Source organism: Bos javanicus, chromosome 2 (genome assembly GCF_032452875.1).
Source record: "Bos javanicus breed banteng chromosome 2, ARS-OSU_banteng_1.0, whole genome shotgun sequence".
Lineage (NCBI taxonomy): Eukaryota > Metazoa > Chordata > Mammalia > Artiodactyla > Bovidae > Bos > Bos javanicus.
The window spans coordinates 44040772-44184950 of NC_083869.1; the positions used below are offsets into that span (position 1 = coordinate 44040772).

Consider the following 144179-nt stretch of genomic DNA (forward strand, 5'->3'; position numbering starts at 1 on the left):
ACATCGTATGTTTGTGAAGCAGGGTTTTCTGCAGTGACAGCAACCAAATGAATTTATGGAGTAGATGACATAAGCAACACACTTCAGTGTCACTGTCTCCCATCACCCTCAGATGAGATCAGCTTGTTGCCTGTAAAGAAGCTCAAGGCTCCCACTGATTCTACATTATGGTGAGTTGTACATTTATTTCATTATATATCTCAATGAAATAATAATAGAAATAAAGTACACAATAAATGTAATGCACTTGAATAGTCCCAAAACCATTCCCCGTATCATCTGTGGAAAAATTGTCTTCTGCAAAGCCAGTCCCTGGTGCCCAAAAGATTGGGGATCACTGCCCTACAATGTCGGAGAAGGCAATGGCACCCCACTCCAGTACTTTTGCCTAGAAAATGTCATAGACAGAGGAGCCTGGTAGGTTGCAGTCCATGGGGTCGCTAGAGTCAGACACGACTGAGCGACTTCACTTTCACTTTTCACTTTCATGCATTGGAGAAGGAAATGGCAACCCACTCCAGTGCTCTTGCCTGGAGAATCCCAGGGACGGGGAAGCCTGGTGGGCTGCCATCTATGGGGTCACACAGAGTCGGACACAACTGAAGCGACTTAGCAGCAGCAGCAGCAGCCCTACAATGTTCCCTTTAGTGTAGATGTGTTTGTGACTAATTCTCTCAGATTTTGTTTGTCCAAAAATGTCTTTATTTCCCGTGGTTATGGAAGCATGTTTTCACTGCATACAAATTTCTAGTTTGGTTGTTTTCTTTCAGTGCCTTGAACTTATTATTCCATTGTCTTTTCTGTTTCTGTTTAAAAGTTAGTTGCTGGCTCGCAGTCTAGTTTTTGCTCCTTTGAAAGCAATCTGTCTTCCTTTGTCTGCTTTCTCCATGTCCCTGGCTAATTTTTACTTTTTTTTCCCCTCTTTATCTTTTGTTTTCATAAATTTTTCTGGACTTGGCTGTGCATTTCTTTTGGTTTATCCTGTTTAGAGTTTGTAAGAAGTTTTGAATTTTAAACTTATCTTTCATCAGTTTTTGGACAATTCTCAGCTATTACCTCTTCCAATATGTCCTTTCTTAGTCTCTTTCCTCTACTTCTGGGATTCAATTATATATTGTTTTTTCCTTCACAAATCAACCCTTATGATTCTTACCCCTTCACCTACAATTTCCATCCTTTTGACTCTGTGCTTTATTCTTAATAGTTTCTTTTGTTCTAATGTGTTTAAATCTGAATTTTAATTCCTGCTATTCATTTTTGATTTCTAGGATTCTATTTGGTAACATTTTCAAGTATTTTTTGTTTTATATCTCCAAAAACTTATAATATTATCTTTTACCTTCTTTTTTAAAGTCTATTTTTGATAAATCTCATGGACTCTAGGGCTTGTTTCTGTTCTCTATTGTTTCTGCTGGTTCTCAATTATGTTGTCATGTTTCCTTGGGTAGCTGGTTATTTTTTGTTGTGTACTACACATTGTCCTTAAAAACATTTATAGAGGGGAGTTGATCGAGATAGTGAAGTAACAGAATGCTGAGTTCACCTCTCCCCATGAACACGTCAAAAATACATCTATATGAAACAATTCTTACTGAAAACCAACTGGAGACTGAGAGAAAGACTCTTATACAACCAAGGCTGTAGGAAAGATCCATATAGAGTCAGGCAGATACAGAAGAAAAGCGATCAGGTTAGGACCCACACCCCTGGAAGGAGACACAGAGAAGGAGGATTGCACAGGTGCAGAGATGCTCCCTGGGAAGTGAACATCTCAGCCCTAGGGTTTGACATTGGTAACATGAGTCCCCTTAACTGGTTTGAAACCTGGTGGGTTTAATAGGAGGGCTGTGAGAAACCCAGGCTCTACTTATAAATGATGCATACATGCTTGCTTACTTGCAAGAACAAGAAAGAGAGGGCAGATTGAAATAGCCTGAGATTTCTGCTGATGACCACTCCAGCAAGCCTCCTAGCCCACTATAGCACCTGCTCTGGCCCCTGTAGCTCTGGAGCAGCTCTGCACTAGGGAAAAGGCTGCTGTTGCTAAGGAAGTATGCAGGTGGGGCGACAGAGTTGGCTCAAACTTGGCATGGCATCCAAACAGGACCAGGCAAACCGGTGTTGCAGAGGTGACAAATGCAGAGCAACCTCAAGCTATGACTGGTGTGCTGGGACAGGCAATGCATGCCCTGGCCCACACTGAGTGCCCACTCTGGCCTGTTTTGCTCCAGTGTTGCTTCTGTTTGGGATGAAGTTACCATTGCTGGGGGATGGGAGAGCACACAGTTAGAGGGAACAGAATCAGCTTGGACCTGAACATCAGGGTTTCTGCTTTAGTCCTGGGAACATGACACTACTTTGACAGGGCAGTGACAGTCACTGAACATAGGAGAAGGCTTAGCTCACACCTGGCTCTGGCTCTAACCCCTTCATCTCCAGCATCACCTTCCACCAAGGTGAGAGCTGCCATCACACGAGGGGAAGACATGGCCAGTGCTCACTTCAACTCTAACTCTCCCACCAAGTAACCAGACACACACAGGCTGCACAGGGAAGTTCCCACACAAGGACAACCCTTCAAGACCTAGATAGGTAACTGTTTCACTCAATTTCATAGGGACAGAGGAAATCAAGCCAAATGAGAAGACAGATGGACTTGCTTTAATTGAAAAAACAGGAGAAAACTCCTGAAAAAACAACTAAGGGAACAGAGACAAACAGCTTATCAAATAAAGAGTTAAAAATATTCATAATAAAAGGGTTAACTGAACTAGGGAAAAGAATAGATGAACAGCAATAATTTAAACTAGGAATAGAAAACTAAAAAACAAATAGAGCTGAAGAATACAATAACTGAAGTAAAAACACACTAAAATGAATTAAGTAAGACTAGCTGATACAGAACACAAAAGTGATCTGAAGATAGAATAATAGAAATCACCTAATCAGAATAGCAGAAACAAAAATTTTAAAAAAGAGAAGCATTTAAGGGACCGTGGAATAATCAAGCATATTAACACTCACTTTATAGGGGTCCCAGAAGGGGAAGGGGAAGAGAAAGTGACTACAAATTATTTGATGACTATATAGCTGAAAACTTTCCAAATCTGAGGAAGAAAACAGATATTTAGGTACAGAAAGCACACACAGTTCCAAACAAGATGAATCCAAAGAGGCATACACCAAGACATATCATAATTAAAATGGCAAAAGTTAAAGAGAGGATAGTAAACATCAAGAGAAAACAGACGTCACATACAAGGAATTCCCCCATAAAGCTATCAACTGATTTTTCTGCAGAAGCTTTGAAGGCCAGAACAGAATGACAGGGTATATTTAAAGCGCTGAAAGGGAAAAAGCTACCATCCAGGAAATCCTAACCAGCAAGATTATCATATGGATTTGAAGGAGAAATAAAGAACTTTTTTGGACAGGTGAAAACTAAAATTCATCAACACTAAATCATCACTAAGAGAAGTGGTTGACATGTTTTAAGTGGAAAAGAAAAGCTACAACAGAGGTAAGAATTTACAGAGAAGGAAAAATACTGCTAGTACAGGCAAATGTATAGTCAAGGCTATGGATCACCCACGTAAATAAAAGAGTATAAAGATTAAAAGATAAAACTTATAAAAATCAACTATGACAGTTAAGAGATAAACATGATGACGTGAAATAAGACATCAAAAACACCAGAAGTCAGGAGGGGAGTAAAATATATAGATCATTTAGAATGTGTTTGAACTTAAATGATTTCATTTAAAACAAGTAGAATGATTATAGGTCAACATATATGAACCCCATGGTAACCACAAGTCAAAAACCTACAACATATACATGAAAACTAGAGGAACAAGAATATACCAGCAAAGAAAATCCCCACATCACAAGGGAGGCTTGGTTGCTCTGTAGCATGTGGGATCATAGTTCCCTGACCAGGGATAGAACCCATATCCCCTGCATTGCAAGGCAGATTCTTAATTACTGCCACTCAGGAAGTTCTGGAAAAAGAAATTTTAAAAAAATTCATTTACAATAGCATCAAAAATAAAATACTGAGGGATGAATTTAACACAAGAAGTGAAAATAAAATTCTGAAATATACTCAAATATATGTGAAAGAAATTAAGGATTTGGGAAAATGAAAAGACAAGTCATGTTCATGGATGAGAAAATTAATATTGTTATGATAGCAACAATTTCCTAATTGACTCACAGATTTAATACAATTACTCTCAGAATCCAAAAGTGCTTTCTTTATAGAAATTAACAAGCTGATCCTTAAGTTTAAAAGGAAACTCAAGAGACTCAGAATAACTAAAGCAATACTGAAAAAGAAAAGTGAAGACTCACTTCTCATTTCAAAACTTATTAAAAACAACAGTAATCAACAGTATGGTGCTGACCTAAAGACCAATATATAGATCAATGGAACAGAATTGAGAATCCGAAAATAAACCCTCACATTTATACTTATTTCCTGCAAGTGTGTCAAAATAATTCAGTCAAGAAAGAAGTCTTTTCAGCAAATGGTGCTAGACAACTGGATAGCCATATGCAAAAGAATTATTTGAACCCCTCCCTCAAATTTACTTAAATTTGAATAAATTAACTCAAAATGGATTAAAAACCAAATGTACAAGCTAAAATAATAAAATATTAGAAAAAATAAGATTAAGTCTTCATGACCTTGGATTTAGCACTGTTGTTTTAGATATGACATCAAAAGCACAAGCAACAACAATAACAAAATATCCAAATTGAACTTCACCAAAATTAAAAAACATTTGTGTTAAATGATACAATCAAGAAAGTGAAAAAACAATTCATAAAATGAGAGGAAAATATTAGTAATTCATATACTGGATAAAGACTTGTATCTAGAATATACAAAGTATACCTAACTCTCAATAATAAAAGATAAATAACCAAATTTTAAAATGGGCAAAAGATCTGAATAGATATGTCTCCAAAGAAGATATGCAAAAGGCCAATAAGCATACAAAAGGATGCTTAACATCATTAATCACCAAGGAAATGAAAATCGAAACAATAAGATACCAATTCACACCTACTTGAAAGGCTGTAATCAAAGAGATAGCTAATGGAAAATGTTCATAAGGAGATGGAGAAATCAGAACCCTTATAAACCACTGATGGGAATAGAAAATAGTGTGGTTACTTTGGAAAAAATTCCACAAAATTTAAACATGGAGCAATTCCACTTCTGAATACACCCACCAAGAAAAATGAAAACATATATCCACAGAAAAATGTGAATATTTATAGCAGTATTATTTACAATAGCTAAAAGATGGAAATGACCCAAATGTCCATTAAATAATGAATAGATAAACAAAATGTGATATATCTATACCATGGAACATAAAGAATAGTCAGTTCAGTTCGGTTCAGTCGCTCAGTCGTGTCTGACTCTTTGTGACCGCATAAATCGCAGCACGCCAGGCCTCCCTGTCCATCACCAACTCCCGGAGTTTACTCAGACTCACGTCCATCGAGTCAGTGATGCCATCCAGCCATCTCATCCTCTGTTGTCCCCTCCTCCTCCTGCCCCCAATCCCTTCCAGCATCAGAGTCTTTTCCAATGAGTCAACTCTTCCCATGACGTGGCCAAAGTACTGGAGTTTCAGCTTCAGCATCATTCCTTCCAAAGAAATCCCAGGGCTGATCTCCTTCAGGATGGACTGGTTGGACCTCCTTGCAGTCCAAGGGACTCTCAAGAGTCTTCTCCAACACCACAGTTCAAAAGCATCAATTCTTCGGCGCTCAGCTTTCTTCACAGTCCAACCCTCTTGGCCATAAAAAGAATACTAACTAAAAAAAGTCAGTCCTTTACTTATGCTAAGTAAAAGAAGCCAGTTGTAAAGGACTGTATATGATTTCATTTATATGAAATATCCAGTATTGTCAAATCTATAGAGGCAAAAAGTGGATTAGTGGTTGCCTACCACTCCAGTACTCTTGCCTGGCAAATTCCATGGATGGAGGAGCCTGGTAGGCTGTGTTCCATGGGGTCGCTAGGAGTCTGACAGGACTGAGCGACTTCACTTTCCCTTTTTGCTTTCATCCATTGGAGAAGGAAATGGCAACCCACTCCAGTGTTCTTGCCTGGAGAATCCCAGGGATGGCAGAGCCTGGTGGGCTGCTGTCTCTGGAGTCGCACAGAGTCGGACACGACTGAAGCGACTTAGCAACAGCAGCAGCAGCAGGGTAAGGGTATGGGGTGGGAAGATTGAGGGGTAATAGCTAAAGAGGACAAGGTTTCTTTTTGGGGCAGTGAAAATATTCTAAAATTGTTTCTGATAATGATTGTGTATATCTGTGATATATGAAAAAACACTGAATTATGCTTCACTTTAAATTGGTGAACTGTATGTGACTGTATTTTAATAAAACTGTTACCAAAAATTTTAGATATTCAATGTGGAAAGGTCAGGTCACCACTTTTGTTCAGAAAGTGACAATGGTAATGTCTTGAAAATTAGTCTAACTAAGGCAAAAATCTAGAAAACCAAGGTGAGGAGAATCTGCACTTTCCTGAGATTGCACTTAAGAAGGAAAGGAAATACACAAATATCAGTAAAAATTACTTTATTGCCCATGAACTTAGCAACAGAAAACAGATCAGTGATTTTGGTGTTTATTTACAGTTAGTTTAGCTGAATGTATATCACATGACTCTTAAGCTAGAAAACAAGATGTTCTCAGAAGTTTGGAAACATGATATCTCTCTCATAACTATGGTCAAAACCAGATTGTCATAGGTGTGAACACTAAGAGACATCTTCTTGGTAATGCATTTAGACTCTTTTCCAACATAGCTAAAAAACTAGCATTAAATACTGAAGCTTATTTTTTTCAGTATTATGACTTGCTGTGGATAGGTCAAATCATAAGCCTTGTATTTTTTTTGAAAGCAATATAAAAATAAACATGAGTTCTGCTTTGAAAATGATAGCATTTTAACTTTGATTCATTGATGTATGTTATGAAATTAATATGAAGTTTTAGGAAGTCTTTTTATAAGATCTTGGTGTAAGTTTTCACATCCAACTGTGTGATGTAGGTTTGCTATTTAAAAATAAATGTGTAAAATGAAAATCAATTTACCTATCATTTGGAGGACCTAAGTAGATATGAAAAAAGCAACTTATTTTAGGAGCTTGAGGAACTTGAAGTCTATAACAAGATTTCTTGATCTATGAGGAATAGTCTCTTTCAAGGGATCTGAACCAAAAAAAAAAAATTTAAGGCTCTTAGTGTATCATGTGTATGTGCCCCTAAAATCATTATCCAGTGCCAAAATTGTTTACTGCTTAATACAGAGTGCTTTATATCAGGAAGAGTTTTTTCCATAGAATAGAATTTGGATAATTTTTGGCTAATGAAGCAAAGAGAGATAAGAAGGCCCTCTTCAATGACAATGCAAAGAAATGTAATGACAATGCAAAGAGGAAAACAATGGAATGGAAAAGACCAGAGATCTCTTCAAGAAAATTGGAGATATCAAAGGAACATTTCATGCAAGGATGGGATGATAAAGGACAGAAACAGTAAGACTTAACAGAGGCAGAAGAGATTAAGAAAAGGTGGTAAGAATACACAGAAGAACTGGTCTTAATGATCTGGATAATCATGATGGTGTGGTCACTCATCTCGAGCCAGACATCCTGGAGTATGAAGTCAAGTGGGCCTTAAGAAGCATTACTACCAATAAAACTAGTGGAAGTGATGGAGTTCCAGCTAAGCTCTTTAAAACACTAAAAGATGATAGTGTTAAAGTGCTATACTTAGTCAGTCAGTTCAGTTGCTCAGTCGTGTCTGACTCTGTGCCACCCCAAGGACTGCAGCACACCAGGCTTCCCTGTCTATCACCAACTTGCAGAGCCTACTCAAACTCATGTCCATCATATTGGTGATGTCATCCAACCATCTCATCCTCTGTCGTCCCCTTCTCCTCCCACCTTCAATCTATCCCATCATCAAGGTCTTTTCAAATGAGTTAGTTCTTTGCATCAGGTGGCCAAAGTATTGGAGTTTGTTTCAGCATCAGTCCTTCCAATGAATATTCAGGATTGATCTCCTTTAGGATGAACTGGTTGGATCTCCTTGCTGTTCAAGGGACTCTCAAGAGTCTTCTCCAACACTACAGTTCAAAAGCATCAATTCTTTGGTGCTCAGCTTTCTTCAAAATCCAACTCTCACATCCTTACATGACCACTGGAAAAACCATAGCTTTTACTAGATGGACCTTTGTTTGTAAAGTAATGTCTCTGCTTTTTAATCTGCTGTCTAGGTTGGTCATAGCTTTTCTTCCAAGGAGCATGCATCTTTTAATTTCATGGCTGCAGTCACCATCTGTAGTGATTTTGGAGCCCCCCAAAATAAAGTCTCTCACTGTTTCCACTGTTTGCCCATCTATTTGCCATGAAGTGATGGGACCATATGCCGTGATCTTAGTTTTCTGAATGTTGAGTTAAGCCAACTTTTTCACTCTTCTCTTTCACTTTCATCAAGAGGCTCTTTAGTTCTTCTTTGCTTTCTGCCATAAGGGTGGTGTCATCTGCATATCTGAGGTTATTGATATTTCTCCATGCAATCTTGATTCCAGCTTGTGCTTCATCCAGCCCGGCATTTCTCATTATATACTTTGCATATAAGTTAAATAAGCAGGGTGACAATATACAGCCTTGACGTACTTCTCTTCCTATTTGGAACCGTCTGTTGTTCCGTGTCCAGTTCTAACTATTGCTTCTTGACCTGCATATAGATTTCTCCAGAGGCAGGTCAGATGGTCTGGTATTCCCATCTCTTTAAGAATTTTACAGTTTTTTGTTATCACTGTACTCAATATGTCAGCAAATTTGGAAAATCCAGCAGTGGCCACAGGACTGGAAAAGGTGGATTTTCATCCCAATTCCAAAGAAGGGCAATGGTAAAAAATGTTCAAATTACCAGACAATTGTGCTCACCTCCCATGCTAGCAAGTTAATGCTCAAAATCCTTCAAGTTAGGCTTCAGCAGCACCTGAATCAAGAACGTCTAGATGTAAAAGCCATTGCCAACATTCACTGGATCAGAGAGAAGCAAGGGAATTCCAGGAAAACAGTCAACTCAACTTCTGTTTCATTGACTGTTTGAATGCCTTTGTGTAGATCACAACAAACTGGAAAATTCTTTAAGAGACGGGAATACCAGATCATCTTACCTGTCTCCTGAGAAACCTGTACTCGGGTCAAGAAGCAACAGTTAGAAACTTTCATGGAACAACTGACTGGTTCAAAATTGGGAAAGGAGGCGACAAGGCTGATTATTGTCACTTTGCTTATCTAACCTATACGCAGAATACATCATGCAAAATGCCAAGCTGGATGAGTTACAAGCTGGAATCAAGATTGCAGGGGAAAATATCAACAACCTCAGATATGCAGATGGTACCACTCTAATGGCAGAAAGGGAAGAGGAACTAAAGAGTTTCTTGATGAGGGTAAAGGAGGAGATTTAAGCTGGCTTAAAACTCAACATTAAAAAAAACTGAAATCATGGCATCCAGTCCCATTACTTTATGGCAAACAAAAGGGGGAAAAGTGGAAGGAACAACAGATTTTCTCTTCTTGGGCTCCAAAATCACTTCGGACAGTGACTGCAGCCATGAAATTACAAGACACTTGCTTCTTGGAAGGAAAGTGAAAGTGAAAGTCACTCAGTCGTATCCAACTCTTTGCTACCCCATGGACTATACAGTCCATGGTATTCTCCAGGCTAGAATACTGGAGTGGGTAGCCTTTCCCTTCTCCAGGGGATCTTCCCAACCCAGGGATCGAACCCAGGTCTCCTGCATTTCAGGCAGATTCTTTACCAGCTGAGCCACAAGGGAAGCCCAAGAACACTGGAGTGGGTAGCCTGTCCCTTCTCCAGGGGATCTTCCTGACCCAGGAATTGAACCAGGGTCTCCCGCATTGCCGGCAGATTCTTTACCAATTGACCTATCAAGTCTATGACAAACCTAGACAGCATATTAAAAAGTAAAGACATCATTTTGCCGGCAATGGTCCGTATAGTTAAAACTATGGCTTTTCCAGTAGTCATGTATGGATGTGAGAGTTGGACCATAAAGAAGGCTGAGCAGATGCTTTCAAATTGTGGTGCTAGAGAAGACTCTTGAGAGTTCCTTGGACAGCAAGGCGATCAAGCCAGTCAGTCCTAAAGGAAATCAACCCTGAATAATCATTGAAAGGATTGATGCTGAAACTGAAGCTCCAATACTTTGGCCACCTGATGCAATGAGCCGACTCATTGGAAAAGACCCTGATTCTGGGAAAGATTGAAGGCAAAAAGGGAAGAGGACAGCAGAGGATGAGATGGTTGGATGACATCACCGATTCAATGTATATGAACTTGGGCAAACTCTGGGAAATGGTGAGGGACAGGGAGGCCTCAGTCCATGGGATCGCAAAGAGTCAGACACTACTTAGTGACTGAACAATGACAATGAAGTCCAGGAATTATTTTCATTGAGAACACTGGTGTGATGCATGATTAAACGTAAAATATTATAAAGAATTTTGCACACACAAAAAAGCCTGGAAATTCCTATATCCTGGCAACTCACCTCTATTTTATGAATAAAGTTACTACTTTAATGTCTTTTAACTGACTTCGTACAGAATATGTTCATGGCAATTACTTGGAGAGACAAATTGGTACCTGAAATTAGGATTTGACAGTGCATGTGTGCTGAGTCACTTCAGTCATTTCTGACTCTTTCTGACCCTACCCTGGGCTCCTCTGTCCATGGGATTCTCCAGGCAAGAATACTAGAGTAGGTTGCCATGCCCTCCTGCAGGGGATCTTCCAGACCCACGGATCAAACTCACATCTACTCTGCAGGCAGATTCTTTACTGCTGAGGCAGTTGTGAAGCCCAGATTTAAAAGGAGGGCTGAGCAACTGTGAAATTTGTGTTCTACTGTAGTATCCACACAGACTTTCTGATTCCCTTTCCCTCCTTTTATTGCTCAGGCTTCCCTGGTGGCTCAGCAGTAAAGAATCCACCTGCCAATGCAGGAAACATGGGTTCAATCCCTGGCTTGGGAAGATCCCCTGGAGAAGTGAATAGCAGCCCACTCTCCAGTATTCTTGCCTGGGAAATCCCACTGATGGAGGAGCCTGAGATCTATAATCCACGGGGTCAAAAAGAGTTTGACACAACTTAGCAACTAAACACCACCACCACCATGGTTCATGGCCTGCACCTCCTTTATCTCACATCCAGTTTAGATTTCGTGCTCTTTGTTCTGGAGGAGAACTGCTGATAAATGAATTCACATTAAGATGCCAGTGACCTAAAGTTTTCTATCCAGAAATCTTTGTATTTTTTAAAAAGCAGTCCCATGGAAAAAATAAAACTTCAAACTTATATGGGGAACAAATTTCAGGTAAAAGCTTGGTACATAAGGTCTGCTTAAGAAGTTAATTAGTTCATTACATAATAAAAGAATCATGATTAAGCAATAAACCTAACTATTAAATGTTTATCTTGACAAAGCTGTTAAGCAATTAAATAAGAAAATACTATCAGCCTAGAAATAAAGATAGCACAGAGATACGGTTAAAAGTAAAAAGAAGTTATCATGGTATATTTCCAACACTTTTTCCGCTTAGCAATCAAGAACAGAGTAAAAACAGGGAACACAGCACTAAGTGATATGAGTTTCTTCCCATTTATTCATTAGGAAGAGAAGAGAAGACAAAGTTGAATTTCTCATGAAAATCAGTTGAATCACAAGGAGTGGATATGAAGAGAATATAAATTAGGTTAGTGACTTGTGTTTTCCAATCTAGTATGTGAAATGCTTTCACATTCGGGTCTTATTTTGAATGTCCACAATTACCAAAATGTTTTAACATCTTTTCACATACTTATGAGCTGATTTAGATTCATCTTGGTGAAATTTCTTGCTCTTTTTCTGGGTCATCTTTCTATTGGAGCATTTTTGCTTCTCCTGTCTAGTCACAGGAATTCTTTACACATTTTGAATTAATCCTTTTTTGGTTATATATGTTGACATTATCTTCTCCCAGTCTGTCTTTTCACTCTCCTAGTAGTGTCTTTTAATGAACGAAAGTTCTAAATTTGAATGTACTTGGTTCGTTATCTTTTATATATTTCTCTGTTTTAAGAAATCTCTTCCCACTATAATGGTATAAAGATATTATCCAATATTGTCTTCTAAAATTTTTATTGTATTGCTTTTCTATGAGATCTGTAAACCATCTTTTGTGTGTGTGTGATGAGAGGTAGGGGGTGTAATTTCATCTCCCTCCCTCTTTGATAAAATCGGGCATCAAATGTCCATATTTGGGCTCTCAGTTCTGCCCACTGGCCTTTTTGCCTGTTGCTGTGCAAATACTACACCATTCTAAATACTATAACTTTATAAATCGTTTTATAGCTGGTAGGCTAAAATGCTCCACTTTATTCATCTTCTTCAAGAGGGCTTTGGTTAATACCTATCTTTGCTCTTCCAATTTAAAATTTAGGATTAGTTTGCTCAAATTCAACAAAAAAAGTGCCCTTGAAATACTGATTGGAATTTTACTAAATCCACAGATCAGTCTTAGGAGAAGAGACATCACTACAATAATGGGTCTTTTATTAATTAGCATAGCTTCTCTCTAATAGTTAAGGGTTTTTTCTAATAAAGTTTATAAATTTATCTTATAGATTTTTTGTGAACTATTTATTTTTTGCTGTGCTGGGTCTCTGTTGCTGTTTGTGGGCTTTCTCTAGTTGAGGCAAACAGGGGCTGCTCTCTAGCTGTGGTGCGTGAGCTACTTCATTGCAATGGTTTCTCTTGTTGCGGCCCTCAGGCTCTAGGGCATGTGGGCTCAGGAGTTGTGGCACACCAGCTTAGTTGCTCCACTGCACGTAGAATCTTCCTGGACCAGGGAGCAAACCTATGTCCCCTGCATTGGCAGGCAGATTCTTAACCACTGGACCACCAGGGAAGTCCTATCTTACAGATTTTTATTAATAACTGTAATATTTATTGCTAGGTACTTAATATTTTTGATGCTCTAATTGTGATTTTTTTTTTAAAATTCTACAAAATATAATCTATTTATATTTTTATTCAGAAACAAAGAGCACATTAATGATCACAACATAAGTAACTCTTTTAAGATTTAACTAGTTCTCTTGTTTTATTGTTACTATACAGTTGCTAAGTGTCCGACTCTTTTGGGACCCCATGTGTAGTCCACCAGGTTCTTCTGTCCATGGGATTCTCCAGGCAAGAATACTGGAGTGGGTTGCCATTTCCTTATCCAGGGGATCTTCCTGACCCCGGGATCAAACCAATGTCTCCTGTATTGCAGGTGGATTCTTTGCTGCTGAGCCACCTGGGAAGCCCCAGTCACTTAGTTTTAATACAAAGTAAAATCATGTCTATTATTTTTTTTTTTAAAAACTAGTGTTTAAATAATCCTACCAGTGATTCTTTCTCTGAGCAACATTATATATATATGTGGATATATTATACCAAACCTAAGATGTATACATATATAAAATGAACTTTTAAGAATTCATTTTGAACCATTTGTTTACAGTTTATACAAATGCAATGTACTGATATTGATGTATTCAGCTGTGTGCCATATTTTGAAATTATTTTTAGTAATTCATAGATTACTATAAGTTCTATTATTCTGGAACAATCATATTACTTGCAAAATGGACTTTTCGTTTCTTCCTTTTCATCTCTATTCCTTTTCTTTATGCTCTTCTGTGTTGTCTAGGATACTCAGTATACTACTGAATGAAATAGCTATTGTGGATGTCCTTGCCTTTGCCTGATATCAAGAGTAAGCTTTCATTGTTCCAGAAATAAAATTTTGATATTTTATTTTATTTACATCCTTTATCAAATTTAGAAAGTCCTTTTTTAGTTTTCTTAGAGTGTGATCACAAATAAATGTTCAATCAAATACAGTTTCTGCATTTATGAAGATAACCATATGATTTTTTTCTCCTTTAAACTGTTAAAGTGGTAAATTAAACCATGTATTCCTGAAGTTAAACCCAATTTTGTGAAGAATCATTATCTTTTTTACCTGGATTTGATTTGCTAATAGCCTTACGATTTTTGCATTCCAATTCATGAATGATAATGACTAGTAAATTTTCTGCCTTACACTGCCTTTTAAGTTTTCTACATAGATTTGCTCTTTTGGCTTCTTTGGCTAAAGTTTAGGACATTGATTTAAAACTTTTCTTCTTTTCAAATATAAACATTCAACATCACCGATTAGGCCAAGGTGGTTAACAATGTTCATAATCAGTATGTCTTTGCTGATTTTTTTTCCAATTGCCTTATCAGTTTGAGAGATCTCTCTGTGTTAAAATCTCCAGCTATAATTATGGATTTGTCTATTTCTCCCTTTGATTTTTTTCAACTTTTATTTATGAATTACACATGTTATATTTTTTGATATTATTCCTGTTCTTTATATTTTTAACTCTTTTTTTCTTTCTATTCTTCAGATTGAACAATTTCCATTTTCCTGTCTCCTAGTTCTTTAATTCTTTCCCCATCATTTCCATTTTGCTTTAGGTTGACCCAGTGAAATTTTAATCTCACATGTTGAATTCTTCAGTCCAGAATTTCTATTCTATTTATTTTTATAGTTTCTATTTCTCTGCTGAGATTTCTTATCCTTTCATTCCAGTGACATCTTCCTTTACCTCATGAGCATAGTACAATAGCTGCTTCAAAGTCTTTGGAATTTCCAACATGTGGGTCATCTGGGATATCTGATTATCTTTTCTCTTACATTTCTTTGATACTTTGAATGTCAAGACAATTTGGATTGTATCCTGGGGATTGTCAGTGTTACACCGTGCAATTCAAGACTCTAGATTCTTTCGTATTTCTCCAGAGTGTGCTAAGGTTTTGTTATAGCAGGATACTAATGGGTTAGACTTAAACGACAAGCTCTTTCTTGCATGGAGTGGCTGGAGTCTCAAATCTCAGTTCAGATCTTCTCTTTTAGGGAACTGCTTGCAGTCTGCCGTATGTAGCTGTTGTTCCGAGGTCAGCCTTGAGCAGAGTTTATACACAGGCATTTGGGGTCCCCTCCTTAGGCTCTCTCTTTTATGGGATTTTTGTCTCACTTACTGAGCTGTCTCACTTCAGGGAATAGAACCCGGGGTGACAGTACCCTGGGTTCTGTTCCCTGGCTGCTCAGGACAGAAGGCTGACTTTCTGTGAGAAAGTTCTGTGAAAGCTGCTCAGAGCATGCTTTATCTGCAGTTGCCCCTGGAGCCAAGCTATTAAAAAAGCAAAAAATTTATCCCAGGCTAGTCTTGTTTTCCAAATTTTAATTTTTCTCTCAAATTTGCTGCCTTTTGTTCATTCTGCAGAGCTCTCAGTAGCTAGTTTTTATATTCTGTTATTTGGTTGGAGTTTCAGTCTATTAGGAGTTTATTCCTCAGTGCTGGGAGAGAAACTTTTCCACGTCTTAAGTTACCAAATCATGTTTTAGGAAGAAATGTTAGCCAAAGCGACTCAAAATTTAGTGATGGCTGACATAGTAAAATATGCCCTGGCACCCCACTACAAATTTATTGATGAGGGTTAATAGGGCTTTTGCCCTCCATTGTAGCAATGCCACAGCTGGCCAACCCACCCACTGTCTTTTTAGGGTTGTTCCTAAAGGCAAGGACAACTGTGAATAAACTGGGGCTGGTTTTGTCCTAAGCCTTTCAGATGTCCTTCACAACACAGTTTATTGTAAATCACTGACTTTCAGTATGGAGAACTAATTTCTTAGAGACAGCCCAGAAACTCTGGCTTTTTCATGGTCATCATGGTCACTGGCGGATTTATAATGTTTCAGCAACAATCTCCCAGAGCAGACATCACTTTGTTAGCGCTTTCTAGGTGGCAGAGTTCATTTACCTCAGAGACCCTTCAAAAGCACTCATCGCTGTATTTTTGTTTTGAAGGATGGAAGGGTGAATTGCCTGAAGGCTGTACAAATCACTGTGGTTAATGTGTGGTAGGCTGACCCAGGCCCCTAGGAGGACAAATCGCATGTTCGAAAGCATCTAATGATACACTGTATATAGGATGTTGGACATATATTTAAATATAAAACTTGTCAAAAATATTATTTTTTTCATTCTTCTCATGTTTACAAATGAAATCATCTCAGTGAAATTTGGCAAGTCTGAAAATGTTCCAAGATCCTTAAACTGGCCTATACATCTTGTAATGACAGCTATGGGAAGAGAGAATGCTCATGACTGTAAGAAAAAGTTGTGTCCTTTAGATCTCAAATGTTGTTTTCTTTTCAACAGGTAGCTTCATGTCATGTTTAAATATTTTAAAGGAGTGTTTCTCAAAATGTGGCCCAATAACCTCTTGCATTAAAATCTCCTATGGTGTTGCTAAAAATGAGAATTCCTAACCTTACTTTAGCTCTAGAGAATGAAAAGCATGAGTAAGGAGGGCAGGAGAAATGGGCCCTTCAATTTGCATATTTGTCAAGCTTCCCAGGTGAATCTCATGCATCTGAAAGAGAACAACTACATTAGATTCTTAGAAGGATATTCTTCAGCATAACCATGCCAGTAAAATGACGTAACACATTCTGAGAATTTTTTCTTTTTATCTGGTACATTCACTGTGTATCTCCTAACTACAGGAAGCCATGCTAGGTGCTGGTGGGATGAGAAGATGGATAAAGCATAGTTCCTTTCCTGCTAAGGGAAGAGCAGAGAGCCCAGAATAGCTTGATTGGGGAAAAAAGTGCTGAATGTTCTAACTGAAATGTGATTTGTAATGAATGTCTCATCTTAATGAATTTTTCAAGTTGTCTGGATTATATATAAAATAGAAATCAAATTAATGAGGGACTACTCTATAGATCCATCTCAGAGACTGCTATAAAACCTGAGACCCACAAAAAGAATGGAATTCCAAAAGGTATTTCTTCTTGTTCAAAGACTAATGTATATTAAACTATATTAATATATATATACTTTTTCATATTATTTTACATTAGAGGTTTCAAAAGGTATTTTTAAAAGATTTTGATGTGCATCATTTGTAAAGGCTTTATTGAATATGTTACAATATTGTTTCCGTTTTATGTTTTGGTTTTTTGGTTGCAAGGCATGTGGGGTCTTAGCTCCCTGGCCAGGGATGGAACATACAGCCCTTACATTGGAAGGTGAAGTTTTAACCACTGGACTGCCAGGGAAGTCCCATTTAAAAGGTATTTTAAAACAAGTTTCCTCAGTGTCTCAGCCAGGTTCTAAGAAGCAGAGCCTGAGACAGAGATTCATTCAACTGGTTGATTGAGAAAACGCTCTCCTGAGACACTATAAAGCAGTGAGGGTAGTAGGAGAGGACAGGAGAAGAAGTCACACAAACATGTAGCTCGGGAAGAGGTCTAGCCCCAGCCTCTCCTGCCCCTCCATAAAGTACTCGAGCAAAAGTGCGTGTGGGGCACAGCGGCCTTCTGCACACCTGCATAGCTACTGATGACCAGGAGCCACCACAGCAGCCTCCCAGGCCTCCTCATCATCTCCTGTCAGCCAAGGGCAAGCCTTCCCCAAAAGGTGCAGCTGTGAGCTGCTGCTGCTGCTGCTGCTAAGTTGCTTCAGTCTTGTCCCACTCTGTGCGACCCCATAGACGGCAGCCCACCAGGTTCCCCCGTCCCTGAGATTCTCCAGGCAAGAACACTGGAGTGGGTTGCCATTTCCTTTTCCAATGTGTGAAAGTGAAAAGTGAAAGTGAAGTCGTTCAGTCGTGTCCTACTCAGCGACCCCATGGACTGCAGCCTACCAGGCTCCTCCATCCATGGGATTTTCCAGGTAAGAGTACTGGAGTGGGGTGCCATTGCCTTCTCTGCAACTGTGAGCTAGTAGCAGCCAACATTTGAGTTGGCTAGGGATGGGTACACTGCCCAGTAAGGAGATCAGGGAGGATACCAAAAGCATATGTCTTACTCCCTCAATGCCTGAAATGATTCTTCCTCTATGCTACACTGATTCTGCTATTCAGGCTCTGCAGTCAGACTGCCTGGGTTGAAAGCTCATTTTTTATTTTCCATCTTACAGTAGCCTCTTTGTGCCTCAGTATTCTCATCTTCGAGCTTCTCTGATGGCTTGGACGGTAAAGAATCCGTCTTTACCAAGATGGTAAAGAGTCCTGTTACCTGCAGGAGACATTGGTTTGATCCCTGGGTCAGGAAGATCCCTTGGAAAAGGAAATTGCAACCCACTCCAGTATGTCATGCCTGGAGAATGCCATGGACAGAGGTAGCCTGGTGGGCTACAGTCCATAGGGTCGCAAAGAGTCAGACATTACTGGGTGACTAAGCTTGCATGCACGCATTCCCATCTTTAAAATGCAATTTATAAAGTGAACTACTAGAAGACTGAGAGGAGATAATAGATAACCCTCACCAAGTATTCTGCACAGTGCCTGGCATACAGTAAGCACGCAATATATTTTAGCAACACTAGATATTATTTTCATTCCAGGTTCTTAAGACCCTTAAGGTAATTCATGAAAAAATATTTTGTTTTCATGGTCCTGTATGTACAGCTGGGAAGCCATCTTAACCTTTAACTTGGCTGAGTCCTATCTGAAAGATTATTATGAAAAAAATATTAACACCTCATGAATGTCATATAAAAACAATGTCAACTACAAGATTACAGTGGAGTACTTAGGAACTATATTTTCCTTTCTTTGGCTCTAACTCAATATCACAACATGATTTATACTTACAGATAGACTAGGTGTATATAGTCCATAAATTAAAAAATTGGTATCTAGAGACTAGATAATGAAAGAGATGTATTTCTCATTTGTCTTTGTTTAAACCTCTAGATCTTTTTATGAACACAAAAGTCATGAACATTTTAATGGGGGCACAAATAGGGAACACATGTGATGAGTGTTAGAGTGGTAAAATCATTCATTTGTTACACTTAGGGTTTCATTTTGATATTTCTCTAATAAGTGAAATGCCAGGTTCTGCTAATGTGCTAATGAATCTGGGGAAAAAAAGGTTATTTCATATTAAGTGGAATATGGAAGATTTTACTTTATGACTAAAGGTTAGTCCTAAAATAATAATTTGGTAGTAGATTAAGACTACCATACAGGGTATTTAAAAGAATAGATCAATTTATTTGATTTTGTGTGATAATAGTTTCAGCACCTAAGTTTTGACTCTTAGACCATGGGGATGTTTTTGGAAGAACATTGTCCTCTATTTTCTCCTAACAGCTCATTGTGGATAGATTATTTACAACTTGATTTTAATTTTCTTTGGAACCACTTAACTTTGAGCTTGAGGTTTTAAAAAGTATATTGTGAATTCCCTGGTGGTCCAGTGGTTAGAACTCAGCACTTTCTCTAAGAGGGCCTGGGTTCAATGCCTGGATGGGACCAATAAATTAAAAAATAGATAAAAGTATCTCAACTTTATTGTCCACAGTATTAAGTATATTTTGTCAAATGAGGCTCATTGTCTTAAATGTATCTCTTATAAACTACAAAGAAATCTTACCCACTTGTAATATATAAATATTTAGTTAAGAGGTGTATAATCACTTTGTTGATCTCCTTCATGGTTTTATATGCTATTTATTTTTTAAAATGAAGATTATAATGCTTGATTTTACTGATTTTTTATAGGCAAATGAAATAATGCAAGACTGTTGAAAAATAATTCCAAATACATATGAACTACAGTTTATGACCTCTGATCATATTCCTTCTTAACACCTATCTTTCTTTAGTTACTTTAGTTTAGTTAGTTTCTTTCTTTAGCCCTACTCATTTGGCTGGTTTTCAGACAGCAGACCTCTTTTAGTTTATCATTCTATCACTCTGGAGATTGCTTTCTGGATATTTTCAAGTCATTATTTTCATGAAGTACCATATAATTAGAGCCATAAAATGTATTTCCACAGCTTTTAAAGTACAGTTTTATTTTTTTAAAAAAAGTAAGTAAATGTTTTTCCACATTCTTTCTTTTTTTTTTGGCCTCACTGTGCGGCTTATGAGATATTAGTTCCCTGACCAAGGATTGCACCGGTGTCCCTTGCAGTGGAAGCAGAGTCCTAACCACTAGATAATCATGGAATTCCCTTCTTATTTCTAAATGTATTCTCTATTTAAAAATCTTAAATACATTAAAAAGTGGAGGGTTATCCACCACTACTAAATTTGCTTGTCATGTAAGCTCAGCAACGTCACTTGCTATTTAGGAAACTTCTATTTATTATTCAACTTATTAAATAAAGCAATTTAGCCTACTAGAGCGATAGACAGAAATAGTAAAATTTTTTGAGGAGGGAGCTTCAAAGAATTCCTCAGTCAATTCTTGCCACTGTTCTTTTCCTATAGCGATTGTACTGGTATCTCTCGAATGGAGACCTACGCTTGGATGTGCCCTCCTATGTTATACTGACCCTATGATAATTACAACGTCTTTCCTTATTTTTCTAAGTTGGGGCCATTATCTTTATAGAATTCCCTTTTACTTCTAGTCCAATGACTTCAACTACTGAGATAATATACATTGTTTTAAATGTGCTAGTTCACACCTACATTCATACATTTGCCCTGCATTTCCCTCTCATATTAAGTGGGGGGCTTGATGACCCAGGCTGACTTAATATATGAGGGTAACAGAATTTGATGTCCAGGAAGATCTGAAACACAGAACAGTCAGCAAAGCTGGAGTAAGCCTGGTGGAGAGTTGAACTGGCATGAGTGTTGAATTTGCTTGTTGCTAACTGTAGGGGTAGTTAGACGGGACACAGCAGAGAATGCTGGGAATGAGACATACATAGGAATTAGAGACACTGAGTGCTGCAAGCGGGTTCACAAAAGAAAGTAGGAGGGAGACGCCAAGAAAGATTCCTCAAGGGGCTTAAGGATTGCCACAGGGCTTCTAGCAGGGTATCTGAGGCCCTGTGGGTGGAATCGAGACGTTCAGGAGACTGATACTATTCAGGTGCATTTGTTCAGCCAACAGTTGTCTGCACATCTGTGGAGCCAGGCTCAGGTAATTCTGGATTGGCCAAAAAATTCATTTGGGTTGTACCACTGCATCATATACAAAAACCCGAATGAGCTTTTGGGCCAACCCATTATAATGACTACTAAGGTGTCGCTCTTAGCACATTACGGAGGTATTATTTGATATTACTATATCTTTTTTGGTAGCAAACAAAAGAGTGTTTTTAGGACACCTTGTCTCTATGGTTAATCTAAGATCTATAAAATATCTTTTTAAAAACATGAATATATTTGTGGACAACATGATGAATCCCTGCAACAAATGTGGTTTCTTGTTCTTTATATAAATCTTTGAAATGTCCTTGAATTGACAATTGCCCTTGACTAGAAAGAACAGATTTTGACTAAAGTAAGAACAAGATAAGACTTTTGGGAAAAAGTAACCAAGCTGCATGCACACTGAGTTAGAAGGCATGCATTAATTATGCCCAAGAAAGAGATAGAATTTTGAGGTTGGTTTGAAGCCATAATTGTGAAGTTGGTTTCCTAAAACTATTGGTTCATGCTCAATATCCTCAAGAATTATTGAAAACCGAAAATGAAAATATAATCCTACCTGATATATCTCTGCTTGGAATATTTCACTTCAAAGACTGCAGTGTTTGTAGAAAGGATAAAAAAAGGGAACCCAAACTTGACAGGAGACAAAGGCAGTTTTATTAAAGAAAAAAATTTCTTCTTTATTTTAGAAAAAGATTTAAAAATATAGGAGCTTAGGAGCATATAATAATAAATTTAGAATAAATTCTGAATACTAAAATTAGGCTGGGCTTTCGAATCTGCCTGCAATGCAGGAGCCACCGGAGATGCAGGTTCAATCCCTAGGTTGGGAAGATCCCGGGAGGAGGGCATGGCAACCCACTCCAGTATTCTTGCCTGGAGAATCCCATGGACACAGGAACCTGGCGGGCGACAGTCCATGGGACTGCAAAGAGTTGGACACTACTGAAATGACTTAGCACGCATGCATTAAAATTAGGTTGCACCCTTTAAAGCTAAAAGAGGTATATCTTAGAATAACTAAAAATGACTACTCCATAGCATGCATAAACTGTGGCTGTATATTGCCTGAAAGCAACGTTTTAAATTTCAAATGTGTGTTGAGCTTTTATCTGTCTTTTGTGCTCATTCCAAATAACTGCTCTTCTGACTGTACCTCTGCAGAGATTCATGGAGTTATGGTCATTGTGGGCATAACAAACATGGTTAAATGACTGGCACAAATGAAATTATGTATTAATAAATACTATCTTTACAGTAAAACTAAAATGGGGATAATTTATTGTATTCTCCTGATGAAAAATAAGTAAATAATTTTTAAAAGCATATGCTGGTTTATTGACATTCATTGGCAAAATGAATTCGTCAACAAATACTTTTTATTAAACTCAATGTAGGATGTATACAAATTTGGTTTATTATAATGCGGTATTATTCATATGACTTTTTAAGATAGATAGAAACAGCAATGTTTGATTGGCCAACTGAGTCCCTGAAATTGGTTTCAACATTAGCTTCTGTATTTTGTAGTTAAGGCCAGTCCTGTTGCTAGGAAGTGAAGCAATGCTGCCACCTACTGTGCAGTGCTTGGTAACGACGATGATTAAGGGAAAAATAAATAATTCTCAGAGGGGAGACAGCGGAGCCTGGTAGGCTGCAGTCCATGGGGTTTCGAAGAGTCGGACACGACTGAGCGACTTCACTTTCACTTTTCACTTTAATGCATTGGAGAAGGAAATGGCAACCCACTCCAGTGTTCTTGCCTGGAGAATCCCAGGGACGGGGGAGCCTGGTGGACTGCCATCTGTGGGGTCGCACAGAGTCGGACACGACTGAAGCAACTTAGTAGTAGTAGTAGTAGTAGTAGTAGTAGTAGTAGTAGTAGTGGTAGTAGTAGTAAGTGAATTATGAAGTAGAAATTAAGCTAATTTTTGGTGTAATTACATTATGTTGTTGTTTAGTTGCTAAGTCGTGTCTGACTCTTGCGACCTATGGGCTATATCCCACCAGGCTCCTCTGTCCGTGGGATTTCCCAGGCAAGAATGCTGGAGTGGGTTACCATTTCCTTCTTTCCAACCCAGGGATTGAACTGGTGTCTCCTACATTGGCAGGTGGATTATTTACCACTGAGCCACCAGGGAAGCACATAATTACATTATCAGTTCAGTTCAGTTCAGTCTCTCAGTCGTGTCCAACTCTTTGCGACCCCATGAATCGCAGCACGCCAGGCCTCCCTGTCCATCACAAACTCCCGGAGTTCACTCAGACTCACGTCCATCGAGTCAGTGATGCCATCCAGCCATCTCATCCTCTGTCGTCCCCTTTTCCTCCTGCCCCTAATCCCTCCCAGCATCAGAGTCTTTTCCAATGAGTCAACTCTTTGCATGAGGTGGCCAAAGTACTGGAGTTTCAGCTTCAGCATCATTCCCTCCAAAGAAATCCCAGGGCTGATCTCCTTCAGAATGGACTGGTTGGATCTCCTTGCAGTCCAAGGGACTCTCAAGAGTCTTCTCCAACACCACAGTTTAAAAGCATCAATTCTTTGGTGCTCAGCCTTCTTCACAGTCCAACTCTCACATCCATACATGACCACAGGAAAAACCATAGCCTTGACTAGACAGACCTTTGTTGGCAAAGTAATGTCTCTGCTTTTGAATATGCTATCTAGGTTGGTCATAACTTTCCTTCCAAGGAGTAAGCGTCTTTTAATTTCATGGCTGCAATCATCATCTGCAGTGATTTTGGAGCCCCCAAAAATAAAGTCTGACACTGTTTCCACTGTTTCCCCATCTATTTCCCATGAAGTGATGGGACCAGATGCCATGATCTTCGTTTTCTGAATGTTGAGCTTTAAGCCAACTTTTTCACTCTTCACTTTCACTTTCATCAAGAGGCTGTTTAGTTCCTCTTCACTTTCTGCCATAAGGGTGGTGTCATCTGTATATCTGAGGTAATTGATATTTCTCCCGACAATCTTGATTCCAGCTTGTGTTTCTTCCAGTCCAGCGTTTCTCATGATGTACTCTGCATATAGGTTAAATAAACAGGGTGACAATATACAGCCTTGACGTACTCCTTTTCCTATTTGGAACCAGTCTGTTGTTCCATGTCCAGTTCTAACTGTTGCTTCCTGACCTGCATACAGATTTCTCCTTCAATTGTATTTTCAGTAAACAGGGTTACTGAATAGAATCAACCAGTTCTGCTGGGAGTCCTATGAAGCTAGGCCTTGCGGCCATGGGCTTTTAAGATAAACCTCCTCTCAGTATTTTTCTTTAAAAAACATACACATGTGCACACATAGAATTTTGTGAATTCATACATCTTTTTTCCTTCTCCAACCCTTTTAGTTGATCTTTTAAGCATGATCTTTTAGAGTATTCTTTACTTTTTCCATGTTATTTTTTTCTTTTTTTAAGCTTAACAAATTTTTTCTGTGACATATTTTTTATTTTTAAATTTATTTATTTATTTATAGTTGAGCCATGTTTTATTTTTCATAAACTGATTTGCAAAATGATTTTTTTCTATACTGTCCACAAATAGTTTCCTGTTCAATTTTGCTAAGGATTCAACCTATCTGATTTGTGAAAGTTTAGTTCAAGATAAAATTTCTCAATTAGAATCAGAAGCATTCCAAACACCAAATTTGTTAGGTTGCTGCTGCTGCTGCTAAGTCGAATCAGTCATGTGCGACCCCATAGACGGCAGCCCACCAAGCTCTCCCATCCCTGGGATTCTCCAGGCAAGAACACTGGAGTGGGTCACCATTTCCTTCTCCAATGCATGAAAGTGAAACGTGAAAGTGAAGTTGCTCAATCGTGTCCAACCCTCAACGACCCCATGGACTGCAGCCTACCAGGCTCCTCTGTCCATGGGATTTTCCAGGCAAGAGTACTGGAGTGGGGTGCCAGTGCCTTCTATCCTCAAGTAAGCAATTAAAATGTTTTACATAGCCATATACCAAAATACCAGTGGTCTATATTCCACCATCACTTGGTATTTCCCTGCTTTTTCCAATGTATTCTCCTCCATTAATCGATCATTTTCATAAATCACTCTCTCCTTCTGAATATAACTTATTTGAGGGCAGCTTTATATCATTTTCATGCCCCCATCATCAACTCTTGCCTGTGCCACTGGTTTTTGAAAACAGGAGACACCCAACGTTTACTAAATTAAATAGGAAAACTGTAATGTACCTGAAAAAAATGCTTTTAGTCACTGTGCAGGAGTGGGGAGGAAAAAGGAACCACAAACTTAGAAAAGGTTAAGTATTTTATTGGATATTTGGGCATTTCTTTCAGCCAACTTGGTGGTGGGAACTGGAATGTGAGTGGAATGAGTCCCAGAAGTAAAGGACAAGTAATCAATCAAACACAGAGTTACTCAGCGGCTCAAAGTGTCAGAGAATGCATGGCTTATAAACAACAGAATCTTATTTCTCACAGCTCAGGAGGCTGGAATTCTGAGATCAGGGTGCCAGTATGGTCAGGTTCTGGGGAGGGTCTTCTGGGTTTCAGACTTCTGATTTATTATACCCTTGCATGGCACAAAGAGAGTGAGCTAGGCTCTCTGGCCTCCTATTATAATGGCACTAATCTCATTAATGACAGCCACACTCTGTTGATGTAATTACCTGCCAATGGCTCCACCTCCAAATATCATCACATTGGGGGCTAGATTTCAACAGATGAATTTGGAGGAGACATACACAGTTCACAATGCAGTGTTCACATATTTTAAGTAATGGGCATTTAATTGCTGTGAAGGGGCACAGAGTCAAAAACCACACAGATCCTTATATTGTGCTCTTATGGAGTTACAACTACTACACAAGCTAGGTGAGGGGAAAATGAAGTGCAGCGTTCACCATAAGTTCAATAAATGAACCAAGTGAAAGACATGAATTGGGACCAACTAAGGAATGCTTCTTCAGAATGTGGGTGTTGAACTGGGTCTTAAATTTCCAGATATGAAAAATGAAAAGAGGTAAAAGATGAAGATGGGTGAAAGAAAGAAGCATGTATTTTTGGGAAGAGAAGTATCATGAGACATAAATAATACATACAAAAGACACCTCTATTTCCTTCAACTGATTTTCACAATGTTGACTAGTGCTAGCTCTGTCTTAAATACTAGCCACTAGCCACATGTGGCTACTCAATGTTAATTAGCTAAAATGAAATAAAATTTAAAATTCAGCATCTTTTCAAGAGATCAATAGCCACAGATGCCTAGTGGCTACTGTACTGAACAGTACAATTATAAAACACATCTATCATTGCAAAAAATTCTTTTGTAAAGGCTGTAAGTGCTACTGACCACATACTATGCAAAAAGCTCTGATGATCCCATTTAATCTTCATAGCAAACTTAAGAAGCATATATTCACAAATAAGAAATCTGAGTTCCTAGAACTTAAGTATTTTTCCAAAGTCACATAGTCAGTGGCAAGGCCATGATTTGAAATTTCCTCTGACTCCAAAAACTGATGCTTTAAGCCATGGAAAATAAGGTTTACTGGATAGGGGAAAATTGAGTTATTTACCAGGGACAATGACAGCCCAGAATGAACTTTCTGTGGCAGGTAAAATCCAGAGTTTCTCATGTAAGGGAACAAAATCATAAAGCTGTTGCTTTTGGAGAATTACGTTGGTTTTGGATGCAGGGTTAGGCTAGCCCATGAGATGTCTTGAGAAGAAAAAGGCTCCCACTCTGGGAGAGATGTAGCCTGTGGGTTAAAGACTCAGTTAACAGAGCATGAAATTCATCCCAGACCCCTCCTCACTCCCCTACAATGGATGCCCTGTCTCAAAGGGAAGAATTAGAAGGCGTGGAGGAAAAGAGAGAGCCTGGGAGAGAACAGAGGTGATGTCAGGGAGAGGGAGCGAGTGGACAGCAACAATTTTTAAGAAAGAAGTGAAACAACTGTGTTTTTAAAAATTGGAAAAATAAAAGCAGAGTTAGAGCTTCTTCAAAGGTTTCTAGTATGTTGGTCCAAAATATCATGCTTGTGACAGAAAAGAGGCAGACAAAAGCCAATTTCCACTTTCTAGTCCAGAATCTAAGGATCTTAGGAGTTGTCACCCTGGTCCACATAACAGGAAGAAAATCACTGAACTTAAAATCAACAACTCTTCTTAGGTCCATCAGAGAACTGAAGTCACAGGGCAAACTGCTGCCCTAAAGTTGGAAAGACAGGCAGACATAGAGAATCACAACTTAACTAGAGCAGAAGGCCCTGCCACAACCAGTGCTGAGGTAGGAAAACCTGAACTGTAATTGATGAACTGCTGGAGGCTTGCCGCAGACAAGCGTGAGAGTTAAACACTCCAGGAGGACCCAGTAATAGGGAGGCGCCCACATTTTTGTAACCTTTAGCCCTAGGAGCCCTATCAGATTCCCATAATGAAAATCAGAGAAAATCCCCTTTTGCTTCTGACAGAGGGAGGGGGAAAAGTAACCATATTGAAGTAAGCTCAAAGCATTCTGTTCTTCTTAAGGAAGTCTGACCTCAAAAGAAACTATTTTACCAGATTCTAACCAACTAGGGGTTTATCAGAGCCTAAGAAAGCTATGAAAAACCTAGACAGTGTATTAAAAAGCAGAGACATCATTTTGTCAACAAAGGTCTGTATAATGAAAGCTACAGCTTTTCCAGTAGTCATGTATGGATGTGAGAGTTGGACCATAAAGAAGGCTGAGTGCCGAAGAATTGATGCTTTTGAACTGTAGTCCTGGAGAAGACTCTTGAGAGTCCCTTGGACAACAAGGAAATCAAACCAATCAATCCTAAAGGAAATCAACGCTGAATATTCATTAGAAGGACTGATACTGAAGCTCCAATACTTTGGCCACCTGATGTGAAAAGCTGACTCATTGGAAAAGACCCCGATGCTGGGAAAGATTGAGGACACGAGGAGAACAGGGTGACAGAATGAGATGGTGGGATGGCATTGCTGACTCAATGGACATGAGTTTGAGCAAACTCTGGGAGATAGTGAAAGACAGGGAAGCCTGGGATGCTGCAGTCCATGGGGTCGCAAGAGTCGGATATGATTTAGTGACTGAACAACCACCACCACCCACTTGGCAGAAGGGAACCCCCCAGCTCCAGCCCCGCCCCTAGCCTTCCTGTCTCACCTAAGAGAAGAGGTAAACCTGAGAAGCACTCTTTACCTAGTCCCAGCCCAGACACACAAGCTCAGTGAAGACTGAGACTCAATTATAGCACCTTAGAATACATCCCCTCCCCCAACACCTCACCACATCAACAGGGCTACTGTGATGAGGACTACAAGTGAAAGCTACATATCTCAGATTGTGTTTAAGTCTCTCAGGAACCCAAAGACAACAGGACAGACAAAAACAAGAACACCAGAGGAAATTAAGTCTCTGACACCTACAGCTACAGCAAATGGTAAACACAGCCTAACATTTAGCTAGATAAACAATTGTCAGAACTAGACTCAGATCTGTCAGGGATGTCAGAATTATCACATCAGTAATTTGGATGAACTATGATTAACATGCTAAGGCACTAATGGGAAAAGTGGACAGCATACAAGAACAGGTGAGTAATTTAGGCAGAGAAATGGAAATTCTAAGAAGGAATGAAAAGGAAACACAGAAATCAAATAAAAATGTGAGTGCGTGCCCAGTCATATCTGACTCTCTGCAACTTCATGGACTGTAGCCCACCAGGCTCCTCTATCCATGGGATTGTTCAGGCAAGAATAGCCCACCAACCTTCTCTATCCATGGGATTGTTCAGGCAAGAATACTGGAGCATGTTGCCATTTTCTCCTCCAGAAGACCTTCCCAACCCAGGGAACAAGGCCCCGTCTCCTGCATTGGCAGGATTCTTTACCAGTGAGCCACCTGGGAAGCCCAGAAATCAGACATACTATAATGGAAATGAAGAATGTCTTTAATGTGCTTATAAGTAGACTGGACATGGTCAAAGAATCTGTGAGTTTGAAGAAATGTTTAACATCCGTGCCATGTCTAAGTCTAGTTCTGATGTTGTTCTTCAAACTGTTTTGTTTTGGCTTTTTGTCTTCTAATATGCCTTGTGAATTTTGGTCAAAAGCCAGACATGACATACTGGGTAAAATAAACTGAGAACAGGGCTTTTTCGTGAGGTTTTATGTTTACCTGGCTAGGGGTTAGGTTGTGCTCCACACAAGACTTACTGTATCAGAAACTCTGCAGGAGGCTCCAGAAATCTGTGTTTTTAACAAGCTCTCCAAGTAGTTCTGATGCCAAATGTTGAGAACTACTTCTGTAACTTCACAATTACGAAGATCATGGTAAACTGGATTTGGGTACAGGTAGAAGGGCATGCACTGGCTTCTAACATTTGAAAGAGGTGAAAAGTATGAAAGAAGCTCTAACATTTGAAAGAGGTGAAAAGTATGAAAGAAGCTCTAACATTTGAAAGAGGTGAAAAGTATGAAAGTGTCAGTTGCTCAGTCATGTCTGAGGGTTCATGACCCTGTGGAGTGTAGTCCCTGTCCTTGGAATTCTCTAGGAAAGAATTCTCTAGGAATGGGCAGCCATTCCCTTTTCCAGGGGATCTTCCCAACTCATGATTGAACTTGGGTCTCCCACACAGCAGGCAGGTTCTTTATCATCTGAGCCAACAGGGAAGCCCTTGAGAGAGGTGAAGAGAATTATAAAAACTGTGGAACTAGCTGGCTGTTGTTAATTATTGTTACAGTGCTACAGGGAGGAAATGACAAGCTCAGGTTAGGCAGCTCTCTACTCAAGGCACATCATGAAAGCTAGGAATCTTCTATGGAAGCCTTTAGAGAGAGTGTCAGAACCAGCTTGTCTTTGAGAAATATTTGATTCTAAGACTACCGCAGAGAACATACAAGATTAGCCTAGAGCATCTTGTAGCACCAGAAAGTAAAGAAATGCTCAAAAAAAAAAAAAAATAGTGACACATCAGAGGGACATAGAAGTCAACTAAAAGAGCTCCCAACGACCAAAGCTGGAACACTTTAAGCAAAAACAAACACAACGGCAACAAAACGTATTGCTGGATTATAACCCAAAGTATAAGATAAATATACATGAGTTCATATTGATAGAAACAATTTAATAAATAGGTAAATATGAGAGAAGAGATGAATTTTCCTTATAGGAGAATTCCAATAATGTGCTTATTACAAACTCCCCTCTACAGAAGGTGAAGTTTATGGCCCTCACTTTCCCTTGAGGGTGGACTAGACTCTGTGACCTGCTTCCTAAGAACAGAGTAGGGAAAGGGAAAAATATTAACTTTGAAGTGGAGAAATTTGGCAAATGCTGCATTTACCAAGTGCTAAAAGTTGCCATCACCAGACATCATGTACTCATTACAGTAATGTGATGAGGACACTCCGCCTTTGTGATTTTCTTTCCAAAATCCCACAACACTCATCTAAGCATGAGAAAGACATTAGACAAACTTAGATTCAGGGATAGTTTACAGGATATCCGGTCAGCACTTCTCAAGACTGCTAAGGTTGTGAAAAGCAGGGAAAGACCGAGAGACTGTCAAAAATCTGAGGAGACTAGGGGAGGTATGACAACTTACATGAATTGTGAAACTCCTGTTTGCAGAAAAGGGTTAGCCTAGCAGGTCTGAGACTGCAATCCTTAGAAAGGCCTGCTTGTCAGGCCATTATATAAAGTAAATCAACAACAAGGATTTATTGTATAGTGCAAGTAACCATAATCAATATCTTGTCATAAACTATACTAACGGAAAAGAGTCTGAAGCTGTACACCCAAGACTAACACAGTATTGTAAGTCAATTAGAGTTACATTTTTAAAAAGCAACTAGAGATTATCATATTAAGTGAAATAAATCAGAAAAGAAAGGCAAATATTGATATCACTTACACGTGGAGTCTAAAATATGACATAAATGAATCTATGAAACAGAAACAGAATCAGGGACATAGAGAATAGACTGGTAGTTGCCACAGGGGAATAGGGTGGAAGTGGGTTGAATTGAGAGTTGGGGGGTAGCAGATGCAAACTGGTACATATAGAATGGATAAATAGCAAGGTCTATTGTATAGCCAGGGAACTATATTCTATATCCTGTGATAAACCACAAAGAAAAAGACAATGAAAAAGAATGTATGTGTGTGTGTATAAAACTGAGTCACTTTGCTGTACAGCAGTAACCAACATGACATTGTAATTCAACTATAGTTCAATAAAAAATAAATTTAAAAAAGGGAAAATCCTGCTTGCAAGGTTGACCCTTGATTGGTATCTGGGAACTTAGATTTGGGGAAAGTTGCCACAATATCCCTGATAAGGATGACTCCTGGTGCCTGAAGTGTTTGTACAAACAATATGGTTTATGCTGAACATCTGCTTTCCTTCTGAGAGTCTGGAAGTATGGGTGGGTGTTAGGTAGAAGGTGACTATGTGACTAGCCCCCAATAAAAAAACCCTGGGCATTGAATTTGCAATGAGCTTACCTGGCAGATGACATTTCACACAAGTTTTGGGTTGATTTAGGCAAGTCCTGTGTGCCGCCCCTGAGAGAGGACTCTTGGAAGCCCATACTCCAGACTTTACCCTATGTACCTTTACCCTTTGCTTATTCTGTTTTATATCCTCTAGTTGTAAAAAAAAAAAAAATACAGTCATGAAGGTGACTATATGCTGAATCCTATGAGTCCCAATGAATCATTAAACCTGGTGGTGATGTTGGGGACATCTGGCACACCAGAATTGGATTCTGGAAAAAAAAAAAAAAGAGGCCATTAATGTAAACGTTGGTAAAATCCCAACAAATCTGGGGTTCAGTTAATAGTAATGAGCTAATGTTAGTTTCTTAGTTTTGACAGATTTACTATGGAAATGTAAGATGTTAACCACAGGAGAAAGGAGCGAGGAATAAATGAAACCTCTCTGTACTATCTTTGTAACTTTCTTGTAAATCTAAAATTATTTGAAAATAAAAATTTTATTTCAAAAATACTCAAACCCACAGATTGAACCCGCATCTCCTGCATTGGCAGGCAGGATCTTTATCACTGAGCCACCTGGGATGCAATTGTGAGAGTGTGTTTAGTTGCTCAATTTTGTCCAACTCTGCGACACCATGGGCTGTAGCCTGCCAGGTTTCTCTGTCCATGGGGATGCTCCAGGCAAGAATACTAGAATGGATTGCCATGCTCTCCATCAGCAGATCTTCCCAACCCAGGGATCAAACTGTGGTCTTCCACATTGCAGGCGGATTCTTTTCCAACTGAGCCACCAGGGAGGCCCAATTGTGAGAGTAGCAGAACTTAAAAGAAGGTTGAATTCACGACCCATAGCAGAGTGTAGACTAAAGTCAGGGCCCTGCAGGGGAAAGGATGAGACCCCGAGATCTAGGATGATGGGGATATCTAGGATGAGACCCTGAGATCTAGGATGATGGGGATATCTAGGATGAGACCCTGAGATCTAGGATGATGGGGATATCTGGGTGGATACTCTGTAAACTCTGAGCTGATAGATTACCTCAGTATCCTGGACCCACACAAGTGGTGTGCTTGACCCTTCTAGAGTACAGTGGCTTCCGTAGCCTGAAGACCATGGAGAAGCTCCATCTGAGGAAGATGCCTTCCAAGATGTGAGCTTCCCTTCTCAAGATTTCCCTTTTTGATCCAGAACCAATCAAATCCCTGCTTTCTTTGGTTACCTCAATCCTTATTTTCTGAAGTACTGAAAAGAGGTCATGTTCCTTACTCTTTTGCAAGGGAGGGGAAAAAAAAAAAAAAAGATTTCCCACAACCCCTTTTAGTGTTTCTAGACCAATAACTAGCATCAAGTTTCAAGTGCCTCTCTTCTTCATGGCCTGACTGGGGAAGCACTGACTCTTTTGTAAAATAAAAAGAGTTATTCACCAAATTTGTACTGGCGGAGTTGGAACATACCTGGGGATAGATTTTGTTATGTTCAGAGAAAGTGGTGTGAATTAAAAATATAGATTTGTAGAGTGTAAACCTAAAATAACAGCAACAGTTAACAAAAAACCCTAGACTGAATTCATCTGAAATTGATGAGATTATTTTGTTATCAGGGAGACTAGGGCTCAAAAGAGGTTGTACTACAGAAATTTTGCACACCTGTACTTGTGGACTGCCAATGACATATCTTTTAATTCTTCATTAACTTCATTAGGTGAAGTAACAATGAGCTATCTTTGTATCTCCCTGTTTCTAATACAGGGTCTGGATCTTAGTGACTATTAGGTATTTTTTAAATTGGATTCACCAAGAGACTGGAGTTACTTGGCACAGAAAAGTAAATACCTAGAGATTCTTGAGCATATTTGCTATTAAGATGTGGAAGAGTTAAGGAATCTCTTTAAAATGTGAATACTTTCCAAAGGTGAATTCTCAGCCCTTTGCTCTTATCTCAATACAATCTCCTCTACAACATCTCTTCTTCAAGTACCTCCTAAACTAGCTGTCTGGCCTGCTTCTTAACGTATATCATGCACACTGCAGTCAGGTTAGTATCTGGAAACTTTTTGTGTACTCCTCTGCTGCTCAAAATCTTTAAACAATCGATGATCCAGTGCCTTCAGTGATAAAATTAAAAATTCTTAACTTGCTCCTTAAGGCTCTTTCCTGTTTCCTCTTATGTCTGTCTAGCCTCATTTTCCATTCCAACACTGTCTTAATCCCAAATTCACCTAGAAAATCTCCAGATATATTTTGAACATCCTAGGTTCAATGTTTTTTGAAAATCAGCTTCTCTTCACCTGAAAATGTTTCCTCCTTGTTAACCTCTTTATGATACAAAATGCAACCACTTTTCTGAACTATGCCATGTATAAAGGTTCTCTCATCTTTGTTTCAAATCTTTATACCAGAGGTTGTAAAATGGTTTTGTTTGGCCCGTTGTTAAAATGCTGAAGTCATTTTTAGGATTAAAAAAAATAATCATTGATAAATTGGAAGCTCTGGTAGGGTTCACACTTCAACTAATGGTTTAAGTTTACTGGTAGTTGCCAAGTACTGTTTAGTTGCATTTGAAAGGTATTTATTGAGCTTTATTTGAAAGGTATTTATTAGGTGCTGGACACTGTTTTAAATGCTGGGGATACAGCAGGGAACAAAATCATGGAGTTTATATTCTAAAGTGAGAGAAAACATAGTAAGTAAATTATATATTGTTATTATTGTTTAGTTTCTTGGTCCTTTCCAACTCTGAGACCCCATGGACTATAGCTTGTTAGGCTCCTCTGTTCATATCTCCCAGGATACTGAAGTGAATTGCCATTTCCTCCTCCAGAGGATTTTCCCAACCCAGGGATGGAACCCACATTTCTCCCGTATTCCAGGCGGGTTCTTAACTGCTGAGCCACTGGGGAAGTCCCAAGACATACTAGGGATTTTTTTTATATATTAAGAATTTATTGGCCCTAATATATTATGATATATATTATTTTGAACTGTGGTGTTGGAGAAGACGCTTGAGAGTCCCTTGAACTGCAAGGAGTTCCACCCAGTCCATCCTAAAGGAAATCAGTCCTGAATATTCACTGGAAGGACTGATGCTGAAGTTGAAACTCCAATACTTGACTACCTGATGCCAAGAACTGACTCATTGGAAAAGACCTTGACGCTGGGAAAGACTGAAGGCAGGAGGAGAAAGGGACGACAGAGCAAGAGATGACTGGATGGCATCACCGACTCCAAGGACATGAGTTTGAGTAAACTCCGGGAGTTGGTGATTAAGGGAAGCCTGGAGTGCTGCAGTTCATGGGGTCGCAAAGAGTCGGACACGACTGAGCGACTGATCTAAATTGAGTCCAGCAGTATTCTCATGGCGAGACCACGATGGAAAGCGAAAAGACAGGAGTCGGCACAGAGCCATTGTTACTTCGGCCGCTGCTTCTAGGGTGGTTATTCCCGCGGAGTTTAGGCGCCGGAGGAGAGTGCCACCCTGCAAGCGCCATGGGCGGAACCAAACCCTTCGCCGACTCTCTGCGCTACCAAGGCTCCTTCCGTTTCCAAGGCAACGGGACTGTGACGCGAATGCAGCCGCGGCCCCAAGGCCGTGTGGCACCACAGCTTAGAAAGGAACCAATTTGGAGAGAGCTTGGTCGTCTGAACCCGCAGCCCTAGGCGGAGAAACCCGGACGACCATACCCTCAGAAAAGCGGCCTCCTGCAGTGCAACTTCCGGGCCTCTGGCTTCGCCCAGTCCCAGGCGCTACGACTTCCGGCCCCGAAGGTCCCCTGCTCCGTGGCTTGCCCGGGTCCTAGCCATGGACAGGTGGCCGCGGCAGCTGCCTGACCCTTATTGGAACTTCGGACCAGGGCTGCCGCCTCCTCCCCGCGGGCGGCGGACACAGGGGCGCTGAGAAGATGCCAGCGGCTGGCGGGACCTCTTCCCGGGAGGAGAGTTGAGGGCGGAGCGCGGACCGGGAGCTGGCCCATCAGGCGGGAGCCGGGCAGATGCGGTGGCGGAAGTGCTGGGACGTGGTCGGGGCCGAGCTAGACGTCTAGGAAGCCGCGGCTGCGGGTCCTCCAGCCCCGAGCAGCTGCCGAGCCTCTGCGTGATCGCAGCGAGGAAGGCTCGGGCACCGGCGAGATGCCTCTGTTCACCGCCAACCCTTTCGAGCAAGATGTGGGTAAGTGCTGGGCCCGGCCCTGGGCCGCTGTTTGTTGTGCTAGAAAGTGGGCGGTGGCGACTCTGGGAACTGGAAAGCCTAGGAAAGGGGGCGGCGCCGCCGCTCCGAGGCAGCCAGGATTTTTTTGAGAGGGTGGGCAACCTCGGCGCGTCCCCAGCGGCTTGGGGCGTGTCTCTAGCCCACCTGAGGTTGGGGACCTCGAAAAAGAACCATTCCCCTCGCCAAACTCAGGAATAGGGAGGAGCCTGGGGCTCTCTGGAGACTGCACTAATTGAGCGGTGGAGGAGTTGATGACACAAACTTTCAGCTCCCACTAGAGCTGGTTGAGTCTTGTGTCCCCCGGCCCTCCCGTCCCCTGCCTCGTGCTTAGGAAATGGTGCAGCAGACGCTGTTGTGTAGGGCACTCAACACTTAGAGACTTAAACTTGTTCCTGTTCAGTAGAAGGAAGGTGTTTTACCTCGCTTATATCCAGATGCGTCCGAGCCGTGATAGCATTTACGGTAGTTGGAAGTGTTACTCTACCCATGGATGGCGCAAGTGCTATAAGGTGTCTGTCTTACGTTATGAAAAGGAAAACCCCAAGATTTCAAAATAGTCCAAAACAGCTGATATTTTACTTGTTGAGGAGTCTTCAGTGATTATGGAGTGAGAAAAAGATGGACTGGGTATGAGAACTTACTTGTGGCATTAGAAAAGCAGTAACTGAAGCTGGCTAAAGTAAATATTGATATTTTTGTAGCAGCAGTTAACTGTAGGTAGAGTTTTAGGATTTACTGTAACGAAACGCATGGCTGAAAATTGCCAGTCATACTGAATATTGCACATCACACAGTATTGCACCTGTTTCATAGTTACAATTTTCTCATTATGGGGAAGGTCTAGAAAGTGCCCTATTTTGGTTTGTGATTCCAAAAGTGCTTGTTCAAAAGTCTAATAAGTATTTTCTATTTCCAGAGAGCTAGACGGTTTTATATATTTTGACCCTTGTAGTTTTCAAGTATGTATTTCCATAATTTCATTCAGCTTTTTTTCTTGGTAGTTGAACATTGGTGACTGGTCTAAATCTCGGAAGCATCACATTGAGGCTCACAGCCTCTGCCTTTGGAACACCTAATGATGTCTTCTTCCTTGCAGTGAGACCTACACTTTTTATTGTTGTTGTGAAGACTTTTGTTTTGTCACAGTTTTAAAAAAGAAAAAAGCAAACTAGGATAAGACAAATGATTTTCAAACTTAAAAACTGTGGAACTCTTCAAGGGAGATTTTTCCTGGAAGCCTATTGTTTTCTGATTGAAAACTTCTCTAGTGAAAGTAAGCCTAGTTGCTTTTCTAAACCTCCCCCTCAGTGGCTCCTGAGGTTCCAACATGGTTTAGTAGATCACAGTTCAGTACTGCTGTAGTAAAAGAAGCACTGCTCTTCAGACAAAAAAACAAAACAGAACAAAACCATGTATAGATTATTTAATGGGCAGTGCCATCAGCCAAAGCTTCAGGCACTTATTTGTTAACTTAAGTATGACTGACTGGAAGTCAGTATCCAAAAGACAGTTTAAAAATAAAATAGAAAGCTTGATTGTAAACTTCTTTTAGGCAAGTGGTTGGAATTAATAGAGAAAATGGTATGATTTAGGATTTCAAATTGACTTTATATCTCTATCATAGAAGGAAAATTATATATTGCTCTTTGAAAGCTTAAAGCCTTCTTTAATTTGAAATTAAAGTACTATGACACGCAAGTCATTATTTAACTTGAGATGTCCACAGGAATGTTCCTTTGCAATGTCATTGTCCTTTTCACCTGTGCTGTCTTTGATTCAGTCAGATTTTTATTACCATTGTTTCTTTTTTGTCACTGCCTTGTTTACCTTTCATTTAACAAATAGGCATGAGTGGTTACTGTGCACCAGAAATTGTGTTAAGTTCTGGGGACACAAATTTAATAAACAGACTGTGTTCCCTCAAGCAACTCTCTCTCTAATGGTGGATTCATACACATATAAAAAGATAATTGTCAGGACTTCCCTGGTGGATAAGAATCTGCCTGCAATGCAGGAGACACAGGTTTGATCTCTGGTCCAGGAAGGTTCCACACGTGATGGAGAAGCTAATCCTGTGTGCCACAGCTACTGAGCCTGTGCTCTAGAGCCTGCGAGCTGCAACAAGAGAAGCCAGCACAAATGAGAAGCCCATGCACCAGGAAGCGCGGCCCCCACTCTCCACCGCTAGAGAAAGCCCACAGACAGCAACGAGAGACCAGAGCAGCGAAAAAGAAGTAAAAATTAAAAAATTGTAATACAATGTGAGAAATACAATCCTAGAAATACAGGCAATGCTTTATATTTTCCCTCTATTTACAACAGTTATTTTCCCTGAAAAGAAGACAAGGACCTTCAGGTGTACATTTTATCTGTACGGGCGTTGACAGCTAGCCTCTCTCTCTCCCTGCTTTCCTGCTGCTGCTACTGCTGCTAAGTCGCTTCAGTCGTGTCTGACTCTGTGTGATCCCATAGACGGCAGCCCACCAGGCTCCCCCTGTCCCTGGGATTCTCCAGGCAAGAACACTGGAGTGGGTTGCCATTTCCTTCTCCAATGCATGAAGGTGAAAAGTGAAAGTGAAGTCGCTCAGTCGTGCCCGACTCTTAGCGACCGCATGGACTGCAGCCTACCAGGCTCCTCCATCCATGGGATTTTCCAGGCAAGAGTACTGGAGTGGGGTGCCATTGCCTTCTGCCTTCCCCTTCTTTCCTGACAGTACTTAAACCTGCAGGGAGTAACCACCTCTTACCATGTGTATGATATGGTCATTTTATAATTAACTGAAAGTTGAAACTACCTTCCTTTGGTTGGTGCAGTCTCATCAGAGGGTGCACAGTCTTTCTGATATCATTCATGTGGAGAAGAAATCCTTTGCTCGAGGCAAAAGGCTGTAGTAAGTCATGATGTCCAAGAAGGCAATTGTGAGTCGATGGTATTTGACTTGTCAGATGGAAGCAGGTCAAAGTCTAGGAGGTAAAAAGCTCTGGCAAGTTCCCATTTTTATCTTGAAGTCAAAACCTATGAATCCTGAAGGATATGCTAGGTATACCATACCTAGCATTAGAGCTCTTTAAATACTTACTGGAATTCTTCTAATCTGGATTTACTGTTTGTTTTGTTGAATAAGATTTCTCTGAAGCTGTGCTGAGAAAATATCCACATGTATCCCTCCGCTGACCCCCACCCCTGAGTCTTCTCTTGAAGGGGGAGTGTAGGTTTCCTGAGGTGGAGCCTGGTTAGGGCAACCTTTTTAGGGGATTCCAAAGAGAAAGTAAAACATGAGGGACACAGTCAACAATAGCAAGATTTAGTGATAGTGTTAAAAGGACTGATGTCATTTCCTTATATTCTCTTATCAATTTTTTCCAGTCTCATGACATTGGTTCCCGAATCATGACTGTTCTGCTCCCTAACTCCAGTTCTTATTTGCATATCTTTTTTTCTCCTTACCCAAGTCAGGCAGTCTTTCTTACCAGTCTCTGCCTCTATGCCTTTTACTGTTCACTGATAGATTTTTGCTTTTTCACCAACTCTTGGTATCTCCTTCCTTAAGAGATATACTTAATTGTGTTCCACAAAGCTGAGCTTAAACTCTGCCTCTATAAAAACTTTTCAGACACAGTGGATTGAAGTATGAACTGTATCTATAAGGAGACTTTTTCAAATAAAATTTGAATGTATGTATTGCTGTCTTTGGCTTGTGTTGTGTTCAAATAACTTGACAGTGAGGTGGCTTACGATTTTCTGCATGGAATTTTTTTCTCCAATGAAATTTTATAAGAAACCCTAGTATAAAAATAGATGTTGATAGCTCTCTGATAATACAAATTTACTTTATATGTTTAAATTCATTACATTTATGTAGTTAAGGCAATTCTTGAACACATGGAGTGGTTATAATCTTTGTAAAAAGTTAAAATTAAAAAAATTTTCGATTATAGGTGAGAATGGTAGCCTTAACCATCAGTTTTTTTTTCCCCTATACTTTCTTTTGCTCATGTGGTACCAAAAATCTAGTTATAAATTACAATTGATATATTTTGTAATTTTTTAAACAATAAGATATTTTTAGCATAAAGCATAGAATATAATGTAAACTTCTATTCCTATCTATCACCTCTGTTGAATCCTAACATTTGTCACACTTTATTCTTGTTTTCTTTGGAGAAGGCAATGGCGACCCACTCCACTACTCTTGCCTTGAAAATCCCATGGACGGAGGAGCCTGGTAGGCTGCAGTCCAGGGGGTTGTAAAGAGTCGGACATGACTGAGCGACTTCACTTTCACTTTTCACTTTCATGCATTGGAGAAGGAAATGGCAACCCACTCCAGTGTTCTTGTCTGGAGAATCCCAGGGACGGCAGAGCCTGGTGGGCTGCCGTCTATGGGGTCGCACAGAGTCGGACACAACTGAAACGACTTAGCAGCATTCTTGTTTTCTTAGGAAAACATTCAAGATACAATGGGAATTATTACCTGTATTTAATAACTACTTGATACTATTCTTTTTCCTGTCTTCTTACAGTAAACACTCTCTAAAAAGATTTAAAAAAACTATGTTATAATATATACTAAACATGTAAATATATGTATTGTTTTACATGTTTTTAAACTTCATAAAAAATACTCTTTGTAGTCATTTTCAACTTGTCATTTAGCACTTTTGGGAGAGTTATGCATATTGATGTTTGTAGCGCTAGTTCATTAATTTTAAAAGCTGTGTAATAGTCCACGTTTTTTAACTCATTATCCTATTAATGAACATGAAGTTTTTTGCAGTTTTTTTTGCTGTTACAGACAACACTGCAGTGAGAATTCTTATCCATGTTTTCTTGTTCATAAGAGTGAGAGATTCTACATGGATTGTATCTTGAAGAGGAATCCTTTATTAAAAATGTATATAGTGCAAAGTTGCAAAATTTTAAATAATACTGGATTGTTCTTTCATGTATTTTGTGGAACATTTTACTCCCACCAGCAGTGGAAGTCAAGCCTCTGTTCCATATTCTCGATTAACACTGGGTATTGTCATAATTTAAAATTTATGCCAATTTGATGGGTATGAAATAGGGCATTGTTTTCATTTCAGTTTCATTGCAATTGAACATCTTTTCATGTTTTTTGGTGAGTCGGTTTTCTGTTTGTAAAAATTGGGCTTCCCCGGTGACTCAGCAGTAAAGAATCCACCTGCAATGCAGGAGCCACAGAAGATAGGGTTCGATCCCTGGGTCAGGAAGATCCCTGGAGGAGGGCATGGCAACCTACTCCAGTATTCTTGTCTGGAGAATTCCATGGACAGAGAAGCCTGGCAGGCTACCGTCCATAGGATCGCAAAGAATTGGACACGACTGAAGTGACTTAGCTCACATACATGTCTGCTCGTTACTTTCATATACTTATTCTGTTGGATTATTTTCTTACTGAGTTTTAGCATTCCACATGCATCCTCTACTAATCTTTCATTGTTTACATGAATTGCAAATATATATCCCAGTCTGTTGCTTCTTTTTGTTTCTGATACCTTTTACTGTTAAAAAAAAAAAGTTTCTATTTAGTAATACTGTCTTTCTCCCTTGGTTTTATTTTTTTTTTTGTTCTAGAAAGGCTTTCTTCTCTTGAGTCTATAAGAATGTTGTCATGTTTTCTTCTGGAAGTTTTATTGGAGTTTTGATTTTTGTACTTAGGTCTTTAATCATCTGGACTTGGTCTTTATGTAAGCTCTAAGGAGGGATCTGATGGGATAGTCAATTCACAATAGACAGTAATCAATTGTTTAATCACCATTGTTGAACAGTCTATCCTTCCCCTATTAGTTTGGTGCCCTTTCTCCTACATAGTAAATCCCTTCCCCTGCATGAGGCCTGCATCTGTGCTTTCTGTTCACTGTTCTCTTTATCCTGTACCAATACCACATTCTATTCCTATGTCAGTGGCTTTTTTAGGTGTGGTAGGGTCAGGCCTGTGTCTTGTTTTTCTTCATTTTGCTAGTCATATCTGTTTTGGGCCTTTTTTTCTTCCATTTGGGTTTATTATTAGATTAGTAAAATCATAAAAGGAAATTTATGTTCTTTTAAGATTTGAGAAGACATTGTAGTTTATAGTTTATTTATTTATAGTTTAAGTGGCCACAGGACTGGAAAAGGTCACTTTTGATTCCAGTCCCAAAGAAAGGCAATGCCAAAGAATGCTCAAACTACCGCACAATTGCACTCATCTCACACGCTAGTAAAGTAGTGTTCAGAATTCTCCAAGCCAGGCTTCAGCAATACGTGAACCGTGAACTTCCAGATGTTCAAGCTGGTTTTAGAAAAGATCAAATTGTCAACATCTGCTGGATCATTGAAAAAGCAAGAGAATTCCAGAAAAACGTCTATTTCTGCTTTATCGACTATGCCAAAGCCTTTGACTGCACGGATCACAATAAACTGGAAAATTCTGAAAGAGATGGGAATACCAGGCTACCTGACCAGCTCTTGAGAAACCTGTATACAGGTCAGGAAGCAGCAGTTAGAACTGGACATGGAACAACAGACAGGTTACAAACAGGAAAAGGAGTACATCAAGGCTGTATATTGTCCCCCTGCTTATTTAACTTATATGCAGAGTACATCAGGAGAGACGCTGGGCTGGATGAAGCACAAGCTGGGATCAAGATTGCTGGGAGAAATATCAATAACTTCAGATATGCAGATGACACCACCCTTATGGCAGAAAGTGAAGAAGAACTAAAGAGCCTCTTGATGAAAGTGAAAGAGGAGAGTGAAAAAGTTGGCTTAATGCTCAACATTCAGAAAAGTAAGATCATGGTGTTCGGTCCCATCACTTCATGGCAAATAGATGGGAAACAGTGGAAACAGTGGCTGACTTTATTTTTCTGGGCTCCAGGATCACTGCGGATGGTGATTGCAGCCAGGAAATTAAATGACACTTGCTCCTTGGAAGGAAAGTTATGACCAACCTAGACAGCATATTAAAAAGCAGAGACATTACTTTGCCATCGAAGGTCCGTCTAGTCAAGGCTATGATTTTTCCAGTAGTCATGTATGAATGTGAGAGTTGAACTATAAAGAAAGCTGAGCACCGAAGAATTAATGGTTTTGAACTGTGGTGTTGGAGAAGACTCTCGAGAGTCCCTTGGACTGCGAGGAGATCCAACCAGTCCATCCTAAAGGAGATTAGTCCTGGGTGTTCATTGGAGGGACTGATGTTGAAGCTGAAACTCCAATATTTTGGCCACCTGATATGAAGAGCTGACTCATTTGAAAAGACCCTGATGCTGGGAAAGCTTGAGGGCAGGCAGAGACAGGGACGGCAGAGGATGAGATGGTTGGATGGCATCACCGACACAATGGACATGGGTTTGGGTGGACTCTGGGAGTTGGTGATGGACAGGGAGGCCTGATGTGCTGTGGTTCATGGGGTTCCAAAGAGTTGGACACGACTGAACAACTGAACTAAACTGTAGTTTATTCTTGATTTATATGAACTGATGATATTAATAGCTAATAATACACTTTTTTGTTTCCTGATACTAATAGTTAGTTCTAAGCTTACTTAGATTTATAGTTGACCCTTGAACGACTCAGGGGGTTAGGGTTGTCGACCCCCTTGCACAGTTAAAACTCCATGTATTAACTTTTGACTCCCCCCGAAAACTTAACTACTAATAACCTACTGTTGACAGGAAGCCTTACTGATAACACAGTCTATTAATATATTTTTGATGTTGTACATATATCTACATATATCTTACGCATTCGTGACACACCTTTTTCTTAATCTTTAAAATATTTCTAGGCTTCCCAATTTGTCTTCAGTTTTTTTCACATTGTTATAAATGTCTAAAAATTTTTTATAGTTATTAGAAAAATTACCTGGATATGTGCAGTTCAAACCCATGTTATTCAGTGGTCAATTTTAAAGTTAAGAGGGCAAGAGGAGGATTTTTCTACAGGTAAATATACAACATACTACAACTTAACACAGAGGGTTGAGAGGAAAGAATTTTTTTAACATTATTGCCTTATTTGTCTGTAACTTGTTAGTGACTGTTTGCATTTAGTATAGGGATTGAACCTAAGAAGGTCAGTGTGACAGATATCAAGACTTTGCCCCCTGAAAACTATTGACATTTTGAAGCTGCCACCTACTTAGTTTTAGCTCATATTGCTTCATTTTCATGTCAAAATTTTGCCAGTACATAGTGGTGTAGTTTTGAGAATTTTAGCCATTCTAATGGCATCTCATTGTGGCTTTAATATGTATTTATGTGCTTGATCTTTAGTACAGTCACTAAATTAATATTCTCTTTTTTGAAATACCTATTTAAGTTTTTCATCCATTTTTCTTTTCACTTAATTTTCACAACTCCTCTTTTAAACATGGCTGCTGCTGCTGCCGTCGCTTCAGTCATGTCCGACTTTGTGTGACCCCATAGATGGCAGCCCACCAGGCTCCCCCGTCCCTGGGATTCTCCAGGCAAGAACACTGGAGTGGGTTGCCATTTCCTTCTCCAATGCATGAAAGTGAAAGTGAAGTCGCTCATTTGTGTCCGACTCTAGTGACCCCATGGACTGCAGCCTACCAGGGAGCCATTCTAATTTCCATTTTACAGATGAGAACATGGTTTCAGATTTCAGTCAGAGCTGAGGGGAACTACCTAGAAGCCTTAAGCTAGTGTATAAGTTTCAGAGCTGGGAATAGAGAAGGTGAATCTTCAGTGTTTAATGGGTGATGTGTGTGCTCCACATGTGCCCAGTGATTTCCTCAGTCTGCAGAGGACAAGTAATCATCAGCCCAACCTAACTGCTTTTCATTCTCCATCGCTGGTGTTTTGGCAAGTTAGTGGCTACTTTTGGAGATTCATTTTTCCTTTTCCCCATCTATTAGTGTCTTCCACATGAAACTTTCTAGTAAGTCTGTTGAAATGGAAATTATACTTACTACATTTATACTTCTGCCCTGTTTCCTAATGTCAGAGTGTTTGTAGAAATGAGCATAACTATTCTGTGGAGTTGGGAGTGAGGTATGAGAAAATATGGTCCACTGGAGAAGGGAATGGCAAACCACTTCAGTATTACTGCCTTGAGAACCCCATGAATGGTATAAAAAGGCAAAAAGATAGGACAGTGTAGATGAACTCTCCAGGTGGGTAGATGCCCAGTATGCTACTGGAGATCAGTGGAGAAATAACTCCAGAAAGAATGAAGGGACGGAGCCAAAGCAAAAACAACACCCAGTTGTGGATGTGACTGGTGATAGATGCAAGGTCCGATGCTGTAAAAAACAATAGTGCATAAGAACCTAGAATGTTAGGTCCATGAATCAAGGCAAATTCAGTTCAGTTCAGTTCAGTTGGTCAGTCGTGTCCGACTCTTTGCAACCCCATGAATCGCAGCACACCAGGCCTTCCTGTCCATCACCAACTCCCAGAGTTCACTCAAACTCACGTCCATCGAGTTGGTGATGCCATCCAGCCATCTCATCCTCTGTCCCCTTTTCCTCCTGCCCCCAATCCCTCCCAGCATCAGAGTCTTTTCCAATGAGTCAACTCTTTGCATGAGGTGGCCAAAGTACTGGAGTTTCAGCTTTAGCATCATTCCTTCCAAAGAACACCCAGGGCTGATCTCGTTTAGAATGGACTGGTTGGATCTCCTTGCAGTCCAAGGGACTCTCAAGAGTCTTCTCCAACACCACAGTTCAAAACCATCAATTCTTCAGTGCTCAGCTTTCTTCACAGTCCAACTCTCACATCCATACGTGACCACTGGAAAAACCAAAGCCTTGACTAGATGGACCTTTGTTGGCAAAGTAATGTCTCTGCTTTTCAATAGGCTGTCTAGGTTGGTCATAACTTTCCTTCCAAGGAGTAAGCGTCTTTTAATTTCATGGCTATAGTCACCATCTGCAGTGATTTTGGAGCCCCCAAAAATAAAGTCTGACGCTGTTTCCACTGTTTCCCCATCTATTTCCCATGAAGTGATGGGACCAGATGCCATGATCTTAGTTTTCTGAATGTTGACCTTGAAGCCAACTTTTTCACTCTCCTCTTTAACTTTCATCAAGAGGCTTTTTAGTTCCTCTTCACTTTCTGCCATAAGGGTGGTGTCATCTGCATATCTGAGGTTATTGATATTTCTCCCAGCAATCTTGATTCCAGCTTGTGCTTCTTCCAGCCCAGCGTTTCTCATGATGTACTCTGCATATAAGTTAAATAAGCAGGGTGACAGTATACAGCCTTGACGTACTCCTTTTCCTATTTGGAACCAGTCTGTTGTTCCATGTCCAGTTCTAACTGTTGCTTCCTGACCTGCATATAAGTTTCTCAAGAGGCAGGTCAGGTGGTCTAGTATTCCCACCTCTTTCAGAATTTTCCACAGTTTCTTGTGATCCACACAGTCCAAGGCTTTGGCATAGTCGATAAAGCAGAAATAGATGTTCTTCTGGAACTCTCTTGCTCTTTTGATGATCCAGCACATGTTGGCAATTTGGAAGTGGTCAAACAGGAGATGGCAAGAGTGAACATCAACATTCTAGGAATCAGCGAGCTAAAATGGACTGCAATGGGTGAATTTAACTCAGATGATCGTTATATCTACTACTGTGGGCAGGAATCCCTTAGAAGAAATGGAGTAGCCATCATAGTCAACAAGAGTCCAAAATGCAATACTTGGATACAATCTCAAAAATGACAGAATGATCTCTGTTCATTTTCCAAGGGAAACCATTCAGTATCACGATAATCCACGTCTATGCCCCAATGAGTAACGCTGATGAAGCTGAAGTTGAACGGTTCTGTGAAGACCTACAAAACCTTTTAGAACTAACACCCAAAAAAGATGTCCTTTTCATTATAGGAGACTGGAATGCAAAAGTAGGAAGTCAGAAAACACCTGGTGTAACAGGCAAATTTGGCCTTGGAGTACAGAATGAAGTAGGGCAAAGGCTAATAGAACAAGAGAACGCACTGGTCATAGCCAAGAGAACTACTGCCAAGAGAACGCACTGGTCATAGCAAACACCCTCTTCCAACAACACAAGAGAAGACTCTACACATGGATGTCACCAGATGGCCAACACCGAAATCAGACTGATTATATTCTTTGCAGCCAAAGATGGAAAAGCTCTGTATAGTCAGCAAAAACAAGACCAGGAGCAGACTGTGGCTCAGATCATGAACTCCTTATTGCCAAATTCAGACTTAAATTGAAGAAAGTGGGGAAAACCACTAGACCATTCAGGTGTGACCTAAATCAAATCCCTTACGATTAGACAGTGGAAGTGACAAATAGATTTAAGGGACTAGATCTGATAGAGTGCCTGATGAACTATGGATAGAGGTTTGTGACATTGTACAGGAGACAGGGATCAAGACCATCCCCAGGAAAAAGCAATGCAAAAAAGCAAAATGGCTGTCTGAGGAGGCCTTACAAATAACTGTGAAAAGAAGAGAAGTGAAAAGCAAAGGAGAGAAGGAAAGTACACCCATTTGAATACAGAGTTCAAAAACTAACAAGGAGAGATAAGAAAGCCTTTCTCAGTGATCAATGCAAAGAAATAGAGGAAAACAATAGAATGGGAAAGTCTAGACCTCTCTTCAAGATGGTTAGAAATACTAAGGGGACGTTTCATGCAAAGTTGCACTCTATAAAGGACAGATGGTATGGACCTAACAAAAGCAGAAGATATTAAGAAGAGGTGGCAAGAATACACAGACGAACTGTCCAAAAAAGATCTTCATGACCCAGATCATCACGATGGTGTGATCACTCACCTAGAGCCAGACATGCTGGAATGTGAAGTCAAGTGGGCCTTAGGAAGCATCACTACGAATAAAGCTATTGGAGGTGATGGAATTCCAGTTGAGCTATTTCAAATCCTGAAAGATGATGCTGTGAAAGTGCTGCACTCAATATGCCAGCAAATTTGGAAAACTCAGCAGTGGCCACAGGACTGGAAAAAGTCAGTTTTCATTCCAATTTCAAAGAAAGTCAATGCCAAAGAATGCTCAAACTACCGCAGAATTGCACTCATCTCACACGCTAGTAAGGTAATGCTCAAAATTCTCCAAGCCAGGCTTCAACAGTACGTGAACTGTGAACTTACATATGTTCAAGCTCGTTTTAGAAAAGGCAGAGGAACCAGAGATCAAATTACCAACATCTGCTGGATCATTGAAAAAGCAAGAGAGTACCAGAAAAATATCTATTTCTACTTTATTGACTATGCCAAAACCTTTGACTGTGTGGATCACAAGAAACTGTGGAAAATTCTGAAAGAGATGGGAATATCAGACCACCTGACCTGCCTCTTGAGAAATCTACGTGCAGGTCAGGAAGCAACAGTTAGAACTGGACATGGAACAACAGACTGGTTCCAAATTGAGAAAGGAATACATCAAGGCTGTATATTGTCATCCTGCTATTTAACTTATATGCAGAGTACATCATGAGAAACACTGGGCTGCATGAAGCACAAGCTGGAATCATGATTGCTGGGAGAAATATCAATAACTTCAGATATGCAGATGACACCACCTTCATGGCAGAAAGCAAAGAACTAAAAAGCCTCTTGATGAAAGTGAAAGAGGAGAGTGAAAAAGTTGGCTTAAAGCTCAGCATTCAGAAAACTAAGATCATGGTGTTCGGCCCCATCACTTCATGGCAAATAGATGGGGAAACAGTGGCAGACTTTTTTTTCTGGGCTCCAAAATCACTGCAGATGATGACTGCAGCCATGAAGTTAAATGACACTTGTTCCTTGGAAGGAAAGTTATGCCTGGCGTGCTTGTTCCCTGGGGTCGCAAAGAGTTGGACACAACTGTGCGGCTGAACTGAACTGATGGTTTTCAGCAAACCGTATAACAGAGGGTATCTTGGGAGTGTCACATAAGAAGAAAGTGAACTTGTAGGGAGGTAAAGCCTGCCCTATACCTTTACCTTTTTAATAAATTACAATATTAGAAGGCAGTATATGATTTTTTTTATTTTTTTTCTTTCTTCCTGTCTCCCCAACTCTCTAAACTTTTCCTAGTCTCCCCACAAATGTTGGCATGACACGTGAAATGAGAAAAGAGTAGCAGTCACTCTTCTGTATTCCACCAGAGCAAGAATTTCAAATGTATATATTGTTTTACTAGATGATGTAGTAAATGGAGTTAAGCATGATATTCTGTCTGATCCTTTGCTTATAAAGCAGAGTTGATCTAGCATTTTTATTATTCAGTATGTTTAAAATGTTCCTACATAGAGAAACTGACAACTGACTTGTTAAAAGAGTTAATTTAGCCATTTTGAACAAAAATTGCTGCCAAGAGGCAGTTTAATAGAAAATATACCCTGAGCCACATTGCCTTGATTGGAATCTTTTTACTGTTTACTAGCTGTATGATCTTTGCTAGTTACTTTTCTGTATCTCAGTTTCCTTATGTATTAAATGGGAAATCTTCTTTGGTTTCAACGTAAATAGTTGAGCATATGTAAAATGCCCTGGAACTATCACTTGTGGTTGTTTTTTAATTATTGCCTGTCATTCATTACTCAGAGCTGTAAGTAGGTTTTTCTTTTAGGAGATAAGTAGTGTATTAAAGTAGAATTTATATTACAGCTTTCCCCATAGTAAACTGTATCAACAAAAATTTTCCCCAAACAAATCAAAACATTAAATGAGAATTAAAAGATAAAAATGTATGCTAAACCCAAGCACTCCAAAATGCTGAGTTTATGGTGGTTGTCATTGGAGTCAGAAAAGCAGGTGAAATATTTATCATCTTATCAGTGTGATGTATTTGGCATTTAAATATTTTAATCTAAATTTAACTAAACTAGAATTCTAGAGCAAACTAGAATCTAGTGTGGTCTACTAATTTAATAGCAAGTATATTTTATTTTAATAGTGTAAATATGTAGGATTTGCAAGCTAGAAAAAATTGGCTGTCCTGTATTTTCAAATAGTTATTTAGTGTGTAATGAATTGGTGTAAAGAGAGAACATTTTTATGTCTTTAGTAAAAGCCTCAGCTGTGGTTTCCTGTTAGATACCAAAAAGAATTCTACTTATTCATTTGCTTTCCATTTTCTAGTTATTTCTGCTTTTGGAAAACAAATTTTTTTTCAATTTTTCACAGTTCTTCTCCTGTAATTTTAAGGTATAAAAATAATTGTTTTTTAAAATAAATACATAAAAAGCAATTTTTCCATTAAGGCCTAATAAGCATTGCTTTAGTCATGTCCTGAGATACATGCAGTATCCTAATTATAATAGTGTTTTATATTTCCTTCATTATAGTCTTAATTGTCTGTATATTGTGATTGTTAATGTCCATGTGATGGGGTGTAGTGTTGGTCTAATACAAACATACTACCTTCAGAGAGCACACTGAGTATATTGTCCTAGATTATCCTAGGTGTTGGTAGTTTTGTGCACATTTGAAGGAGTATTGAAACTGTGCTTTAATGTACAAGTAGTCTTCATTTGACATGATTCCAGTGTGCATGCATTTAGTTACCGTGTGTTGGTTAACTAGTTTTCTTTGTGAGATAGGTCTGTTTTGATATTACTATATTCTAGGATGCCTTTACTCCTAAGGTGTGATAGCCTTTTTGGAGGTTTCAATTGATAGCCTAAAATATGGTCCTCTCTACTTTAGTTGGCTGGGGTACTAGTCTGCTTGGGCTGCCATAGCCAAATATCGTAGACCACGTAGCTAAGCAACAGAAATCTGTCTTCTCACATTTCTGGTGACTGGAAGTCCAAAATCAAGCTCCCAGCAGGGTTGGTGTCTAATGAGGGCTTGCCCCTGGGGTTGCAGATGGTTGTCTTCTCACTGTGTCCTCACCTGACCTCATTTTTGTGCATGTGAGAAAAGACAGGGAGCTCTCTGGTGTCTCTTCTTTTGAGGACACTAATCCTCTTGGGTCAGGGCTTCAACCTTATGACCTTATTTCACCTTAATTACTTCTTTAGAGTCTGGTCTCCAGCTCCAGCAGTGCTGGGTAGGGTTTCATGGTATGAATTTTGTGGGGACACAGACACTCAGTCCATAGCAGGTAGGAACTTGTAAAAACTCCTTGCATTGTGCAGCCTTCCAGTCTAATAGCAGGTGATCTGTGCTAGACCTCATAGAACCTCACCCAGAGTGTGTGGGAGTGTGGGTGTATACAGTATAGCCCTTGACCAACAAGGACCCACGATTAAATCCCTATGCTCAGAAATCTGGCCTCTGTCTCCTAGGTGCCTTATTTGGGCTGTTTCTACTTGTTTTTGGGCTTCCCTGATAGCTCAGTTGGTAAAGAATCCACCTGCAATGCAGGAGACCCTGGTTTGATTCCTGGGTCAGGAAGATCTGCTGGAGAAGAATACCCACTCCAGTATTCTTGGGCTTCCCTTGTGGCTTGGCTGGTAAAGAAGCCACATGCAATGCGGGAGACCTGGGTTTAATCCCTGGGTTGGGAAGATCCCCTGGAGAAGAGAAAGACTACCCACTCCAGTATTCTGACCTAGAAAATTCCATGTATAGTCCATGGGGTCGAAAAGAGTCAGACACGACTGAGCGGCTTTCACTACTTGTGTTGGGACAAGAAAGTATGCCCAGGTAGAACACTAGGGCCATGGTGAGGCTTACTTCATATTTCCCTTCTTTCAGAAACCTCAGATGTGCACTGCTTGTTGTTCACTTCCTGACCACAGTTGCCTCATATATTTTGGCCTGTTTTATTCTTGTTTTCAGCCCCATGGTGGCTCAGATGGTAAAAAATGTACCTGCAATGCAAGAGACCAGGTTCCACCCTTGGGTCGGGAAGATCCCCTAGAGAAGGGAATGGCAACCCACTCCAGTCTTCTTGCCTGGAGAATCCCATGGACAGAGGAGCCTAGTGGACTACAGTCTCCCTGGTTGCAGAGAGTTGGACAGAGTGACTAATAACATGCTTGTTTTCAATAGAGTAGCAAGTCTGGTACCAGATGTTCTGCCATGGTTGAAAGCAGACCAGTCGTGAGTTTTTATTTTCAAACATAGTAGGAAGAGCTTTAAAGATCTCTTTGAGGCATGCTTATTTTATATATTTTTGTTTTTTTTATTACTGATGGAACCTATTTTCTTAAAAGTTTTACGGGTTAGACTTGAATCCTTTTTAATGCTGTGTGTTGAACATTATGGGCTGTGTAGAGGGTGAGTCTTTTGTTCCTTATAGGTATTGATGGACTGATTCTTTATGATATTCTTAGAATCTTTCTGAAGTATTTCACAGTGTATTTGAAGCTCTCCATATACAATCATAACCTGGTGATGGAATGTTATGACTTACACCCACCAAACCCTGGAAATTTAGAATTTAGGCCCCAGGAGGGCTCTTTTAACTCTCCCCCGCTCTATGTATTTGACATAGGATAATGTGAGATAGGGCCCCAACACTGGGCATGGTGACATGCTATAAAAGAATGGTTCCTTAATTATAATATTTAAGATTTTTCCTGGAGTTTAAAATACTTTTAAGTGCATAATTTAACTGTTATTTCCTTCACTTGAAAAATGAAATACTTTTTGGCAGGCCATTATAAAGTCTTTAGATTTTATACTTTTTAAAAAGGGTAATTGTGAGTCCTATATTTGTAGAAAGTAAACTATGCTGGATAGAGTATTTAAATTAGGATTTTTCCATTTTCTATAAAAGATCAAGTAAAAAAAATTCTGTTGAGATATTTTTGAAATTGTTGGAAGGGTTTTGAGGGGATATCAAAGAGGCTTCACACACAATTATGTATCACATAGCCAGAAGTGAAAAAACAGTCATTAAAAATTGAGTTCTAGCAGGAATAGGTAGGTTATTGGATGATCTAAAAATCAGTTGTGGAGGAGCGGGGCGTGAGTGGATGTTGAGTGTATTGGTACTGATATACATGTATGCTGACAAAATTTGGTAATTGATGGTGCTGGCTTCTCAGATCAAAGAAGAAAGGATAGATTCTTAGATCCCCACTTCACCCCATGTGCCAGATGAAATTCCAGAAAGACTAAGAATTTACCTGTAAAAGATAAATAATATATATATTTATATATAAAGAAAAATATATTGGGGGAATATTTAATCTCAGGTAGTTGTAACACTGCCAAATGACATTAAAAAAAAAAAAAAAATAACCTATCTGTACAGCAAGAACAAAACCCCATCCATTATAGGCAGAGAGAAAATTTGAGCATGAAGCTGGCAAGTTGTAATATATGTGATTTGCTCTTCAGACTCAAGATAAATATATATCACTGTACTAGAAGTCCTTTGCCTCCTTCTGGAGGCATTCCTTTCCCCATTCACCCTGGCTGTGTTTTTAGATGGACTCCTAGAGGTATTGGTATTGTCATTCCTCTTTAGTAAACAAGCGGAGAAGGGAACCTCCCTTTAAAGCTCCCTGGTGCTGTTGCCTTTTGTTGCCACTTGGTGTTGCTATTGAAGCTTGATTCTGTGGAGCCCCTTGTATTGCTCAGCTATGAGGCTCTTAATGGTCCAGAAGCTTGCACAGACTTCACTGGGGCCACATGGAGCTTCTTAAGGCTATTAGAGTTCATTTACTCAGAAGCTCTGCTGTTGTTTCCCCCTTTAGAGTCATTGTACCAGGGTTATAGGGTATGAAGGAGCAACCAGCACCATTCATTCATTCATTCAACAAATAATTACTTAGCACCCGCTGTGTGTACTGGATACTGTTTTATTTATTTTAAGTAATAATAGTGAACAAAACAAAGCAAAAACTTCCTGCCACTTGGAGTCTACATTCTTTCTGAGGGTTGGGTGGAGGGAGAAGAGTGGTGGCAGAGAGAGATGATGGGGTTAAGTGTTAATGCTGTGACACATCTGCAGAAACTTCTCTGCACACAGTTCTGATCTCTTTTAATTATTTTGCTATTTATTCTATGTGGGACATCAATATGAGTGATTCCAGTAAGTGTAATAAAGAAGAGAGGCTGAGTACTTGATGGATTTAAATTTACAGTTCACTGATGACTTCTCGCTAGCTTATATAGGCACTTTGTGGCCACGCTGTATGTAGTGGTGCATCATGCAGCTATTAAAAACGTTGGTGGTGGTTGTTCAGTTGCCAAGTTGCGTCTGACTCTTTGCAACCCCCTGGACTACAGCACATCAAGCTTCTCTGTCCCTCACCATCTCCTGGAGTTTGCCCAAATTCATGTCCTTTGAATCCATGATGCCATCCAACCATCTCATCCTCTGTCATCCTCTTTTCCTTCTGCCTTCAATCTTTCCCAGCATCCAGGTCTTTTCAGATGAGTTGGCTCTTCGCATCTGGTGGCCAAAGTGTTGGAGTTTAAACATCAGTCCTTCCAATGAATATTCAGGGTTGATTTCCTTTAGGATGACTGGTTTGATCTCCTTGCAGTCCAAGGGACTCTCAAGAGTCTTTTCCAGCACTACAGTTCGGAAAGCATCAATTCTTCAGTGCTCAACTTTCTTTATGGTCCAACTCTCACATCTATACATGACTACTGGGAAGACCATAGCCTTTACTATATGGTGTAGACATGTATTTATAAACATGAAGAGATGATTATGTTAAGTGGAAAGGCACCTTAGGAAGTAATATATTTAGGATGATCACATTGTTGAAAAGTACTTTTTCTCTACCCCTGAGGTCTCCTTCCTGAGCAGGGAGTTCTGTTAGTTTCACCCAAGTCTGCCTCCACTTCGTTATTTACTCCATCCCTGGTATAATGACTTGAGTACACGTGCATGCTGAGTCACTTCAGTCATGCGACCCTATAGATTATAGCTTACCGGATTCCTCTGTCCATGGGATTCTCCAGGCAAGAATACTGGAGTGGGATACCATACCCTCCTCGGATCTTCCCAACCGAGGGATCAAACCCACATCTCATATGTCTTTGGTATAATGACTTATCTGATTGTAAATTTGAGAGTAATTGACCCTCCTGGTGCCTGTTGTCAATGTAAGAGCTGTCTGGTCTTTTTACAGCCATGAATCGATTTCTTCTTGGAATAATTATGCAGGTGCTCAACCCTGCAGGGAGAGGTCTGCTCTGTCTTTTGCTAACACGTCCATCTCTGGGGCTCACTGCTACCAAGCCCATTTGTCCAACACACCTAAAGCTTCTATTAGGAAAGACAGTGATATTTTATTTTTTGTTTTGTTTCTTGTTCATAACTTTGGCAGGGAAGTGGTTATCAGTTTTTGGATGCTCTCTTTTATTTAGTTTTATACATATTTTCCCCCATATACATGCTAGAAAAAGGTCTGGGTAAATATGCATCATAGTTTTCCAAGAGGTTCATAGAACTAGGAGATTCCCCCCCATAAGTCTACAACTTATGATAGGCAAAAATATATTACTAAAATCTCTAACTTAACATTTCACCATCAGAATAATTGCCTTTATCCTTAAATTTACAAGTTTTCAGTTTTTTGTATCCCTTAACTACTCTTCTGGATATAGATGAATTTACTTCTTTTGTCTTTTAACCTTCCTACTACCTTTGTAAGTACTTAATCTACTATCTTCACTGTACATTTGCCTTTGCCAGTGAGATTTTTCATTTCAAAATGTTTGTATTTCTAGTTTTGATGTTTGCTGCTTAAAGCTTTAACATTTCTCGTAAAGACAGTTTCAGTTCAGTTCAGTCACTCAGTCGTGTCCGGCTCTTTGCGACCCCATGGACTGCAGCACGCCAGGCCTCCCTATCCATCACCAACTCCCAGAGTCTCCCGAAACTCATGTCCATTGAGTTGGTGATGCCATCCAACCATCTCATCCTTTGTCGTCCCCTTCTCCGCCTGCCCTCAATCTTTGCCAGCATCAGGGTCTTTTCAAATGAGTCAGCTCTTTGAATCAGGTGGCCAAAGTATTGGAGTTTCAGCTTCAACACTAGTCCTTCCAATGAACACCGAGGACTGATCTCCTTTAGGATGGACTGGTTGGATCTCCTTGCAGTCCAACGGACTCTCAAGAGTCTTCTCCAACACCACAGTTCAAAAGCATCAGTTCTCCAGCACTCAGCTCTCTTTACAGTCCAACTCACATCCATACATGGCTACTGGAAAAACCATAGCCTTGACTAGATGGACCTTTATGGGCAAAGTAATGTCTCTGCTGGACTGGAAGAAACACAAGCTGGAATCGAGATTGCTGGGAGAAATATCAATAACCTCAGATATGCAGATGACACCACCCTCATGGCAGAAAGTGAAGAGGAACTAAAAAGCCTCTTGATGAAAGTGAAAGTGGAGAGTGAAAAAGTTGGCTTAAAGCTCAACATTCAGAAAACTAAGATCATGGCATCCGGCCCCATCACTTCATGGGAAATAGATGGGGAAACAGTGTCAGACTTTATTTTTCTGTACTCCAAAATCACTGCAGATGGTGACTGCAGCTATGAAATTAAAAGATGCTTACTCCTTGGAAGGAAAGTTATGACCAACCTAGATAGCATATTCAAAAGCAGAGACATTACTTTGCCAACAAAGGTTCATCTAGTCAAGGCTGTGGTTTTTTCTGTGGTCATGTATGGATATGAGAGTTGGACTGGGAAGAAGCCTGAGTGCTGAAGAATTGATGCTTTTGAACTGTGGTGTTGGAGAAGACTCTTGAGAGTCCCTTGGACTGCAAGGAGATCCAACCAGTCCATTCTGAAGGAGATCAGCCCTGGGATTTCTTTGGAAGGAATGATGCTAAAGCTGAAACTCCAGTACTTTGGCCACCTCATGCGAAGAGTCGACTCATTGGAAAAGATTCTGATGCTGGGAGGGACTGGGGGCAAGAGGAGAATGGGACGACAGAGGATGAGATGGCTGGATGGCATCACTGACTCGATGGACGTGAGTCTGAGTGAACTCCGGGAGTTGGTGATGGACAGGGAGGCCTGGCGTGCTGCGATTCATGGGGTCGCAAAGAGTCGGACATGACTGAGCGACTGATCTGATCTGAATGTCTCTGCTTTTTAATAGGTTGGCCTTAACTTTCCTTCCAAGGAACAAGCATCTTTTAATTTCATGACTGAAGTCACCATCTGCAGTGATTTTGGAGCCCCCAAAAATAAAAATCTGCCACTGTTTCCCCATCTATTTCCCATGAGGTGATGGGACCGAACACCATGATCTTCGTTTTCTGAATGTTGAGCTTTAAGCCAACTTTTTCACTCTCCTCTTTCACTTTCATCAAGAAGCTCTTTAGTTCTTTGCTTTCTGCCATGAGGCAGGTGTCATCTGCATATCTGAAGTTATTGATATTTCTCCCGGCAATCTTGATTCCATCTTGTGCTTCATCCTGTCCAGCGTTTCTCATGATGTACTCTGCATATAAGTTAAATAAGGGTGAGAATGTACAGCCTTGATGTACTCCTTTTCCTATTTGGAAGCAGTCTGTTGTTCCATGTCCAGTTCTAACTGTTGCTTCTTGACCTGCATACAGATTTCTCAAGAGGCAGGTCAGGTGGTCTGATATTCCCATCTCTTTCAGAATTTTCCCCAGTTTCTTGTGATCCACACAGTCCAAGGCTTTGGCATGGTCAATAAAGCAGAAATAGATGTTTTTCTGGTACTTGCTTGCTTTTTCAATGATCCAGCAGATGTTGGCAATTGGATCTCTGGTTCCTCTGCCCTTTCTAAAACCAGCTTGAACATCTGGAAGTTCACGGTTCATGTATTAATGATGCTAAACTCTTTTAGCTTTTGCTTGTTTATGAAACTCTATCTCCTTCAAATCTGAGTGATATCTTTGCTGGGTAGAGTGTTTGTTTTTGTTTTTTTCAGGTGGGTGGAGTATTCTTGTTTGTAGCTTTTTCTCCTTTCATCACTTTGAAAATATTACGCCATATTCTTCTGGTCTGCAGAGTTTCTGCCAAAATATCAGCTAATGGTCTTATAGGAGTTCCCTTGTGTGTAATTGGTTTCTTTTCTCTGGATACTTTTATGTCTTTCCTGGCATGTAAGACATCCTAATTTTTTGTATGTTTATCTCTTATAGAAAAGGCTACAAATGAGTACAACACTACAGAAGATTGGAGTCTTATTATGGACATATGTGACAAAGTTGGAAGCACTCCTAACGGGTAAGATGGCCAGTCATGCCCAGTGAATGTCTAGGAGCTTAATAATCTGTATCTCTTTTCCTGATATAATTCTGGAAGGAAATGGGATTTTTACTGTTTCCTTTTGGGAGTAAAAGTAAAGACATGCTACTGGCTGAATTTATGTGGTTAATCTTATTCTGAAAGAACAAACAGAAAAGAATTAACTGAAAACTTGAAATATTGAAGTGTATAATTAAAGCCTTGATACAGGGAATTCCCTGGTGGTCCAGTGCTTAGGACACTGTGCTTTCACTGCTGGGGGTCCAGGTTCAATCCCTGGTTGGGGAACTAAGATCCCAGAAGACTCAAGGTACAGCTCAAAAAAAAAAAAAAAAAACCACACATATATATATATATATATATATATAATGCCTTGATTCAATAGGGACAGTTGTTAACAATGAATAGACTTAATTATTTAGGGCATTCTCCTGTGACTTAGACATGTTATTAATGAAGTAGATAAATATAACAATATATAATATATTGAAAAGATCTTTCAGTAATGAATAGATAAATGCAATAAATCATGATGAAAAAGTGAATATAAATAATAGTGCTTTGAGGATGGAATGGGGCCATTAACCTGATTATACATTAGAGGTTTAGAAGACTGATGAAAGCATTTGTTTTAATGTTCCAGCTTTTTGAAGTTTATTCATGCATGGTTATACTTAAATCATATGAGACTATGTATCTTGCTAGTTTTTTTCCCCACAAGATAAGAATTTGCTGTCTGAAAGCTGTCTTAAATGTAAAGATAATTTTTATGATACTGTTCTCTTGTGTTGACTGACGTTTTTGAAATGATTTGATTTTTGATTTTGGGATACACAACCTTTGCAGTAAGCATTTTTTCCCCTCTACAAGTCTATGAGCAAAAGGTGTAAGATCATTTGATAGATTTATTCCCTTAATGAAGTAAAGTTTGCAGGTGTACATATAAGGTGTTGTATGACCAAATAGCTTTTAAAGTTACTTGGTTGTAGAATACCTTATGTATTTAATGCTTGAATTGAAATTCTGAATACTTAACTTTCTTCATTTTTTTAGAGCAAAAGATTGCCTAAAAGCCATAATGAAAAGGGTAAATCATAAAGTTCCTCATGTTGCTCTGCAGGCATTAACTGTAAGTGAAAGTCATGTTATTATTTGGCCCAAATTTTAAATGTGTTTGTTTCAGTAAGTTAAGTAAAATTACATCTCAACATTTGTATATTGATTTTTATTTTAATTAATAGCTTCTTGGGGCTTGTGTGGCAAACTGTGGAAAGATATTTCATTTAGAAGTGTGTTCCCGTGATTTTGCAACAGAAGTACGTGCTGTGATAAAAAATAAGGTAAATTTTAAAAAGAAAAGAAGTTTGAGTCATTAAAAAATACATATGCTGTGTTATTTTAACTGTGTTATAGCATTAGTAGAGTTGTAAGTGAAATCCTTTTAGATAAATTTGAAACGAAACAAACTTTCTATTCTAAAATTTGTTGTTTGCATTTGTAGCACCAAAAACTGTTTTCCTCCCTAAAGCATATATATAAGTGATAAAGCTGATCTTTATTGAGGATTAGCAGCCACTGCTTTAAGCATTTTATGTATGCTATCTTGTTTAATGCTCTTAGCAACTCTTGGAAGTTAGATTCCCAGGTAATTCTTATTTTATAGATGGAGAAACTAAGACTTAAGAGTAACTTGTCTAAGATTATGCAGCTAATAAGTGGCATAGCTGAAGTTCAGATGTAAGTGTCTGTGATACCAGCATCCAAACTAACCATCATTCTGTCCTGATTCCCATTAGAGATGGTGAGCAAAGGAGGCCTTTGTTTTAGAGAACAGGGTGGAGAGGGCCTTTGTGATGGGGTTGTTATTGGTTTATTTGTAATAGAAACTCTGATTCACTATGTTCATGCTATTAGTGACAGAAATCTCAGAATTTTACTTTAGTTGATATAAAAAGTTTAATCTAATATTGAGAATATTAGGAAAACATGAAATAATCTATGAATATGACAGATTCATTGTCATTGTATAAGACATAAACATTAATGTTCAAAACAGGTAATTTTCCAAGAGACAAGTATATATTAAAATAGGTATTTATCAAGTGCTCATCTAAACTAAGATATGCTGGACTTTTGTGGATATTCATAAAACTAGAGAATTTTGGTGGTAATTCTCTTTGTTAAATAATTCAAGTGCTTATTTTAACTATTTTATTCTTTGCCTTTTCTTTAAAAGGCTCATCCTAAAGTATGTGAAAAACTGAAATCTTTAATGGTAGAATGGTCAGAAGAATTTCAGAAGGACCCTCAGTTTAGTCTAATATCTGCAACTATTAAATCTATGAAAGAAGAAGGAATTACTTTTCCTCCATCAGGTTCTCAGGTAAGAGATTCATTCAGACTCATGGATGACCCTATACTATAGTATTTTGAAGGTATATACCTTATTTCAAAGCTGGGCAAGGTCTATCTTAGTCATTACTCACCTCCACTCTATATGAGTTTGTCTAGTGTAGTGCCTGTAATTGTCAAGTGAATTCTACACATGAGAACTTTGAGAAGTGAGTCATCCATAAATAATCTGTTTAATGTGACTCTGAATCTAGAGTCATGCAAAAGGCATAGATGTGTGAGAGAGCCCTTATGTTCAAGGTATTTATAGTCAATTGAAAGGGTAGCTTTATATATGTGAAAAATAACTGATTATAAGTGACAAAGATGGATGAGGGGTGCAAAAGTTAGATGCCAAGAAGAGGTAACTGTAGACTGGATGGTGAAGAAGTTGAAGAGTAGAATTTTTAGGCTGGAATGTAATTCAGTATGTAAGGGGAGTAAAGAGGTTGTCAAGGGAGGAATGACATGAATCATTTCATGGACTTGAGAAAGCTCGAGGCCTGTCTGCTGAAGAGGGAACATGCCTGGAGTATGCTGTAGTTTACGTATAAAATGGGTTGGCCTGTAAGGCTAGAAGTTTACTTGAGGACACAGGGACAGCGTTTGCAGGACCGGGGTGGAGGCAGGGATAATGATTCCCAGAGTCTGTGGTGTATTTTGGGTCTGTGGGGGAAAAACACTGTATCTTGGGTTCTGCTCTCAGTGTCTCTTGTTTTCTCAGGATATGGGCTAGGCAAAGAAACTAAGAGAACTGTGTATTTTTTCGATTTTAGACCATAGACTGAAGACACAAAAAGAACCTTTTCAGTTGATCAGATCTATGGGTTCAAAGTAGAATGTAGTGAGGTGGATGAGCTAGAACCTGTTACAGAGAGTGAAATAAATCAGAAAGAGAAAAACAAGTGTCATGTATTAGCCCATATAAATGAAATCGAGAAAAATGGTACTGATGAACGTATGTGAAGGGCAGGAATAGAGTTGCAGACATGGAGAATGGACTGGTGGGCACAGTGGGGCAACACAGGGTGGTACAAATTGAGAGAGTAACATTGACATATATGTACTATTATGTGTAACATAAGTAGCTGGCAGGAAGCAGCTGTATGTAGCACAGGGAGCTCAGCTTCAGTGCTCTGTGATGACGCAGATGGGTGGGCTGGGGGATGGGGTAGGAAGGAGGCTTAAGAGGGAGGGGATATATGTATACTTATAGCTGATTCACATTGTCATAAACAGCAGAAGCTAACACAACATTGTAAAGCAGTTATCCTCCAGTTAAAAATAAATTTAAAAATAAAAGTCTTAAAAGTAATAAAAAGCCAGCTTTTCCTTGCTCTGTCCTTTCTGCAAGTCATTCTCAAAAATCTGTGTTGATTCGGAAAAAACTGGTTGATGGTTCGGAACCCTGGACATCTCTGTCTTCCATGCCCTTAAGTTTAAGCATGACTTTCCTTAGTCCTCTGCTATGTCTGAAGAGTCACCACCATTCAAACACAATGAGTAGTGAAGGGGGTTAACAGGAGCTGCCCCTGTTGTTTGCGTCCCGCCTCTGCTCTTCTTCTTTATCCTGGCTTCTTGGTACTTCTGTAGCCCCGCACCTCTAGCAGCGTATCACCTCTCACTGAATTAGAGGCTTTGGACCACCGAGATCAGGAAGTGCAGTCAGGAAAGATGTATATTTAAGTACTTTTCTTTATGCCAGGTTCTGTGTCAGATACTAAGATTGATGCAAAATGTAAACCAGTTCATGCCCTTTGTGATTTTTTTCATGTTTTCTTGAAAATTCTGATGTTCTGTTCTAGTATTTGAAAACAACTACTTAAAATTATCATAAAGACCTTCACTTTTAAGTCAAACTCATTAGTTACATTAGTTGTTTTTTTTAATTAGCATGTGCAAGTAATTATAGAGCTTGTGTTTTCTTTGAAAAGGTAGTTGTGTTCATTTTACTTATACATTACAGACTGTCTCAGCTGCTGCCAAAAACGGTACATCATCAAACAAAAACAAAGAAGATGAAGATATAGCTAAAGGTAAAGAATCAAGCACATGTAGTTTAGTATTGCTGATCTTTGCAGAATGATTTATTGGAATAAAAATTAAAATAAAACTGAGTTTACTTGTAGTATTTTACCTCAAATCTAAAAATCAGTGGAGTCTGAAAACGTAAGAGAAACAACTGACATGATATAAGGTTAATTGGATTCATAATCCTTGCAAGTAATGGTTTTTAGTGTCCTACCTTTGAAGAGATTACATTTCACCTTTTCTTTAATGCCAAAGTTATGAGTCAAGCACAGAAATATGTTCATGACTTGTTCTATATGGAAAGCTACCCATATTATAATGTCACAATCTGTTTGCTGTAAAAATAATAGCTGCTGTATATGACAGACTGTGATATTAAGGAATGAGCAAAAACTTTATTTTCAAAAATGTCATAGTTGTCTGCCCTGTCCCCTTTTGCCTCCACCCCCACCCTACAAAAGCTAATTGTTTAGTATTTAACTGGACAAATAACATTCACTTGATTTATTCTTATTAAATAGTATATTATGTAATATTTCTTTTTAAACTCTTAAAAAATCAGAGTTAATACTGTCTGTCTTGTTTTTTGCATTTTAATTTTTCAAACTAGCTATTGAATTATCATTGCAAGAGCAGAAGCAGCAGCACACAGAAACAAAATCCTTATATCCATCTGCAGAAATTCAGTCAAATAATAAAGTTGCAAGGAAAGTGAGAGCTTTATATGATTTTGAAGCCGTTGAGGACAATGAACTCACTTTTAAACATGGTGAAATTATTATTGTTTTGGATGACAGGTATGTTTTAAATGTTTCTGGAATATTTTGAAGTTATTCAGTATCATATCCTTAATTTAGAATGCTGAATATTCAGCTTTTGACTTTGGTGTATTTAAATCATACTAGAACCTTTTCTGCCTTAATTATTTCTTTCTAAAATTAGGGTAGTTTGAGTTTCTTATTCTTTCATTAAATTTGGTAATAAAGTGTTCTTTGTATCTTGGGTTAAAAATGTATTGAATAATATTGTTTATTATCACAATTGAGACGCAGAAATATTCAGTCATTTGGATGTATTTACATTGAGAATTGTATATACCAAAATTACTGGCAAAAAAAAAAAAACAACTTTAGGAAGAGATATAGCTGTAATACCTTTGATCAGCTCAGCTAAAAACTATGCTCAGCTCCTCCCCAGTTGTTAATCTGCTACTGCCTCTCCCTCACAATTTCTCTATCACTTATACTTGTAATAAAGAATAGATTTGTCTTTACTGAGACTAATTCTACTTTAGTTTGCTTTTAAAAGAAATTGATGAAATTTAGCAAGAGTGAGACCTACCAACTCGTTACTAACAGATTGCAAATGTATTTGGTATCCATTATAAATAACTTAGTAAGGATACATTAGTGTATTTTTAAATGGGTAGAAACCCAAAATGGTTTTACTTTGCTGCAGTAAATATTTATTGGGAAAATACTATATGAATATGCTGTGTTTATTTATAATAAAGAATGAGGAAATAGTTCTTTTCTTCATAAAACCTAGAATAAAGGAAGGGAGTTAAGATTACTTTACAAGTAAATATGTGGTATGGAGATTGTGAATGCCATAAAAGGTAATGTTGGGGTCCAGAAAAAAGCGGAGTCACACCTGGTACACACCTCTAGGAAAAAAGGCTTATCCAGTGGGTTCACTTTGGGTGAACTTTGATCTTACAGAACAGGAAAATGAAGGTCTCTTACACAGTCAAGATAACATTATGTTTACTTAGAAAATAATCATTTTTTTTTTCTTTAAGAGTCTTTTTTGTTTTTCTTTTTTAAATAATCATGTGGACCAGAGCACATGATCCCTGAAGGAGAATAAATAGATGTGAAGGTGAAGGGTTAATATGGGGTCTGAATGCTGACAGTCTGAAATGTCAGGCTTCTGGGTGTAAAATGTTTATAGAAGAACTTAAGTTTACACTTCTGATACTTTTATACAAGCATAAAATGAAGGACATTTATAAAATAAATATAAGAAAAACTACAAAATGAGCATTATTTTTATGTAATGAGAAAATTTTCCAGTGTAAGTTACTGCTCACAAGGTAAATAACAGTACTGATCAGTGGCACAGCTGCTTCCTCATTTTCTTCAGCAAGTCTGTTCTGCTCACTGCTCTGATAACTCAATTTTCTTCTGATTGTTTCTTATGTGGTTGTCGTGACTCCTGCATACATACCATATCCCTTGATGTCATTTGATGTTCATGTGGCATTATGTTATCTGTATGGTCTGCAGGCTTGCAGTATGTAAAGGGTTACGTCATTGTGAAGCCATGTGTCTTTTCGTTGATGTCTAGTTAAAGCACAAATCCATTAAATAACTTAGACTCATATGAAACTATTTTCAGTTAAGGCTTATCCTTGCAAAAGAGAATGTTTTTTTCTGTTGTAAACTACTAAGAGAATTCAACATGAATATGATGGAATATGTAGGTTGATTAAATGTCATTTTGATGTTGCTGCTGCTGCTGCTGCTAAGTCACTTCAGTCGTGTCCGACTCTGTGCGACCCCATAGACGGCAGCCCACCAGGCTCCCCCGTCCCTGGGATTCTCCAGGCAAGAACACTGGAGTGGGTTGCCATTTTCTTCTCCACATTTTGATGTTAGGAAACCCCAATCTTAAAACTGCCATAGATGTGCTCATCAACACACATAAGTAAAATGTTATCATTCTAGGAGATTGGTTATTACTGGCAAGATTTTAAACACAAATGCACACTTGGGTACTAAAGTTAAATGGCCATCTTGCATTAAAAAAGAGGTCATCTGGATGATCCAGAATATGACTATATCCATTGTTTTTATATTCTGTTGAAATTAAAAGTACAAAATTTAAAACTTCACATATAGAACTTGAAGTCCCTTGAAAATATATCATTCTCAGACTTCAGTTTAAGAAATACTCAGCTGATAGACAGGTGCAGATTCCTTATTAACAGAGTATACCAAAAAATGTCATTCTTAGTGCTCCCAAATATTATAAAGGATCTAGAAATAAATAGGAGAAGGCAATGGCAGCCCACTCCAGTACTCTTGCCTGGAAAATCCCATGGATGGAGGAGCCTGGTAGGCTTCAGTCCCTGGGGTCAGTCGTGTCCGACTCAGCGACTTCACTTTCACTTTTCACTTTCATGCACTGGAGAAGGAAATGGCAACCCACTCGTGTTCTTGCTTGGAGAATCCCAGGGACGGCGGAGCCTGGTAGGCTGCCGTCTCTGGGGTCGCACAGAATCGGACACGACTGACATGACTTAGCAGCAGCAGGAATAAATAAACCTAACAAAGACACTTAAGGACTTCATGGAAAAAAATTATAAATCCTTTGAAAGATATAATATATATATTTATATATCAATAAATATAAATGGAGTGAGATGTCATTTATGCTGAAGAAACCTTAATATTGTAAAGATTACTTTTTCTAATATTAATACATAAACAGTTCATTCTGTCATTAACAGCTCAATAAGACTTTTTTCCAGAGAACTTGGAAACATTTTTATTTTGACATTAATATGGAAATATGAAGGTCTACAATAACACAGAGAAGGTACTTTTCCTGTCATGTATCAAGGCATATTAAGAGGTTATAATAAATATAGTCTATTGCAACAGGGTGGAATCCAGAAATAAGCTTATGAACAGATAGCAGCTTGCTGTTTGAAAGATAGACTATCATAAATCAGTAGGAAAAATGATGTACTATTAAATAGATTTTGCTGGGATGAATTGACTTTCTATGCAGTATAAATAAAATTTGATTCAGCTTCACACAGTACATAAAATTTCATTCCAAATAAAGACCTAAATGTGGAAGAGTGCTATAAAGGAAAATGTGAAACTATTAGGCAAAAATAAAGGAGAATAGATTGAGGAATTCAAGGTATTTGCATAATACAGACAAACAAATGCTCTTCAGATATGTACAGAACTCCTACATATTCATGAAAAGAGACGAATGACCCAGTGGAAAAAGAAAAATGGACAGAAGATATGAACAAGCAGTCTAGGGAAGAGCCAGTCTGGATGCTCAGAAGTGCAAATGGGCACAGCAGTAAGAGATGATTTCTCCTGTGCAATCCAAGTGCTGCCTGGACAGTTAATACATGGGAGCAAAAATGACATTCTCACATGCTGCTGAGGGAAAGGAGGTTGGTGAATTGCCACAGCCACTTCAGGGAACATTTGACAGCATTAGTGAAATGGAAAATGCTTAGGTTCTGTGGCCCAGCAAGCCTGTCTCTGTGCACATGCCTAGAGAATTGTTGCATGTGTGCCCTAAAATCTAGAATGATTATTACCCCAGCCTTTATAAGGGTGAGAGAAAAGACTGGAAATAACCTAAATGTCTGCCTGCATGGGGATGAGTACATCAGATACGCCATATCTGTGTGATGGATCTTTAAAAGGGATTAATAAAATCTGAAAGAATTAACCTATAAAATTTAAAAGATATATAATGATTAACATTTATGTTAGGTTGGCGCGAACGTAATTGTGGTTTTGGACCATCAATTTTAAATCATTATAACTAAGCTCGAACATATCTTCATTAATCAAAATAGGAACCTTTTCAATCAGCACATTTTTGCCAACAAGAAATGTTTACTTATTCCTGTAGTATAAAAATCTGTGCTCCAGATCAATCCTAAAGGGTTCTACTCTACAGCATTGTGTCTAGGATTATGGTCTGTACTGTGCACTTAAAATTTGCTGTGAAGGGAGATCTTACATTGTGTTATCACCAAAAATTAATAAATAGAGATGGGTGGAGAAAGTTTTAGGAGGTAATGGATATATTTATTGTATAACCTGTGGTGATGATGTTCAGATGCATACTAATTTGCAAATCCATCGAGTTGTACGGTAAATAGGTACAGCTCTTTGTATGTAAAAACTTTAAGAAAGTGGTTTCGAAAAATTAAAAAAAAAAAAATCCGTTCTTCGGGATTTGACTCTTGGAAAGCATTTTCTGCCTCAGGCTGGTTTGTGGAATCATCTTCCCTGCAAAAAGTTGTTGAGATGCTCAAAGAAGTAGTCAGTTGGTGAGAGGTCAGGTGAATATGGCGAATGAGGTAAAATTTTGTAGCCTAATTTGTTCAACTTTTGAAGCATTGGTTGTGCAACATGTGGTCAGGCATTGTTGTGGAGAAGATTTGGGCCCTTTCTGTTGACCAAAGATGGCTGTAAACATTGCAGTTTTCAGTGCATCTCATCGATTTGCTTAGCATACTTCTCAGATCAATGGTTTCACCAGGGTTCAGAAAGCTGTAGTGGATCACAGTGGCAGCAGACTACCAAACAGTGACTGTGACCTTTCTTGGTGCAAGTCTGGCTTTGGGAAGTGCTTTGGACCTTCTTACCAGTCCAACCACTGAGCTAGTCGTCACCAGTGGTCTTATAAAATCTACTTTTCATTGCATATCACAATGTGATCAAGAAATGGTTTGTTGTTGTGGCGTAGAATAAGAGAAGATGATACTTCAAAATGACGATTTATTTGATTTGTGGTCGGCTCATGAGGCACCCACTTATCGAGGTTTTTCACCTTTCCAATTGGCTTCAAATGCCAAATGACCGACCATAGCACGATCGACGTTGAGTTCTTTGGCGACTTCTCGTGGTTGTAAGAGGATCAGCTTTGATGATGTTGTCACCTTCCGATGGCTGGCCACTATGCTCCTCCTCTTCAAAGCTCTTGTCTCCTTTGCAGAACTTGAACCACTTGAACCACTGCACTGTCCATTCATTAGCAGTTCCTGGGCCAGATGTGTTGTTGATGTTGTGAGTTGTCCTTGCTGCTTTACTTTTGAACTCAAATAAGAAAACCACTCCAATTTGCTTTTTTGTCTAACATCATTTCCCTAGTCTAAAATAAATATAAACAAGTAATAAGTCATTAGCAAAAAAATAAAAGCAAGAAATGTGCATTAAAATGGTGTATAACATAACCATATTTATTTAAGAACACTCCAATATCAAATGGCAAAGTTCAACAATGCAAAACTGCAATTACTTTTGTACCAACTTAATATCTATAGAGTTGGCTATACGTATCTATATATATCTATATCTGTAAGCTCTATAGATAAATATAGAGTTTATAGATATAGTAAATGAATAAAAAATATATCTGAAGGAAGGTGACGTATCAACTTGGTGGTGGTATGAAGGATGGATGTGAGTTTGGGATTTGGAGGTGTTGATAAAGGAAACTTCAGTGTTATCTGTAATGTTTTGTTTTGTTTTGTTTTTTTTTTAAGTACAGAATCAAATATGACCAGTTGTTGATAGGTTCTGAATTTAAGTATGAGAATATAGATGTTTATTTTATTTGTACTTTTTTATATTTCTTATTAAGTTTACTTCCCTCGTGGCTCAGATGGTAAAGAATCTGCCTGCAATGCAGGAGACCCAGGTTCTTTCCCTAGGTTGGGAAGATCCTCTGGAGAAGTCATGGCTACCCACTCCAGTACTCTTGCCTGGAGAATTCCATGGACAGAGGAGCCTGAAGGGCTATAGTCCATGGGGTCACAAAGAGTAGGACATGACTGAGCAACTAACACACAAGTTTAAGAAGAACTACTTTTAAATATAGTGGGATTTGAACTAGTATTTTCAAAGTAGACTAAATTTAATTTTTATTTTAATTACTCTTGACACTAATGAAATATAGAGTAACAAATGGCATTTTTGTACTGTATTTTCAGTGATGCTAATTGGTGGAAAGGAGAAAATCACAGAGGAATTGGACTCTTCCCATCTAATTTTGTAACATGTAATTTAAACATAGAATCAGAGGCAGGTAAGTTAAATCTATGGAAAGGTTAAATCTATTGAAGTTTTCTGTTTGAATTTTATGATTTGGTTTGAAATATAAAGTAGATTGGCATTTAATTCTTATTTTCAATAATTTATTCATGGATAATACAGTTTAACCTACTTCTTCCCAAATTAAGGGGTTAACTTACCCCAGGTCAATTCCAAATTAGAATTATTTCCTTATCATTATATTTTAAATCCTTTGAGAGTTAATGTGCATAGGTACATATAAGGCATAAAGTAAGCTATGCTTGACCATGTAAATATTTAAATCAGTGTAATTATGGTTTAAGAGGCTATTTGCATTTGTCTAGTACAAAAAATGTTTTATTCATCATTGAAGCGCAGTATCAAAGCAGGCAGGTTGGGGGATCCATTGACAAGTGCTGAGTGTGATTACAGGGGTTAGGAGTACTCCTAAATTGTAGATTTTTCCTTACATTGATTTGGTCCCGGGGAACTCAAAACAATAACAAAGTAATGTAATCAAGACAGTAGGTTCCTAGTTCACATCTTCTGAACTTCCCTCAGTTTTGCAGCCACAGACAGTTCTACACAGCTGCTGCCAACCATGCCAAGAAAGCGTCCATTTGTTAGGCAGGCAGGGAGTTGGGGGGTAGGGTGGTGGTGCTGAGTGTGCAGAATAACTGGTAATAATACTAATGATGGTGAGGGTCAAAAATAAAATTGCTCAGTGGTGTTTAAGCACTCGTTTATCAGCTGTTGTGCAAAGTCCTTTGCTTGCACTATTTCATTTAATCTTCTTAAGTCTGTGAAATAGGTACTTTTGCTATCCCATTTTATAGATAAGAAAACTGAGGCTGAGGTTATTTGGCTAGTAGGTGGTAGAGCCAGGATGCTAAAGTCGGCAACTCTGCCATTAGAATGTACTTGTACTGACATAGCTGCTGAACATACTGCTTCTAATCTTTATCGTTCTAGAGAACTTAAATTGTGAAAGCTCTACAGCGTGTGTAGCATCATCTTTGTGTAGACTGAATGATGCATTCAGTTAAAATTGAGAGAGATGAATACTGAGTACTCTGCCACTCAATACTTCTTTTGCCTCCATTCTGACTCTTAAGTTGATATGAACATTGGAGACACTAGGTTTAATAGCTTGATAGACCATGCTCAGGGAATGCCGTAGAATTCACTATAGGCTGGAGAAATTGAGCTTCTATTTTTAAAAGTAAAAAATACCCTGGATTTTCAGTAAATCCTCGTGTTATGCTAAGTTCTGCTTCTTAGGGCATACTTGAAAGTTAACTAAATATTTGAAATAACTGTTGGGACTTAAAACTTCTTTGGTTATATAGTTTTTGATTATAATTTTTTTTTAATTTTATTTTATTTTTAAACTTTACATAATTGTATTAGTTTTGCCAAATATCAAAATGAATCCGCCACAGGTATACATGTGTTCCCCATCCTGAACCCTCCTCCCTCCTCCCTCCCCATACCATCCCTCTGGGTCATCCCAGTGCACTAGCCCCAAGCATCCAGTATTGTGCATCGAACCTGGACTGGCAACTCGTTTCTAATTCAAATTTACTTATTAAAATATAGTACATTGTGGCAGTTCTCCAGTGAGCATTTAAATAATTTTCTATATATATGTATATATATTTTTTTAAGTTATTTTTCAACCTTCTCTTTTCTAAGAAAAGTTTTTGTTTTGTGTTACTGTAACTGTTATCAGGTTGAAATCAGGTCTCTTTTTAAATTTTTTTACATGTAGAAAATAATTTTTTATAGCAGGAAAGAGTGTAGTTCATAGATTTAACTCTGAAATTAGCTAATTAGATAATACTCTACTCTCGTATATATATTTTCACCCTAGCAATAACACTCAGTTTTAGGAAGGTGCCTGTAATGACAGCTCCCGTTAATATTGCTTACTTGTTCCACTAGAATGTAAGTTATATCAGGGTAAGGATTCCTGTTTGTTTTATTCACTAGTGTATTTTCAATGCCTCGAACAATGCTTATCATATAGTAAGGGCTAAATAGATAGTTGTGGCATGAATCAATGACCATATGTAATAACGTATATTGATTACAAAATGTTATGATTATATTGATTATGAAATGTTATTTAGAGTTTCCTTTTTTTTTTCTTATGAATAATCACAGGCTATTTATAAATTAATGACTAAACTACCAAGGTGAATACTGAGGAACTTAAAGTTTACTTTGTTTCCATAGCAGCTGTGGACAAATTGAATATAATTGATGATGAGGAGGAGGAAATTAAGAAATCAGAGCCTGAGCCTGTTTATATAGATGAGGTAGAGTCATTCTTTTGTTTAATGGTTAAACTGTCAAGACTTTTAAAATGTGTTATTCTTGAGAATGCTTGAAAATAAATTTTTATAATCATTGAAATTAAAACTCTTCGTAAGGTGTCCTGTTACTTTTTTAGGATAAGATGGATAGAGCCCTGCAGGTACTGCAGAGTATAGATCCAACAGATTCAAAACCAGATTCTCAAGACCTCTTGGACTTAGAAGGTACTAAGTGAATATTAGGGATTACCTTAATGTCATTTAATGTTTTAGCAATTTATAATGTCTTAAGTTTTTTCTGCCTTGGGTTGCTTCCAGAGATTAGAAATCTTTGGTGGGAAGTAGACTAGTGTAGTAAAATAGTAAACATATGACTTGGAAGATGTTACAACCTTCCTATCCTGTTCATTGGGGAAGTCTTTACTTTTCTGTAAGCCCACTCATGAAATTTGCAGTTCAGAAAAGGACAGAATTAGAAATAGCATCATAAAGTAACTGAGCAAAATGTTGGAAATTCTTATTCCTCTTCTAATTCTCTTGTATCAGAATTTTAAAGGTCAAAATTATACATGATCTATGTTTACTTTGTAATGTAGGGGTATTTGATACATGCTGATGTGTCTTTTTACTCTCTAAGAAATTTGAAGCAATTGAAATAGATGTTTTTGTGCCTTTTTAAAAAATCCATTGGGAGAAAAATCTCTGGGATAAATGTTTTAGTTCAGTTCAGTCGCTCAGTTGTGTCTGACTCTTTGCCACCCCATGAACTGCAGCACACCAGGCTTCCCTGTCAATCACCAACTCCTGGAGCTTACTCAGACTCATGTCCATCGAGTCGGTGATGCCATCCAACCATCTCATCCTCTGTTGTCCCCTTCTCCCACCTTCGATCTTTCCCAGCATCAGGGTCTTTCAAATGAGTCAGTTCTTCTCATCAGGTGGCCAAAGTATTGGAGTTGCAGCTTCAAAATCAATCCTTCCAATGAATATTCAGGACTGATTTCCTTTTGGATGGACTGGTTAGATCTCCTTGCAGTCCAAGAGACTCTCAAGAGTCTTCTCCAACACCACAGTTCAAAAGCATCAGTTCTTCGGTGCTCAGCTCTCTTTATAGTCCAACTCTCACATCCATACATGACCACTGGAAAAACCACAGCTTTGACTAGATGGACCTTTGTTTGCAAAGTAATGTCTCTGCTTTTTAATATACTGTCTAGGTTGGTCATGGCTTTTCTTCCAAGGAGCAACCATCTTTTAATTTAATGGCTGCTGTCACCATCTGAAGTGATTTTGGAGTCCCCCAAAATAGTCTTTCACTGTTTCCATTGTTTCACCATCTATTTGCCATGATGTGATTGGACTGGATGCCATGATCTTAGTTTTCTGAATGTTGAGTTTTAAGCCAACTTTTTCACTCTCTTTCATTTTCGTCAAGAGGCTTTTTAGTTCTTCTTTGCTTTCTGCCATGAGGGTGGTGTCATCTGCATATCTGAGGTTATTGATATTTCTCCCAGAAGTCTTGTATAAATGTTATTAAATTTTTCATAGAAGAAAATCTGGTTATGAATATAGAATATTGTGCTACTGTATCAATGTTTACATTTGGAGATATAAAACTGTTATTTTGAAATGGTTTAAATAAATGAAACTTTTTCATATCTAATCTGTATATAATTATTTTATATATTGTGACAAGTTCATTTTATTGTAACTAATAATAGTATTCTAAGTATTTTTAAGGTTTTTGAGATAACTCCAAATTTCAGTCTATAAAGTAGTACTTTGGAAGAACATGGTGGGATTTCTGCTCTGATTTTTACTTCGCCTTGGTCACATGATATTAATATTAGTGCTGAATAGTATTACTGTTGGGTCTATTGCAGTCCTTTCTCTAGCATAACTTAATTCTCTTTATATTTTACATGGTGTTACATATTGGTGCTCTGTTGTTAAAAATTGTTGAAATTGACTTAAACTGGTTTTTCAGTTTCAAGATTTTTAAATATTTTTGTGTTTACAGATATCTGCCAACAGATGGGTCCAATGATAGATGAAAAACTTGAAGAGATTGATAGGTGAGATTCTTCATGCAGAAAATGACAAGTATAGTTTTCTTACATTGACTTGTTTTGGCAGAACTTTAAGCTAGAAAGTTTTTGTGGAACTGTTCAGTCTTTTGAAATTGTTTCTGTTTCTAAAAACCCTTACAGACTAATAGAATGGTACTTCTGATTTCGGTAATAGCTTTTTTCATGGCAGTGTATTATATGTAGAATGATGGATTCCTATCTTCATTTTTGTACTTGGGCTGGAGTTGAGGGATAATGAATAATGAAGAGTAAATTTGAACAGAGCACAAAATAGAACAGGAATCATAGGCAAGCACTGTTTTATTATATAATGCAAAGTAGTATTTTTTGAAATAGTGTATAATGAAAAGTATTAAAACTTTACAGTGAAATTTCTTTTTTTACTCTAAATCCGATTTACACACCTTCTCTTCTCATATTTCTTCCTTGTATTTCTGTATTTCTGTTGTCCTTTTGATTTCATTATCCCATCGAGTCTTACTCTTCCTTAGAGATAGCAGCCCTGAAGGTCAGACTATCAGGGTTTTGAGCTTTTAACTTAGTTTTGCCCCTTCTCTTATTGCTCAGAGCTTTATATCTTAAGTCAGAGGGGGCATCCATGGTGAATGGCAGACAAGGAAGAAGGCTTTAGTGTCCCACCATCATCCCTTTCTAATATCTGTTTACTGAACTTGGGTATAAAACAGCATAGGAAGAACAGGAGCTACTTTGCTTCTTATCTGCCTTTACCAGAGAAAAGTAGTAGCAAGGTTTTTTCTAGTCACTGAGGATTATAATCTTTGTTCCCTAGGGCTTTTTTTTTTTTTTAAATAAAGTTGTTGTATTTTCTATAGAAATGAAAAGTAAATCCCTGTCTCAGTGAATGAAATTATGGTGTCAATTTCATCATATTTTTTGGTCTTATTTTGGAGAAAGCATGGAGTATCTACTGTTAATTTGTTATTTTGGTTTCAGTGCAGGTATGTTAATGGTTAGTGAATAATCAAATGGAAAAGATTAAAAAGAGGGCTTCCCTGGTCGCTCAGTGCTAAAGAACCTGCTTGTTAATGCGCAAGACACAGTTTGATTCCAGGTCTGGGAAGATCCCATGTGCCACGGCACAACTGAGCCTGTGCACCACAACTCCTGAGCCTGTGCTCTAAAGCTAGGGAACTGTAACTGCTGAGCCCACATGCTGCAGCTGCTGAAGCCTGAACCCTCTTGAGCCTGTGAGAAGCCGCCGTAATGAGAAGCTGGCGCACCGCAGCTAGCCCCCATTCACCACAACTAGAGAAAAGCCTGCCCACATAGTAGCGAAGACCCAGTGCAGCCAAATAAATACATAAATAAAATAATTTTTAAAAAAAGATTAAAAAGAAAATAGTATTATCTTAGGTGTGGCTAGGGCTGCAATTATTATAAACCTTTCTAAAGACTAAAAATAGTCCATATCTTTTAACTCAGCAATTAAGCAACTCAGTTTAAGTCCGTATCTTAAACTCAGTAAAAAAAACTTTACTGTCAGAATATTAAATTTTAGCTTTCATTTCTGTCATTGTACAGAATGAAATTTTGTAGCATTTATCCTACTAGGAAATTATATTGGGTAAACATGTAAATTGACTTCAAAGAAAGGTGTAGATAGAGTTATTGAAGAAATATCCATAGCCTGAGCTTAACTGTGTTTCAGGCTGTATTAATGTTCTTTCCTACTGCCTTCCAAAAACCATTTTTTACCACCTCTGTCAAAGTGCCTTTTCTACCACCTTTTCACTCTTCCCTTGTGTACCCTTCTTGTTTCTTTCAATTGCCTTGATTTACACTGTCCCACTGACCTGACTTGGTCTTCCTTTTTTCTTGACCTTTCCATCTTTCCTGGGATACCAGCTTAAGTCCCGGCTTCTCCATAAAGCCTTGATAATCACATTAATTCCCTCCTCTAAACTCTTTGGTCCCCTGCCTATTTCACTGAACTTTGCATTCGGTTATGTGCTATCTTATATCATTTGCTATTTTTCAGGCCTTGTCTTCCTAACAGACTACAGTCTTTCTGAAGGAGAGAATGATACTTTTGCCTAATTTCTCTATCCCAGGATAGTGTCAGGCACAGTTTAGTAAAAATTTGTTAACTGCTTTGGGATTGTGTCTCAAATCCTTGAAGATGATCTCAAGTGTGCATTCAACCTGCCCTTCAGTGTTCTTCTGGTGTTTCATTAGTATAATACTGGCTTATATGGACTCTGGTTCTTAGAGCCTATGGTTCTTAGAGCCTGTGGCTCCTAGTGACACATCTGTTAGCATGGACGCTCATTTCTGAAACTTCCTGTGCAATTTACAACCAATATTTCTGAAAGTAGAGTTCAGCGTTCTTGTTACAGTCACACATGCAAGAGAGCAAACAGCACTTTTTGTTTCAGACATAACAGTCTCTGATAGAGGAAAGGTGACAAGTCCTGGTAGGACTCAGTCCCGGTCATATATTGGGTAGACCTATGTCCGGCTGCTTGCTTTGCTTCTTGTCTCTTGAGTCTCTCTGTGTATATATTTTAAAAGCTACATTAATAAACAGATTTGTGGGTGCTTTAGGCCAGATTAAGTGGCCATTTCACTTTTATGAACTTTACAACAACTCCCTTGTTGTACAGGGAGTTCTTTATTACCCCAGAATGATAGCAGAACTGTACCAAGTTGAAAGGACTGGCTTTGCAATTTCCTGGGCAGATTTGAAGATGCAAACTTGAAAGTATTATTTTGACCTATATTCACTCACTTTCAAAAGAAACCAATGAATAAGCTGTAGAGACTAGTTTATGTATACATTTTTTAAATTTGCATTTTCAAAGATAATTATTAATTTTTTTTAGTTGAGCCTTTCATGGTATAAGCAAATAAAAATGTATCATTTTGTTTGTGAATGTGCTTATATCTCAGTCATATTGTATCTCACACCTGGCTCTGGGCCTTGCCTGAGTACTTTCTTTTTCTACTAAGATTTTTAATTAAGACTTGGACTCTTCCTAAATTCAAAAATTACTCGTTTGTAATTGAATTTTTAACAGAAACCTGTAACATAAGAAAAAAAATTCTCCTAGCACCAAAATTATAAATTGGTTGCATTTTATGAGTTGTGGAAAGGAATTGCCCTAGTATTATGAAGTTATATCAGCCTAGTCATTACATGAAGTAAATAATTCCTCCTCCTGTTTTCCCTGTTTGAATATTCTTTCATAGTAGAATTTTTAAAATATGAATAGAAAATGTAAATTTTAAAAAATAATTTATGTTGCCAAGTGAAAAATGAAGTTGCTTAGTCATGTCCGACTCTGCAACTCCAGGACTGTTGCTTACCAGGCTCCTCAGGTGACAGTCCATGGAGTTTTTCAGGCAAGAGTACTGGAGTGGGTTGCCATTTCTTTCTCCAGGGGATCTTCCCGACCCAGGGATTGAACCCGGGTCTCCCGCATTGTAGGCAGACGCTTTACCATCTGAGCCACAGGGAAGCCCTTCTTTTTATTAGTCTCGTATGCTGCTAAAAATATGCTTAAATGCTTAAAAACTTTGAAAAGTATTAAAGAGCTTTTCTTCTATATCAGGAAGCATTCAGAATTGTCTGAATTGAATGTAAAAGTCTTAGAAGCTCTGGAACTTTATAATAAGTTGATGAATGAAGCGCCAGTATATGCAGTCTATTCAAAGATCCACCATCCAGCACATTACCCAACTTCATCAGCTGGAGTTCCAATTCAGGTGAGCATATCTTTTGAGAACATTTTTCAAAATTTAGAAAAAGTTTTAAATTAAAAACAAGCATAGTATTAAAATTTCTATGGTGCATGAATAACATTATAAAATCCATCTTCATCAGAAAAATGTTGGATAAACAGTTAAGTGTTCACCAGGACAATTAGACACTCATATTTCACAGATATATTTTAGTTCATTTATAACATAATTAAGAGACCATTAAATATATGAGTGGAGTTCTGTTCTTCATAAGGTTTTGTAAGTATAAATCCTTTAATTTAGGACACTCCTGGCATGTCAGGAGTCTTCCAGATGTGGTACTGATGCTGTTCCTGTTGCTCAGCAAGCAAAATCTAACATTTATTTTAAATTTCTGTTAAGATTTCTTTAACTTCTATGATGATTAAAAAGGCCTAAGGAACGTATTTTGTTCTCAGATCATGCTTTGTATTTTCTCAGATGTATGGCTTACACTGTTAAAAATCCACACATGATGAGAATATGATGCAGATCTATATACAGGTTCCATGAGCCTTTCATGAACATCTTTTCCAGGGCTTTTTACACCTTTTCTGTGCTTCCCAGCTGAAGTGAATATTTATATTTGTCAGTATCCGGTATTCTAAAGCCTTTTTCAAATTTCAGCCAGTTAGCAGTTGAATTCAGAATGAGCTTGGATGAACAAATTTCATGTTAATGTATGAAAACTGGTATGTAAAGGAGTGTGTGAAGGAGACACCAAGGAGAAACAGAATGTGGATGCATAATCTAGGTGACTTGACACAACATACTTGTTAAGTAAAAAAAGAATAGTTACTATGGTAACTGTCACATCAGACAAGATGCATTTATCAAATATGCTGTTCCCTGAACTTCTGAAAATGATGAGAGTCATTACATGTGAGGGTAGAAAGGACTTCTAGGTGCAAAAGACAGCTGGAGTTTATTCAATATTGCTTCTGTTTATTTGCTGCTGCTGTGGACATGAAACAAAACAAAATGCGCCATTGTGTTATAGGACTAGATGTTGGATTTACTGCTTTGTGTGTCTGAAAAGGGTCCTTCCTGTGTCCTTCCTGTGTCAGAGTTTATGTTTAGTTGCATACTGTTTACAATCCGTGTTTCACTAAGCACAACTTATTCCTTTAAAAAGTTAGCATTCTGTCTAGTTTGATTCTTCATAGGATGTTATCTATATTATTCATGCATAATAACATCTGAAATATTTAAAGTTCCTATTCTAATTTGAAAAAGAAAAGTTCATACTAGAAAAAGTTAGAGTAACACACCATTAGCTGCATCTGTGAAGGCCATTCAGGAATCCTGAATGGATTCCTGCAGAAGAGGTCCACTCCCACCATCTAAGCCTGTTGTCAATGGGCTGTGTGTGTCTGCTAAGGAGGTAGTATGATTTTTTTTTTCCTTTTTAAAGTTTTGGCTGCACTGCACATCTTAGTTCCCAACCAAGGATCAGACCCATGCCTTCAGCAATGAAAATATGGAGTCCTAACCACTGGAAAGAAAGTGAAAGTCGCTCAGTCATGTCCAACTCTTTACAACCCCATGGACTATACAGTCCATGGAATTCTTCAGGCCAGAATACTGGAGTGGGTAACTTTTCCCTTCTCCAGGGGATCTTCCCAACCCAGGGATCGAACCCAGGTCTCCCACGCTGCAGGTGGATTCTTTACCAGCTGAGCCACCAGGAAAGCCCAAGAATACTGGAGTGGGTAGTCTATCCCTTCTCCAGAAGATCTTCATGACCCAGGAATTGGACTGGGGTCTCCTGCATTGCAGGCAGATTCTTTACTAACTGGGCTCTCAGGGAAGCCCCCTAACCATTGGACTGCCAGGGAATTCCCATGATTATAGTTGTCAATGTAGTAGTTGATTTGGCATTTCTAGAATTCTGTATTTTCATGTTATTGGTCTTTGCTTTAAAAATAGTTTAAAATTGGAGTGATGATAGTTACTAAATGATACTTGTTAAACATGCAGTTATTTTGAATGTTGTATTTTGTAAGCAGGTTGTAGAGCCTGTCCTGAAAGAGATGTTACCCTGGAAATTAAGTAGGGCACACATACATATAAATATCCAAAGAGACATAGACCATGTTGCTAGTTCTTGAGGGCACATCTCCTTTACCCAGAATTCTTCTCTCCTTTTGTCCTATCTGTCCTGCAGGAAGGATGAAGGAGGCATTGCCAGAGAGGGCCTGCACCCTGCCTTGATACCACTTATCCTTCAACTTATTCTTTTAAGTTTCATTCTTAAGAAGTTGAATAAGGCACCCTGAGATAGGGGTGAAGGTCATCTCTCTCATGGTGACTTGAAGTGATACTGTGCTGACTTCAAGGGAGTATATAGTCTTCTGTGGCTTGACAGCAAGACATGTTACCTAGTAATAGACAGCCTAGGTGAATTCCAACCTGTTGCTTAAAAATACACCACCTCCCTTCCTTTCATCCCACTGCAAAATAAAAGAATGAGCATGTAAATCATAAACTTCCATGGATTTGGCACTGTGATGTGGAAGCGCTCCACGTTTTATACCAGTGTGGACAGATTGGTGAAATCAGATTGCTCTCCAAAGAACTAGAACATTTTATTTCATTTAAGTCTTTTAAAGCTTCATGTAGAATATCATGTAAGAAACGAGTTGCCAGTCCAGGTTCGATGCGCGATACTGGATGCTTGGGGCTGGTGCACTGGGACAACCCAGAGGAATGGTGTGGGGAGGGAGGAGGGAGGAGGGTTCAGGATGGGGAACACATGTATGCCTGTGGCGGATTCATTTTGATATTTAGCAAAACTAATACAATTATGTAAAGTTTAAAAATAAAATAAAATTTAAAAAAGAAAAAGAAAAATAAAGTTTTAATGTATTGCTAGGCAGTAGTTTGGGAAATCAGTGAGTCAACCTTTTCTCCTTGGTTAACAGACATACCCAGTTCAACCACATGGTGGAAACTATATGGGTCAAAGTATTCACCAAGTCACTGTTGCCCAAAGCTACAGCCTAGGACCAGATCAGATTGGTCCACTGAGATCTCTGCCTCCAACTGTGAATTCCTCAGTGACAACACAGCCTGCTCAAAATCCGTACTTAAGGTAAGTTTTGGGGAGCTATGTTAATTTTGTAATTACATACATTAAATTTTCACAGATGTTCAGAATGAGAGTAATTAGACCCTTTTCTTTATAATAATAGTGCCCTCTTTTGCTGTTGAGATGAAGTTATAGAAGTGCTCATTCAAGATCCCATGAAATAGGAATGCTGCTGTCTTAGCTTTGCTACCCATACTGAGATGGTGCCCAGACCTGGATTATAGTCTGGGTCCCTGGGAAAAAAATACAGCTAACTTGGAGAAGAAAATGGCAAGCCACTCCAGTACTCTTGCCTGGAAAATCCCACGGACAGAGGAGGCTGGTAATCTACAGTCCATGGGGCCACAAAGAGTCAGACATGACTGAGTGGCTTCACTTTCACTTTCACTTCCCTTATAGAAGCCAAGCCAATGATATACTTAGCACGGTGCTATAATTAGTAGTCTCAGTGAAGACGGAAGTGGCAACCCACTCCAGTATTCCTGCCTGGGAAATCCCATGGACAGAGGAACCTGGCAGGCCTATAGGGTCGCAAAAGAGGCGACATGACTGAGTGACTGAACGACAACAACAAAGTAGTCTCAGACATATTTTAGGAGTGTGTATTCCTAAAAAGCAAAAACCTTTGCCGCTTGACTCTTAAAAGAAGTATGTTTCAGCTGTGGAATTTGTCGTCTGATTTTTTTATATTCTTCACTTCTATTCTGAAAACCATGTTTGAATCTTGCCTTCTGTTAACTTTGCTTAACACAAAATGTCTGTTTAGTACAGTCATATGTAATGATCTCGAAAATCTCTTCCCACTCTTAAATTCCATGAGTATAAATTTTAGATATTATCTGGTCATTAAATAAATCTGTTCATACTGGTATTTAACTCAGTTAAAATGTAAAAATTTTGTTATCCTGGGTGACATTAGGAATTACAGAGAGAAAAACTATAGAGGAGTATAGACATTAATCCTCCTGTATTGAAGCAGTATATTTGGTGCAATTAAAAATTATAGCCACTGGGGAAGCCCCTTTTAAAAGTTACATTATGTTGGGACTTCATTGTGGTCCAGTGGTTGAGAATCCGCCTTCCAATGCAGGTTACATGAGTTCGATCCCTGGTTGCGGAACTAAGATCCCACATGCCGCGGGGCAGCTTAGCCCGTGTGCCACAACTAAGGCTTGATGCAGCCAAAAAAGTAAATAAATAATAAATAAAATAAAAGCTACACTATAGTAATTATAGGAACAAATAGGTGTACCTGCAGTTTGGTGTGATTTTCAACTTAGTAGGAATTTGGGATTTTTTTGTTTTGTTTTTGCAGAGTGTTAATATAGTCTGTTGAGGGTAGATTCAGGTCCTGTGTGGATTCCACATTCTCCCTGCTTGTGTTATTTTTATGTAGGCATTCAGGTTAAGCTACCAGGGGCAGCTTGGAAAGGGCACTACCAGAGGACAGTGTGAAGAGTGGGTAAGGAAACACGGTCTCCGCTGTGCTGACTGAGAGAAGGGGACAGTGGAAGACGGGCCAAAGGGTACTTGGGCTGGGGTTCTGCTCTCAGCACAGCTGGTCAAGAACACCAGGGGCAGAAACAACCTGCATCTCTCAGAAGATTTCCAAATGTTTTCCATGAGAGATTTTGGAGAAAACAAAATTAGATAGGCCTTATAATCCTATATTTTATTTTACTTGGAGTACTTCCTTCTTCCCAAATATGAAAATTACATTAACAGTGTTGGATAGCTGGAGTGGTTAAATCATAATCAGAATAGTAGAGCTATATAAACTTAGAAATATGGAAAAGACATTTTTATTTTGTCACAGTGATTGATCTCCAACCGTAACCCAGACAATGCAAAGTAAATATGGTTTTCTTTTTAAAATTTTGTTTGCAGCACTGGACAAGACACTATTTCCAATCCTACTTACATGAACCAGAACTCTAACCTTCAATCAGCTCCTGGTGCAGCTGCTTACACACAGCAGATGGGGATGTCTGTGGATATGTCATCTTACCAGAACGCTACTTCCAACTTGCCGCAGTTGGCAGGCTTTCCGGTGGCAGTTCCAGCTCATTCAGTTGCACAGCAGCAAACAAATTACCATCAACAGCAGCCTCTCCTTTAAAATCAAACCAAGCATTTTCTTGAAAGCCTTCATAAGTGTACTACTCAACCCTTGTGATTATAATCTGAAAATACTAAAAGAAGGAAAAAAAATATTGTCTCAACTGAAAAGACCCATGAATAAATAAAGCACAAAAACCTGTCTTTCTTTTTATGCTATAAAAAGTTCTTTTCAAGTTCCAGCTTGTTTGAAGTCAGACTTTTGATCAGAGGCCGCTTCAAGTTGCTTCCCGTTAGTTTTTTCTTACTTTCAAATCTCTCTACACAAATCTGGACAAACAAACAAATAGCTTTATGACACTAAACAACAAGAGATAGGAGTGTAGGAGTGTATAAGGAAAGCAGCATTTACCCCTAAATTGTCATGGTAATTGGGAAAGCACTGAAACCTTTAAGTACTTTCTGTCTGCTCTTTTTTTTCAGTTTCCCACATACCATTGTTTAAAAAGGCGAACATGTTTTTGTGCAAGCATTTAGCTTCCCTGCGTATTTCCTTTGTTTCCTTAAATTGCAGTTGTGTTTGCAGTACTGTCAGTTTTGCTCTCAGTGATGTGCTGAGTAATAATTAGCATAGAATTGTCTACGGAAGGAAGAGCACTTTGGGAGGAACAGAAATGTTTTCTGTTATTATTAGTGAAGACCATGTAAATGCAGGTGTGTGTTAAAGTGTTTAGCCAGTTCTCCAGTCATGCCAACAGTGGGTTGAGGGATGCCCCATGAAACATTTCCATTCCCTGGGGAAAAAATAGAAAACATTTTTTCCTACAAGGGTCCTTAGCATTTAGAATTGTCACTTAACAACCTTTTCAAGTGGTTTTGGCCAGCATCTAATGAAGATATAAGGTCCATTTGGTTTTTTGTTTTTTTTTTTGGTTGGTCGGTTGGTTTTGTTTTTCTGCAGCATGGTGTGCAGAGACACTGCATTTCCTTTTTACAGACTGTGTGAATTTGAGCTACGAGACATTCCTAATAACTTGATGCAGTGTATACCAGGCGTGAATAATGTGTGTTTTTACTGATGTGTTGTTTTTTTAAAAGGTGATTTGAGTACCAATGGTATGCCAGACTGTTGACAATTTTGGCCATTGCTTTCAGAAGTAATCTTGAGCTTGTGGAATAATAACAGGCAGTGGATTTATAGGGAAGCCATCAAGACAGTTTTCCTGAAGCCTATGTTCTAGGTGAGTGTGAGGTGCTAATATATTCCACGTACTTTGGAAGTTAGGTAGTAAACCAATAGGGATTGTTTTCTTTCCTAAGAATTTGCACCACTACTGCATCATCTACCAACCTTTTAGATAGCACAAAATGTGAATACATATGCTTACAGATTCATGGTATTTCAACTGGGAGAAACAATGGATGTAAAGTTAAGTTTTTAAAAATTTAACTAGCAGGAATTCCCTGGCTCTCCAGTGGTTATGACTTGGCCCTGTTACCACTGGGGTCCATATTCAAACTAAGATGCAGCAAGCTGCAAAAATAAATAAACTTGCATGGAAGCAAGATTTCTATATTGTTTTTTAAAGAAAGCCCTTAATCTTTCTACTAAGAGTCCATTTGAAGATAGTGCTCTGGAAATATTTGTCATTTCTGTATTTATAGAAATTCCATTATAAATATGTTCCTTTTTCAAAGAAACTATATTCTGGGAAAAAACAGTCTTCTATATACTACTTGGTCTACATTTAAAGGGAAAAACAAGCAGAATTTGAAAAACCCAATTTCTGTCATTGTTTTATTTCAGATATAAGTAACTGGAAAGAAACTTTTAACCTTTGATGTCTGTTTTCTGTTTTTTATCCAGTATTTTCCTTCCATGTGAATTCAGTTATATACTTGTAAGAAATTCTAAAATAGCACCTTACTTTTTTGGAAATGAATCTTCTATAAAGAAAACAAAACAGAAAAAACATTTTCAAAACCTCTTGATAATAATTAACATTTGCATAATATATGAAAAATCTTACATTTTCCTCCCAAACAATATTTAATAGTTATTTTAATGTTTGTGTAAATAATTTATGTATAATTGTGATCTGAGTTGTAAAAGCTTGATTCTGTGTAAGTCTTTGAATTACAATAAATACTGCACACCCACTAATTTGGGTTCTGCCATTTTTAAGTTCAACTAATGTAGTTTTGAAATGATATAACATGAAACATGTATATAGTGTATATTGGCATTTATCTGTGAAATTTTATATATCTGGAAGTTTCTTCTCCCTTTTAAATTAAAAATAATTTTATTTTTGCCATACTGTAGCGAATTTTGTGTTACAGGTTGTTGATAGTATAAAAATGTTATTAAATCTGTGTACTGAGATATTTTTGGTGTTAATAAGAAAAACAGGGTTATTTTTCTTTCTTTTTCATGATCTTATGGATGTGTTTAAGACCTGTTTATAATTAAATGTTTTCTGCCAAAAGAATTGTCTAACATCAGATTTCTACATTAGTTTCATACTTACTATTTTATATAAAAAATAAAAATAACTTCTACTTTTTCATATGGAAATCTTGGTACATTAGAAAGAATTCCTGACAATTTATAATACAATTTTCACGAATGTAGGAAAAATCTACCCTAGATCTTAAACTATATTAAGTGAGATATGTTCTTACACTTTGAAAAATACATGCTGTACCAACATTGTCTTGTAATTAGGTAACTTGTTTATAAAATTAAACATTAAATAATTATAATACTTATCAATTAACAATTGATACCTGACTACATAACAGATATCACTGTATATTTTGAAGACAAAGTTTCACCGTCCAAATTTTTTAAAAATTGATTTTAGATGTTAAAAATTATGGTTTAGGAATTTTAAAAGAAGGTTCTTAGTAAAAATTGTGCCGAGGCCCCTGACTTCTGGGAGAGGATTTATTGTCATTTTGATGAGAAAGCTGAAGTTATTTTTGTAAGTAATAAATTATAAATACTATAGCACCAATCTGTCATACTTTGTTTCTGTCAAAAGGCATTTTTCTTATTTACTTACATCAGTTTTAGTAAGTAGAGGACTCAGTTCTAGGGATTTGATTTAGTTTCTGTTGAAGATTAAAGATTTATTTTTTAAATAAAGTTCTCCACAGAAGATTGGTTCTAATCTTACCAAGCAAATTAAAATTTGCATTTTGAAAAAACCTTACTGTGTCAAAAAGAGAAATTAGGTTGCTTACACAGAGTAGTGGGATGAATGAAAGTGAAGTCGCTCAGTCGTGTCTGACTCTTTGTGAACCCGTGAATTGTAGCCTACCAGGCTCCTCCATCCGTGGGATTTTCCAAGCAAGAATACTGGAGTGGTTTGCCATTTCTTTCTCCAGGGGATCTTCCCAACCCAGGGATCGAACGTAGGTCTCCCACATTGTAGGCAGACGCTTTACTGTCTGATCCACCACAGAAATTCCCACATAGCTCAGTCGGTAAAGTATCTGCCTGCAATGTGGGAGACCTGGGTTCAGTTTCTGGGTCAGGAAGTTCCTTTTGGGATAAACAGTGTCCTCCCAAAATTCATGCTCCTCTAGAATGTCAGAATGTGAACTCAACTGGAAAAAATCAGCAGATATAATTAGTTAAGGATCTCAAGGTGAGATCACTCTGGATTTAGCATGGGCTCTAAATCCCATGACAGTGCCCTTATGAGAAGAGAAGACACAGAGACACAGCCAGCAAGTTATGAAGATGGAGGCAGAGATGGGAATTAATCTACCACAAGTCAAGGGACTGCCTGGGGCCACCAGAACAGGAGGAAGCAAGGACAGATTCTTCCCTAAGAGACTTCAGAAGGAACATGGCCCTTGATTTCAAATTTCTAGCCTCTAAAACTCACAAGAAATCAATGCTTTAAGCCACTCTGAGGTACTTTGTTATGGCAGCACTAGGAAACAAATGAACTTGGATAAAAGTCTATGGTGAAATCTGAATACCGGGCATTCCAGACTTTTACAAGACTGGTTAAAATTGTCACAAGAGTTCTGAGACAAGTAAGTCCAGCTGCTAGACTTTTATTATCTTTTTCAAACTATAATGAAATTGTATGGATAAATGAAGCTACTGCTACTGCTAAGTCGCTTCAGTTGTGTCCGACTCTGTGCGACCCCATAGACGGCAGCCACCAGGCTCCCCTGTGTCTGGGATTCTCCAGGCAAGAACACTGGAGTGGGTTGCCATTTCCTTCTCCAATGCATGAAAGTGAAAAGTGAAAGTGAAGTCGCTCAGTCATGTCCGACTCTTAGCACCCCCATGGACTGCAGCCTACCAGGCTCCTCTGTCCATGGGATTTTCCAGGCAAAAGTACTGGAGTGGGGTGCCATAGCTTTCTCTGAAATGAAGCTAAGACCCCTGATAATCCCATTTTTAGTGATTAAAAAAATCTGCATTTCAATAATTGATTTCTTTCTGCCAGAGCTTATGCAATTACTATTCGCTCTTCTAGTGGGTATTGAACAAAAGGAGAAATGTTCAAAGCAAGCAGAGGGACAGAAGAAGAAACCAGAAAACTGGGTATTCTCCAGAAAGGCTACTGAAGAATGGAATTATGTTTTTATTTTATACCATAAAATAAAGGAAAAGACTTTCCAATACTTTTACAGCAGGTCAACGACCTCTACTAATTATATGTAGTCTAGGGAGCCATCTTTAAAAAAAATGAAGTGAAATCATGTAACATAAAATTAGCCATTTTGAAATGAACAGTGGCATTTTAGTACCATTTACCATCTCCCCAAATTAGTCTTTTTGTTGTCTTGTTTTTCCACTTAGCATAAAGTTGTTGAGGTACATCTCCACATATAACATAGTAAATGAGGTTCATATACCACAGGTTGATTTATCCATTCATCTGTTGATGGGTACTTGGGCTGTTTCCACCTCTTTGCTATTGTGAATAGTGCTGCTATGAATGTGTGTGTACATATTATTTGAATACCAATTTCCAGTTCTTTTGTATCTATATATTAGGGTGTAACTACTGGGTCATATGTAATTTTATATTTCATATTCTCAGGAACTGTCAAACTTTCATGCTGCCACCAACAATGCTTGAGGGTTCTGATTTCTCTACATTCTCACCAATGCTTATTTCCTATTTTAAAAAATTGTAGTCATTCTGATGGATGTGAAGTGGTGCCTCATTGTGGTTTCTATTTGTGTTTCCCTAATGGGTATTGAGCATCTTTTCATGTGCTTGGCCACTGTGTATCTGTTTTGGAAAAATATCTGTGAGCCTTCTGCTCATTTTTTAAATTGGATTGTTTGTCATTGAGTTGTAAGAGTGCTTGATATAATGGATACTAGACACATGGATCTAATTTCTTCCGTTCTGTAGGTTGTCTTTTTATTTTCTTGATGATGTTCTTTGATGCATGAAGGTTTTTAATTTTGATGGAGTCCATTTATTTACAATTTCTTTTGTTGCTTGTGCTTTTGATGTCATATCTAAGAGTTCATTACTAAATCCAAGGTCATGAAGATTTTCTCCTGTTCTCAGAGTTTTATGGTTTTAGCTCTTGAAAGTAGGTCATTGATCCATTTTGATTTAATTTTTGTGCATAGTGTGAGGTAGGACTCCAACTTCTTTCTTTTGCATATGGGCATCCAGTTGTCCCAACACCATTTGTTGAAGAGACGGCTCTTTCACCACCTGCTTTTTGACACTGCTATAGCATACGCTAATGGTAGTCAGTTCTAGAACCTAAGTCCTCTAGCTGCAGTGCATCAACTGCATAGCTGTATAGTTTGCAGTTCTAAAAGGTGATAGCCTTGTCCTCATCTGGTGACTTCTGTCACATACCTAAAAGGGGAGTCAGTGCTAGCTTGTCAGGATATCATTCCTGGTGGTCAACAGATTAGCCCATGAACAGACAGATATGTTGGGTGGCAATGTAGAGATTTGCCTTTAGCTATCATGTAAGTTTTTTTTCTTCCAAGTAACTTCAGACAAGCATTGTGAAAAGTACATTGTCTAAAAAATGGGACCTAGAACCCAAGACAAAAGTAGGTTTTAGCATTTCTTTCCTAGGAAACCGTTCCCCAGAGATTTTCACCTACATGTCTGGTCAGTACTGTGTCAAGAGGCTACCCTTAACAGCAAGTGAGTCTGGGAAAGTGAGTATTTTGCTTTCAGCCTCTATATAGAGAAGCCAGGGGAGGAGATGATTAGGAATAAATGTAGGAGTGAGCCATTCTATAGTACCTGACACAGAGACAGACCTGTGCACATATGTTTACAACCTGGTATTACTATTTGCCTGGTAAATAGACTCAGACTCAGATCACTCTGTTCCTGCCCAATGACAGCTTATTTGCTGTCAAATAAGCTCTTGTTAAGATTCTCTAAGTATACCATAGTTTTTAGTCAATAAAGGCTAGAATTAGCATAGTTACCGGAGAAGGTGATGGCACTCCACTCCAGTACTCTTGCCTGGAAAATCCCGTGGACTGAGGAGCCTGGTAGGCTGCAGTCCATGGGGTCGCTGAGAGTCGGACACGACTGAGCGACTTACCTTTCACTTTTCACTTTCATGCATTGGAGAAGGAAATGGCAACCCACTCCAGTGTTCTTGCCTGGAGAATCCCAGGGACGGGGGCCTGGTGGGCTGCCATCTATGGGGTCACACAGAGTCGGACACGACTGAAGCGACTTAGCAGCAGCAGCAGCAGCAGCAGCAGCAGCAGTATAGTTACATCTGACTTGATCATTAAAACTGGGACTTTTTTTTAACCTCAGGAGAGACCAAGAAGGTCCTGGAAGTCTATAGAGATGGGGATTAAAGTTTTAAGTTGCTCCTGTCATTTCTATTTTGAAACAGATGAAGAAATTAAAGGTTTATTAACATTCATTAACTAATTCATATAATAACATAGGTACTACATGCTGCGGATGCTAAGAACTGAATTTCCAAGGTTGCGTTGTGCTTGTGGCTTTGCCGTGCACTAACTGGTTGTATAACATCAGATGTTGCACTTGGACTTGATGAAAAACTTCTCGTATACATTGTCATTGAATTCGCATAACACTTGTTAGGTAGGCAAAGAGGTGACATAATCCTCACAAGGTCACACAGTTACGTGGCCAAAGTTGCGATTATGACCTGGTCTGTCTGAGGCCCATGCCTGTGCCTTTTCCCACTACACTGGTGTGACGGTTACCTAGGAATGATTTGTATATTCAGGCTGTTAGCTAGTATCTTATAACAGCTTCCTTTCCCACAAGTCACTGAGACAGGTCCCAGAGGGCTCACATGGGGGTAAAATGCCTTCAGATGTGAGTGTGCTCATGTAAGGAACAGCATGCAAGTGGCTGGATCTGTTTAACATGTATATTCTGGTACAGTTAGCTCAGTCACACGGGGGATGATGAGACCAGATCTTGATGCAAATAGCCTGGCTCTGAGATCCTGACAGTGCTCTGTGTTTTCTGAATAGAAAAGAGTGAAATTCAAGGAATTGCTCTGAGGAAGACAGCAGGTGACAGCTAATTGAGATTGATTTGAAGTAGGAGAACTAGTTCTGAGTTGAAATCTGGGGCCCAGCATCCACATATACAGGTTAGTTTCTCCAAGGACCAAAGCTGCTGAGAAAAAATCATCCAACCTGAGCTTGGAGTCCTGTCACATACTCAGTGAGGGACCAACTTAGGAGTCATGTACTAGTTACGGTCTTTATGACCTCACCCTTGGCAGCCCTTCTAACGTCTTCCACTTTCTCATATACATGCTAGATTTCTACATTAGCTCAAAATTCCTCAGGTGCTAATATTGCTTTGCGTGTGTGTGTGTGTGTGTGTGCGCCTGCCTGTGTTTGGCCCTGTTGTTTTTCTCTGCCTGAAACGCTTTTGATCACCTAATAAATTGTCTTTGTGTCAGCCCAAATTCTTATTCTGATTCTGGCTCCTAGACCCTGCTGCACGTCTGCGGGGAGCATCTTGTAACTCCGTAATAGTTGACACATTGTATTGGAATGATCTGTGTGTGATACGGATCTGTCTTTAGGTCAGATACTACAGCTTGACTCATTCAACATCCAATTTCCGACCATCTCATTAATATTCCTCCATATGGAAATCAGCAAACAAGGTAATAATGTTTGCCTTCCCAAATTCCTTTGGGAATCAGCCATGGGTGACCCAATGACATAGGCTTCAGTCAATGAAATATAGGTCAGAGTTCCTTGGATGGGCTTTCTAAGATGAAAGACAATTTTAAAAGAAAGGGCTTTTGGCTCTTCCCCCTTCTGGCTTAGAAGGCAAATGCAATGTCAAGAGATAAAGCAACCATATTGTGACCATGAGGAATAAAGTTATGAGGGCTCAGAAAAGTTTAAAGATGCCTGATTCTTTGTTTGCACCTTTGAGAGATACACCAGTTCTAAACTATCTTCCTCTGGAATTCTTGCGTTGGGGGAAAAAAAATCTGTCATTACCCCTATTTGTCTAGGTTTCTGTTGGTAGGGCTTTGCTATTTGTATCTGAAAATATTCTTACCTTCACTAGATCTACAAAATCTTTCAGAACTTGGAGTTCTGTTTTACTCAGTGGTGTATTCACAGGACCTAGCAGAGGCATATAAAATATTTTTGGAATGAAGAATAATTGATTTAGCAGAGAGCTGCATAGCACCTCACAGTGCCTGGCATTCAAAAAATATGCGTTTTCTTCATCTTTTTTTTACTCTTGTACTTGTTTATTGTAATCATTCCACTTTAACATGTGTGAAATCAGGATGTATTTTATTTTCCAGTGGATGAGCATGTATATTGTAGGACTTAATTTTCTTCCCTTAAAGCTATTCTACCAGTGATGTATCTTAAACTCCCAAGTTATCTTAGAATCCAGGGACTATTCCATTTTAACTATCAAGAGACAAAAGGCCCTGTCATTGTCAATATGGTCAGTAGCTCTTGAAAAAATCGTAGTGTCTCCAGTGCTTAGCAAATAATACTCATGGATGCCTTCCAGGACAGCATGTTCATTTCTCTACTTTGAGCCCAGGGGTTGCAGCAGAGCAGAAGCCCAGTGAATATTTCCTTATGACTCATGGCAGGTGACAGTACATCACAGACCTTGCTAAGGACTGGAGAAGGAGTGAGTGGTTATGCAGAACAATAAACAAAGGAGTCACCTAGAAGATGGAAAGGTCATGGTCGGGATTTCCCTGGTGGTCGAATGGTTACGCATCCACCCTCCAATTCAGGGGAGGCGAATTCAACCCCTAGCCTGGGAACTAAGATCTCACGTGCTGTGAGGCAACTAAGCCCACGTGCTGCAACCACTGAGCCCGTGTGCCACAACTAGAGAGGAGTCTGCACTCCACAGCTAGAAAAGGCAAGGAGTGTGCGTGGGGCAACTAACACCTGACGTGGCCAAATATTTCTAAAAAGAAAGGTTACGGGTAATTTGAGCAGGTGATATTAACAAGAGACGCAGCACGAGGATATGGAGATTAAGGAAAAAGAAAATTCTATGTAATGGGCCTGACAATACTGGATATTCCACTTCCAAGTTATCCTTCAGGTGGAGGGTTGTATTGTTTGTAGGTTTTTGCTTTCCCCCTTTCCTGGAAGAGGCTTGTACGTATCTGCCCATGCTCTTGACTTCTGGATTAGTATGTTTCCATGCAGTGAAATGGTTGCATGTTGTGTATTAGCCAATGGGATGTAAGCAGGTGCAACAAATGCCCACATCTAAGCAGAAGCTTAAAGAGGCATCTCAAAATTCCTGTAGCCCTCTGGTTTCTACTCTTTTCAGAGCTAGTACATCTCAGATTGGGGCTGCTTCTTTAGCCTGGACCTGGGAATAGGAAGACAAGCAGAGACAAGCCATCTGCTGGACCAGAAACGTGGGATCCATGGTATTGTATTCCACTAAGATTTGGGTCTTCCCTGTTGGTCCAGTGGTTAGGAATCCGCCAGTCAATGCAGGAGACACACGTTCAATCCCTGGTCTGGGAGGATTCCACACACCTTTGGAGCAACTAAGCCCAGGCACCACAACTACTGAGCCTGCGGTCTAGAGCCAATGAGCCACAACTACTGAAACCCCTGCACCTAGAGCCCGAGCTCCACAACAAAGATCAGCCCCCACTCGCTGCAACTAGAGAAAGGCCACGCACAGCAACGAAGACCCAGCGCAGCTAAAGATGAATAGATAAATGTGTTACTAAAGCAAAGATGACAAATAGGACTGGTAAAAAAAAATTAAATCAGCTAATAGTTAGCATCTCAATGACTTCCCTGGTGGCTCAGACGGTAAAAGTGTCTGCCTACAATGAGGGAGACCCAGGTTCTATGCCTGGGTCGGGAAGATCCCCTGGGGAAGGAAATGGCAACCCACTCCAGTACTCTTGCCTGGAAAATCCCATGGACAGAGGAGCATGGTAAGCTACAGTCCATGTGGTCGCAAAGGGTCCGACATGACTGAGCAACTTCACTACACTACACTACTAGCATCTCAATATAATTCCCCACTTTATCTTCCCAGGTGGCACAGTGGTAAAGAATCCACCTTCCAAGCAGGAAATGCAGAGACACACAGGTTTGATCCCTGGATCAGGAAGCTCCCCTGGAGAAGGAAATGGCAACGCACTCCAGTATTCTTGCCTGGAAAATTCCATGGTCAGAAGAGCCAGGTGGGCTCCAGTCCATGAGATGGCAAAGAGTCGGACACAACTGAGCAACTGTGCACATACAAGATATGTGAGTCATCTTCACAGTAATTATACTTCAAACTTGAACCTAAAAATTTACTTCCATTACTATCTGCATCATTTGTACTCTTTAAAATTGTATCCAGAAAACAATATTTTCACTGGTTTTTATAGCATATAAGCTTTTTAGGGTTAAGAAAGTAGACTTTTTCCAATTTTTGAATCTATAACAATCTTGAATATCCTGAAGGTCCATGGCCTTCTGTGACTTTGGAACAGATTTTCAAAGTTTGAACCAGAGTATTAGGGGAGAGGGGGAGGAGAAGAGGTAATTCTGGATAAATTTTTAGAACAAGACAAAGTAGATCCTCCTGAGACAAAAACTCAGAAAATTTACAGTGGGATTGTCATGAGATAAAGGTGAAAGGTTAATTACACAAACCTATGAATGCAGTTGAGTACATGTGCTACTGTTATGATTTTTGTATACTCTGAGCTTAAAAATACAAATAATATTTTCCTAGATGCATGGACCCTAGACAAAATTTTTTGTGACTTTATTTTTAAATATGAAATTACTGCCATCTTATGATTCTGAGCTCTGTAAATCATGTCTTTTTTCAACAGTACTTCAGACAGAATTTTGACTGTAGGAAACACTTTTCAAAATGTATTTAAGTGACAGAATAAAGTTTTAAGAGTATTTGCAGCTGACAAACTGATTTAGCAGCATTCAACGTTTTAGGAAGGAAGACAGAATATCTGTCAGTTCAGTTCAGTTCAGTTCAGTCGCTCAGTCTTGTCTGACTCTTTGCGACCCCATAAATCGCAGCACACCAGGCCTCCCTGTCCATCACCAACTCCCGGAGTTCACTCAGACTCAGGTCCATCGAGTCAGTGATGCCATCCAGCCATCTCATCCTCTGTCGTCCCCTTCTCCTCCTGCCCCCAATCCCTCCCAGCATCAGAGTCTTTTCCAATGAGTCAACTCTTCGCAGTGGTCAATTGCTCTTGAGTAAGTCATTCTCTTGAGATCAGATTCCTAATTTGCTAAAAGTGGGGTTTGTTCTAAATGGTTACTAAGTTCCCTTCCAGCTATAAAATTTTAGACTTAAAAAATTTTTTTTAAATCTTGGGATCGTTTTAGATTTACAGAAAAGTTGTGAAGATAATACAGAGAGTTCTAAATGTTGTTTCCCCTATTAAAAACATCTTACCTTACTGAAGTACATCCGTTACCACTAAAACCAGTACTGATACATTATTATTAACTTAAGTCCATACTTGATTCTGGCTTCCTTAGCTTTTGCCTCATGTCCTTTTTCTGTCCTAGGATCCCATCCAGGATACAACATGCCATTTAGTTATCACATCCCCTCAGGCTTCTTTTGGCTGTGACAGTTTCTTGGACTTTCCTTGGCAGTTTTGAGAAGTTCTAAGTCATGAGTTTTATAGAACCTCCCTCAATCGAGATTTGCACGGTGTCTTTCTCATGATTAGACAGGGGCTGTGGGTTTGAGAGAAGACCCTCTCTCAAACCTTTGCCCTCCTGTGATATCAAGGGTGTGTATCGTCATCCTGGTCAGGTGATGCTGATCCTGAACACCTGGCTGAGGTGGTGCTGGTCGCCTTTCTCCACTGCTCCTGGCCAGGTTGCCCTCTTTGGAAGATCACTGCGCAGTGCACACGGAGGGAGTGGTAGCTATGGCGTTTCTAATAGATTATTTGGAATTCTTCCTTATGGGAGATTTGTCTCTTCTCTTCCGTTTATTTATTCAGTCATTTATTTTTATCACTATGAGCTCATAGATATTTATTTTCTACATTAGGATATATTCCAATACTACTTTATTTTATTGCTCAAATTGTTCCAACTTTGGCCATTGAGAGCTCTATCAGTTTGCTCCTGTGCTCCTTTGATGTATATACCCAGTCACTTTTTTTTTTTTTTTTAGCACTTCTTTACTTTCTGACATGATAATGCTCCAGGCTTATCTTATATACTTCCTGCCCCGCTCCTGGAGTCAGCCGTTTCTTCAAGGTGCCCTTTTATTAGAGGACAGTATTAGAAACCAAGACCTGAATTCTAGATGCATTTGTTGCTACTGAGATGCAGTTATTTCTAGACCCTCAACTGAGGACAGGAAAACAAGTGTGTATATGCTAACCCATGCATATCTTTGCATATTTCTATATAGAACCATCTGAGTCTCACACTGAGCTACACTTGAGTTCACACCTGTGTCTCTGACCCTAATCCATTACCACACGGATCATCCTAGACATCTCCCCTTGCCCATCTGTAACCTTCCACTCCAACAGTAGAAAAACCTGGCTCCCAACACCTGCCATCCATTTACCTAATTATTCCATTCCAGTATGTATGTATAGGGACTTCAGAATTGTTAACCCATCCTCCTCAGGGAACAACTTTGTCAACTGCAGTGCAGTCCTGCTTCTGCACAGCTCCTTTTGCCTTAGTCTCATAGACTCCACTCATTTCAAACATTACTTAGACTAGCACCTTCCCCCTCTCCCATGTCCTTCATTGAAGTTGTTTCATGGTTTGCTGTCATAATAATAATATTCTTTTGTCACATTCTGCCTCCCACCTTGGGAATGTCCAGAATTTCTAAATGATTTTTTTAATTTGCACACATTAAGGTTCACTCTTTGTGCTGTAAAGTTCTCTAGGTTTTGACACATGCTTAGAGTCAAATATCCAGCATTACAGTATCCTACAGAGTAGTTTCAGCATCCTAAAAAAATCCTGTGCTTCACCTGTTCAACCCTCCTCCTTTCTACTGATCTGTTTACTGTTATAGCTTGACTTTTTCTAAAATTGCATATAAATATAATAATTTGTGTGGGCTTCCCAGGTGGCACTAGTGGTAAAGAACCCACTTGCCAATGTAGAATATGGAAGAGACGCAGGTTCGATCCCTCGGTTGGGAAGATCCCCTGGAGGTGGGCATGGCAACCTACTCCAGTATTCTTTGCCTGGAGAATCCCATGGACAGAACAGCCTGGTGGACTATAGTCCCTAGGGGCGCAAAGAGTTGGACCTGACTAAAGCAACTTAGCACTCACATAATCATTTATGTAGTTACAAATGTAGCTTCTAGCCTCAGATTGGCTTCTTTCATTAAACAAGATGCATTTAAGGTTTATCCATGTCTTTTAATGGCTTGTTAGATCATTTTTTATTAAAATCACCAAATAATATTCCATTGTACCATTGACTATATTTTAAAAGATACATTTGCCTATTGAAGGACATCTTGGTTGCTTCCAGCTTGGGGTAATTATGAATAAAACTGCTACCTACATTTGCATGCTGGTTTTTTGTGTGCACCTAAGGTTTCAAGTCAATTGTGTAAATACTTAGGACCACAACTGCTGGACTGTTGGTGTGTTTAACTTATTAACAAACTGACAAACTATTTTCCATAGTGGCTGTGCCATTTAGCATTCCCATCATCAACGAATAAGAATTCCTGTTCCTTCTAATCCTCGATAAAAAGTGCTATTGTCAATTAAAGTTGTTTTTAAGCCTCATAGGTGTGTGTTGGTACTGTATTGTCATTTTAATTTGTATTTTCCCGTTGACAACTGATCTTGGGTATCTTTTCATATGCTTATTTGCTACTATATTTGGTAAAGTGTCCATTCAAATCTTTTGTCCATTTATTGAGTTGTTAGTTTTCTTATTGTTGAGTTTTGAGAGTTGTTTGTATATTTTATTTACAGGTTCCTTATCGGATTTGTGTCTTGCAAATGTATTCTGCCAGAAATGTATTCTGTCATTTCATTCTCTTAACAGAGTCTTTCACAGAGCCTACAGTAGTTTTTAATTTTAATAAAGCCAAACATGTCAATTTTTACTTTCTTGGATACATTTTTGGTAGTAGTGTATCCAAAACCTCATCACCAAACCCAAAGTCATGTAGATCTTCTCCTATTTTTTCTCTTAGAAGTTTTAAAGGTTTGTACTTAGATCTATGATCTGTTTTGAGTTCACTTTTTATAAAGTCTGAAGATTTTTTCAAAGTAGAGGCTTTGAGTTAGTTCACATACCACACCATTCATCTATTTAAAATGTACAGTTCAGGGACTTCCCGGGTGGTCCAGTGGTTAAGAATCTACCTGCCAGTGCACAGCACATGGGTTTGATCCCTGGTCTGGGAAGATCCCACATCGTGTGGAGCAGCAGAGCCCTGTACCCCACGACTGCTAAGCCAGTGCTCTAAAGCCCATGCTCCACAACAAGAGAAGCTACCGCAATGAGAAGCCCACGTACCACAACCAGAGAGCAGCCTCCTGCACTCACCACAACTGGAGAAAGCCTGAGTGCAGCAACGAAGACCCAGTGCAAAAATAAATAGGTAAAACATGAAAAAGTGTGCAATTCAGTGCTTTTTAGTATTTTTAGTAACATTTTCTTTGCCTCAAAAAGAAGCCCTGTAGACTTAACTATCACTTCAATATCCCCCCAACCTCCCCTGCCCTAAGCAACCACTAATCTGTTTTTAGTCCCTATAGATTTATTTATTTGGGATATTTCATGTAAACAGAACAATATAATATATGACCTTCTGTGACTTATTTCTTTCACTTAGCTTAATATTTTCAAGGCTCACCCATACTGTAGCATGTATCAATCCTTCGTTCCTTCTTACTGCTGAATAATATTCCATTGTATACAGATACCACAGTTTCTTTTGTTTATTCATCAGTTGGTGGACATTTGGGGTATTTCCACTTTTTTGGCTATTATGAATAATGCTTCTTTGAGCTTTCTTGTACAAGTTTTTGTACAAATATATGCTTTTGTTTATCTTGGGTATATACTCAGGAGTGGAATTGCTGGCTCATTTTATAACTTTATGTTTAAACACTTGAGTAGATGCCAGACTGGTTTTCAAAGGAGCTGCACCATTTTACATTCCCACCAGCAGTGGGAATTTCTGATTTCCAATTTCTCTATATCTTTGCCAATAATTATTATCTGAGGTTTATCTAGTGGATAGTATGGTGGTATTTCATGGTTTCAATTTGCATTCTCCTGATGACTAAAAATATCAATCATTTTTTCATGAGCTTATTGGCCATTTGTATATCTTCTTTGGAGAAAGGTCTATTCAGATTCTTTTCCTATGTTAAAATAGGGTCATCTGTCTCTTTATTACTGAGCTGTAAGGATTTTATATATATATATATTTATATATATATACACACATATATATGATACAAGTCCCTTATTAGATATATGATTTGCAAATATTTTCCTGCATTCTGTTGTCTTTTCACTTTCTTGATAGTGCCCTTTTCACTTTCTTGACAGTACCACAAAATTTAAAAAGTTCAGACATTTTTAATTTTGAAGTTCAAATTTACTTTCTTTCTTTTGTTGCTTGTGCTCCTGTTGACATATCTAAAAATCCATTGCCAAATCCAAGATCGTGAAGATTTACCCTTATGTTTCCTTCTGATAGTTTTACACTTTTATGTAAGACCTCTTCATTTAGATCTTTGGTCCATTTTGAGTTAATTTTTGTATGTGGTGCAAAGTGGGGCCCAATTTCATTCTCTGAGTTCCAGTCCTGGGGGCAAGGACAATGGCATTCTCTGTGTGACATTTTCACTTTAGGAGCTGAGCGCTTGGTAGTGAGGGGCAGCAAGCCTGGGTCTCCTGGCTTCTCTCGAGGAGCAGTTGGGGCCTCAGTATTCTCTGTGGCACTGTGTCCCAGGCAGAGCCCCATCCCACAAGTGGGGGCTGGGCTAAAGAAAGGAGCCCCACCTCTGCTGCATTTGGGGAACTTAGCCTCAGCAACAGGTGGCTGCTGCAGGATGATTAATGGCCTGTCCCTCCCAGGAAAATAACCCTCCAGCTGGAGCTGAAGGGAGAGGGAGCCCTGTATTCCCAGCTGCATCAGGTAGCCAGCGTTTCCCTCTTGCTGAATCAGATGAAGGTGGGGGTGGTGAGGGTGGGGAGAACAAGTCTTGGTTCAAATACCACAAGCTCACTTTTCTTATTGAGTTTTAGTAAATTTTCCTGAATGAATGTTTTTTCAGTGGCTGCATACCCTTCTCTGGACCATTTCCACAGATTAAAGAATTTTTTAGAAACTATTTTCACCAGTTTTGCTGAGGGGTAGGTAAAGAGAACTCTTCAATGTCATGCCACTGTAGATTCTTTTTTGATAACTCAAAGTCATAAGACTGTAGGCAGTAGAAAGCCAGAAAACTCAAATCCCAGTGCCCACATCATAATTCACTCTGTAAGTATTGATTAAGTATCAACTATGAAAATGGCTGAGAACTAAAAATGGATTGAGTTGACGGTAACTAAAGCAAGGGGTTCTGCATTGGCAGACATACCATTATCCACATACTTTATGGAATATCTATTAATATAACATGTGAGATATAAGAATGGAAGATAAAAAGCTAAAAATCTATTTTAGGAATTAGATTTTCACAAAAAGAGAACACATAAACCAAGGCAGCCTGCACTAAGTGCCCAGAGAATAAATGCTCCAGTTTCTCAGGGCATGGTCAGGGAAGATTTCTGTGGAAGGAGAGTGTGGTGAACCAGGCTTGGAAGAAGGGTAGGATTCAGGCGGGTGGGATTGGGGGCAGGACACATTTCAGGCAGAGGTGCTGAAGAGGGATTGTATTTGGTGTGTTTGAGCAATGAGTAGACTTTTCTGCTTGCTGTTCAGTGATCAAGTTGGAGAAAAGTGGTAGTGACCAAAGCAGGAGATTGGTTGTTGGACCAAGGAGTTTGGACTCTGTCTTGTGGGCTGCTGAGAGCAATGAGCGCCGTCAACTACAAACTGACACTTGCCATCTACCTCTATAAGGGTTAAAGCATGTGCTCTGACCTTCAACAGCCTCTGAAAGGAGTTCAGGGTGGAGCGCAGAAATGAGGCACTCTGTGCTTGGGATGGGGTGGGGGAACTGGCAGGACAGATCTTCAGATAGGTATTTTGAGGATCTCATTTTATAGGTCCAATTCTTATGTCTCCTCATATCTAGAAAAGCACTAAAATCCTTCATGGTGATGATTGTTTCTCATCACTGGCAAAAAGCTTCATGAGACTTAGCAGAAACCTTCTGTACCTGTGCTTAACTGTATGTATTTCCTCTTTTGCCAGAATCAGTGTATACTGACCTTCACCCCTGCCTCTTTGGAGCAGTCTCTCAGAGGTACTTGAGGCACCATTTCCCAGGCTGCAGTCCTCATTTTGCCCCAAATAAAACGGCACGTAACTCACATTGTACATTTTTTTTTAAGTCAACAGTGCTTTTTAGAAAAGAGTGAGTTGAGTAAACAGATTTTAGGAAAATGGTTTTGCCTGTAGTGTGTAGATAGAATGAAGTGTGTGGGTATGTGTGTGTGTGCAGGTGTATGCTCAGAGGAAGGCTGAAGGCAAGGAGATTAGTTATTATACTCTTACAAAGAATTGAAGGTCTGGATTAAGTGAAGGGGGTGGGAATGGAAAGAAAGTGTCTGGTGTATGGCAAAACATTATCAGGACCTCAATAAGGCCAACCAATTGTTAAAAGAGACATGCAGTTTCGCTCATAAAATACTAGAACCCAAGGTGATAGGGGCTGATGTAGTAATTTAAGATATCACACAAATTTTATTCATGGATTTCTCTTGCGGTAACTATTTACAATTAAACAGGGTCTCTTTATTTTTGAATTCGCATGTTTCTCTTCCTGCTTGTTACTTCAAGTCCTCCTCCCCACAATTCGCTTTTGTTGTCCAGTTAATCTCTACTATGTTTTTGCAGGAGGAAATTTAGGGTTGCAAAAAGCCAAAGATGTATGATTTCAAAGATGAGTTTTCTCCCTTGAAAACAGATATCCGCCTAGAAAGGGGAGGCACGTGGCCAACTCTTGCCTTTCAGCACGTCTATGTGACCTTCAAAACTCCTTAGGACACGCCGGTTTGCTGCGGGGCTGCACCCCCGTCAGACTCAGGTTGGCAGAATCTCCCGGGGCTGCCGGGTGTGCACGGCTTGCGGTTCTGAAGCTAGAGTTCACAGAACAATACAAAGACACGGACAAAAGCCAAACCACAGAACCCCATGCCTTACCACAGTGGGCTGATGGGTGAAGTCGCGGAAGAAAGGTTCTGCTCTTGCCCTTTTAAAATTCCAGTGCAGCAAACACACACCCGCGCGCTCGCGCGCGCGCACACACACACACACACACACGCATACACGCCGAGTCGGGTTTTCCCACTCCCTGCTACTCTGCACCAGTGTCCTTCCCCGAGTCCTGATTCATGAACCGTGCCACCTTTGTCTCATTTTAAACTGTGCAGACTATTTTCATCCTCCCACCCCCCTCCCCGGTTCCCCCTCTCCCTTCCTCCACTGGAAAGCTCTGATGTAAGGCGCTCGCTAGGTGGGAGAGAGCTTCTTTCCATCGGCTCGGGTCGGCGAGATCCCGAGAGCCCCCCTCCGCGGGACCTCCGCCGGAGGGGGCCGCTGCCCGGAGGTCCGCTGCGGGCGCGGGGGTGAGCGCCTCGATCCCTTTAAGGTGTCGCCGCGCTCTCAGGAGCCGGCGCGGGTCCCGAAGCGGGTGGGGAAGTCCTGCCGCCCTCCCCCGCCTCCAGCTTGCAAGCGTCCGGGGGGCCCAGCCGTCCTCCGCCCGCCGCGCACGGGCGGGCCATGCGGCTGTGAACCATGTCCTCCTCCTCCTATGCCAAGAACGGGAGCGCGGACCGGCCGCACTCCCCAACCTCACAGGTACCGCCCCCTCCTCCCCCTCCTCGCCCCGCCTTCGCGCCCGGCGAGCGGGGCCCCGGGTCCTGGGAGTCAGCGGCCCCGCTCCCCCACCCCTGCGAGGCGTCCCTCTCTCCTCCCGCCCCTCTTCTTTCTCCTCCTCCTCCTGCTCCTTCTCACCTCGTCCGGTCTCTGCGCTCCGGCTCCGGAGTCCGCAGCCTTCCCCAGCCCATGCCGCCGGGGACTCGGACCCCGCACCCTGAGAGTCTTTGTTAATGGATGTGGTGGGTGCTCGCGGGCGGCTCTTCCCTGGCGTCTTTCAGCCGTCGAGGCTTGAGTGGGTGGGTGGGGTGGAGGCTGTATGTGGGGACCGTGAAGGAGACTTGGGTGCGGGCTCTGGGGAACCCCTGGGGAGCTGGTCCCGAGGCGGACTCTAGCCTGGGGTGGTCGCCCGGCTCCCCACTGCCGCGCCCTCATGCGCTTCTCTCCGACCCCCTGTGTCGAGTGCAGGTGGCCCGAGGCACCACGACCCGGAGGAGCAGGTTGAAAAGATCCGATGGCAGCACCACTTCGACCAGCTTCATCCTCAGACAGGTAGGAGGCGGGCGCGGGGGGCGGTGGGGGTGGTGTTCCGGAGCTGAGCGCAGCCCCCTCGTGAGGGCGCGGCGGGCCCCTTCCCTCCCCCGGCCTTCCCTGCGGCTGGTCCTTCTCCCTCCGTCCCGGCTCCCAAGTCTTAGGGTCCCGGGAAGTTAGTACGTGTGGACGCGAGCCAGCTGGGACCTGGTTGAATTTAAGACTGGAAGTATTTCTTTTTACACCTTCGATGCGCGAGGAAACCTTTTTAAGTCGTGTGACTTGACTTGACCAGAACCCCGGGCGCCGGACAACTGCTTTGATTCGCTGTTAGAAGCTTTTCTGTTTTGCCCTATTTTGAATACTCTCCTTTGTCATCTCCGAGCTCTGGTCAAAAGGAAAGACACTTTGAGCAGAAACTTTGGTCTCGCTTTGGGACCTATTCTTTGGTTCGCTCGGTTAGGGAAAGACTGCCGGATCTGTTTAAATCCAAGTAAGCGAAGCCCTGCACTCGGTTTCTGGGGCCTGGGTGCTGCTACACTTAGTGTTCGTTTCCTTAGGGATTGTTCTCTTCTACGTGGTTCTAGCACGCGTTGAGTGTGATAAAGATCACTGGTTCCACCGAATGCTGAAGTGCCTTTTACCTTGACACAGGAAATTGGTCCTTAATTTCGTACTGTCTATGGGCTACAGAGAAACCACTCCTTCATAGCTACTGGGTGCTACAGAGATCATGCGAAAAGGAATCACCTTGATTTCTCTTTGGAGGAGAAGCTATCGAGGTGTGTGAGTTCAGGGTACCCTGGGAGGGCAGTGGTCATCGCACCAAGGCTGCGCTGTGGGCTGCTGGAATGACCTTGGGAAGTTCTTTTCCCTCTAGGTAACTCAGATCATCGTGTACTGTGTTTTTAACCTATGATGGCAGCTGCATTATATTTCTTTAGTGATTATCCTCACTTTAAACAGATTACCCCCAAGGAATGGGCATTAGACTCAAAATTGGACTCAGACCTCTCCTAAAAAGTCCATAAAGCGTATTTACATAATATTTATTACACAGGCATTCATTTTCTTCAGGAACAGAAATTACTGCAACTACTCTTTCATTCAGTGAGTATTAAGTGTGTGCATTATTAAAATAAATATATTTTGGATTCTGAATTCAAAAAGTGTATTCTATCCTTTTTGCAGTGTTTAGATTATTTACATATTTAATAAAGCAACACATTCTTCATCTTTTACAAAAACTGACTTATGTGACTGAGATCTTGTTTATGTTTATTTAGTAGATGCCTATTTTTTGTAGTGTTTTATTACTATAGATTCTTAGAAATACTAATTATACAGCAGTGTATTCCCTGAGGCGTTTGACTGACACTTTTATCTATACCATCACTTCAGTAATGTTTTATTCTTCCAAGCACAATCAATATTCTTTATAATATGTTAATCTTATTCTTTCCTCAAGTTAAATAATAAGTGAGATAAGGCATGTATAAGTTCTTGTTAAATGTGCTGGTGTGTGTCGGCTTAAAAATGTAAAAAGTATTCATGCTGAATAATTTTGAGAGTAATTTAAACTGTCGCAGATTATGGGAACAGATATATTTCATAAGTCTTTCTGAAACTAGGCTAGGATATGTTGGTTTAATAAGATGATCTAATTTATATTTGGACATTTTGTTGTAATGATATTATTAACATATACACAATCTTACTAATTTTTCTGCACAGAAATAATACATAATTTTTATGAGGACTTACAGCTCAGTAAGCATCCTGTATATGATCTTCTTTAAATGTCATAATACAGACTTCTATAATGACTATGATAAAATAACTGAGGAGTTTTTATTTATTTGACAAGAGATGAAAAATGATTCCCAATGGAACTTTAACACTGTATTTTGAAATTAAATTTAACAGTTTTCATCCAAATGCCAAAAAAAAAAATTGTTTAAAAAAAGGCCAGCAGCTGTTTAATGTTACTGGAGAGTTGTTATTCATAGAATGACCAGTGATTTACTGTTTTTGAATTCATGATGTATTTCACAATCTGTGTGATGCCTTTGCACAAGAAGAAGATAGTGAAGATATCAGTAAAAACAGTGCTGCTCATTTCTCTGCCATATAACCTATAAAGATATGGGGGTAAAGCTTTCACTTATTTAAAAAAAAAAAAAAGAATCAGAGAGGAACATCCCGGCTGGTGGTGAAGAATAGAGGACAGCTGGCAAACTTATCAAATAGAACAGTGTTTATTGTTTGAGCTGGTAAAAAAACTCAGTGTTCATGTGTATATGTGCACAGATGTATGTATGTGCACACGCATACACATGCACACATGTGAGTTGGCCTGAAAATGAACAGACTAAGACAGCCTGTCTCTCCCCATGAGGACTGCTCACAAAACCCCTCAGGCATCTCTGACCTTATTTGCTGATCTGCTAGATTGCTGCTCTCCACAGTTTAGGAGGGATGGAGGTTTTGGAATGAATCCAGGGAGCAACTAAATGATTTCTTTGAGGAAAGGTGAGAAGGTTAAGTATTTCGTTAAAAAAGAGAGAGAACTAGGGGTGACCCAGTAGTGATCCCAAAGGGCACAGGAAGACTGTCCTTTGGAAATGTGGTGGGCTGTTCTGTCTTCATGGAGGCTGAACTCAACAGTTGGCTACAATTAGAAAGGAATGATACTTTATAGCAAGACTTTCCAAAGAGTGTTGATATCATTGAAATGGCTTTCCAAGAAAGGCTGTAGAATTTTCTCTCCGGAGATCACTTTTGACAGGCTATTTATAAATGGATTGTTTATTCATGCTTTAAAGTTTTAGGAAGCACTTACCAAACATTTGATACGTACCTTTCCCTGCAGTAGATACTGTGGAATAGGAATGAAAAGATGAATGAGACACAGCCCCTGTACCTAAAGGATTTTCTGATATAGTTACAGAGACATAGATGTATACAATTAATATGGTGAAATGGAGCAAGGAATTAGGGTGTCTGCAGAATGCCCATGTGTGCTGAGTATATGAGATACCGTGGGTGTCACAGCACATACAGTTTGTGTGGCAGAGTGCTCCAGGTTACTCTCACTGGGGTTACTCCCAGTTTTTTCCTCCTCTGGGGTTCAAAGGAAAATCTGATCAGAGTGGCTTGTTGACTTCTCCTTAAGACTGCCCTTATTATTGACTTCTCCTTAAAACTGCAGAGTGTTACAAGACCTGGATCCTACCAGCTTCCAGCCTCATCCTAGGCCATGATCTTAGTTCTGGAAACAGATCTTGAACATACCACTCTCCCACCTGCCACAGGCCCTATGCACATGTGAAGTTCTCTGTGTGGCGGCTCTCCCCTCTGCCTAGCTGATTTTTTAATCTTCCTTGAAACCTAACTTTAGTTTCCACTTCTTTTTCTAATCTCCTTAATAAGGGCAGTTCCTTAACCAAGTACCAGAGTGCACTGTGCTAGTTCTCAATAGTACCCTCGCTGTTTATTTAACATTTAACTATTTAACATGTCATTACATGTTTTGTTAATGTCTATTTCCCCATCCAGATGACAGATTCCACTGGGGCAGGGACATGTCTGCATTTGGTCTCCATTTTCTCCTAGCATTTAGCATAGTAGGTGTTCAATAAATATTTGAAAGAAGCCCTGGTTATAGACACATTTCTCTGATTTGAAAGAATGAAGGGGTAGATGGAATGAAGAAAGACTATCTTGATATATTTTAGGCATGAGGTTCTGCTCCAATATTAAACTCTTTATTTAATGGGGGAGAAATTGCCTCCTAACTGCTATCCCAAATTTAGTAACTTAAAAAAACAACAAAATTTTTTTCCTGTGTACTGAGCAGGCACACTTCTTCTTTGTGTGATGTTATCTGGGTACTGAGAAGACTGAAAGGTCTGAAGTACCCTTATATGTGTGGTTGGTGGTTGGTGCTGGCTGCTGGCGTTTTTGGCAGAGGTTCACTTTCCATCCACCTGAACCTGTCAGTGCGGTTGCTTGAGTTTCTTCACAACATGGTATCTGGGTTCCAAGCAGGAGCATCCCAGGAAGTAAAGCCTGAAGCTATAGACTTCACAGTGTTAGTTTAGACACTCAGTTGTGTCCAACTCTTGCAACCACATGGACTGTAGACCGCCAGGCTCCTCTGTCCATAGGATTCTCCAGGAAAGAATACTGGAGTGGGTTGCCATTTCCTTCTCCAGAGGATTTTCCCAACCCAGGGACCAAACCCGGGTCTCCTGCATTGCAGGTGGATTCTTTACTGACTGAGTTAGTAGGGAAGCCCATGTAACTATGTAGCCTGTAGACTTTGTAGTAGCTATGTAACCCTGTAGCCATAGTTCCTGGAGAAGGCAATGGCACCCCACTCCAGTACTCTTGCTAGAAAATCCCATGGATGGAGGAGCCTGGTGGGCTACAGTTCATGGGGTCACTAAGAGTTGGACACGACTGAGCGACTTTACTTTCACTTTTCACTTTCATGCATTGAGGAAGGAAATGGCAACCCACTCCAGTGTTCTTGCCTTGAGAATCCCAGGAATGGGGGAGCCTAGTGGGCTGCCGTCTATGGGGTCGCACAGAGTCGGACACGACTGAAGCGACTTAGCAGCAGCAGCAGCAGCCATATAGCTATGTTGCTATGTAGCCATATAGACTTCATCAGATCAGATCAGTCGCTCAGTGGTGTCCTACTCTTTGCGACCCCATGAATCGCAGCGCGCCAGGCCTCCCTGTCCATCACCAACTCCTGGAGTTCACTCAGACTCACGTCCATCGAGTTGGTGATGCCATCCAGCCATCTCATCCTCTGTCGCCCCCTTCTCCTCCTGCCCCCAATCCCTCCCAGCATCAGAGTCTTTTCCAATGAGTCAACTCTTTGCATGAGGTGGCCAAAGTACTGGAGTTTCAGCTTTAGCATCATTCCAAAGAAATCCCAGGGCTGATCTCCTTCAAAATGGACTGGTTGGATCTCCTTGCAGTCCAAGGGACTCTCAAGAGTCTTCTCCAACACCACAGTTCAAAAGCATCAATTCTTCGTAGTTGATATCAAAAGCTACATGACTTCACTTCTGTTACGGTTGCTAGGTAAAAACAAATCAAAGGGACAGCCAGTTACAAAGGGACGGAAAATAAACTCTCTTTTGATGGGGTGCAGCAAGGTCACCTTACAAAGGAGCAGATAGAACAGAAGATATTGTTGCATCCGTCTTTGGGACAATCTACTTTCAAGCAAGGTTCCTTCTGTGTTTTTTTTAGATATGCTAATCAGATGATCATTACAATGATTCAGTGAACCCACATTATATATAGAGATCTAAAACACATTCAGATAATAAGTTGATACTGTAATAAAGCAAGTTGGCAAAAATATTCTTTGGGTTCTAATTTGAGCACCGGTTATAGACACATTTCTCTGATGAAATGCAAATTCATCAACAGAAGGTATATGCTTTGTGCATAGCTCTAAGAATAATCATATGCTTGAAGTCATGCATATGTGCAAAATTTATCCATAAGCTAGAATCACAGAATTTTAGAACAGGAAGAGATTGTGGAGGGAAAGTACTTTGATTCCCCATTTTCAGATGAATGAAATACAGACCCGAGGAGGTAAGGCCTTACCAAGGTCACACCAATAGATAGTAGCAGAACTGAGACAGGAGACCCCAGCTCAGATTCTATAGTTTCCCCACCACAGTACACTTCATCCCTGAATCATCAAGCCAGGCACACAAACACACGTGGATATGGACACATGGAAAAACTTACTCCTCTTAGATCCTAGAAATATTCCTAGTTTATATGGTTACTATGAAGACCAAAGCAACCCCTGGAGATTCTGGAGACTCTAGTTTTTCTCGGTTTTATCATGGGATGGAATTTTTGTTTGCATGGTTTATGGTTCACGGAGGTTTGTTAGTTTCTTTACTTACTAACGTTCTAGTCACTTTAGTAGCCAGTCTAACCAGAAAACAAAACAAAACTCAAAGGACTTGAAAGTTAGAGACAGGATTGAACAGGTGAGGCAAGAGCTTAGAAGCTAAACATAGAGGTTAGCAACATCGGGAAGCCACTATCACCTCCAGACTAGAAGGACAAGGGGAGGACGTTGCCCTGGAACCCAGGGGCCAGAATCACCTGGTGGATGCTGGAACTGCTGGGGTACTGTTCATACAAGCAAGAGACACAGAGGGGATACAGCCAGAGAAGCCATTTGAGGTGGAGAAAATGGGGAGAAACACTCTGGCTTCTTCATTTCTTCTGCTCCCCGCTCCACCCCTGCCCAGTCTGTCACTGGCTGGGCTGGACACCAGCTGACATAAGAGACCGGGAAACTGCCTGCAGGCCGTGGCCCCCTGAGACAGAAAGCAGAGCAGAAAAAGGAGGGGATGACTCTGAGGAAAACAGGCCAGGACTGGCACAGCCATTATTATATTTTAACTGCATGGAAGATATTAGTGAATCATTTTCACCAGCCAAATCAGAAATTTTTCCTTGCACTGTAAGTAGACCGTCCTTGCTAAACGGTATAATCCAGTGACACGGAACTTTAAGGAAAAGTTTATACCTCTTTCCTTTGTGAATTTTATTTGGAATACACCTTCCAAAATTGAGACCTGATAGAGCAAAAAAGAACTCTGCCTCTGGTGGCAAATGGTGCTTCATTCTGGCTCTTGGGCTTGAATAAATGGAACTGAATTTATGACGCTTCTGATTGAGAAATCTAATTACTGGACAGCTAACCAGTTAAGCAGTCATTTTTGCTTTTCTCCAAATTTCTGTTCTTGACACACTGAGTTCCCTAAATCTCATTTTTATAAAATAAAGAACTATTTACCCTTCAGTTTAGGTTGATAAGATTTTATTGAAGCTTACATAAATTCTGATTCACATTTTAATACTTCTAGAAAATTATAGGATGCTGCGTGGAAACTTAAACTGAAAATGACCTTGGCTTCACTGTGACCCTCTCCCTGTAATTACTCCACATGCTGTCCTAGACAGTGTCATCCCTGGGAATCAGGGGGCAGAGACGGTTCCTTCATCAAGAGAAAAGGCAAGGGTAGGGTGGAAAAGAATGTAGTTTTGTTCAACCATGCTGTAGAGCTGGTTGTAGAAATCAGTTTCTTGGCCCCTGATGAGTCTGCCAACTCAGTGGGCTCAGCTGGGCCCAGCACATAGAGTTCTGACCCATCTTTACTGGTTTGGGCTGTGACCTTGTCCAAGGTCATCATTGTCCTTCAAGTTTGGCCCTTTCTTGGTCTCCTTTCTGCGGCTTAGACTCAGAAAGAAGCATAAGCCCGAACCAGGGTGACTGGGCTTGTACCTCACTCAGATTCACTGAACCCCAAGAAATGGCCTCAGACTTGTGGGAACCGGACAGGCAGCCCCATCCCATGCTCGGTCACTGCAGAGTGCTTCCTAAAACAGCACCACCCTCACTGCCTGCTCGCCCTTCTCAGCAGGAGTGTGTGTGTGAGAGAGAGAATCTTCTGAGTCCCTGTCTGTGTAGGCAGAGCCCCTGGACAGCGTTTACTTCCTTTGAGCCCAGGTGTGGCACTAGTATTTCTTTTGCGAGCTGTGCAGAGCACTTTCTTACCGTCCGCAATCACACATCACTCATTCTCTAGATAACACCTCTGCAGATTTGAACCCATCAAGTTGATAGGACGAGCTAGGCTGTTATCCCCCAAGCACCCCCATAAAACCTCATCCTCGTGTAAGAGGTGGGTATGGTCCTGTGTTCACACAGTTTCATGCCCTCTTTCTTCCTGAGCCAGGAAAACGTAGAAGAAGCACTCTTCATTCTTGAAGAGTCTAAGTTATGAACTTGACTACAGACTACGCATCAGGAATTTTACATGGATTTAACTATGTGAACTCGGGCAGGAAGAGGGGGAGGGCTAGAACTAGAAGCCTGAATTCATGAAGAGGCTAAATTATAGATTCAATTTTAAGGGAATGGTTTTACTGCTTTCAAGTAACAGTAATGACAAGCTGTGTGCTTCCGCAGCCTGCGTTCAGAAAGCGAGAAGGCTGATGAATTACCAACACCTGGCTTGAACATAGACGGTGCTTTGAAATTCCTTGAAGATGATTTTCATTTTAACTAGAAAAACATGTGCCTCTGTTAACTTTCCTACTTTCTTTACTCTGTCCTTATGACACCCATAAACAGAACAGAGGTAATTACTTGAATCAGTAGGGATGGTGTAAAGCGTGTTGCTTTATGTACTGAAAGTGTTAGGTGGGGCTGTAAAAATGAGGGACACTCACTGAATCTTTCTGATCATTTCCCTGTAATCACTTGGAAGACAAAGTGTGCCTATTTTATTTCTCATTTTATGTTCTTTTCTGTTGGTGGAGGTATCTTTCTCTGGGGCTTCAATTTAAATTGCTGGAGCAGTAGTTTTGTTTTGAGAGGAAATATTTTGTAAACAAACTTAAAAAGAATCTGCATTTTTTTCCCTAGGTTGTCAGAATTACTAGAAATGGTAAGCTTTTGTTCACTGTGTCTGAATATTATGATATTCTTTTTTAACTCCTCAGGAAAATTTGTTTTGCAATTTCTTCTTTAATGCAGGAAGGACCAGCAGTAATGGAAATGCATAATAACTCATGTAGATGAGTTTATCATCCTGTCCCACTTCGTTCTCCAGTGGCCCAGTGCTAGGATAACCCAAAGGCTGATTATAAAACCCTCACTGTTAAGGTTGGCGTGCTTTGTGGTCATGGCTTAATTATTTGGCCTCTGTGTGTGTTTGTGTGTAGAACAGAAAGAAGGAAGTCATCTTTCAAGAATTCAAAGGCTATATTCTGTTATCACCATAATCTAATTTTAGAACATTTTCATCACCCTGGAATCAAATCTTGCACCCATTAGCTATCATTCTCCAACCTCCTTCCTACCCCCAGCCCCTGCTCTTTGTGGTGGTGTTTAGTTGATAAGTCATGTCTGACTCTTTAGTGACCCCATGGACTGTAACCCTCTAGGCTTCTCTGTCCATGGGGGTTCTCCAGGCGAGAATACTGGAGTGGGTTGCCATTTCCTCCTCCAGGGGATCTTGCTGACCCAGGGCTCAAGCCCATGTCTCCTGCATTGGCAGGCAGATTGTTTACCACTGAGCCACCAAGGAAGCCCACCTCCAGCCCTGGGCAGTCACTAATCTACTCTCTGTATCTATAGATTTGCCTGTTTTGAACATTTCATTCCAGGTTATATTCATGTAACTGGAATCATACAGTAATATGTGATCTTTTGGGATTGGTTTTGGATTATTTCATTAAAATATTCTCAACACCAGCCTGAAGGTTTTCCAGTCATAGCTGCTGGTCTAAATGTGCAAACATTTGCTTGCCTGTGGAAAGGGACTTGCCTTTTCTTAATCGTAGATCCAGACAGCATTTTAAGTTGTGGTGGTAAATAGGATGGGTGATTTGATACATTTTAGGGCTGCAGTGTCAGGTTATAAAGCTGAATTTGTTTGACCTGCATGAAAATCATATCCCTGACCTTGGCCTTCTTGTCATCAGGATTAAACAAAACTGAGTAACTCCCATCTATAGAAGGGATTTATGTAATAGAATGAGATCGACAGGACTAAAGAAAAGTGTCTGAGCAATGTAAGTGGGCATTGCCATCATTTTCAGTAATTTTTAGTAATAGAAATGCCTTATATCTTATAATTCAAAATACTTCTTTTATTTTACCTACGTGTTCATAATAACTCAGCTCTGGTAAATTCTATTTCTTCCGTGAGAGACGCAATTAATGAGAAAGCAGAGTGCTTGAGTCCCAAGCTAAGTACAATATTTATGGGAATTATTGGGTGTATAAAACTGTACTTTCTGTGTGGCAGGTGCTGCTCAATTATATTTGAGCACTTCCCTGGGGGACAAAAGTCAATTATCAACACAGTCGTGTGGGAGAGAAATAGGTCAGCTGCAAACATTCTCTGCTAATTTCAGAGAGCTTGAGGGGTGATTTCGATTGGGGGATTTTTTTTTTTTTTTAATCCTTTGGTCTCAGTATTGTAGGAAGACCTTCTGGTTGGGAAAGACTCAGTTTTTCATTTGGGTGTCTTATGCAGTTACTTTACTATGAATACTTCTTTTGATCATGTAAAATGAAGATTAAATAAAATATCTTTTAGAAAATTGTCAAATTTACATTGTAAGAGTAATGTGTACCATGGATATTATTATTATTATTAGTGTTTTTTGTACATTAGTAGAAATGCTCAGGGTTTAAACTCACCGGATAAAATGCAAATTTCATATTTCCAAGTATTTTGTTTACTATTTCTACATAGAATAAAAAGGGTTAATTGTAAAAAAAAAACGGCATTGGTTTTTAAAAAAAATTATGTTTATATTTTTATTGTGGAAAAATACACATAACAAACTTTACCATTGTAACCACTTTTAAAGGCGTAATTCAGTGACGTTAAGTCCATTCACTAAGAGCTGTTTTTTAAATGAATGTGGCAGGTTATTTTAAAAGTGCAGACCAGGTAAAACTTAATATAACCTACTTTGAAATACACTAAAAATGTCCACCATTGTCCAGGTCTCCAAATACAACTGTGGCCTTATTTGAAGCAACAGCAGCAGCAGGAAACATGCCCTAGAGTGCATCACCATGCAGTGGGGACCCCAGTTGAGCAGAACCAGGGGGCGCTGTGGACCCCAGGCGGGGCGTGGGAAGGTGGGTGGGAATAGATTGGGGCTCTGGCCCAGGGCACCTGTTTTCTTCTTCTTCCGCTGTCTGAGATCCGATCAGTTTCTAGATAATTTGGGTTAACGAGCAGTCTATTTTAAAATTGTGAACCTTCCCAGGAGTCTTCAGGGGTTGTCATCGCTCGTCCGGTGCTCGTGATCATGGTTTGACTTACTGCCTGCAGGTAAGCACGTTTCATCCTGTTACCCAGCAAGGCAGACAGCTCCCCACAAAGATCCCAGTCTCCCTGGAGCTGTTCCTCCCTTTACTACAAGCACACCTGCCCAGACTCAGCGCAGTCTCTGCTCTCGTCCCCTCACCCCCTCAGTCGTGCCATCCTTCTCCTGGAGGGACGTCTCACTGTTTGCACTTGATGATGATCTTGCCATCTGTCAAACCCCTCTAGAACCTTCTCCCCCATGAAGCTCTGCGATATGGCTCCAGGTCTCCTTCTCAGGCACTCCCTGATCCTCTGTTTTGACTGTTCTGTATTAAATTCTTTTCTGTGTAAACTGGAGGTCCCCATACCCCACCAGCCTGTGGGTCTACGTGGACATCATTGCTAACTAATCGCGTGGGGCAAGAAGAAGGAGAGCAGCTGGGAGAGGAAGTCTTGATGTAGAGACATTAGTCATTTCCCTTTTGCTTTTTCACCTTGCTACCTGTAGACAGAGGACTGCAACGCCTTGCCTCCTAATAGCCTGCCCATTATTTCTGAGACCAGGGGGTGCGCACAGGTCTACCCTTATTGACCTTGGCTGCCACAAGCCTTTGACGGAGATTCGTCCTGCTGCAGGTTGCTTATCTGTGAGGACCCTGCCTCCTTCTTACTAAGATGCTGCTTCTCGGGCAAAATCTCAAAGGTGACAGATAGCACTATACTCTTCAGCTTCTCTGGACAAGCTGTGTTCCAGACTTCCTCATCCCTGGGTCCTGCTCTGAACCCTGAGCCCTGGAGTGACACTTGCTGTGTCCTGCATCTCATGTGTCCAGCTCTGTGCTTTCAGCCAGCATCTCTCCTTTTGTAGGTTACACTGGGAAACAGGTGTCAATCTGCCTCTGCCCCAGGGCTGCACACAAAACTTGCTCCTAACAGTGACACTCCCACCCAGGCATACATAGTGACCTGCACATATTGATGTAAACAGAGACAAACTTTGAATCTCCTATTCGTCTTATCAACACATGCATATTTGATATATGCATAATGATCTTTGTATTTTTTTTATGTTTGTCTTATGAATTTGAATGGGGGCATGGAATAGGAAAAATAAGAGGAAAGAGGAAGGTTATACTGGCATCTAAAGCACTTTGGTAGTTAGAGCAGGCCTGGATTGGGTATCAGAAGAGATCTTGGGACAGAAGGAGGGCATTTGGTGCCTAGAGAGAAAAACAGTGGCTGGTGGAAGATGGTTTCAGAAAGTGAAGTGAATGAAGATCACACTTTGTCTGTTTCAAACTTTGTTCTGGAACTGTATCTGTTAGGAATCTTTCAGTTGCAAAGAAACAGAAACTCAATGCAATTGGCTAAGGTGAAATATAGAATTATTGGCTTATGCCAGTGAAAGGGTCAGGGGTAGGTCGTCCTAGCTTCAGGTATGGCTTGTTCCAGGAGTTCATGACTTCATCAGGCCTTCTGTTCCCTCTCTCTGAAGTTCTTTCAACACTGTGTGCTTTGCTGTGCTCAGTTCTGTGTGCTGGCTCAAGCCTTGGTTTGACATTTGTCACAGTGGCAGCAGTGGCTACAGTGGTTCAGGGTTTCCCATTCACCCCTGTTTAGAGGACGAGCTGGCCTCTCTTATGGTAGCTCCAGCAGAGAGGCAAAAGCTTTGTTTGCCTGTTTTTGGAGATACCACCCACCCTCTGAAACATAATACAGTATGCACGCACACTTCTTGGATCTTCTTGGCCTAAAATGGCTCGTAACCAGCACTGTGGCCAGGGGACTAGCCAGTCAGTGGTTGACCACTGCTGGAGATGAGATTGGGGTCAGCCCCACTAAGGCTGAGAATGGGGAGGAGCAGGTACCTAAGGGAATTTGGGAGCTAGTGGTAGATGACGGGGAAAATGGGCATTGCAGATGTGATTAATCAGACCTACTCGAGGAGGCACTCTCAGGTGGACCCAGGGAAGGTGGTGGGATTTCTTTCTTCTCTGCCTTCTTCTCTTTGTACCACATTTCATCCACTTAGTGGGTTAAATAAGAATCTTTTAAAAAAATTGTGTTTAATACATTAACAAAAGTTACCATCATAACCATTTTTCAGTGTACAGTTCAGTGATATTAAGCACATTCACATGATTGTATTATCATCATCACCATCCATCCTAATTGTAATTTTGTAGAGAGTCAAATGTTCTGTTGTAACATTGTTTCTTAATGAAAAAATATGTACCAAATTTCAAATAACTGACTAAACAGTGAATTTATGGGACACCATCCGGCAGTGGCACCCCACTCCAGTACTCTTGCCTGGAAAATCCCATGGACAGAGGAGCCTGGTGGGCTGCAGTCCATGGGGTCGCGAAGAGTCGGACACGACTGAGCGACTTCACTTTCACTTTTCACTCTCATGCATTGGAGAAGGAAACGGCAACCTACTCCAATGTTCTTGCCTGGAGAATCCCAGGGACAGGGGAGCCTGGTGGGCTGCCGTCTATGGGGTTGCACAGAGTCGGACATGACTGAAGTGACTTAGCAGCAACAGCAGCAGCAGCGTCCAAGTATTAATGCAGAGTGACTACCTGAATTAATATTTCTCAAGGCCTCAGTTTTCCTGTCTGTAAAATGAAGGTTGAGTAAGGTGAACTAGGGGATCTCAAGCTCTAGTATTACAGAGCTTTGTGCCTGGGTCTGCACATGTGTGTTGTCATTTCATGCATCTTGAGAGAAAACACTATATTCTGTAGTTTTTATGGAAGTCCAATGACACTTTGCTGCTGAGATGAACTTGTGAAACATGGGGTCATTCAATATCATATATTATTTGAAAGTATTGGATGAAGACATCTTTGTAGAATGTAGCAAAGAGATGATGTGGAGAGACAAGAGGAAAGATAATTTTGGATGGAGTTGGAATTTATAACTCTTTGAGGCATATGCATCCAGCCTGAAAGGATCTTCAGCAAATAGAGTGGGTTGTCAAGAATGAGACATTTGTGAAATGTGATGAGATGGTTTGAAGATATGCATCCTGGAAACTATTAAGAGGAAGTCCACGGAGGAGTAGTGTAGCTCCTGTTATTACGATGATTACAGCCATCAGGAAGAGCACGGCTCACTAATGGGGCTTTAAATCTATAATAAAGAATAACAGAAGCTGTCATATGGAAATTTTGCTGAAGGTGAGTGGAACCGCAAGATTGAGTCTTAGCATTTGAAAACACTGCATTAGGAGCTTTCAATACCCATCTTCCTGCTTATCCCTACTTTCACAGAGGAAGAGTATTGAGCATCTGTAGTTCAGCTGCTGCTGCTACTAAGTCGCTTCAGTCGTGTCTGACTCTGTGCGACCCCATAGACGGCAGCCCACCAGGCTCTGCCCTCCCTGGAATTCTCCAGGCAAGAACACTGGAGTGGGTTGCCATTTCCTTCTCCAATGCAGGAAAGTGAAAAGTGAAAGTGAAGTCGCTCAGTCACGTCCGACTGGTATCGACCGAATGGACTGCAGCCTACCAGGCTCCTCCATCCATGGGATTTTCTAGGCAAGAATACTGGAGTGGCTTGCCATTGCCTTCAGCATGGCTCCCCATATTCCAATACACAAGGCAGGAATTTCTGTGTTGAAGTAACTCTATTTAATAAATAGACTTTGCTGGATATTTTTATAGAACTTCATGTAATTGAGTCAGGTAAGCTGGTGCACTTGATTGTTTTCGTCCCTTTTCCAGTCAGTGGGACATGCTCCTTATTTATTATTTAAAAAATATATTTATATCCTGGCTTGTTCTGGAAGTGACTTAAGTTAGCTTGTATGATATCACAAGTGAAAAAAATGAACTGAAGCAAAGATCAAGGCTAAAACGGTACGCTAGTGAAATCTGAGTCACTTGTTAGTTGGGGGCCTCCTGTTTGAACTTTCTAGGACCTACTCAGAGAGGAAAGCAAGGCCATTTACAGGATTTACAATGTCCAAGGGCAAAAGCAAATTTGTTGTTTAGGAGAAGCACAAATACTTCCCACTCTGAGACTAGGAGAAATTGCTCATGGAGTTGAGACTGTGTAAGACAGTAAATTAAACCCTGCTGTGGTGACACCGTATCATGATGCTAGAGTCTTTTTTTTTTTTTTTTAATAATAATCCTTCACTATATAATGTCCCTCATCATGCTGGAGTCCAGTTGAGTAAAAGCATTTATGTGGAGCCATTGCTGTATCATTCACAAGATGTCTGTAATTCTCAACCTTGGCTGTGTATTAGAATCACCAGGGAAGTTTATAAAAATCCCCGTGCTAGGCTGCACTCCAGCCTCATTAAATCAGGATTTCTGGGTAGAGGACTCAGGCATCAGTATTTTTCAAATCTCCTCAGCTGATGGATATGGTTTTCTGACTCATGTAATCCAGGTAAGATTTTAGAGTGGTTGTTTTCAACCAGAATGTATTAGTAAGAATAGGTTAGATGCTGCTGCTGTAATAAAACTTTCCCCAAACAACAACAGCTACAACAGCAAAGGCTTATTCTTCACTTACCTTCCGTCTGTCTCCTGGGTTATCTGAGGGCTTGCTCACAGTTGTTCTCACACCAGTGAAGCAGCCACTATCTGGAATGTTTCTATTTACTGCAGTAGAGGGAAAGAGATACATGGTGGATCATATTACTGGCTGTCAAAACTGCCTGGGTATACGCTGAACTGCTGTAACTCTGAAGTCAAAAGATGTCATGTGTATTTGTTTGTCACTTATGAGTCCAGAGGTTGGTGGGCCATTCAGACGAATAGAGGGCTCTCTTCCAAGAGATCAGGGTCCAAGGACCCAGGCTGGTGGGTCAGCTCTGCCAGTCTCAGCATGCAGATTCCATCTTTGGGTCCAGTGTGGCTGCTACCTTTGTCACCATTTCCTAGGCAGATCAAAAGGGAAATATGAGAATAAGGAGCTTCGTTTTTAAGGGAGTGACCTAGAAGTTAAACATACTTCTTTTGCTCACAACTCATTGGCCTGAACTTTGTCTTGAGGCCACACCTAGCTTCAAAGGATGCTGAGAAATGCGATCTCTAGCTGAGTAGCTGTGTGAGGGCTAAAAATTGTGACACCTCTATTTCTGGAAAAATAGAGAGAAAAGATATTGGGGACAGTTAGGCAGACTCTGTCTTATCACAATAGTGGTTTTCCAAGTTTGGTTTTACCATAAAAAAATCCTTTTTTTCCTAAGGAAATTGCAGTTGTCATTCTTGGCAGTCAGCATATTTGGAGATGCTTTGATTGATGGGGGTGCTTGTATCTGGACCACTCTCTCCTCATGCCCCTGCAGCAGTTCTAGAGGCATCTAAGAGGATTCATAAAAATCACTGATGCATATTCTGAAGACGATCGTCCCAAAATATTCTTCTAGTCACTTCTATCTCCAAAGCCCTCTCAAGGCCATCCACGTCTCTCTGCATCTCTCCTGCCATCACTCTAGTTCCTAGTTTGAGCCAGCATCCTTTCATCTGGTCTACTTAGTTCCCCTACTTCCATTCATCACCAGATCCATTCTCCACACAACTTCCGGAAGTTGTTTAAATCTTTCTTTTTAAAAAAGGAAATCAGACCATGCCATTCCCCTGTTTTAAACCCTCCAATGGATTCCAATTGTGTTAAAGTATAATCTGAATTCCTTATTGTGGTCTACAAGGCTCTTTAATGATCTGACTCCTGACACACTCTCTTATTTCATCTTCAACTCTCCTGCTTGCTAGTCTGCCCTCCCACCCCTTCCCCCATTCCTGGCCGGCTTTGTGTACTTTGATAAGGCCGAATTAATCCTGTTTCTGGGCCTTTGCACTTCTGCTTCCTTGTCTAGGAGTGTGCTCCTCCCCCGACTCTTTACATGGCTGGCTCCTTCTCATTCTTCCCATCTCAGCCCGAACATCATCGTTTTCTTAGAGAGACCTCCTCTGGGAGCCTGTATGAGACAGCTCCCCTCACCCCTCCTTCCATGCTTACCTACTGTCACTTCCTTTTACTATCAGAAATCACCTTTTAAGTGTCGTTTTCTTTCACCTTATTCATTCCTGTCAATCTTTGCTGGAATAGAAGCTCCGAAAAAGGCAGGGAACTGGCATAACCTTGTCATTGCACATTCCCATGAACAGAGGAAGCATCTGGCATGTAATAAGTGCTTCATAAAACTGAGTGGTGAGTGAGTAGAATGACAGTGACTCGGAGATTCAGTAGCTGGGTAAGAATCTGAGTAGCACTGAGTCCCTGTTGTCGGTTAAGGGAGAAATAGTGCTAAGGATAGAGTTGATGTTTTCTTTTAAGAGCTGAGGTCTCTGAGAAGAACATATTTCCAAAAAGAAGGCTTAGGGGGTGGTCCAGGGATCAATCTACTCAGAGAAAGTAGTTTGGGATTTACTAAACAACGCACAGCTGGGATTTCCCTAGTGGTCCAGTGGTTAAGAATTGCCTTGCAATGCAGGGGACACTGGTTTGATCCCTGGTCCGGGAAGATCCTGCATGCCGTGGAGCCACGAAGCCCGTGTGTCACAACTACTGAGCCAGAGCTCTAGAGCCCCAGAGCCGCAACTAGTGAGCCCACAAGCTGCGACTACTGAAGCCAACGGGCAGAGAGCCCGCGCTCTGCAATAAGAGAAGCCACCGCAGTGAGAAGCCTGTGCACTGCAATTAGAGCATAGCCCTCTCTCACTGCAGCTAGAGAAAAGCCCATGTGCAGCAACGAAGACACAGCTCAGCTAAATAAATAAATCTTAAAAAAAAAAAAAAAACAGACACACACAGACAGACAGATGTGTGGACCCATAGTTTCAAGTCCAGAGACACAACTACAATGTATTTGGCTTGGAAAAAAATTAAAGCAATTGTGGTCACATCCAACCTTGGTCTCTACCATGGCACGCCTAGCTCTGAGCAATTCCCTTCCTAATCCGCTTTCCCCAAAAGACCTCGTGACAGAATGTATACCCTGAGCACTGAGTTGTGTGGCCTGGTATCAGGCACGCCAGCTGCAGCTTGGTGACCTGCAGATAAGCAGTTGCTTTGCTGTCATACTTGTTTCATCAGGACACTCCATCAGGGATTTGCTTCAGGACGGTGTCTGCGCAAAGAGAGGGCATCTAAAGAAGCCTCTTGGTCAGTCCCGACTGACCAGCACAGGGCCTCAGCTTTCAGTCTCCTTGTGGCTGATGCTTCGGTCCCATGCCTGGTGCCCTGTCCTGGATGCTTGAGTTCCTGCCCACCAGATCCTTTCATCCCAGGCTCTCTTGGGAGACGGCTGGATATGTTGGACTCTGGGTTTTGAGCCAGAGTGAGGACAGGCTGAGACAGGGGTCTCTGTGTGTGGCTGGGTGGGTGTGAAGAGACAAGGTTGGCAGTAGGACTAGACCTGAGATGAGGCTCTCTGTCCGGCCAGAGGTCAGACATGGGAACATCAGCAGAGCCTGCGGAGTAAGTCAGCATGGCGTGCGTCCCTTGCATGTGCTGGGTCTCCACCTGGAATGCTCTCCCCTGGTCAACTCCCACTCCTTTTCTCCCTGCTTGCATAAATGTCACATCCTCCGGAAAGCCTTCTCCCTCACCCCTGGGAAGAATTTCTTCCTCCCTTAGTGCAGTCAGAGCATCTCTTACCTTGTTTTGAAATATGTTGTTTGTAGGCCTCTCCTGCTGCTAGAGAGCCCCTTGAGGACTCGGCTGTGTCTTCATTTTCTTTGGAGAGGTGCCCCAGCGGCACTGCTCATAGAAGCAGTGGCTGAAAGTGTGACCCAGGCTCTGTCACTTTCTACCTGTGTAACCTAGGGCAAGTACTACTGTCCTCGAGGTTCATCTCCCTCACTCATAAAATGGGGGTAGCCATGCCTGCTTCCTAGGGTGTTGTGAGAATTTGAAGAAGTGACCTAATATACATGTATTGTTGTTCAGTCCCTAAGTTGTGTCCAACTCGTTGTGACCCCATGGACTGCGACACACCAGGCCTCCCTGTCCCTCACTGTCTCCTGGAATTTGCCCAAGTCCATGTTGCATTGAGTCAGTGATGCTATCCAAGCCATCTCATCCTCTGCTGCCCTCGTCTCCTTTTGCCTTCAATCTTTCCCAGCATCAGGGTCTTTTCCAATGAGTTGGCCGTTCACATCAGGATATGTGTATATCCTGGATGAAAATTATTTTATTTAAAACCACAACCTACTGTAGCTATTCTGCTTTGTACGTTGGGTAGTGGCCATCGTTTGTATCCAGTGTTGCTGCCTTCCATGTTCAGAGACTGGTGCGGAAGGCTGACACTTGAAGCCTCTGCCAGTCCCTCTGTGCTTGTGGAGGGGACGTCCTAAAGGGATGACGGCATGCGATGATGGTCATATTGATGGCATGGCCGGTGGTGGTGATGCTGGTGGTGAGGATGGTGTGGGTGGTGACGTTAGTGGTGACGGTGGTGTGTTGGGAGTGAGGGTCAGGATGATGGTGGTGAAGGTGGTTGGTCGTGTGGTGGTGGTGACTGTAGGATGGTGATGGTGCTGATCGCGTTGGGTGGAGGTGATGGTAGAGACGCTGATGGTGATGGAGGTAGAGGCACTCGTCGGGGTGATGTTGGTAATGGCAGCAGTTATGATGGTGCTGAGGGTGGAGCCGATGATGGTAGTATCAGTGGCTCTGAAGGATTTGGGAACAAGCTAGTTTCTTTTTTTTAATTTAGTTTTTATTGACGTATAGTTGATTTACAATTTGTGTTCATTTTTGCTGTGCAGCAAAATGATTCAGTTATGCATATGTATTGTTTGTTGTTGTTTAGTTGCTAACTCATGGCTGACTCTTTGCAACCATATGGACTATAGCCTGCCAGGCTCCTCTGTCCATGGGATTTCCCAGGCGAGAATATTGCAGTGGGTTGCCATTTCCTTCTCCTATATATATGTAGCATATATATATATACTGAAGCTGAAGTTCCAGGATGTTGGTCATCTGATGCAAACAGCCGACTCATTGGAAAATTCCCTGATGCTGGGAAAGATTGAGGGTAGAAGGAGAACAGGGCGTCAGAGGATGAGATGGCTGGATGGCATCACCGATGAAATAGACATGAACATGGGAAAACTTCGGAAATGGTGGGGGACAGGGAGGCCTGGCATGCTGCAATCCATAGGGTTGCAAAGAGTCGGACACGACTGGGCAATTGAACAACAACAACAGCAACAACAATATATATATACAATCTTTTTCATTTTCTTTTCCATTATGATTTATTACAAGGTATTGAATATAGTTCTTTGTGCTATACAGTAGGACTTGTTTATCCATTTTATATAGCAGTTTCCATCTGCTAACCATCCCAAACCCCCAGTCCTTCCCTCCTTAATGCTTCTCTCCCTTGGGAAGCTAGTTTCTGGCACTTACTCTAGGATCCTCACTTCTGTTGCTCAGCCTCCTAGTTGCTATTCACGGCCTCCAACTCCTGGGGTGAGAACACATCTTTGTTTTCTCTTGTCCTCTGCCTGCCTCCCTGCCTTATTCTGAACTCAGTCCCCTCCATGTGGGCTTACCTGGGACGCTCCACCTGGCTTCCAGCCCTGGACTCTATTTGGACACCAGCTGTGGTGGCAGATTCCTGGATCTGGCAGAGAATCCTGGCCCACACGCCCCCTTCTCTCTACAGCCTTGCGTCTTTTGGTCCCAGATCCCTGCTCTTCAGCTTGGAGCCAGAGACACGGCTCCAGTACGCTAGTCCTTTGAGTTGCTTGTCAAGTGAGAGATTTTAGTGCTAGAGGGCCACGTTTCCTACTGAAGGGGTGTCTCAAGTTCTGAGAGCCCCCTTTAAGAACACAGCTGGCAATGGAGAATGGACTTTGTTTTAAGCAGTGACAGCAGATTTACCAGTATGTTCACAGTTTTCTCTTTTATTCTGTTCTCAAATTTTATCTCTAATTATCTTCACAGTTTTTATTATCCTGTGCTATGTTCCAATCTCTTAACATTCTTTAACCTGTTTCTAAAATTTATTTATTTAGCTGTTTACCTTTCTGTCTCCACTTGTTCAAAATTTATAATAATTCCATTCTTCTGCTACCTTATGCCAGCCATGGTGATGCTGCTAGGATCTGGAGGCAGTGGTTGAATTCTTGTGTAAACATAGTGACAGCGTGATTACACAGCATTGAGCTAGAGCAGCCATTTCAGTGGGGAGGACGCTTCCAGGTGTGTTTAGGGGTAAAAGGTGGGACTGCAAGGAGATCCAACCAGTCCATCCTAAAGGAGATCAGTCCTGGGTGTTCATTGGTAGGACTGATTTTGAAGCTGAAACTCCAATACTTTGGCCACCTGATGTGAAGAGCTGACTCATTTGAAAAGACCCTGATGCTGGGAAAGATTGAGGAGGAGAAGGGGACGACAGAGGATGAGATGGTTGGATGGCATCACCAACTCAATGGACATGGGTTTGGGTGGACTTCGGGAGTTGGTGATGGACAGGGAGGCCTGGGGTGCTGCGGTTCATGGGGTTGCAGAGTCGGACACGACTGAGCAACTGAACTGAACTGAAAGGGTGGGATGGGTGAGTTTTTGGACCTTTGATGACCAGGGGGAAGGCCACTTTGTTAAGGAAATCATTATGCTGACGTTGTGACTTTGTGTGTTTGCTGATTGCTGACTACCCTATTCCCCTGGCCCTTTCTCTTTTTCTGCTAAGTGCACACAGTAGATATGTATAGATTTCTCCCAAAGACCAATAGCACTTGTGATATATTGCTCTGTGAGAGCACTTCCCTGTTATCTTATAAAAACTCTTAAATTGGCACTAAATTCTGGTCTAGTAAAAAGAGGACAGTATTTACAGTAAAAGCCCAAGTTTAAGGTCTAGCTTAGCCATTTACTAGGCAGGGAGTACGTAAGTGACTTAACTTATTTGAGCTTTAGTTTCCATATCTGTAAAATGGAGATAACTGCTGTGCTTCATCAGAAGGTTTTGTTAGCCTTGACTGAGATATTATCTGTGAAAAAGACTTAAACCTTAAAAAATTTCTATTGCTGTTTTTGTATTTGGATTATGATACTTACCTTGAGGCATGAATGATCTGTAACTAGTAATTTTGCCTTTAAGAAAACTAATACAGACCTCACAGATATTTGTGAAAACAATTATACTTTTAAATCGCTTAGCATGCAAAAATTTTCTTGTGATTTAATCTTCATTAAGCCACTCTAGCCATGTTGAGTTTCTCAAGTTGTCTTGGAGCTGGGATGTAAACGCTGCTTAGGAACAGACTTTCTGCAGCTCTCTGTTCCACCCTGTGCTCTCCGGTCTGCAGTGACTGTCCCCACTTCTGCCTGGTGGGCTCCTCCTCGTCTCGGAGGCCCAAGCTCAGAAGTCACCCCTTCTAAGTCTTCCTAGCAGAAGAGTTATTTCTGTTTTCCTACAGTTCCTTGTTCACTTATCTCTAAACAGCCCCACAGTTCTCATCTACTTGTAAATGACACCTGAACACAAGCTCCAGGAGGGCAGGGATTGCTGTTGCTTTTGATCACTGTGTGATTCACAAGGCCTTGAGACATGCCTGGTACATAGTGGGTGCTCAGTGAACCTTTACAGAATGAGTGAATGGATGAATGAATGAAGATAAGTCACCTCCTTCAATTTCTTAAGTGCGTGAACTGGTGTGCATTGATGTGCTTTCATCTTGGTCAGGGCTTGGCACCTACTAGGTTTACATGTTTGCTGAATGAATACATTTCTGGATTAAGGATTCTTATGTCTGAAAAACAGAATAGAAAAGCTAAGTATTATAAAGTCTTAATGATGTCATTGTACTTTCTTGCTATAATTGTTTAAAATGCATGTTTTTTATTTTGTTTTTAGGTTAATATAGGCCCATTTGCTATTTTTATAAAAAGCCTTGATCAACATCTGGAGATGTTTTATTTTTGTATTTTATTATTATTATTTTTTTAAAGTCAGAGTCATACTTTAACTCACATTGAACATGTTAAATGTGAAGACCACAGAGGGAATTTTAAGAATTTAAAAGTATTAGAGAAGAGCTAATGCCTATCCTTCTAAAACTCTTTCCAAAGGTTGCACAGGAAGGAACACTTCCAAACTCATTCTATGAGACCACCATTACCCTGATACCAAAACCAGACAAAGACAACAAAAATAAAACTATAGGCCAATATCACTGATGAACATAGATGCAAAAATCCTCAACAAAATTTTAGCAAACAGAATTCAGCAACACATCAAAAAGCTCATACACCATGATCAAGTTGAGTTTATTCCAGGGATGCAAGGATGCTTCAATATATGCAAATCAATCAATGTGATACACCATATTAGCAAATTGAAAGATAAAAACCATATGATAATCTCAATAGGTGCAGAAAAAGCCCTTGACAAAATTCAGCACCCATTTATGATTAAAACTCTTTTCAAAAAATGGACATAGAAGAAACCTACCTCAACATAGTAAAGGCTATATATGATAAACCTACAGCAAACATTACTCTCAATGGTGAAAAACTGAAAGCATTCCCCTTAAGATCAGGAACAAGACAAGGGTGTCTACTTTCACTATTATTATTCCCCATAGTTATGGAAGTCCTAGCTACAAAAATTAGAGAAGAAAAAGAAATAAAAGGAATCTAGATCAGAAAAGAAGAAGTAAAGCTCTCACTATTTGCAGATGACATGATACTGTACATAGAAAACCCTAAAGATAGTATCAGAAAATTACTAGAGCTAATCAGTGAATTTAGCAAAGTTGCAGGATCCAAAATCAATACACAGAAATCACTTGCATTTTATAGACTAACAATGAAAAATCAGAAAGAGAAATTAAAGAATCAATCCCATTCACCATTGCAACAAAAAGAATTAAATATCTAGGAATAAAGTTACCTAAGGAGACAAAAGATCTGTACACAGAAAATAATAAGACACTAGTGAAAGAAAGACGACATAAACAGGTGGAGAGATATTCCATGTTCCCAGGTAGGAAGAATCAATACTGTGAAAATGACTACAGTGGAAGGACTGATGCTGAAGCTGAAACTCCAATACTTTGGCCACGTGATGCAAAGAACTGACTCATTTGAAAAGACCCTGATGCTAGGAAAGATTGAGGGCAGGAAGAAAAGGGGACAACAGAGGATGAGATAGTTGGATGGCATCACCAAGTCAATGGACATGAGTTTGAGTAAACTCCGGGAGTTGGTGATGGACAGGGAGGCCTGGCATTCTGCAGTCCGTGGGGTCACAAAGAGTTGGACATGACTGCAACTGAACTGAACTGAACCAAATGCAATCTACAGGTTCAAAGTGATCCCTATCAAATTACCAATGGCATTTTTCACAGAACTAGAACCAAAAATTTCACAACTCATAAGGAAACACAAAAGACCCCAAATAGCCAAAGCAGTCTTAAGAATGGAGCTGGAGGAATCAAGTTTCCTGACTTCAGATTATACTACAAAGCTACAGCTGTCAAGGCAGTATGGCACTGGCACAAAAACAGAAATATAGACCAATGGAACAAGATAGGAAGTCGCACCTATGGGTACCTTATTCTTGACAAAGGAGGCAAGAATATACAGTGGGGCAAAGACAGTCTCTTCAATAAATAGTGCTGGGAAAACTGGACAGCTACATGTAAAAGAATGAAATTAGAACATTTCCTAACACCATACACAAAGATAAACTCAAAATGGATTAAAGACCTAAATGTAAGACCAGAAACTATAAAACTCTTAGAGAAAAACATAGGCAAACACTCGATGACATAAATCAAAGCAAGATCCTCTATGACCCACCTCCTAGAGTAATGGAAATAAAAACAAAAGTAAACAAGTGGGACCTGATTAACTTAAAAGCTTCTGCACAGCAAAGGAAGCTGTAAGCAAGGTGAAAAGACAACCCTCAGAATGGGAGAAAATAATAGCAAATGAAACAACTGAAAAAGGATTAATTTCCAAAATATACAAGCAGCTCATACAACTCAGTGCCAGAAGAACAAATAGCCCAATCAAAAAGTGGGAAAAAGACCTAATAGACATGTATCCAGAGAAGACATACAGATGGCTAACAAACACATGAAAACATGCTCAACATCACTCATTATTAGAGAAATGCAAATCAAAACTACAATGAGCTATCACCTCGCACTGGTCAGAATGACCATCATCAAATAGTCTACAAGCAATAAATGCTGGAGAGGGTGTGGAGAAAAGGGGACACTTGTGCCGTTGGTGGGAATGGAAATTGATAACAGCCACTATGGAAGACAGTATGAGATTCTTTAAAATACCAGAAATAAAGCTACCTTGCTGCTGCTGCTGCTAAGTCACTTCAATCGTGTCCAACTCTGTGCGACCCCATAGACGGCAGCCCACCAGCCTCCCCCGTCCCTGGGATTCTCCAATCAAGAACACTGGAGTGGGTTGCCATTTCCTTCTCCAATGCATGAAAGTGAAAAGTGAAAGCGAAGTCACTCAGTCGTGTCCGACTTTTAGTGACCCCATGGACTGCAGCCTACCAGGCTCCTCCGTCCATGGGATTTTCCAGGCAAGAGTACTGGAGTGGGTTGCCATTGCCTTCTCCATAAAACTACCTTATGGCCCAGCAATCCCACTCCTAGGCATATACCCTGAGGAAACCAAAATTGAAAAAGACACATGCATCCCATGGTTCATTGCAGTACTATTTACAATAGCTAGAACATGGAAGCAACCTAGATGTCCATCGACAGATGAATGGATAAAGAAGTTGTGGTACATATACACAACGGAATATTACTCGGCCATAGAAAGGAACACCTTTGAGTCAGTTCTAATGATGTGGATGAACCTAAAACCTATTATACAGAATCAGAAAGGGAAAGATAAGTATTGTAAACAAATTAAAAATAATAAATGAAAAAAAAAACAGAAAAAAAGGAATTTAAAAGTAAAAGTCATTAAAAAACATACACAATTAAAAATTACTTCCTACTTAAATACCTACTTAAATAAATGAATTTAAAAACTTCTTCCTAAAGACATCATTTTTTCCATTTTTTAAAAAAATTTTTTATTGGATTTACAATGTTGTATTGGTCTCAGGTATATAGCAAGGTAAATCAGTTGTATGTATACATATGTATTTTTGTTTTAGATTCTTTTCCCGTATAAGCCATTGCAGAGTATTGGGTAGAGTTCTTTGTGCTATACAGTAGGTTCTTATTCGTTACCTGTTTTATATATAGTAGTGTGTATATGTTCATCCCAGCCTCCCAGTTTATCTCTCCACCTCTTCCCCCTGGTAACCGTAAGTTTGTTTTCTATATCTGTAACTCTGTCTGTTTTGTAGATAAGTTCATTTGTACCAATTTTTTTTTTTAGATTCCACATAGAAGTGATATAAAATGATGTTTGTCTTTCTCTGTATGACTTCACTCAGTGTGACAATCTCTAGGTCCGTCCATGTTGCTGCTGCTGCTGCTGCTAAGTCACTTCAGTCGTGTCCGACTCTGTGCAACCCCATAGACGGCAGCCCACCAGGCTCCCCCGTCCCTGGGATTCTCCAGGCCAGAACACTGGAGTGGGTTGCCATTTCCTTCTCCAATGCACGAAAGTGAAAAGTGAAAGTGAAGTCGCTCAGTCATATCCGACTCGTAGTGACCTCATGGACAGCAGCCCAGGCTCCTCCATCCATGGGATTTTCCAGGCAGGAGTACTGGAGTGGGGTGCCATTGCCTTCTCCGGCAGATGGCATTATTTCATTCTTTTTTATGGCTGAGTAATATTCTGTTGTATATATATACCACATCTTCTTTATCCGTTCCTCTGTCTATGGGCATTTAGGTTGCTGCCATGTCCTATTGTGAATAGTGCTGAAGTAAACAATTGGGGTGCCATGTATCTTTTAGAATTATGGTTTTCTCTGGATGTATGCTCCGGAGTGGGATTGCTGGATCATATGGTAGCTCTGTTTTTAATTTTTAAGGAACCTCCACACTGTTCTCCACACTGGCTGCACCAATTTACATTCCCATCACCAGAGTGGGAAGGTTCCCTTTTCTCCACACCCTTTCCAGCATTTATTGTCTGTAGATTTTTTTGATGATGGCCACTCTGACTGGTGTGAGTTGATACTCATTGTAGTTTTGATTTGCATTCATCTAGTAATTACTGATGTTGAATGTCTTTTCATGTGCTTTATAGCCGTCTGCATGTCTTCTTTGGAGAAATGTCTGTTTCGATCTTCTGCCCATTTTTTTGGATTGGGTTATTTGTTGGAGTAGTGTTTAAAGCCAAACAAACCAAATCATAGATTTCTCTGGACCAGTTTTTAATATAAATTGCTAATTTTTTTCCAAAAATGATATAAACATCATTAGTATAGAATACCAAAATATGTTCTACATTTTTAATATCAAATGCACAGATATTAATAGCTTCCTCTTAATAAGAGTTACTGAAAATTCATGGTTTGTATCAAAATAATGATAGCCCGCAGTTTTGCAAATGGCCATTTGCCAGACTTTCTGCAGCTCCCTCCCCGATACAGTGTTTGAGGAAGTCTTTCTCATAGTAAGGTTTTTAAAATTCTACTTACAGAATTTTATATCCTCTTCAGCAGATGGGCTGACCGGCTTACAGTCTCCATGGCAACAAGGTTTCTGTATTTTCCCCCCTTTTTAAAATAGCCTAAAGTCACAGAAGGGAACTTAGATATTAATAGCATAAGAAATTTCAATATGAACAAGTTATTAAATATGCTGCTTTTGATTACTTGTTTCTTGATCTAGGATCATTTATGATATATAGCAACTGTGATTAAGCATATATGACTGTAATTTTAATAGCCATACAGATTAGGAGGTAGCAGTTCGGTTTGCTGAAATTAACTGTTGGATAACCTGTTTAAATTAGCCCCTACTTCCCAACTTCCTTTTTGCCAGCCAAATCAGATTATGCCCTGTCCCTCACTTAGAAGTCAATAGCAGAGTAATAACACATTACATTATTTTTAACATCTGTGTGGAAGACAAAACTAAGACTCCTTTGTGACTGTGCAGTTTCTATGGACACCCATTTTTGTGTTAGACTTAAGTGTGATGTTTGTGCTAAATATAGGACAAGCATGGATGATTTCTTGGAGCCACAGCTCGCCCATACTGACTTGATTGGACTCTGGTGTCTTTGATTGACATGTATAAAGCATCACAACTCCAAGCCCAGCTAGTGCACAAATGATCCTCTAAAACTAGTACACTAGCAAAGCATGAAAAGCTATTTTTAAAAGGGGGGTGTATTTGGTTTGCTAAAATTCTGGCTTTTCCCCAAGAAGTGCCCTATTTTTGATACAGCATGGTTGAGCCTTGCACAGAAAAATTGATTCTTGTTTTTGGATCTTCTTATAAGTGTTTATTTTTGAGAAGTCATGACATATTCTTGCTTGTTTAGCTGTAAATATTGACATAGATTGTTATTCTATCAAAATATCTAGAATAAAGGATACATTTTTCTTTAAAACAGCAAGAGTTTATTAAACATATCTCGAGTGCTTGGTCCTGTGATGGTATTGTGATGATATTGTGAGAGCTATAATCTTATCACAAGATCGTCTGAGAGGTTCATTTAAATATCTACTAAATTTTTTTCCTCCTTGTTTTCTAGTGTTATGTCTCTATATTTATCTTCAGTGCTGTCAACTAATTAGGTTGAGCTGTAAAAGACCTAGTGTGGAGGGTGTGTGTGAATGTAGTGTTTGGTTCCACTGGAAAAGAAAAGAAGGGGTGTTGTCTATATGCTTGTGATGGAGATGTAGTGGGAGGTTGGTTCGGAGTGGGTATCTGTCATCCCTGTAACTTCTGCTGTGGAACCATTTTTCTAAGAGGCTGAGGTCTTGACCCATATTAAAGCACTCCTGCCCCCATTATCCCTAACTACTGGACTTTGTTTCATCCAAAGTTCCTCTGAAAGCTTTAGTGCAGGTGGCTTATTTGGGAAGTGATTCTAAGCAGCGGGGAGTGGAGAGTGAGAGCTAACACCAGAATGTGTTAACAGGTTGGCCAGTACTGGGAGCCACTAGTGATCGATGATGACACCAGGTCTCCCGAAGGAGCCTTATGAGATGCATGCGGAGCTGTCCACCCTGGGCAACAGGAGGGGGAAGCCTTTCTCCACTGGCTTCTGAGCCTCACTGACCATGGGTAGCTCTTCAGAGGCTGGTTCCCTCTCACAACCAGGCTGCACATGTTTGAGTGCCAAGTACCCTGCACCGACTGCTCTGTGAGAGAGTTCCAGGGCCAGGGAGCCAAAGGGCCATGAAAGGGGGAGGCCAGGTCACACCAGTGCAGAGCTGGTCACTGCCTGTGTGAAGCTGATGCTGCATCAGGGATGGGAGTAAGAGGTCAGTCCTAGAAGCTGGGAAATGGCTCCTGAAAGGTACAAACGTGTATCCAAAGACACCCCTGCCTCCCTTTGCAGTCTGCTCCTTATGGTCTTGGTAAAGGGAGGATTCTTCTCTGTGACATTCCAAGAAGCATAGGTGATGAGTTCTTCAGTCTCAAATGATAAATTCATATTTACAGCCTCACCTGCCTGATCCTTGGATCCCTTCCTCAGTCTGGCATCTCTACCTCATTAACAGGGAGCCGATATCCAGTCCAAGCTTTGTGGAGCCATCCCAGCTGGATGTCAGGACCAATGTCAGTGTCCTTGCCAGGACTTTGAAGCCAGAGTTATAGGCGAGAGCTCTCATGTCAATAAGTTATTCTTCATCCAGCTTTATATGTTGTACCCCCTGGTCTAAAACCCCCAGGACCCACTCTAAATAATATTCCTTTGGTTCCTGCTGATATATATCCCTTTGATGAATATATTCTGCAGCAGGAACTCTGTTTCCCTGCTTGGACTGTGCTGATATTTGACCCTAGTTACTGGTTCACAGACAATGAAATGAGGTGGCAGCAGATCTTAAAAAGGATAACAGTCACCTTGTCAGGCACCTGCCTACCTGTGAGGTCTCTGGGAAAGGGAAGGAAGGCTGCTCTCCATTAGCAAGAAGGAGCGAGCTGCTGTTGATGGTCTGGAAGATTCAGGAATTTAAGGTTCTTAGGCTCATCAACCCAAATGTCCAGATTCCTGGTCATAGAGCTACCAGTTTTCCTATAGAGGCCAGATACTGACTTAGAAGATACACTGAGACTGCTTTTGGTCTTTGTGGATCTTCCAGCTCTACAGTTAGTTCCTGAGCCTGATTTCTGGCACTGTCTGCCTGGTGGCTGCAGGAGACGAACAAAGCTCAATCAAATGCTCTCAAAGAAGCATTTCACAGTGTGCCTGTGTTAATTGTTGGCTGACTTGGATACACAATTTTCTTTTTACCTCTTCCCAACTTCCAAAGAAGTTGACAAAAACCAGACAACTCTCTTGATTCTTATCATTACCATTGACCCTATATTATTCAAGTACCACAACTTCCGGTTCACTCAGTACCTCACATTCCATGTGTACCTCATCCTCATCCACCACAGATAAGAATAACAGTAAATGGGCTGATGCTACTTTCAGAGGTTGTCACCATCTTGCTGACCACCAGCTCCATGACCCAGAGAATCTGCTTTCCAAGTCCACTTCCTTATCAGCATTCTTAGCTTGGGTCCCCAGGAAAGCAGAGCCTGAGATAACTGCTTGGATGCAAGTAGTTTATTTGGGATGTGGCCCCAGTTGGAGTAGAGGACCTAGGAAAAGAAAAGGGAAGGAGAGAAAGCTGAAATCAAATCAGCCGAGGGCAATGGATGTTTGATTCCCCAGCACTTTTTAGGAGCCATGTAAGATAATCTCAGAACTATCTGCTTGGGGGCTGAAATGAAGAAAGATGTGTCCATTGGCTTCTGTCCCTAATGGTCAAGAGTGGCCCATAAAGGATGACTCCCCTGCACTCCTGGGTTGCAAATGCATATCTGTGGGTTCTAAAGCCTTGGTTGGCATTAGAAAACTTTGGAGCAGGAGGTGAAGGGTATGTGGACAGGGAGAGGAAGGCAGAGGCTGAGTGCTGTCAAATTGTACCTGCTTGAATCTGGTTGAAGCCTGTATGGACTTGGTCACTTCAGCAGGGGCTGGAGTAAGATGTGGGGCTGAGAGGTTGTGAAGTGGTGAGGGAAGGATGTCTGATACAGGCTTCATCCCACCTGATCCGTTGGTTAAGTGGATTCATGTTTTATGCTCCTTAGGAATACCCATTTTTCTTTGTTATTTCTAATATGAATATATTTAACTTTTGTAATCAAGAATATTATCCCCTTTATTAAAAAAATAAATATTAGAGTCTTAAAATGAGGATATGTAGGACTGCCTGAGGAGAAAGGACAAGTGAAATGTGTAGAGAGGAGAATAAATTATGTAATTAACTTGCTGCCTGCTGATACTTTCTAAGTGGAGAGTAGGGAAGCTCAGCATGGCATCACAGAGCCTGAACTTGCACTGTGTGAGGTCCTTGAAGACCTGGTCAGAACAGCTCATTGCCAAGAACTCCTCTTTCTAGCACTTTCCATTTCCTTGTACTTAGGAGGATTGTCTGTGTGTTTTAACAGATCTAACCAAGCCTTCAAAACAGATATTGTTACCAGTCAAGGAACTGGCCGGAAGTGAAACTCCATGGAAAAAAAAGTGTATTGCTCTGCCTAAAACCGGCACTGTCTTGTAGATGAGGGTTGGATGACAGATATGCAAGTATGTAACATGTATTTTATAAGCAAAAATGTACATCAAAATTCAAAAATCAAAAACTCTGTGTTGAGTATCTGGCCCAGAAAGGTAAATAAGGACCAGCCGTCAAGGGCAATTCCTTCTGCTGGTCCTGATTTCATAGGAGTGCAGCTATGTAGCAGCTGGCTGGGGACTGAAGGGTCAAGCTTTTTTATTTAATACTGAATTTGTTGGTGAATTCCCTTTGATTTCTGGACAGAAAGATACAGATAGAATTTTTTATGTTTGATGGTCTAGTTTCTTTTTCTGAGAATGTGATATCAGTGTTGGTGTAACCATCACAGCCATTATTATATTTTAATGTATATCTATTATTTGGAAAATATGTATATGTACTACTTTAAAGTGTATATGAACACTGTAATGCAAATGTAAAAAATGAAATTTTAAAATAAAAGAAGTAGAAATACAAAGTGGAATGTTTTCTTCTGGCACCTCAGTGGATGCCCTTGCATGCCTCCCAGAGTGCCTGAAGTCCACTCTGGAGACCTTTGACTCAGATGCCCCTGGCTGCATTCATATACTCTGCTGCTAAGTCGCTTCAGTCGTGTCCAACTCTGTGCAACCCCATGGACGGTAGCCTACCAGGCTCCCCAGTCCCTGGGATTCTCCAGGCAAGAACACTGGAGGGGCTTGCCATTTCCTTCTCCAATGCATGAAAGTGAAAAGTGAAAATGAAGTCGCTCAGTCGTGTCCGACCCTCAGCGACCCCATGGACTGCAGCCTACCAGGCTCCTCCATCCATGGGATTTTCCAGGCAAGAGTACTGGAGTAGGGTGCCATTGCCTTCTCCGTCATATACTCTAACAGGGGGGAATCTTGAGAGATGTTTGGCTTCACATTCTTGCCATGGTATAACCAGACCAAAACCAACCTGTTTGTATATAGACATTCTTTGATTTACGATGGAGTTATGACCAGATTAACCCATCATAAGTTGAAAATTTTGTAAGTCAAAAATGCATTTATGGAGAAGGGCATGGAAACCCACTCCCGTATTCTTGCCTGGAGAATCCCATGGATGGAGGAGCCTGGTGGGCTACAGTCCATGGGGTCGCAAAGTCGGACGCCACTGAGCGACTAAGCACACACGCAGTGGAGAGACAGACATGGTGAATAGACTTACAGACATGGAGAGAGGGGAGGAGAGGGTGAGATGTATGGAAAGAGTAACATGGAAACTTACATTACCATATGTAAAATAGATAGCCAATGGGAAGTTGCCGTGTGGCTCAGGAAACTCAAACAGGGGCTCTGTATCAACTTAGAATGGTGGGATGGGGAGGGAGACGGGAGGGAGGTTCAAAAGGGAGGGGATAAATGTATATCTATGGCTGATTCGTGTTGAAATGGACAGAAAACAAAATTCTGTAATTATCTTTCAATACATAAATAATTTAAAAATGCATTTAATATATCCAACCTATCTAATTTTATAGATGTTCCCAGGCTACCTAAAACGTGTTCAGAACGCTTGATTTGCCTCACAGTTGGCTAAAATCATCTAACACAAGCCTATTTTATAAAAAGTGTTGACTGGCTCATGTACTGAATACTGCACTGAAAATGGAAAATAAAATGCTCCTGTGGCTACAAAATGGTTCTAAGTCTATTAATTGTTTACCCCTGTGATCAAGTGCTGACTGGAACTGTGGCTTGCTGTAGAATATTGTACTGCATTTTGTTAGCCCAGGGAAAGATCAAAATTCAAAGAACAGTTTCTCTTGGACATGTATTTACTTTCTCACCATTGTAAAGTCAGAAAATTGTAAGTTGAACCATCGTAAGTCAAGGACCATCTGCAGTTACATATTGATCCCTGTCTTCTTAACATTTCAGAATCTCTACTAATTTCCAGTACTCTGCCATTTAGAAGGCCATTATTACGTCGCCTGCTGAGAACTTCGATGAATCCAGAACAGAGGTGGCAGCCGATGTTTGCAGATAGGTTTTGTTTGGCTCATCGTTCAAAGAAAATAAGCTGGAATGAGTGCCAGGATTTGAAAATTGTGGAGATTTTGCACAAGAATCCGAATTTTAAACCTTTTAAAAAAATGTGAGAATTGGCAAACCTAGTTCTATATCTTCTGGGGAGATAGTTGTCTGGGGAGACTTAGGTAGGCATTTGCTGTCTTGGTCTTCACTGACTCCCACCCCTCCTACTTCCCTCGACCCACACTCAGCAGGCTCCATCTGGTTATCCTGTCTTCTGTGGAATTTGTTTTCTTTGATATAAATTTTGTGGATGGTTGTTAACAAAGAAGGTCTCTTGAAAGTATATAATCTGCAGAAAAGCTCTTCAGGGCTCATTCAAGGAATGCTATTTATCTGGTTTACTCACTCAGAACCCCAGAGTAATCTAGGTTACATGCCCTGGTTAGAGTTAACTTGGTTCAGTGTGGTTTATTGTAGTCTAGTGGAACCTTTGGAATGAGATTGCCTCAGCTCAAGTTCTGGCTCTGGCTCTGGCTCTGCCATTTCTTAACTGGAGCCTCAGGCACATTAATCACTTCCTGCCTCATTTCCTCATCTGTAAAATAGAGATGATAACAAGTGGGTAGACATAAAATTGGAAAAGACCCTGATGCTGAGAAAGATTGAAGGCTGGACGAGAAGTGGATGACAGAGAATGAGATGGTTGGATGGCATCACCGACTCAGTGGACTTTGAGCAAGCTCTGGGAAATGGTGACGGACAGGGAAGCCTGGAGTGCTGCAGTCCATAGGGTTGCAGAGCCAGGCATGACTGAATTAACTGAACAACAAGATAAAATAACAACAAGTAAAATAACTGGCTAATATTAATAACATTGCCTAGCATGTAGTAAGTACGTGTTGGCTTTTATATTATCTTTATGGATTTTTTAAAATTGGTGTTTGATAATGATTATGAGGAGGTTTGTATCTGTTTGACAATGTCGAAACAGGTTGAGACTAACTAAATTCACAATGTGGAATGATCTGTGTGCAGTTTACTGAACAGTTAGCTAGCCTTAAGTGTGTGTACAGGGAATTCCCAAAAGCATTCTGGTGTGTCTGGTGCTAAATCCAATCCATCTCACCAAGGGACTAGAGAATCCTCTAGTGTGGAACAGCTGTGGCCGCGCTCTCTGTCCTGGTGCATCTGGACGCTTCTCAGCTCCTCTCCTGCGTGGCAGGCTGGCCCACACCCTCAGGCTGATATGAGTCCAAAGGGGCATCTCCTGTCCCAAAGCAGATATGCTAATTTCAGAGAAGTGCCAGCCTTCCTGTCTAAAATTGCTCACAGTTCACACCTCGTGTCCTGCCTTCTGCTCTGCTTCCTTCCCAGTTTGTCAGTACACAGGTCTGGGCAGAGCCAGACTTGAAGGAAGTTCCCTCTCCACCCCTGTGTCCGCCGCCTCGTGCCTGCAGCCTATCTGTCTGGCCAGGGTGCTCCAACTGATGTGCTCCCCAAAGAACCTCCTTCACAGTTCAGAGATGAGATGACTGATTTTACAGCGTTTCCAGTCTGGCTGGGCCATGAGGGGGCTTACTGTTTAAATTTCATGCCTATTCTCGGTGTGTTCCATCTTTGCTTGTTTTGGGAATGCGTGTGTCTGATGGAAATGCCATTTTTCTGAGCATTTCTTTGTTGTGGTTGGTTTAACGCCAACTCCTCTATACGGTTGACACAGACATATAGAGACTGGATCAAGATGAAAGTAAAATGACTTATAAGAGTGTTGGTCAGTGTTAGTCTCACCTCTACTTGTTGTCAAAACCTCTGGTTCTGGGGAAGGGGGCTTATGTGCTCTCTGCAGCATCTCAGCTGCCTGAATACTGTTTTTCTTAAACTCTCTGCGTGTTTTTTTTTTCTTTCTACGTGCCTTGATGCATTAGAAGTTTCATATATTGTTGTCGTGCTTAGTCGCTCAATCGTGTCCGACTCTTTGCAACTTTATGGACCGTAGCCCACCAGTTTCCTCTGTCCATGGGATTTCCCAGGCTGGAATGGCATTTTTTCCTTCAGGGGATTTTTCCAACACAGAGGTTGAACTTGCATCTCCTGTGTCTCCTGCATTGCAGGTGGCTTCTTTACCTGCTGAGTTGGCCTGTGCTTAATATGTAGGGCCTATGAAAATAATAGTTAATTGACATTTTTGGAAAAAATTTACAAGTAAGATGACATGGAAAATGAATTTATCTGATGATCTTTGGCATTTGCTATATAAAAAGAATTACTCAGGGTATCAGACTATCCACAAAACATTCTTAATCATTTAGTGATCATTTCTTATTTTGCTATTTAAGATGAGCAGCTTCCCTGATTTAGGACTCAAATAGCACATCCTCTGGGACTTCTCAGGGTGCACTAGTAGTAAAGAACCCACCTGCCAGTGCAGGAGACGTAAGAGACACTGGTTCGATCCCTGGGTTGAAAAGATTCCCTGGAGGGGGGCATGGCAACCCACTCCAGTATTCTTGCCTGAAGAATTCTATGGACAGAGGAGCCTGGCAGGCTATAATCCATAGGGTTGCAAAGAGTTGGATGCAACTGAAACGACTTAGCACACACACACCATATGCTCTACATTGGCTTTTTTTTACTTCCCCAGTATGTGACTTACACAAGTCATTTGATATCTGTACAATGTATTTAATAAGCATTTCCTATGTCACAAAGTTTTGGGAGGCTCAAACAAGTCAACTTATTTAAAATTGCTTTTACAACTAAAATGTAATCAGTTTTGTTAGCTGCTTTTACATTCTAGAATATTAATTTAGTAAATATTCATTTCGGAGTCCATGTTTGCCAAATTAGGATAATACTAATTAATTCTTTTCTCTATTTTTAAATAAAATTAAATATTTTTGATTAAAAAGAAATACATGCTTATTGCAAAACATCTGCAAAATATAGAAAAATAGAAAGACCGACTATACTGTGATGACTGGTATCTATTAACATTTTGGTATGTATCCTTTCATGTTTTTTATTAATGCATAGGTACACAGAGCCTTAGGCAAAATCTATTTATACAAACATTTATATATCATTTGTTCCTTGCTCTCTTTATAGAAGACTCTATTGCAGGGACCTCCCTGGTGGCCCAGTGACTAAGACTCCACTCTCCTAATGCAGGAGGCCCAGGTTCCATCCCTGGTCAAGGAACTAGAATCTACATGCTGCAACTAAGAGTTTGCAGGCCTCAAATAAAGATCCTGTGTACTGCAACTGAGGCCTGGGGCAGCCCAAATAAATGAGTAAATACATTTAAAAAAGATTCTATTGTAGACATCTTTCTTTGTTAATCAATAAGATCTAATTCATCACCTTTAATCCAAAGTGTGGCTATAATAAGACTTGCTTGCCCCTATTGCTGGATATTTGGCTTCCCAATTTTTTACTTTTAAAAATAGTGCTGATGTTTTATTCTTTTAAGATAAATTCCTACTCTGGATTTTCTGAGCATTTGTTCTTGAAACTAAAAAATCTAACACATTTCTACCATGAGTTATAGAATAGCTAGTAATATAGAACATATGCTTTTTAAAAGAGTATTTAATTAATATATTTTGAATGTTATAGCACACTATAGTATTAGGTTTATCAGAGCAATAATTTTTCTTGAACCTTTTTAAAGGAGTTACAGTTATTTGAAATATCTGAGGAACTTATAGTATAGTTTTACTTGTACCCCAGCACAGTGGTTTTCTTGTGCATTAATAAGCATTAATAATTAATTTTAAATGTAGATCTTCTAATGTAATGGTATTTAATTAATATACATTCAGCAAACATTTACTGAGTCTTTGTTTAATCATCTTTGTACCATGTACTGGGGATAAAAAGATGAATAAAAAATCTGTCACTTTTATTGAAAAACTCAGTGTAGTGGGGGAGATGACATGTAAGCAAATAATTAGAAAACAGCATGGTAAATTATATTTATTATGTTGTACTATGTCCTCGGAAAAACAGAAGTCCCTTTCCCCACAGCCTGCCCTAGGCAGAAATTAGGGAGAAGGATAGGGCTTTGTTGGTGTACCTTGTTAGGATCGATCAAGGGTCAGATAATTTCAAAATCAATCTTCCTGTCTCTGTCTCTGTGTCTCTCTCTACATATATGAAAAACAGATTTTAGCCTGAGATATAAAATGTCATAGTAGAAGAGGGAAAGAAGAGGGAGAGACATGCTGAATAACCCATTAAAGTGGCCATAGGATTCTTAGAAACTAAGTGTCCAAGATGGAGCTTTATGTTTTTAGCATTTCTGTGGTGTAAAGCTCCTAAGCTCTGGCTCCTAAACCGTGAGTAAAGTCTTCTGTATACACAACTGTCCCAAGTAATGGGGATGCTTATTTGTTGCATTTTGCATTGTTACCTATTGTTGTGGAAACAGCACACATTTATTATTTCATGGCTTCCACGGTCAGGAATCTGAGCATTGCTTAGCTGGGGTTTCTGCTTTACTCATGATCACAAGGCTGCAGTCAAGGTATCAGCCAGGGCTGGAGTTTCATCTGAAGACTTCGTGTGGGCAAGGATCTGCTTTTATGCTTACTTACGTGGATGGCAGCACAGTCAGTTCTCTATGGTCTGTTGGGCTGAGGGTCTCAGTGCTTTGCTGGCTGTTGACCAGAGACTACCCTTAGTTCTGTGCAGCATGGGTCTCTCTGGTCAATGAAAGGGAGTCTGATAGCAAGTCAAATCATTATCTTTTGTCATCTGATCAGAAAAGTAACATCCCTCAATATTGCCAGATTCTCTGTTGGTTAGAAGCAAGTTACTCAGAGGGAGGAAATTGTATAAGACCAGTAATATCAGGAGGCAGGGATTGTTCAAACCATCTTAGGAGCTGCTTCCTGTAGTTTTCAGTGGAAACCAGTATAGTGAGTTGAGGTCCACGTTTGTGGAGTCAAAGATTCAGAGCAGAGAATAGGAACTCAGTGAAGGTGAAAAGTCAGACATAGTAGTATCCACCAGAATGGAACACCACTCTCTCCTCATCCTCTAGGAATTTCAGAAATCTTGGTTGGATATTGAATTTTCCACAGCATAGAATTCTGTTGTGAGCCAGTGGTGACTATAGTATAAAGGGCAGGGTGATTCTAGTTGCCATCTGGGTTATAATAATAATAGAACTATGAACAAGATACTAAGGATGTCATACAAGTAGCATCTATAAACTGCCTGGTGAAATTGAGAAGACTTCACCAGGAAGGCAGCATTGTCTGGGTCTTCATGCGTGAGTAGGAATCTGCTCTGTGTAGAAGAAGCAAAGTACATTTGAGGGCATAGGAAATTTTAGGGGTCCAGTGGTTTTGATAAACTGGGAAAAATTTAATAAGCCCTGAGTTTGGGAAAGGTGGGAGGTAATTATAGTAAGTGAGCTGAAGAAGCATTGGGGGACCTAAAATTTCTGATTTCTAAATATTTCTAAAAAACCTTTCAGGTATTTGTGAATCAATTGATATAACCAGAATTTTGAATTAAGATCCCCCTGGCTGTGGTGTGAGAGGTGGTCAAAGAGGGTAGTGGTAAGGGCGAGTGATGAAATAAGAATATTAAACGTTGGTTGTCCCAATTTGCTGTGTATATTTTATCACACTTTGCCCAATTTCTATTTCCTTCCTCCTTCCTAGTCAGAGAATTTCAGAGGCTAGAGTTCCTCTGACAAAAGTTATTTGTCTTTATAACAACTTTTTAACTGTCTTCACATCTGAGAATGGTGGTGGTGGGGCATCACTTTCCTTCCTATCCTTCACAGCTATCTTAAGTATTAATTAATAATTCTGAAAGCCTCCAGAAGCTTAAAAGCTATCCTTAGCCATGTGAGTGTTCAAGAATAATCATAGTCATAATCAGAGAGCAGCAGGACTCTGTGGGGAGTGAAAATCCATTCATGTCTCATTACCTGTGGGCTGTGTGGTCGCTGTGTCTGCATATATGAGTGAGTCAGGCCAAGGAGAGGCCCTGCTGCTAAAATGGAAAAGAACTAAATGCCTGAGACTGAGAAACACAGGTTGGAAAAAACCTTGTTTTAAAAAGGATTTGATCTTTAAATATGACACGAGAGCACAGGCAATCAAAGGAAAAACAGATAATTTGGACCTCATCAAAGTTAAAAACTTTTATGTTTCAGAAGACACTACCAAGAAAGTGAGAAGACAGCCCGCATGAAGAGGGAAAATATTTGCAAATCATAAATCTAATAAGAGACTTATATCTGAATATATAAATAGCTCTTACAACTCAATAATAAAAAGATGAACAATCCAATGATAGGCAAAGGATCTGAATTGACATTTCTCCAAAGAAAACATACCAGTGGTCAATAGCTACATGAAAAGATGCTCAGTGTCACTAGTCATCAGGGAAACACAAAACCACAATGAGATACCACTTTATACCCACTAGGATGGCTATAATAAAAAAGATAATTTTTGGCAAAAATATGATTAGTGTAATATGGACAACTGGGTAGAAATGTAAAATGATTCAGCCGTCTTGGAAAATAGTGTGGTAGTTCTTCAAAAGGTTAAGTATACTTACCTTATAACCTACCAATTCCATGCCTAGGTATATACCCAAAAGAAAGGAAAGCGTATGCCCACATAAAAACTATACATATAAGACGTTATTGGGGGCTTCCAGGTAGCTCAGCTGGTAGAGAATCCACCTGTAATGCAGGAGACCCTGATTCAATTCCTGGGTCACAAAGTTCCCCTGGAGAAGGGATAGGCTACCCACTCAAGTATTCTTGCCTGGAGAATCCCAAGGACAGAGGAGCCTGGTGGACTTACAGTCCATGGGGTGGCAAAGAGTGGGACACGGCTGAGTGACTAACTAAACACAGCACAGTACAAGACTGTTTATTGCAGCATTATTTGTTAATAGCCAAAGAAAGGAAACAACCCCAAAATGTCCACCAGCTGATAAATGGATAAACAAAATGTGATAGGTATCTCTATGCAGTGGAATATTGTTCAGCAATAAAAAGGTGATGCTTTCAAACTGTGGTGCTGGAGAAGACCCTTGAGAGTCCCTTGGATTGCAGGAAATCAAACCAGTCAATCCTGAAGGAAATCAACGCTGAATATTCATTGAAAGGACTGATGCTGAAGCTCCAGTACTTTGGCCACCTGATGTGAAGAACCGACTCATTGGAAAAGACCCTGATGCTGGGAAAGATTGAGGACAGGAGGAGAAGGGGGCAACAGAGGATGAGAGGGTAGGATGGCATCATGACTCAGTGGAGATGAGTTTGAGCAAACTCTAGGCTATAGTGAAGGACAAGGAAGCCTGGCATGCTGCAGTCCATGGTGCCGAAGAGAGTTGGATACAACTGAGCGACTTAAAAACTTGTAACAAAGCAAAAGAAACTAAGTATTAATACATGATACAATATGAATGAGCCTTGGAAACATTATGGTAAGTGAAAGAAATCAGAAACTTCCCACATATTGTATGATTCCATTTATATGAAAAGTCCAGGTTAGGCAAATATACAGAAACAGAAAGTGGTTGCCCAGGGAGAGGAGGGGTTGGATCCTGGAGTAACTACTGAAGGGAACAAGGTATCTTTCTGTGGTGATGAAAATATTCTTAAATTGTAGTGATGGTTGCACAACTCTGTCAAGTCTGTGACTGTTCTAAACCACTGTGATTGTTCTACTCTTTAAAGGATGACTTAATAGTTATGTGAATTATATCTCAATAAAGCTGTTACCAAAAAAAAAAAAAAAGAAGTTGATAGTAGAAAGCAGGATGATGGTCCGGGAAAAGGACTTTATTAAGTAAACGGCATCAGCAGTCACTTGTCTTTACATTATGTCATTCTGTGTATTGCTTTCAGAAAAAGCGGATGCGCCTACATTTTTCTTTCCTCCTCGCTCTACTAGACCTGGCCCTATTTGCTTAAAAAAAAAACAAAACCAGTGAGCATTGGTGGAATGTTAATGGTCTGAACTATATTAGCTTCCCATCTGTCTGTTACTCTCCAGGAAGTCTCTTTTTATTTGATTGTGACGATTAGAGGTTTTGTTCATGTTCCATTTGTGCTGATTTGGCTCATTGAGAA

At 40.1% G+C, this 144179-nt stretch overlaps 1 protein-coding gene and 1 long non-coding RNA gene across 5 annotated transcripts; one reads left to right on the forward strand and one right to left on the reverse strand.

Annotated features, from left to right (window-relative positions):
• Window positions 1-15972: 15972 nt before the first annotated feature.
• LOC133259963 (uncharacterized) lies at window positions 15973-35388 on the reverse strand. The gene is made up of 3 exons (XR_009740632.1): window positions 35300-35388; window positions 31625-31887; window positions 15973-16597 (listed from the first exon to the last, which is right to left on the reverse strand). It is a non-coding gene; the product is annotated as an uncharacterized LOC133259963 (long non-coding RNA).
• A 222-nt stretch (window positions 35389-35610) lies between these two features.
• Window positions 35611-97076, forward strand: STAM2 (signal transducing adaptor molecule 2). 4 transcript variants are annotated; one of them, XR_009740587.1, is made up of 15 exons: window positions 35611-35783; window positions 57809-57893; window positions 58968-59043; window positions 59156-59254; window positions 60151-60297; window positions 62272-62341; window positions 62947-63133; window positions 69100-69194; window positions 71420-71502; window positions 71637-71724; window positions 73520-73574; window positions 77162-77315; window positions 80255-80424; window positions 82309-93241; window positions 96943-97076. XR_009740587.1 is itself a non-coding variant. In XM_061437991.1 (14 exons), the coding sequence occupies exons 1-14, from the start codon at window positions 35744-35746 to the stop codon at window positions 82538-82540; spliced, it is 1581 nt and encodes a 526-aa protein (XP_061293975.1). In that variant the 5' UTR covers window positions 35611-35743; the 3' UTR covers window positions 82541-97076. The 4 variants fall into 4 exon arrangements, 3 of the variants coding, with proteins under 3 accessions (XP_061293975.1, XP_061293983.1, XP_061293994.1); XM_061437991.1 differs by having other exon boundaries at window positions 82309-97076; XM_061437999.1 differs by having other exon boundaries at window positions 35627-35783; window positions 71423-71502; window positions 82309-97076.
• The last annotated feature ends 47103 nt before the right edge of the window (window positions 97077-144179 follow it).

Coding starts and splice junctions, on each gene's coding strand:
- STAM2 (XM_061437991.1), top strand. CDS start 35,744: ATGCCTCTGTTCACCGCCAACCCTTTCGAGCAAGATGTGG. Junction 62,342..62,946: donor AGATGAAGATATAGCTAAAG/GTAAAGAATCAA, acceptor TTTTCAAACTAG/CTATTGAATTATCATTGCAA. Junction 73,575..77,161: donor AAACTTGAAGAGATTGATAG/GTGAGATTCTTC, acceptor CTTCTATATCAG/GAAGCATTCAGAATTGTCTG.